Source organism: Tyto alba, unplaced genomic scaffold, assembly GCF_018691265.1.
Source record: "Tyto alba isolate M040663 unplaced genomic scaffold, T.alba_DEE_v4.0 Super-Scaffold_39, whole genome shotgun sequence".
Taxonomy (NCBI): Eukaryota; Metazoa; Chordata; class Aves; order Strigiformes; family Tytonidae; genus Tyto; species Tyto alba.
In genome coordinates, this window is record NW_024881314.1 from 11,829,282 (window position 1) to 11,968,303 (window position 139,022).

General features: G+C 52.0%; 4 protein-coding genes across 9 annotated transcripts in view; all 4 read left to right on the forward strand.

Annotated features, from left to right (window-relative positions):
- Positions 1-341: 341 nt before the first annotated feature.
- On the forward strand, positions 342-63,337 carry PIK3R5 (phosphoinositide-3-kinase regulatory subunit 5). Of its 2 annotated transcripts, none has more exons than XM_032992113.2 (19): positions 342-486; positions 35,010-35,119; positions 43,301-43,401; positions 44,867-44,935; positions 45,701-45,839; positions 48,355-48,424; positions 49,850-50,024; positions 50,454-50,607; positions 51,091-51,174; positions 52,349-53,102; positions 53,203-53,356; positions 53,548-53,673; positions 53,785-53,910; positions 54,714-54,807; positions 56,085-56,161; positions 57,422-57,515; positions 59,001-59,083; positions 59,300-59,412; positions 60,472-63,337. In XM_032992113.2, exons 2-19 carry the CDS (start codon positions 35,023-35,025, stop codon positions 60,611-60,613), a joined length of 2,652 nt encoding a protein of 883 aa, XP_032848004.2. In that variant the 5' UTR covers positions 342-486; positions 35,010-35,022; the 3' UTR covers positions 60,614-63,337. The 2 variants fall into 2 exon arrangements, with proteins under 2 accessions (XP_032848004.2, XP_042658677.1); XM_042802743.1 differs by having other exon boundaries at positions 59,303-59,412.
- A 12,548-nt stretch (positions 63,338-75,885) lies between these two features.
- Positions 75,886-112,605, forward strand: PIK3R6 (phosphoinositide-3-kinase regulatory subunit 6). Of its 4 annotated transcripts, XM_032992128.2 has the most exons (21): positions 75,886-76,038; positions 76,494-76,682; positions 89,946-90,078; positions 93,274-93,357; positions 94,479-94,570; positions 96,837-96,905; positions 97,402-97,534; positions 98,877-98,946; positions 99,365-99,548; positions 100,296-100,443; positions 101,165-101,251; positions 101,677-102,133; positions 102,797-102,896; positions 103,651-103,773; positions 104,291-104,401; positions 105,936-106,026; positions 106,738-106,808; positions 107,051-107,141; positions 107,624-107,694; positions 108,780-108,892; positions 109,656-112,605. In XM_032992128.2, the coding sequence occupies exons 3-21, from the start codon at positions 90,066-90,068 to the stop codon at positions 109,810-109,812; spliced, it is 2,265 nt and encodes a 754-aa protein (XP_032848019.2). In that variant the 5' UTR covers positions 75,886-76,038; positions 76,494-76,682; positions 89,946-90,065; the 3' UTR covers positions 109,813-112,605. The 4 variants fall into 4 exon arrangements, with proteins under 4 accessions (XP_032848019.2, XP_032848018.2, XP_032848020.2 ...); XM_032992127.2 differs by lacking the exon at positions 75,886-76,038 and having other exon boundaries at positions 76,378-76,682; XM_032992129.2 differs by lacking the exons at positions 75,886-76,038; positions 76,494-76,682 and adding an exon at positions 81,677-82,112.
- Positions 112,606-116,948: 4,343 nt separating this feature from the next.
- MFSD6L (major facilitator superfamily domain containing 6 like) lies at positions 116,949-124,383 on the forward strand. Of its 2 annotated transcripts, XR_006166343.1 has the most exons (3): positions 116,949-118,619; positions 119,908-119,994; positions 123,465-124,383. XR_006166343.1 is itself a non-coding variant. In XM_009970267.3 (1 exon), the coding sequence occupies exon 1, from the start codon at positions 117,070-117,072 to the stop codon at positions 119,044-119,046; it is 1,977 nt and encodes a 658-aa protein (XP_009968569.3). In that variant the 5' UTR covers positions 116,949-117,069; the 3' UTR covers positions 119,047-119,519. The 2 variants fall into 2 exon arrangements, 1 of the variants encoding a protein (XP_009968569.3); XM_009970267.3 differs by lacking the exons at positions 119,908-119,994; positions 123,465-124,383 and having other exon boundaries at positions 116,949-119,519.
- A 1,975-nt stretch (positions 124,384-126,358) lies between these two features.
- Positions 126,359-139,022, forward strand: part of LOC104362072 (bMERB domain-containing protein 1) — a 21,291-nt gene continuing 8,627 nt past the window's right edge. Inside the window, exons 1-3 of the mRNA XM_042802770.1 lie at positions 126,359-126,478; positions 133,222-133,342; positions 138,865-138,938. Of these exons, the coding sequence (XP_042658704.1) occupies positions 126,403-126,478; positions 133,222-133,342; positions 138,865-138,938 (271 nt within the window). The 5' untranslated portion in view covers positions 126,359-126,402. The remainder of the gene's footprint in view (positions 126,479-133,221; positions 133,343-138,864; positions 138,939-139,022) is intronic.

Genomic DNA, 139,022 nt, shown 5'->3' on the forward strand with positions numbered 1-139,022 from the left:
TGGGTGGGTGGGTGGATGGATGGATAAATGGGTGGATGGATGGGTGGGTGGGTGGATAAATGGGTGAATGGGTGTATAGATGGGTGGGTGGATAGGTGGGTGGGTGGATAGGTGGGTGGGTGGATAAATGGGTGAATGGGTGGGTGGGTGGATGGATGGATGGATGGGTGGGTGGGTAGGTGGATAAATGGGTGGATAAATGGGTGGGTGGAGGGCAGGTGGGAGGGCTGGCGAGTACGGCGGGGCGGGGGGGCCGTGGCGGGGCGGGCGGTGCCCGGGGCCGGACAGCGCACACGTGCGGGGCGGGTCCCGCCGGCAGCTCCGCCCGCCCGCCCGGTGCCGCCGGTGCCGCCCGCCGGGGAGCGGAGCGGGGAGCAGCGCGGCGTGGAGCCCGGCGTGGGAGCCCGGCGTGGGAGCCCGGCGGGCAGAGCTGAGCCGAGCGGAGCCGAGGATGGGCAGGGAGCCCCGGCCGCAGCCGCCCTCCAGGTGGGATGAGCCGCGGGGCCGGGTGGTGCTGCAGCCCGCGAGCAGGGGGTGCGGGTAGCCGGGGGGGGTCCGTGGCCCCGGTGTAATCGGGGAGCTCCGTGTTACCGGGGTGGCCGTGTAACGGGGGGGGGGGGGGGGGCTCTGCACGCCTGGTGCCCGTGGAGGGGGCGGGCGAGTTGGGGGGTTCGTTATAACCGGGGGGGGGGGGGGGGGGGGGCGGCGTGTAAGCGAGGAGCCCGTGCACCCAGTGGGAGAGCGCTGAGCACAAGTGTGCCCGGAGGGGGGCCGTGTGATTTTGGGGGGCTACTTAGAAACGAATGCCCAATAACGGGAGGGGGAATGACCGTGCTGTGGTGAGGGGGTCCCGTGTAGCTGCGGGCTTTCACTTAAACCCACAGTGGGGGGGGGTGTCTCCAGCCCCGGCCCTGGGGGGGGGTTTCCCTTGCAAGCTTGGAGAGGGGCACCCTGCGCCACGTCTCCCCCGGGGGTCTCCTCGCAGCCCAGCGCGGTCTGTGGCCGGCCGTGCCCCCGGCCAGACGGAGCCGGTGCCACCCCGCGGGTGGGGACGGGTCCCTCTGTCATGACTCATTTCTGGACTGCGTACTTGTTTTTCTCCACGCCGCCCCACAGAGTTGCCGCTCGGGGCCCAGGTGTGGGGCCCTGCCCGGCCCCAGGGGACCACCCCGCCGTGCCTGGGTCCCCGGGAAATCCCGGGGGCTCTCCGGCACCCGCCTGGAGTTTTGGCAGGGTCGCTGGCGGGGGTGGCAGTGAGTCACTCCGGGTCACTGCGGCAGGAGGGACCCAAGGGTCACGAGTTGTCTACTGGCCCAGTCGCCCTCGGCCGGGTCCCCACAGCCCAAGGGGGCAGAGGTGTAACCCCTGGGAGGGCTCTGCTTTGGCAACAGGATGTGGTTTGGGATGTGACAAGCCTGGCAGCGTGTCATCCCTCTGGCACTGAAGTCTGGACACGTGCCAGCCCTGAGATGTCCCCGCGCTGCTTCGTGCACCAGCCTGTGCTGGTAGTTGTGCCTGCAAAGGAGCATCTGTCACCGGGCACTTCTGTGACCTTACGGTGTCACCGAGTGGCTCCCGCTCAGTGGTCAGCGCTGAGCAAGCGGTGCCCGGACCCAGCCTGGCCTCCTGCTACGCTCACTTCTGCAGCAGCCTCCTCAAAAGGATGTTTAGCTGCTTTGGACCGTGTAAACCCTAAGGGAGGAAAAGGCTAGGCTGATTCAAATCACTAATGAAAGCGGGAGAAAAGAGATTTCAGACCTTTGTTTTCATGTTTATTAAAATCTCACTGCTGTCACCCCAGCACCCGTTAACTTTGCGAATGGCTCGTTTTCAGTGCTGCTGCTGCTACTCTCAGTGCAGTGAAAACATGCTCAGGCAGCTGCAGGCTGGTGCTGCTTACCCTGCTGCTGAAGGGGCTGCTGCTGAACAGCTGCAATTTATTTTTTCCATTTAGATTAATTTTCTAAATCTTGGTTTGATGCAGAGCCTACAAACTCCACAGACATGCAAGATGTCAACGCTTTAATTTTTGTGTGTGTTGGAGGGGGTCTGTTTTTTGTTTGTTTGTTTGATTTTTTTTTTTTTTTTTTTTTTTTTTATTTCCCTCTCTTGTTCAGAGCAAAAACTAGGATGGAGTTGCAAATTGTTTCTGAAACATGACTGCAAAGTGTTTTGGAGCTGCGGGTGTTGCTCAGACTAGAGTTTAAACCTAGAAAGATGAGAAGATAAAGAGCCAGAGCCTAGTGGTGGTGGTTGCGGCGGTAACATCCCTCGGTTACAGTGACTGTGTGAGGTTGGAGGGCTCGGGCGGTGGCAGGGTGCATCCTTCGGGGCTGGGCTGGGTGAGGCACGGGAGGTTTCTAGAAGCAGGGTGGCAGCCAGGCAGCACAGAGCCTGGTCGGCTGCTCGGCGAGCCGGGGGTGTGTTTGGTGTGAGGCCGGCTCCAGCCTCACAGTGTTGTCCTGCCGGTGGGAGCAGGGGGAGCTCACTGGTCTTCTGCCTTCCCAGTGTCGTGTGGCCATCGTTGTCCTGCTCCCTGCAGCTCCACAGCCCGATCAGGGTGACAGAAAAGGGGATGAAAAGCGTTGGAGGTGCTTGTACAGAGGGGAGCAGCTGTAATGGCAGGGTGCCTTGCTGTGGGGCAGGGGGTTAGGGCTGCTCCCCGCAGCTCTAGTGCTGGAGGGTGGTGCAGCTGGCCAGTCCCTCCTCCCCCCTGGAGATCAGGGCACCCCAATTTGGAGAAAAGCAGACCAAAACTGTCAGCTTGTGCCTTTTGCTGAACGTGAAAATGAAGACGTGAATTTTGCACTGAGAAAGAAGAACTGAATCCCGACGAAAGCTTTGGCAGAGGGGTACCGCACGCCGCCCCCCCGGGGCGTGCTCCCCATGCTGCAGCAGCCCTCGGGGCTGAGAGGTGCCAAACGTGGCAGCGGCTTTGCCATCAGCTCGGTGCTCCAGCCGTGGCAGGGACCAGGCTGTGACACCCGCTCAGTGGCACAGGGACCGCTGTGGCCTTGCTGTGCTGCAGCTCACCTGCGGTAGTTTCAACTTCTCTTTTTTTTGGGTGACTGCTGAGCTGTTCCTGACATGATGGGGGGTGCCCATTTTTGTATTATTATTTTGTAAGTGGAAAGTTGTGCATGAGTTGGCTGGGGGAGAGCCCCTCAGGTGAGTGCCCTGAGGTTGGTTGTGAGCGGGAGGCTCCTGCTACATCTGAACTCTGCTCCCATCAGCTCTTTGGACTTGCGCTGGGCAGTAGGTGAGAGGATGGGAAGGGGGGGATGAAGTTCCTATGGATACTATTCCCTCTTCCCTCCCCACTCTGCTCTGGGCATCACGCTGCAGCCTGGCAGGTCTTCCCTTGCTGCAGCTCTGCGCTTCACAGCCATGCTCAGCCAGGGGGGTGTTTTGGGCTGGAAATGTCACTCCTGGTTTCAGTGGAGGGAATTGTGACCTGTTGGATGCAATCCAGGCTCCCTAGCTGCAGCACATGCTCTTTCCCTCCTCTCTACAAGACTTCCCTTCTGCTTCCCTAAGAGGCTCGGGATTGCAGGACTCCCCATCCTTGCCTTACCTGTCATGGCTAGAGGCGGAGTGGGGACATTTTTGTCACTGGTCCACTGCCAGCCTTTTCTTTGCGAGGGTCCCAACCATCCAAAGCCATTGTCGGGGGGTCTCCATGGGACTTCTCTAAACCATCCAGAATTGCATCCGCCTCGCCCTGTGTGTGTTGGGTCAGGGTTGTTCACCTTCCTGAAAGCGCAGCTGGTGACATGGGTGTATCGCGCCCGAGGACACGGTGAGCATCGCCCGGAGTGGCAGCCTGGAGGGGTGGACAGGACCTTCCACCAGCGCTCGCTGCTGGCACCGAGCCCTCTTTGGCAGCCTGCTGGGTGGGAGCCTGGGGAGCGGCTGCAGCTCCCCAGTGCCTTTCCCAGCATGGAGACCAAGAACTGATCTTCAGGTTTTTCTGATCTCGTCTTTGGCCGCCAATTAGCACGACGTGAGAACTTGTCTCCCCGATGACGTGCCTGTGTGACTCCTTGGATGCTTTAATTGCAGGGTTTTCATCAGCCAGGGGTGCGATGAAATGGTAATTGTTGTGATTGTATGCTGTGCGGTAACTAAAAGACGTGGCTCTTTGGCAAAGCTTAATTAGGAAATAGGGACACTGTTGGGAATGGCTCTGCGATGCGATTTTCCTAATGAAAGCTACTGAATAGACAGCCTTGTAATGAAGAACAGACTCACGAGGGACACTGCCAATTGCTCTTCTCTAGTGTTAATTTTGTATTTCCTCCTCATTGTTTCTAATACCCTCTTGGAAAAGCTTGAAGATAAAATGCTTTATTTTCTTACGCCTTGTATCCTGTTTGGCAAGCCACGATTATAGCATGTGCATCTGGAATACATGAGTGGCCAGGCATGCCTCCTTCAGACTTGTTAATCTCTGATTTCAAGCTCTGCCACTAAAAAAAAAAAAAAAATAAAAAAAAAAATAAATAAAAAAAGCAACTTTGGCTTGCGGTCAGACGATCCGCTCCTTCGCCGGCGTGGCGCAGCGGGAGATGCTCGGCTGAGGTCGCAGATGCGTCGCTGGGAGGGAGCTGGCTCCGTCGAGTGCGAAGGCAGCGCGACGCTACGGGAAGCGCGGTTTGTTTGGAAACGGCGTGGCGGGGTTTCGTGTTCAAGGCTTGGCTTTTTTCGTCTCAGCTGTCCCCTCCTTGCAAGCGCGATTGCTGTATTTAACCATAACCTGCCACATCTGAGAGTTCACCCAGGTTTGGGTCTCCCGGTGGTAAGAAAGGGCCCAGAGGCCGGATCCTGCCCGGGGCAGCTGCGTGGTTCAGTGCTCCCACCTGCACCGCACCAGTCCCATAATGGGGCTGGCGACCCCACCGGTGGGTGCCCGGGGAGGAGCGGGCTGGCCGGGCAGTGAAAAGATGTTTTTAGCCAAGTGAGCGTGACCCTCTTGCTGAGTTAAAAGGGGAATAGGAAGCACCGTCCTGTGGTGCTGTGACAATTAGTGACTCAGTGCTGCAGGGAGACTGTCCGTGTTTGTAAGAGAGATCAGGATGGGGCTTGGCTTTCCCTCAGATGCCTTGTTTCATTGCTCAAAACTCCCACAGTGCTTGGGGCGAGAGCAGCTCGGGTGCTCCTAAAATGCTGCTGGTCCTTATTTTGGGGTGGCTTTAGGCAGAAGCAAGGAGATCTTGGCATGAGCAGCTCATGTGATGAGAGCACCTGGGAATGGGAGGGCACGCTGGAGCATCATCCCCCCAGTCACGCTGCTCGTGGCTGCCTGATGCTGCTCCGATCAAGCAGGAAGGGCTCAGCTTCAGCTCGATCTTGAGACTGTCCTTGGCAGCTGCTGTGGTAGGGAATTTGTCATCTGTTTTTTTTATCCTATGTTGGAGGATTTTGTGCTGTAACATCAAGGTATTTTCAATATTGTGCTAATGTCTGTTGCAGTGCAGTGCTGTGTGGATGGGTGTGTGGATGGGTGTGTGGCTGGTGTGTGCATGCTTTAGGAAAGACGGTGTTGTCTTGAGCTTGCAAAAGTGTTTTTCGTCCCTTCCACAAAGGCCCATTCTTTGTCTTAAATTAGGATGAAACGCTTCCCCTTTCAGCTGCTTCCCCCATCGCTCTATGTCTATTTAAACCCTTGGTTCAGAGGCTTCTCTGCAAACAAGCTGTCATCCTTTCAGGTGGCATTTCCCTTTTCTCATTGTTTCTGGCAATCTGTACATGTGAAACTTCACAAATGTTTCTTCGTTCTCAATGTCTTTGTGTTGATAAACCTTGCAAATTGGTACACACACCGTGTGCAGCCCGTGGCTGCCTGATGGAGTTACAGTGGCTCTCTGGTGTGGTGGCTTTGTCATCTGACCGAGCAAACTCCAGCCTTGCAGATCCTGGCTGGGTGACATCCCTGCTGCTCCTCATCTGTGCGTGTGATTCCTGCTCATCTGAGAGGTCTCCTGCTTGAGGCTTGTGTCCCTGGCTCAATTAGCTGGATTGCAATCAACGCCAACTAAGCCTAAGGTCCCCAAAGGACTGGTTGTTAAATGTAAATTGTTCCCAGGTTGATCTGGTCTGAATATGGATGGTGTGAAGGAATGGCTACGTGGGTCTAAATCTACTTTTGCTGGTACAGAGCACACCTAGAGCCTGGGGACCTCCTTCGTGGTGGGCCCTGAGCTGCTGGATTGTGGTGCTGGGTTTAGAAGGGACGGCAGCTATTTCTCGGCATCCCACCAACTGCCTGTGGTCTCCAGCCAGATGCTTTAGGATGAAGGGAGTAGTCTTTGACTCTGCAGAAACTGGGCACTTGCAGTCACTGTCATGCCAGTTCCCAGGAGCTCGGCTCCTGGTGAAGAGCTGAGCCAGGGGCCCGGCCCCATCTGTCGTGATGCTCCTGCCCATCGTGGGAGGAACCAGGGGGCTGGAAGGGGCTCAGGCTGCATTTGCTGCATGAGCTCTTACACCCCTTGCTCCTGTGACGTGTGACTTTGGGGACTTGCTCTGCATGTGGGACACCAGCTGGTCGGGGCTGTTCCAACCTGGCTGGAAGCACTTCAGGGATGGGGTGCTCTCAGTGTCCCTTGCAGCTGCCATGTCACCATCAAATGTAATCCCTGTGCCACGGAGAAGGGACGGAGTGGTGGATAGGGCCTTCACATGGGGACAATACCTTTCAGCTTGTCTTCCCCATGGCTTTTTGGGCTCATAGGGATGTAGCTCTGGTGGCTGTAGTAGGCCAGGACAGAGGATGGTCCAGCTCGGGGTCCTGCCCTCAGCCAGGGGCTCGGACCTAGCTCATTGTGATGGGATGGCCCCGAGCTCTCCAGTCCCAGCATTGTCCCTTTGTGCAGCCTGCCCTTCTCCACATCTGCAGAGTTTGGCACATCTGGGATGCAGAGGTGTCCTCCAGCACAGCTGGAGCCTGCTTCTTCCCAGAGGTGAACACAGGGTTTGGAAAAGTTTCGTGCCCTAGGCTTGTCATTCCACTCTCAAATGGCAAGTGTGGATGCTGCTGTGATATTTCAGTGCTGTGAGCTGTTTAAAGATGCTTGGAGCTGAACAGCCTGGTGGGGTTGGCCACTGCCAGTCGTCCCACTGCTGGATGGATGCCCAGCTCTCCTTGGTTTGTCTCCTCGTTTGGAGACGTCCTTTCTTCTCATCAATTATGATGATGGTGCTGCGGTTGTACCAAGTTCTCTGGTCAAAGTGGGGCTCACACCCTTCTGTGAGCATGTGAATGGCAGTCCTGCTTGCCCTTGGTCTGAGGGTGATGGGGAACAGCCAAAAACGTCTTTGCCATCATCTATCTTTTGTGGTGCTGCAGCCAGTGGTGCTGGAAGTAAATTGAAGGTTTTGGGCAACCAAGCCAGGGACTGAAAAGGCTCCTGGGTTCCCAGCAGGGCCTCCACAATGGCAGGAAGCAACTTCTAAAGCTTCCTTTGGCTACAGAGGGCCTTGGGGGAAAGATTTACTTGCTTGTTTATGCTGTAAGTTAATCTATTTAGTGGGTTTGGCATTAAAACTCACAAAAAGCCCTCTGAAATGGTCACGCTGCTTGTTTGTAGTGCTTTGTCTCTCACTTACTTTGTTTCACAGCTGGAGTAGTTAAGCAGAGACAGAGCCAATTGAAATCTCACGTGTAAACTTGTTTTTCCGAATGGGCTGAAGGAATTAGCATTGGCTCTCACAAGGGAGCTGCGGGGGTGAGGCAGCGTGGGGCAGAGGTTGGGGTTCGCTCTGGGAGGGACACTTGTTTGTGTGTGCTCCGTGCCACTGCTCGGTTGCAGGATGGGGATGGTCCCTGGCCCTGTGGAGGCTAATAGATCATTTTGCAATAGGAAAACAAACCAAAACCAACCCCCCAAAACCCCATCACCCCTCCCTCCCTGTAAGCCAGTGTAGCAGAATAGGGAGCAACATAAAATGTTTTTGTGGGGGCAGGGAGTCTTAGGAAGAGCTTGGAGAGGCACAGGAAAGTGCTGGGCCAGTGGAACAGAGAATACCTGATGAGAATTTTTTATGATATCGTGGTATCACTGTTTCCCTTTGTGTTTGATGCTATCCTATATATGATAGTGCCACCCATGTGTAACCTTGCACAGTAAAACTGGATTTTCCTCAAGGGCTGTGTCCAAAGAAGCCTCGTGTACGCAGCAACTGCTGTAGAAAGCACGTGGGACCACTGGGCTTGAGGTCTGTGCCCAGAGGTAGCAGGTGCTGGGCACCCTCCCAAGCTGAAGATGTTGTTGCAGTGTCTTCAGCTTGGGAGGGAGCCCAGCATCTTCAGCCTCAGTGAAGTCTTCAGCTTGGGAGGGAACTCGGCACCTGTGTGCCTGCTACATCTGGGCATGGACTTCAAACCCAGGTGCCCGGTGTGCTTTTAGAAGGGTATCTCCTGAGCATGGAAATACCTGGAGTCTTGTCCCCTTTGCCCTGTGTGAGTGGCCGTAAGACCCTTCCAACAGGGATGTCTCCTTTTGGTCTGGCCCATCAGGTTGAACAGCCAGCCTGGGGAGTGTTGCGAAGAACCATTTGACACTGTCATGTCCTTCACTTCTTGGCAGGGGCAGCTTGGGCTGCTGCCCTTATTTTGGAAAACACCTTTTTTTTTTTTTTTTTTTTTTTTTTCCTCCTCTAAGTTATGCATTTGCTGAATTTTTTATTTTTCCCCCGGTCCTCTCCTGTGACACACTGCCACTTCTCTGCTGAACTTCCACCTTCCCTGAAGAGCAGCCCTGGAGTTTCCATTACATAGTGCTGATGGCACCTGGCACCCAGCCGGGCTGTGCCAAATGCCATCGCTATCTCCAGCCTGAATCTTCTTGGGTCTTGATTTGACACTGAACGTATAATTGACTGTGATGTTGGGTGAAACTTTAACCTTCACTGTTGTGATAAAGACTGATACAAGCTAAAATTAACTCTTGCATCATGTGGTGAGGGGTTTTCATAATTGGTGCCAGGAACAAGTACATTTCCTCTATGAAAAGTGAGTATATATAACTGGTCTTTTCTTACTCAGATCAGATATGTGTAATTTCTGCTGTTTTTTGAGGAGAAAAATAAAGGCTTTTCTTACCCTGGCGGAGTTTTGGGAAACACACACAGCCCATCAAGTGGCCGTGGATGGGGTTGGGGTTGTCGATGTCCTGGGTCATCTCTCTGCACCCGTCGCAGGCTGGCTGAGGGCGGTGTTTGGGTGCCAGGGAGGTGCAGAGGTGTTGCTGCCTGAGTGGCACTGGTGACAGAGCCACTATTGTGGATGAGAGCAAGAGGAGAGGAGATAGGCCCGGCTCTATGCTCCTGGCCAGAAAGTGCAGCACAGGCTGCTGAAACCTGCCAGCCTTGGTCTGGTGTGTCGGAAGGTGAGCAAAGCGTTGGTAGAGGGGAGATTAAAAGAAGCACAGAATAAGGTTGGAATTTTTTTTTTTTCCTTCATTTGTTTGGCTTTTTAAGGAAGTTACTGTTCAGCATCAAGATGTACTTTACAGTGATGAAATCCAAGAAATTCCCACAGACCTCTGTAGCTGCTCATCTGCCTCGAGGCAGGAGGATTGGAAAGGCTGGAAGGGCCATCAGGACTGGAAGGGCTGCCGGGACAGCCTTGGGGCAGGGACCACTCTCCCTCCCTCAGCTCATTTGAGTCTGTTGCTGCTTGTTCTGACTTCAGGGACATGGGCACAAATAAGTCTCCTCCTCTCTCCAGCACTCTTTCTGTGACTGAGTTTATCCCATTTCTCACCCCCAGGGGAGCAGGGCATATGCCCTTCAGTCTGAAGCAGAGCAGGGTGTATTTTATCTCTGTCATTCAATTTGAAGCTTGTCTTTCAGCATCTCCAGGAATGGGACTTCTGCAGTTTCCTTCAGAAATGATTGCAAAAACCAGCAGACCTTATTGTCACATCAGGGAGACACATTCCTCCCTGTGCCTTTCAGTTCCCAAAGCCTGATACTTGAACAGAGATGAAGGGTGCAGCCTGTGTTTTGAGATAGAGATGGAGATGAAGGCAGCATCTTGCCAATGGTTAGAGCATCTCTGATTGAAAGGACCCGCAGTGAGTCACTGGGGTTGCATACAGAGAAATGTCTTTTTGGAGAAAGAGAGAAGGTACCATCGCAACTGTTCTTCTCAGTGGTAGCTCGGTGGGACTAATTTAGAGATTTGTATTTCTCAGCATCAGAATATCTCATGGCTTTAAAGGGGTAGCAAGTGGAATTCCCCTGTTATCTGTTTGTCAAGAAAACACTAGATCTTGTCCTGAAAAATGGTAATTGTAAAAAATAACATTTTAAAAATAAGTCAGGAGGAAGTCTCAGTTTGCAGAATGGGTGGTAGGGAGGTTTGCAGACAGTTCTGCGCTGGACACTATCGCACTGTAGTGGTTTCAGTTTCCCCTAAGTGTTGTTGCTAGGGTCTAGTGCTGGTCATGGTCTCCACCTAGCCGCCCCCTTCACATTGCTAACCTCGTGGCAAGGGAATCGCTTGCTTACACAAAGTCCCAGAATAGTTTGCAAGTATCTTCAGATTGTATGAGACTGTGATGCATCGCAGACTACTTCTCTTTCTCAAGGAAATGCGTAGTTAGTCTAAAATTCAGGCCTGAGTATGGAAGCAACAAACCTTTAAATGACTGGTTTGAGCTCAGGTCAGTCAAGGTGCAAAGCTGATGCAAAATGTTGTAATCCCTGCTCAGTTACTATTGAATATCTGTTTTGGAGGTCCCTTGGCTTCCTAAAATCTACTACTGGTCTTCTCAGTGTCCAGTGTTAAGGAGGATGGGTGCTGTGCCTCCACCACAAATTTGGTACCCAAAGGGGTGAATTTGGCACCCACAACTGATGAGCTGCTGCTGTTCTCATTCTTTCCCAGCAGTTCCTATGAGGCCCCAGGACTGGAAAAGGGATCTCTTGTGTTTTCATCCCACACCTTCATGTGCTTCTGGCACTGCTGATGGGCATGGTTGTAGTGATGCAGCAAAACCAGCATGTACTTGTCTTTAATCCATCGCTTGTTGAACTTGACTGGATTGCAGAGTTGGATTGCTCTTATTACACCCTGCTGAGACTCCTTTTCTGTTACTTTATCCAACTGCAGCTATTACTGCTCAGGGACTGACTCTGGAAGGATCAGAGGGGATTTGTGTGAACGCTGAGTCTCACGAGTGGCACAGTGTCTTCGTGAAGCTGATCCCATGGTATCCCTTGCAAACGACAGGGTTGGTGGTTCAGACACATCGTGCCAGATGCACATCCCCTTGTTTCTGTGATCACCTCGTTCCTATCCAATAACCAGGAATTGCCGGGGGGTTGCTGACGCAGCCATCAGCCCTGGCACCTCCAAGGCTGCTGGTCCACATTCAGGTTTCGGCTGCCTGCTGTGACTTCCTTGCTAAAACCAGAACCAGTGCGTTGCTCTGGACTTGACCGGGTGTGACCAGAGTTGAGCCTGGCTGCAAACTCAACCCTAGGTGCTGTGTGTCTCCTTCCAGCTCTTGCACTGTTTTGCAGTATGCCTTATCTCCAGACAGGCTTAGGAGGAGACTGCCTTTCCTGCTTCATGAAGTGGAAATAAACTCCTGGAGCAGGTCCCTGGAGCTGGAGTTTAGGCAGTAATATTGTGATAAGAAATTCATTGCCACGATAACATGATGACGGCGGTTACACTCTGAAATCACTGAAATTTTGTTGTGGCTGCATTTTGTATACTTTAGAGGCAGCCCCACCCGCTTGTCTAACTTTTTCTTACAGAAAAATGACTCGAGAGAGGAGAGCCAGTGACAGTCCCAAACAGCAGTGTGCAGCGATGGTCCTCCCATGGGCAGTTGGGTGCTGGAGCCTTCCTCACGCCTCTGCCATCGCTTTCAGCCCTGCCTGTGTCAGTCAGCCTTAGCGGGTTGGGTAAGAGGCTGCATATTCCCTCCAGAAGTGATGGGGGGTTTTTGGTTGTAGGCACAGTACAGTTGATTTCTTCAGTAACCTCAGGCCCGTGTGAGGGTCCACAACTGGTCCTGCCACTGTTGATGGGGAATTTTGCTGCTGACTGAAGAGCTAGTGCAGTTTTGGTGTGGAAATGAGACCTCTGCTGCCTTGTCCCATACATACTGGACTCTTGGTATCTATGACTGTCTGCTGCTAGCCCTCATGTGCTCCAAATAATGAAGTAATGATGCATTTATTTTCTCTTACTTTCTGTGTTTTCTGGATTATCAGTACTCTAATGTAGTTCATCTGTGAAATAGCCCCATAAAATTCACCTTCAGCAATTTTAAAGCGCACACTTCATCTTCAAAGGTGGAAATAACTCTCTGTTTTTACAGCAGAGACTTTAAAGTGGTGTGCTTGTAAAGCTTTCTTGGACCGGTGGTTTATTGAAAGCTGCTTGTTCCAGCCTCTGGCACTCTTCCTCAGAGCTTACACCTGGCTCTCGAGAAGTGGAAGTTTAGCAAGGAGTCCTGGGGATCTTCAGGAGACGAAGCCACTTGCAAAAATGTTGGCTTCTGCTTTTGTTTGTTATGAATCAAACTTGGGGGTGCAAGAAGTGAAAGTTAAACTAAATGAGTCTATTGCAATTGCCACGTTCCCAGTATTGCGCTATCTGAGCTTTTTACAGGCTTTGAAACATTTGGTTGTGCAACTGTGGGCTAAGGAAGGAAGTGTGATTATTCCTGCTTTGCATGTGGGAAGCAGTTTAGGAGAATAAGGATGGAAGTTGTCTTGCTTAAGGATGACTGCCTGAAAATTTAGGCCACTAATTTAACTTACTCTGCAGGCTCCCCCTGAAGAAGGGTTCAAGTTGGATGGGATGAGCTGACCTCCATACGAGATGCTCATCTGTCTGTAGATGTCGATTTGTTTAGAGATTCACCTCATTTTTGCATGGGTATAGTTGGAGGCAATAAATCCTACCCCTGGGATAGACCCAGTGTCACCACGGAGCTTTACAGTGGAAAAGTAGTTGATGTAGGTTCTCCAGAGTCACCAGAAGACTATTATTTGGCTCAGTTATCTTGCTTCATGCCTTGGACTCCATAATTCCTTTTGGCTCTGGATGATAATCCTGAAGTTGCCAGCCTTAATTGCATTGTTGTAAGAAACAAGATACCAAGAGTTTTGGCTAGTGGTCTTTTCCTTGATACTTTGTTGGCCATGCAGCAGATTCACAAAAGAGGCTTTCTTCATTTCACTATGCACTTTGTGTGCTGGTAAGAGCCTTTGTAAGGATGCCAGCAGGGCTGCTCGTGGTCCAGAGCGTTCAGAGAAGGAGGTATAAACCATTCTGGCAGTAAGTCAGTCTAACTGAATACGAATAAGCCCCTTCTGGACCTAAGCACAGTGCACCTGACATAGCCATCAACCAGCTCTGGATGGCTTAATTTCATATGAACCCTTTTCATGATCAAACATTTTGTAGGCAAGTAATGGCACAGTTTTCTTCTTTAGATGATGGTAAGTATTGACGTGCTGTCAGTCTTGCATCCCACAGGGGTTCTCTCTCCCTCTCTGAGCAGCTGCGCTTTGGGGGGTTTTTTGGAGGGGAACTGAGTTATCCTGCTTAATCCACTCATCTAACCGGGTCATCTGCTCAGCAGTGGTGAAACCTCAGTGATACCTTCTCTTGGTCCATTGCTCCGAGGCTGCAGCTGGTTATTGCTCTTGATGCTGTCTGTGCATGCAGTGGGAAGTGTGGGAAGTCCTGTTGCGGCCTGACTTGCTCTGATGCTTCCTTGCCAATAACTTTTACCCAGTGGAGGAAGCTCTGGGAGAAGGGAGGCTGGTTAGGGTGGGGTCAGGTTATTAACTGCTTGAGGAACGATCTAGATGGCGCAGGAAAGTGAATCTGCTCATCTGTATGACCAGTCAACTTTCAACTTTTTCTAGTCTTAACTAGCCATTAAAAAAGACAGCTCCATCTCAGATTCCAGTTACCCCCATCATCTGAAAGGCTGAGGCTGCGTGTGTCTGTTGAGCATGAATGGTCACTGAGACCAAAATGTAGACAAATTTTCTTAGTAATTTATCCCAGAAGAGCAAATGTTGACCACCGCTTATTTCTTACCCTCCCCCCCCCCCAGCCATCAGACTGCTGGACAACAGCCTTGCAAACCCATGAATTACCTTCTAGGGACTGACTCCACATTCCTGTAGAGCCCCCACTGAGTTTTGCTATCCATGAGGATTTGGCCCATCTGAGAAAGTAAATTTTCCCTGTTTGTTCTGGGAAAATGCGAGCCCCTGTGCTCAGAGCCCTTAAAGATGGCAGATCCTGTGATGACTCTTGTACGTTCTGTTTTCTCAGTAACTCCCAACGAGGTGTAAATTATGGATGTTGTGTTTTGACCTTGTGACTACCAGTGCGTGTCTCTGCTAATTAATGCACTGTAATTCCTGTGCTAGCAGATATTACCTCTAAAAATATCTAGAGATCCCTCTCTGGTGATAAAGGCTATGGCAATAAGTTTTGAGCAGGGAATATGTTAAGACCTAATCCACTCTTCAGCCGTGCTGTAGAAAACTTCTGGTAATTGAGTTTACCAAACTCCCCTGGGGAAGAGAGGCAGGAGATTTTGCCCTCTAAATGGGGATGACATTTACATTGGTGTCAGCAGAAACACAAGCTGTTATGGCTGTAAGGAAAGCCTTCTACATACGGAGTGATGCTTAGATCTGCCGTCCAGACTGGAAGACAGATTCAGGCTGCTTGTGGGGAGTGTAAGTCCTGGCCCCCATGGCCAGCTGAGCAAATGGGGGCAAACCCTGGTGACAAAAGGTAGAAAGAGTCTTTCCTTTAGGCATTTGTCAGTTCTTGGTTGGATGCTAAGGGACAGTTAAAGTAGCTGTTCCTTAGGCATCAAAGTGAGAAGAGTCCAGCTCCATGAATGTGTGGGGAGGTGCGGATCTCTTGGCTGCCCTGGATCTGCTCTTTCCCCCTCACTAAACGGTGCTGCGTGGCCATAGGAAGGGCCAAAGGAACTGACGCCTTTCAAACAAGAAGAGAGGGGGGTCCCAGGCTTTCTTGAGCCCAACCTAGCCTGTCCGTCGTTGTTTAGGGGAGCGCAGAAGGTAATTTCTGTGACATGGACTGCTGCTTTCATGTGTCTCCTTCCCCAGCCTCCCCATCGCTAAGCCACATGCCCTGCTTTGGTATCTTGTAGTCTTGCAAGCAGCAAGGGACAGCACGGTTATTTCTGACCTGATCATTTGTGTGTGGTCTTTTATTTTTGTATTTTCTTGAACACAACTGTTGAGTTTCCTGGAACTGCTCAGCCCAAACCAGAGCCCTTTGCATGTTAACAGCCTCACAGCTTGTTTGCGCAGCATGGTGGGTGCCACGTGTGGCTCTCGGATGTGGCAGGAGAGTGAAATCATTGTCCAGAATAGGAAATGGTGGCACAACTTCCCTCCGGCTCCAGAGCACTTCTCTTTTTGGCACCACTGCGCGGGAAGGTGAAGTAAGAAGATCTCTGTTGAAAATGCAGAAGTGCAGGTTGCTCTTGGAAACCATCTCGATGGGCAATCCTGTGACGGAGCCCTTGGCTTCGGCTGGTGGGGAGGGGTATGTTTTTGTGGGGATGGATTCAGCTGCATGGCTTGTGGCTTCCTCTTCAGACGGGAAGTCTCTACTCAGTGTGTACAAGAGGCAGAGGATGGGTGGGCTGCAGACTCTTCATTTTTTGCTCCGGAGAGTTGCCATCTCCAGTTCTTCTGCACTTGGGAACCAGCAGTCCATGTTCCTGCTTGCCCACGTGTTGCTTTAGATGTCAACCCTGTTTATGGCACGTTGCTTAATCCCACAGGATTATTCTCACTTTCTGTGATGGTTTGTCTGGTGCTGCTGGAGAGGGAGAGCTGTTGTCCAAGCCCAGGCTGTGCTTGTTTGGATGCTGTTGGCTGTTTGCAGTGGCTGTTGCCAGGGAGGGACTGAGGGAGCCGGGGTTTTGGCTGGAATTTTCTTTGACCTCATTTGATTACTGAGTACTGCGTGCTCAGTGGTAGGGCAAAACCACCACAGGCAAAGTAGCTTATGCAAAAATACCTAGAGCCAATACATTTCCAGATACAGAAATGACTTTCCAAGGTCACACTGCAGATCCTGCAGTAGACCTTGAGCCTCACCTGCAAAATCCTCGCGAACAACTCAGCCGTGGCACAAGGCAGCTGATGGGGTGTGCAAGGCCATGGGAGGAAAGTAGATGTGGACACATGGGGGAAAGCAGATACGGTTAAGGGCAGGTTGTGAATGAAGATGACTGAGGATAGGTCACCTTGCCTCTGTGGGCTCCTGGCTCCCATGTACAGCCAGAGCAGATCTTTCCTCCTCCAGACTGTGCCGGGCACAAGCGTTTCTGCAGCTCCAGGGGCTCTGGTGTGTCTGATGGAAGAGCGTGCATCCCTGCCGAGGAGAGCAGCCTTTGCATCTCCTACCCCAGCTCTGCTGTCTGCTGGAGCATGATGTTCTTAGACTTTAGAGAGGGTGAGGTTGGGAGGGGCTGGAAGAAGAAAACGTTGGGAGTGTTGTCTAGAGAGGAGGTGCCATCACAAGGGAAGTGTCTGTGAGCGTTGGCAGTGAGAACTGGCAGAGCGGAGCAGTTGAGTCCAGCGCTACAGCTGGTGCAGGACCTTCGTGGTCTCTTCCCAGATCTACCAGGGGTTTACCCTGACACCTTGGGTGAGTTACTTTTTCTCATCTCGTCTATTCTTAATCCTCTCTCCTGCCAAGGGCACGTTGGAGCAGTGAGCCCACATTTGGGGCCGTAGCACAAGCTGCCACCACCGTTTCTGCCGATGAGGAATGTGAAGGGAAAGGAGACAATCCATAACTCACAGTGCTGGGCTGGAAGATGCCCTAGTGCAGATGTATTATTCCTGTAAATTGTGCTTCTCCTACTTGAGTTTTCTGCAAGAGAAGGAATAGATATAAGATTATGGAATATATACAGATAAAGAGAAGATTATGGAATACATACACACACACACACAGATGTAAGAAGTTTGTAGCCCTGGTTAGAAGTGGCTGTCTGGCCAGTCCTTTGTGCATCATTGACATTTTCCAACATGCAAAAGGTCCTGATCTCGATCAGCTGCTGCTGGAGTACTGAACTTCTACAATTAAGGCTGTTCTCTGCTCAAAGCTGAAATGGCCAGGCCCAAGATATGGGCTAAAACATGCTTGATTTGGGCAAATCATAAAGCGTTTTCAGGTTTTGCCTATCTTGGGGTTGCTAATATGTGAGAAGCTGTGGTTCATTTCCCATCACTTGCTTGGTTGGGTTGTGAATCTCAAGCCAAGCAATTGGCTGTAATTTTCTGTCTGAGAATGTGGGGGTAAACTCCAGCATGGAGACCATCTCCCTGGTGATATTTTACCTTGAACTGGAGATTTTGACTTTGAAAGTCAAAGCAAAGCCAGAAGAGCCACCTCTATCCCATCGTGACAGTGAAATCCAGGAGCGTGTTGCTGTAGGTGCGTCAGCAGGGCCGGATTCCCCAGCTCTGGGTGTAGCTGCAGCAGTGGGGGTGTCGGGATATTGAGCTGCTGTGGTGCAGGTTTGATTGCAGACAGGCAGAGCAGCTCTGCCCTGGTGCAGGCAGTTACCTGGACTGTTTAGACACTGTTTCTTAGTATCCAGATTACTGCTGAAACTGCTGAACTTCTAAGAGGACACAGGTGATGGTAGGAAGGATCTTGGTCTGTAGTGACAAACGTTGGATCACTTTGACAGTAGATTTAAACCTAAACCCCTTGTATTCCAGCGGGCAGCCTTGTCTCCAAAACAATTCTGTCCTTGCCAGGGATGCTGCAATGGTTTAGGAGGGGTCTTAAGAGTTGAGAACATCAAATAGATGAAGCAGAGGCTTTGTTTGACACCAAAATTTTCAGCAGGGAGAAGTTTCATGTATACAGGACTGAGTTTTCTTCCAAAGACCAAAGGCAGGAGGTAAATGGATGCACACTGCGTGCCTGCCTCCGAGCAGCCCCAGCGAAGGCGCTGGCCGGGGAGGTGGCAGCCTGGAGCCGGTCCTGCTCGGGTCCCCTTTGGGATGAGCTCCTTGTCTGCCAGGTGATGTGGTGTCATGGGAGTGAGAAGCTCTTCCAGCTTGGGGGGTATCTGAAAGCTGGATGTTTCAACGGTTTTTTTTTCTTCCCCAGCTCTGATTTTAACAGCTGTGCTTGGGAGAAGTACTTTGAAGCCGTAATTGCAATTATGAATCTTCCTCTGTTCCCAGGTTTCCCCTAATTGGCTTCCTGTGAGAATTTACAAAGCTGGTAAAAACAAAACTGCTGTTTTTTGTGAGGGAGTTGGTGGCGTGAGATTCCTGAGCCCAAATAAAACTCAGCTCAGCCGAGACTTCTCGTGCACTGCTGTGTGGTGCTGTAATCAGACCTGTGGCCAGAGGCTCACAAGGGTGGCATTATATAAAACGTAAGCTGATTTACATGCTTGCATTTTGAAAGTGCTAATCTATTTTGATTTTTTTTCTCCCCCCTCTCTTTTTCTTTTCAGCCCTCTCTAATCTTCTGCAGTCTCTGCCAGGTTCCCAGCTCCTTTGGCTGGAATAGGCCCCAGCTAAATCCTTTATCTGTCTATTTGGCAACCCTGGGCGAAGTAGTTAGCAAACGAATGACACTTTTCCTGGCTCATTAATTAGATTTACTGAGCTGAGTGGTTGCTGCTGCTGTAATAGTCTGGACAGGGCAGTTCTGTATTTTGTTTCTTAGGAATTTGAGTTTTAAAAAAATAGAGCTCCGAAGCAGTTCTGGTACTAGTGGTCAAATCCATGGCTGCCTTGCGTGCACTGCCGTTGAGAACACATGTTTTTTTCGTGTAGCTTTATTTCTGCAATTTGCTGCTGCCTGGGCAGTTCTGATTGCGTGTCATTGTTTTATGGCTTGAAAAGTTTGAGGATGGGTATCTGGGTACTCAGCTCTTGAGGAGCCCGTGGCAGGATATCTTGGTTAAGGCAAGTGGTTCTTGTGGGTTAGAAATAACCTCTGTGAAATATTAGTATGTTTTTATGTATTATAAATATGCTTTTTGACATGTCCTGCTCTGCCAGCCTTACCTGCCAGGGCTATAAATGGAATTTTGAAGGTTACATTAGGAAATAAAAATAACAAGATGACAGAAAATCATGCTTTCACCTTTATCAGCCCCTGCTCTGCAGCCAGTGGCTAACGGAGCATGCGGCAGTGGGAGCCCCTCTCTGCTTTAGGAGGAGGAAACTGAGGCACAGAGAGGTCACTCACCATGCCATGGCACCGGAGCTCTTGGTTTCTATTGCGGACTTTCAGTTCCCTTTGTAACCACCAGACAACACTGATGTCTTCTCGGCTTGAGGTCTGAGCAGTCTGGGCAGGAGGCAAGTGTTGGGGGTCTTGTCATCTATTGCAACGGGGGAACCTAGTGCCAGGGAGTTGGGGCACCCTGCGGAGGCTGCGGGATGCTTGTGATGTTAATGTGCTGCTGTTGCTGTCACTGTCATCCCATTTACAAATGGGCAACTCGGACGTGGAGAGACCAAAGTGGGGGTGACTCGGCCTGCGTTGGGGGTGAGGGGAGGAGAGTCTTTCCAAAGAAAGAGCGTCAGTACTAAACTGGGCAGTATTTAAGGTCCTTCTGTATAGGGTGCTTCATTTCTTGGTATACACATCTAAAATTAATGACTTGTCCATCGTTGGATGGGGTGATACAAAAGACTGATCTGTCTTGCTGGCTTGTGCTCTTCCAGTCCTGTCAGCCTACAGAGGATGGCTCTGCTTTGGTCTCCTATTCCTCGAGATTGCCAGGGCTCTCCCTGTAAAAGGGGAAATACAGGAGAAGATTCAGAGGCCCATTGCCTGTGTTCAGTTGAGCGTTTGACCCGGGTAGATCTGCAGCGGGTGGTGTGGAGGGGGTGCTGTGTGCTGTCGGTGCCACCCCAGGAAGGCGATCCTGCTCCTCTCCTGGGCACAGCCCGCAGCGATGGGGGCTCGGTGCAGACCTGGGGCTGCTCCAGACCCTACTGGTGCGGGGCCTTCCCCATCAGCTGGTGTCAACGGACATGAGAGGGTCTGGTCCTCCTTTCCTGGTCATTGCATTCCCCATCCCTGGCTGGGAGCAGTGGGATGAAGCGAAGCCTGTGCTGGTGGAGAGGAGGTCAGTGATTTTATCACAGGCTTCCTAAAGTGCCTATCCGTGTTCGCTTCTATTGTGCTGTGTCCAACGGGAGACAACTATTTAAAAGCTCTGAAGGGAGGAGGATGTTTGGCAATTTTTAAAAGCCGGGGTTGGTGCCAGCTTCAACAGACAGATGCAAACAGGCTGCCTGTGCTGTCAGGCATCGCTGCCTGGAGGAAAGGGCTGGCTTTGCCATTGCATCCCTCAGGTCCTGGAGCCACTTGGCCCCTGCAGCTCTAGGGGCTCAGGGGGTGGCTACAGGCAAAACCAACAGCGGCTGCTACATGTAGTGTCTAATCTCTTTTACCCTGCCTGGGAACTCGTTTCAAATCCGGCTCGGTTGTGCCTTGGCTGAAACAAAGAGCAAAACCCTATGGTGATTTGAGGCTAGCTGGTAAAAATGATCACAGTGTTTAGAGACTGAGAACTGCCGCAGTTACTGGAAGGAGTTTTGTAGGCAAAGAGCTGGGGGAGGAGAGCAGAAATAGCTGCAAAATGTCAGAAAGCTGTGACCTAAAGCAATTCGCACTTAACCCACTTGAGAGTTGCCCTCCCAGAAAAGTAGCAATTGTTTATCTACCGAGGACCCACCGCTGCTAGAGGCAAATTGCCTGCTAATTGGCCTTTCTGCTAAAGGCAGAGGGGTCAGGCTAGCTAATTAGCCAGGTCTTTACACCTCCCCAGTTAATTTGTAGAGTGGAGCACGTTCCCAAAGGGAGGTGGGTGTCCCAGGGAGGTGACCTGATCAGGTCTCTGGGCCTTTTGATCCCTCCCTGGGGCGAGGGGGGAGCTGGCAGATGTGCGACACAAGCTCGAGCTCTGCCTGTCAAAATAAACTCGCAGTGATTCGGAGTTAACATTTTGAAGTTAAAAGCAAAGAAACAACTTGAGGTCTCCCTGGAGGTAAGAGAGAAGAGGAATAGGTTGCTGCGAGCCCTGCAGCGCTGGGGTGGGGAGCCCACAGATCTGCTCCCAGCCTCTCAAAGCCGTGTGCTGGCAGAGCAGAGTGGCCTCACTTTGCCAAACCTATGCTGTTTTTCTGTTGTGTTTGTGGTTTTTTTTTTTTTTTTTTTTTTTTTTTTAATATGTATTTTCAAAAAAGACCATCCAGGGACTTCTCAGAAACAAGAAACAGTCCCAGAGTGACCTGCTTTAAATTCAGGTGTGAGTGTTGTGGATGAAATAGAATGGGTCAAAAAGCCGAGAAAAGCACAGAATAAATACGGTGACTGGATTTTATAGCAGCTCTGAAGGTGAAATGCTTTGGATTTAAGGTGCTGTTGGGATGCTGATGTGGCCCTTGTCCTGACACAGTCTTCCTGGTGACCTCGGCAAAGTCACTTTGCCTTTCCCCATCTGCCTCTGTTCCCTATCACTGCATGGATACTAGGGTGTTTTTCTTCCTCAGAGGAACAGTTGGAGCATAAGCGTATTAAATAATGTTTAAGTCTGGTGCTGAGAGAATGGAGACGTGAATAATTCCCAAAGATCATGGATTCTGGGGAGAGCTGGTGCTAATCTGGGCTTTGGGAATCAAGTGTTTCAGCCTTAGGGCTGTGACGTGTGTTTCCTCAAGCACAGCTTAGAAACCACAAATTTTTTAAACCCCAAAAGCTATGCAAGAATTTGGGCTGGTTTCTCTTTCTGCAGCTCTCTAATAAAGTGGGATGTGTCTGATGTCCCATCAGAGGGGCTCTGCCCAGCCCCGTGCCCCTTGCTGCTCCGGGGGGTGGCTGTGGCAAGCAGGACTGTGGGGACTGCCAGGCACAGAGGTGGAAATGGAGGAAAAAAATGATGGAAAGGGAGAAGTTTGAGGCTGATACCCATACTGTGAGGGTGCAGATGGAAGTGAGGGACCTGCAGGCTTGAAACCAAGGTCAGAGCCTTCAGAGCTGGACAGGGACTACATGGGGAGGAGTACGATTGGGCCACCATTGTTTTTTTGGGGCTCAGTCCTGGTTTGCTAAAAATACGGCTTGTCATAGCCCAGCCCCTCCTCAGCAAGTGACAGGAGATGTGTTTGTGAGCTGCAGCTGGAGTGTAACTCACTCCCATCTGTGCTTGTGGCTTGGGGCTGCGGGGGCTTGCTCTTTCAGTAGCTGGGAGCCGTTGCTGTCGCAGGGTGCTGTCAGCCCAAAACACCCCGAACCCTCCTCCGGGCACCCTGGGAGGGGGATGTGGCTGGCCCTGCTCAAGGGTGTCAGTGCTGCGATGGGAATGTGGGGGGAACAAGGGGGAGGCTGTTGCATCAGTGTTCACATGCCCTTTGGGGGGGGGCTCTGGGGGGTAAAGGGCTTTTTCTGGCCTGCTGGGACCCAAAACCAAAGATGATCAAATCCCCAAGCTGCCCACGGGCCACCTCTTTGACCAGTTTGTCTCTTTCTCTTGATGAGAGAAGGATGCTGGTGATGAGCCCCAGAGGGGCATGACCAAGAGGTCTTTGCTAGCAGCATCCTCCTCCCCGAAGCCCGTTCACATCTGTTTCGTGCTTGAGGCCTGGAGGAAACTCTGGCAAGTGGGACCATGGCAGGATTTGGGGGCCCATCAGCAGCAGACCCTGCATCACATCCAGCAACGCCCTTTTGTCACGAGGACACACTTGAATGACAGGTTGCTGATTGGCTCCCTACCCCCAAATAGATGCTGGTGACAAAAAATCCCATCATCACTTGAACTGATTTTCCAGTATGGAGAGCTGTTGGCAACCCTGCTTCATCCCAGGAAACGTACCTCTGCTGACAGCCCCAGATTTGGGAGGGTTGGACATGCATGGGGTGTGACTTCATACCAGGGGCTCTCAAGTGCCATTAATCTCTGCTGCAATTCATCTTAAAAACAAAGGCTATAGGGGTTAATCTGATCATGGTTTGCTTTGGGGCTGGGGCCTCTGTTCTTTTATTAGATAAGAAAATTCAACAGCATGAAGCGTTGGGCTGGTTTTTACTTCAAAGCAATCCCCGTGTCATTCAGACCAGGTACCGCCATTGCAACACAATTTTAGACCAAAGAAATAAAACAGAGACAAAACTAAAAACAGGAACCAGCAGATAAACAATACTCGGGTGCCGCTGGCGCTGAGCTGAGCTCCTTCCTGCTCTCAACCATCTGGCGAGTCAGCGGCAGGGCTCAGGGAAGCCCGGCTCTCCCAGTCAGCCCTTCCCAACAGGGAAACCAGCTGGGAAAAAACTGAAGAGTTTTTCCATTCATAAAAAAAAAATCTGTGAAGGTGTGAGCTGAGCACGCAGCTCTCCTCCTGCGAGCAGGCTCAGCTGGGATGCCCCAAGTTCACCGCTCTGACCCGGGCAAGACGTTTCACCTGCCCGAGCCGTGGGGTTAATGCCCAGCCCCAGCTCCGAGGAAGCCACAAGCCTTTCCGCAGGGGGGGAAGAACTGAGCAGCAGCGGCTGCTGAGCTCTCGAGGCACAGGATCACGCTCAGTGCTCGGGGTTACAGCTGCCTCAGGGATGCTGGGGCTGGGTGAGCCAGCACAGAAGTACCCTTGGTGGCCGGTACCAGCCTGGTTACTGGTCTTCCTAGCCAGCATCACTGAAAGCTGGTGTGGTGCAGCTTGGTGAGGGCTTGCTCATTGCGACGTGAAGCTAAACACTGGCGCATGGAAGAAAATGTCTCATTTGATCAGAAATGAGAAGTTTCATTTTTTTTTCTGGCTTGATTTTTACTTTTTGAATCACAGTCAGATGAGTGCAAACACTGTTTCGAAATGATGAGTCGAAAGGTTTCATTCTGAGTCCTTGAGACCCTTGCTCTCTCCACTCCTCACCTTGCGCACACTCTGAGCAGATGCCTTTTGCTGAAATCCAGTCCAATTCACTGAGGAATTGCCTCAGAACAGTTTCTCTGATTATTTTGTTCTTTTTGCTAAGCTTCTTGCGGCCCCGTTTTTGCTCCTATTGTGAGTGAATCTATTGTTTTCATTGCACGTCCTTCTGAAAGCTTGACCCTAAAGCAGCATCTCCGTTATCATGAAGGCTGGTCCTAAGGCCACCCCATGTGCTGACCTTGGATGTGGCAAAGCTGCATCCTCGAGAGCCGGTCCCCGGTGCCTGGAGCACGCACGAGCTTGCTTCTATCTGGCTGCTAGTGAGTGGTGTGAGTCCTGCTCCTGATGCTGCAATACATGTCTGAGACTTTATCAGCTCAAGGATAGCAGATCCCAGAGCAAAACACAGCTATGGTGTGCAGTGTTAGAACTCTGCTTCTGACATGTTTTTTTTTTTCTTTTTATTTCTGTGGAGCCTCTATCTGAGTCTCCAAAGCAAAAAGCAATTGCAGTTCAGAGTTGGTGTTTGTTTTTACCTCTTGGGTTTTATTTTTTTGGAGCTCACATCGTCTTCATCTCATAAGCATTAGCCTTAAGCTCTGGCTTACTAATGCAGGTAATCTTGGGGATGGAATTTGGGAAATCCCATTAAATAATTCCCATCTGCAGCAACATGAAGGGCTTGGATGGAGGTGTTTGTGTGGAGCTGACATGTCTTAGGCATTTCTCAGCTTCCTGTTGGCTTTCTCTTCCGAACCCCTGAGCTGGGGGTACTTAGTGCTGGCTGAACAGAGCGAAGCTGTACTGGAGGGAGCTGGAACAGTAAACCACTTGTGATTACCACTGAAAAGCATCAGTACTGCGGTACCTACAGCCCAAAACCCAGTTGCCCTACTTCACCATAGGTTCAAAATATTTATCCCCAGCCAGGGAAACCTCTCTCCTTCCTGCAGCTCTGCAGAGAGGTCTTGCTTGTGCGACAGAGCTGTGGCCTCTGTGCAGACCCGCACCCCAGGTAACTTGCTTCCCATGACCGCAGCAGTCCTGCTTGCTATGTGTGGAGTGTTGTGGGTTGGTTGGTTGGTTTGTTTGTGTTTGTTTTTTTTTTTTTTTTTTTTTTTTTTTTTTTGGGTGGTGTCGCTCAGGGCTACGTGATGCTGAGCACTGCTGGCTCTGACGTCATGTGTCTGTGTGTGGAGGTTCGTGGTTATTCTGTTCCCCTCTCCCTTTCTTGCCCTCCCCCAGGTCTTGCTCCTGCCTCGTGGCATGGCCTCACTGCATTTGCCCTTCCCCGAGAGCAAAACATCAGTGTGGCCTCCAGTGTTAGTCTGGGAAGGTCATGCTGAGCAATAAAAAGTCAGTCCTGCTCTGTGTTAGGGAGAATCTCTGTCTGGATTTTTAATTTCTAGCCCCACTTGGCTCCCCTGCCTGTAGCTTTGCCTGGCAGCACGGCCCTGGGGTGCAGAGTGCTCTGTGTGTCCAGGTTTTAGCTGTTTTATGACACCTTAGACACTTTCTTGGTGGATTTGCTGTAACAGGTAAAGTACTAGGCACAAAAGTGATGACCAGAGGCTGCTTATTACAGGAACATGGCAGAGCAGTTTCCTTTATTTTTGCCTCTTCTGGGTGTTTTTTTTTTCCCCTCTTCCCCAGCTTGGATGATTCTCCTTCCTTTGGTTGCAGTATGTTTTTTAGCGTTTTTCTAAGCTGGAGACCTTTCCCTTCTGACCACAGACATTTCTTTCTGCTGCATGCTGGTATGCTGCGTCCATGGTCAGCAGCCTGTCGGACGGAGCAGCAGCAGAAGCGACTGTGCAGACATGCAGTTGTTAGGTGAGACTTAACTTTCAAACTGTCTTATAGTCTCCTGCTTAGGGATGCTCTCTGTGCCCTGGCTTTGGCCACGACTGTGCCTTCCCACAGAGCCGTTTTCTTTTGTGAATGTGTGTTGGGATTTAATTTGGACTTTTTTCTGCAAAGAGCATCTCATGATCTAAGGCTCTGGCTGGGCCCATCCTGTCCAGCTCTGCAGAACCACGAGCACTGAAGCCAGTCACCTTGCATTTAGTGGAGAGGGACAGGCGTGTCCCAGCAGGACACAAGTGACCACCTGAGATACCCCTCGGCACAAGCTAAGCAGCGCCAGGTAAGTAGTTCATAGGTGTCTGAATTTAGCCGTCGGCAGTTTGGTGAGATGAATCACATCTCACGTTTCGATATTTGGGGTTGGGCTGAGCCCCCCTTCCTGCTCTGCTGCCGAGAACCCGCCGGCCCTGCCAGGGTTGCTGTGCCCGCTCCGGGCCTGCCCGGCCGGCATCTAGAGGGGAGCAGGCAGCCAAACCTGGACATAAAACCTGGGTGCTGCTTTGCCCCTTTTGTGTTGCCTTCTGTAGGTGCTCTTTGATATTAAAAGGACTCCGAAACTGCTTTTGCACGTTAGGTGCTTTCCCTGCTCTGTGGTGGGAGTCTCTCATTCAGTCTGGTTCTCAGACACAGTGAGAACAAGGAGCGATCTCTGTGTCTTAGTAAGCTTTCCAGTTCTCACGTTTTCTGGTGTAAATGAGGCTTTGCAGTTCAACAAGACAACAACATTGCCCTGCTGCTGGAGGAGGACTCAAGTCCAGTAGTGCTGCTGTGCACTGAAGACCTTTATCTCAAGGGAGCTGCCAGGCTGGTCCCTCCTCTTCTTCCTGAGACAGCATTGACCCCCAATAATTCAGATCTTAATTTCCTACTGTTAGCACGTAGGGATGACTTGCGCCGTTCCTGTAGTGAAGTAATGCCCCTTAGCACGGTTACCCTGTAGGCACAGATGCTGTTATTCCAGAAGCAGGTTTTCTTCTTGTGCCATGAGTCTTATCTTCTGCTTAAGATGAAATCACTGCCTAAACCTCTCTTTCCCATTTCACTTCCAAATACTGCAGTTTGCTCAGAATTCTGCATTATGCACAAATCCCACAGCAATTTTAAGGTTGCTGGTTCATATAATAACTTGTTGCTCATCTATTACATTAAGACTTTCTATGTGTGCTGCTCCAGCTGTCCCAGAGTAGGGGACTAACTGCTGCGAAAATTTTCCTTCCAAAGCAATTCAAGAAATAGCCTGCATCAGTTGCTGGTGGGATCTCCCAGCGGACAGTCCCATCCTTCCATGCAGAGATGTATCGCTGTAGCTGGACACCTCGAATGTGGATTTTGCCAGTGATGAGCAGGACAGCTCATTCCTGGATGTAGTTTTTCATACTGATGTGATTGCTGAACACCCCCCAGACACCCTGTGTGTGCAGGAGGCCAAATGGTTTCCTGTATTGCTTCTTCAAACCAATGCCCTATTGACCTTTTGGTGGTCCTGGTCGTCTGAAAAACCACCTTGGTCTCCATGTCTTTATCACAAGCGTGCCACTCAGTGCCTTTCTGTGTAGATGACTTTTCCTTGGCATGTGTTGCTTCCTGCACACTTGCATTGTGAATCCTCAACACCAAACCCCTCAGTCTGTACTGCTCCTTGAAGCTATTTCTGCTCTGGTTCGTTTATTGGTACCCTGATGGAAGCAAATATTCACAGCATTGGGCCCAGTTGCATTTGTTCACCCCTTCGCCTGCCTTTCCAGCCCTGTGCTGGGTGATGCTGTCCTGCTGCCCAACAGCCTGTGGGATTTGTTTATCCCCTAAATCCTGCTCTGGGTGTGCCTTGCTCAGAGACCCATCGCTGAGGTCTTCATGTCCCACCTTGGAGTAGAGCATGAATGAGATGTCCACATGCCCTTCCTCATACCTCTCCTATGCCCGCTGTCAAACTAGATGGTACAAGGTGATTGAGCTGGGCTTGCAGAGACAGCATTAAATTACAGCTTTTTGTTTCAGATTATCCTTTATGTCCTGGAAGAAGATGCTTAGTTTCTGGTGTCCTCTTTCTTTCCTTCCTCCACATCCCAAAAAAAAGTGGAAGATAGCAGAGGGGGACAACATATTTTTTCCTGCTTTTTTTTTTACCTGTTGGTTGTATTTTGCTATGTGTAAGTACAGCAGATGGCATCACAGGGACCTTGCTGTGGTCCACATTTGTCATTTGTCCCGTTCCAAGTAATTTGTCTCCTCGCTTTATAGCTGAGAAAAGGGGGCAGTCTGGGAGGGTGCCTAGGTGCTGCTACAACTAACTTCTGATTCCCTGAGACCTAATGACAAATTTTGCAGTTCTTTCCCTTCTCAAGCTTGTACCTCTACCTGGCAGTGGTAGTGGTGATGATCTCAGCAAGCCAACGCTGCTTGGGTGGGTGAGTAGGCGAATGGGTGGATTTACAGAGATGTGGGTGCTCACACCTAAGCAGATTTCTCTTGTGTTTGCCCTCCGTGGCCTCACTGGCGGTTGGTTTTGGTCAGTTCTTCCATGGCCATGATTCAGTAAGGGCTTGGTCTGGGTTTTGCCAGCTGGGTTTTGGAAAACATTCTTCATGTTGCTTCTCTGCTGCCTGTTTCTCTGTTGGTTCGGAGTGGAGACTCCCTGGAGGTGAGATTTTGCAGTCCAAGGAGCGAAGGTCACTCATGGTCCCTGCTATGGCTTGGCGTGCTCTTCCTCCTTGGGGTAAGAGTAACTATCATCCTCGCTCAGCGGGACAGGAACCCGAGGCCCTATAAGGAAGTCGCGTGGTGCCACGGTGTTTGGATGGTACGTGCTTCTTTGCGAGCACCCTGAAAGGATGTTTGTCAAACCAGTTGCCTCCTGGATCTTTTGATACGCTGCCTTTGTGTGGTTTGAACGAACATCTTATCGCCTTCATCTCCCTGCTCTTTGCAGAGCACTTACTTGAGTAGTAAACACATGAAGGCTGAAATTTGAATCTTAAAAATTGCAGGTTCCTCCCCTCATTGCCCCAATTTCTACAAAGGCTTCCTCCAGCTTCTCCCTCTCTTGTCTCTGAGTTTTTATCTTTGGCTCCTGTATGGGGTGTAGAGGAGGCAGTAAAATCTTGCAAGCTATGGATAGTTAAAACCCAAGATTTCTTCTATAACCTAAGAAAAATACACACTTTAATTGGAGAAGCAGTTACCATGCATGTGCTTGCTCCACTTCGTGGCACAGCTGCGTATCCAGCTCCTGTGCTGCAATGGGGATGCGTCTCCCAAAGCTCCCATGCTGTCTGTTGCCCACCTCCCATTTTGAGGATGAAATGGAGGAGGCAGAAAGCTGAGGTGTAGCTCAAGGGAGATGATGACCTTGCTCGGGTGCTTGTATGAGGATCTTGCCCTGAAAAAAAATCTCTGGTTAGAATCTATTTGCTTTCATTCCCAATTAAGTGGTTTTCCTTCAGTTGCCGCATCAGCCCAATCTCCTTTTTAGTTTAGCCTCATCAGGCTTCTTGCCATTTTCTCCCCAGTTGCCCTAAGCCTTAGCGCAGCAGTGAGCCAAGTGCTGAGCCACCTCCTTGCACTAACTTGTGAATTGGCATCTCTGTCAGTCAGTCCGTGTCCCTGCACCCGTTGTGATTGCCAGCAAACCTGGGCAACATGTTTACGAGCTGATCCCATGGGCGAGGGGGACTTGTTTTTCCTCTCTGGTTTCCTGCCCAGGATGCTCAGCCAGCAGCCTTGGAACAGTCAGGCAGGAAAGGGCGTTATCCTGCTGTGCGGGTACCCGGGGGCTTTCTCCGGTGTTGGTGGAGCAGTGCTTTACCTTCCTCCGGGAAGGTAGAGGACTTTCAGCCAGGTCTTTTCCTGCCCATGGGTGTCTCGAGGAGATACTGCTGGGGTTTGCTATCATGGAAGGGGAAATCTCAGCTTATTACATGGCTGCTTGGGCTTCCTCTCTTGGGAGGAGTGGATGAGAGCCAGGCAGGATGCTGGCTGTGGTAGGGTAGTGCCTCTCCGGGGCATCGTGATGGACCTGTCCGGGGTGGGTGGGCAGGGATCTGCCTTGCTGGTTGGATCGGAGATGGATGGTGTCCCGGCACGGGGTGGTCTAATTCCCTTCACTACTTTGTTTAGGAACACCAACTTTGGACTTGATCTTTGAGCTCTTTCCTTCTCTTCCCACCTAGAGGTGGTTGTCCTGGGCTCCAACACTACAGGAGGAGATCAGAGATGTCCCTTGGATGTTGAAGATGGGACTCGTGGACCCTAATACAAGAAAAGTGCTTTTCCTTGCAGAAAAGCCTGTGCCACCCCCAGTTTGGCTTCTCATGTTCCCTGTCCCAACCATGTGGGAGCTGCTAATGGCCTCAGTCATCTCCTCAGCTTGGCTGCTGTGTGCAGGGGGGCCTTCTGCTCCCGGGGCAGTGTCATCCGGGGCATGAAGGAGTGGAGGGGTTCTCCTTTGCTCTGACACTGAGCAGGAGAAAAGCCGTGAAAGGGAAAGGTCCCAGGGTGGTGAAGGCAAGTGAGGGGAACCACAGTCTGTCCCAGCTGAGTGGAAATTCCCTGTCATGGAGCTGTGACATCCTGAGGGCTCTCCGTAGCCTCAGGTTTCACAGCTCAGCAGGAAAATCTGTTTGGTGGTGGTTTGTTTGTTTTTTTTTTTTTTTTTTTTTTTTTCCCCATATTCTTTGAAAATTTGGGGATTTTTGCAAACCTTATGCCTCAAAGCAGGCCAACAAGTGAAAATCTAAAACCAGTGATCAGCAGGTTCCTGCTTTTCACTGAGGGACAAATGTTTACCTGTTTGATGTTAGGTATCAGGAACATTGTAATTTATCTGTCTACCTTTTTAACTGTGACAGAGATGAATTAAGACTTCTAACTAAGCAATCTCAGATGGAAATTCTCCAAAGATCTTTCATCCATACAAGGTGCTGGGACAATTTCAGAAATACTCTTAAGATACTTTCCAAACTGAGCTTTGGTGAGCTGTGCCTTTTCTCACTCTCTCTAATCATTAATTTTTTGTCTTGTTAAAAAATTATCAGGTGCCTTTCAGGCAATCAGGCTTTCGGGGGGGGGGGTAGGTTCAACTTTGCTCCATGCCCTTGACATTGCTAATTATTGAAAACAGGGCAAAACCCTGAGGCAAATTGGTTTCCCTCAGGACATGGGTTTCTTAAAACCAGAGAGCTTAAATGTCATCACCCATGTGGCCGAGACTGCCGTAACATTCCTGGCACGATGTAACATTAAGGAGAGCAAGCCCTGCCTTCTGCTTGCCTCATCCTGGAGCTGTTTGCGAGCCGGCCGCCCCTGCACCCCGATCGGTGGGGTTGTGGTTCCCAGGTTCCCGGTTCCTCTCTGTCTCTGTCAGTTCCTCTTGCCACCTCCGTCGGGGTGGTCTGCAGATGCACCCCGCTGATGGTGGGCTGCTGTCCTGCGTGGGAGAGAGGGAGAGGAAGGTGTTTCTTGGGACGTGAGATGGTAGATGTTTATCTCGGTTGGTCAACTACATGTATGGACCGAGGTGGTGGGGACTCTATCTAGGTGAGATCTAGCTTATGTTCTCGCAAGAAATCCAATCTTTTCTGACTGTGCTGATGCTGCAGATGGCCAGAGGATGGTATGAAGGGTAAGGAACATGCCTAGAGAGCTGAAAACTTTGCCTTCTGCTCCCAGCTGTGTTGTAAGTCCCTGTGGATCAGCAGAAAAATTGCTTAACTTTTCCAAAGATTGGCTTCTCTGCCTCTTAAATGGTGACGGTATGATTTGCATGGTGTTTGGAGGCTGCTGTTAAGCTGCAAACTCACTGGAGAAGGGAAACCAATCTCACCTTAGAGAACATCCAGGGCTTGAAGTCCCATAGCCTGATTTTGTAGGGCTGCAGTCTGAGGCATGAGTGAGGTATGGTGGGATAAAGCCCTTCTGCTGGCTTTGCTCAGCTCTTGCTCAGACTCTGAAGAGCAGGAGTGGCAGTTGATCTGGCCACGCTTTTTCGTACACAGTATTCTTTCTGAAGGGAGTTGGTCAGTGCCTTGTCTAAGGGTGATGCTCAGCTGTTGCCTGAGGACGTTCCCCACAGCTGCTGTGGTGTCCCCTCTGTTCTTGTCTCCTAGGAGCAGTATCTCTAGGTGCTTCACATAGGGGCTGCACAGATTCGTGGGCACCACGTTGGGTTGCGTGGAGCTGCTGTCAGGAGAGTTGTGACAATCCGATGTCAGAAGGTCTCTTTTCATCCTCCCTGCTGGTTTGTCTCAGTTGGTCTACCCTCCTCTCTTCCCTGGGTAGTGGTTTTGCTCTCTCTTAAAAGTGTTACTGACGCCTGGGGAGAAGGCAGGGAAACCCACATCTTTTGCAACATGTTGCTCTGCTTGGAAATGCGCAGAGCAGCAGCCAGCCTGGGTGACGAGGGTGTCCCCGAAGGGTGCAGGAGCCTGACCGCCGGCAGCATTCACCCTGGGCGTGTTGTGAAACGTGACCTCGGGCAGTTCAGTGCACAGCGACTGTCCCTTCTACCTGCTCCGAATGCCTTGGGCCTTGCAGTTTTGCTAAAGCAGCTCTTGGTAGGCAGCTCTGCTACTGGGAGTCCAGCTGGAGGGAGATGATGAAGGGACAGATTTTTTCTTTTTTTTTTTTTTTTCTTTTTTTTTTTTTCCAGAATCGCTCAACACTTTCCTAAACCATTGCAAAAGATTGATTAAAAACTTTGACCTCAACACTTGTTTTTTGTCATGTTCTTAAGATGCTTAACAGAGCTCCTTGGAAAGTCTCATTACGTCCTCCGGAACTGTCCCCTGCCTTGTCATTTTGCTAGTGTGGGTGGGAAGGAAGGGAGAGTTTGGGGAATAAACAGTAGAAGAGGTTGAAAGGTTTCTGCTTGGCTGTGGTGGACAAACTGAGTCCTCTCCCATGAAAAATGCTTCCATAAGCACTGCCTTGGGAGAAGAGGTTTAGATTCATGTGTGGTCTGTAGAACACAGGGAAAAAAAAAAAAGGCAACACACACCAAAAAAAAACAAACAAAAAAAAACCCAAAAAACAAAAAAACCACCACCACCACCAACAACAAAAAAACTAACTGTACTTTGTGGTCTGAAAGTTATGGTAATATCTTTGTCATACTTTGCCTTAAATTCCCTGCCTCTTCAGTGCTGGGATACAACATTGGGAAGGGATGGCTGGGCTGGTGCAGGGCTCACCCCGAGCGGGCGGGGAGGAGTGTGTTCCCCTCTGAGGACGGAGCTGTGCTCTAAAACAAGCTGATGTGCGGGGAGGTGTATTTTTGTGAGCTGGGTGTTGTAAAGGGTGTTTATGAGTCATGCTGTGCTCTTAGTCACTCCTTTCCTCTTGCCACAAGTCATGACTAAGGTGCTGATGTGCAGATTCCCCGCTCATTCAGTCCTCGGCACCCAGAGTGTTTCTTGGGCGTTCCTTGCACATGGCACTGTGGATGGATAAAACTTTTGGTGAAGACCATAATAACAGGCTGTGGCAGCGGCACACAAGAGGCCAGAGCCCATGAGCCTCTTTGGGATAAAGGAGAGAGCTTGCGTTTGGCAGGTCAGTGGGTTCTTGTTGTGCGTTTGCTTTCACCTGTCTTGGAGCCATTGGTGGCTTCTCCCCAGCGTAGGAAGGACCGAGTGGCAGGGCTGGATCTGGCCTCGCTGTTCGTTGGCTCTCGGGGAGCCACAGCAGGCAGGCACGGCTTTACTGAGCCTCTTTGGGGGAGTAGCTGGTAATCAAGTGTGAGTGGAGGTGGCCAGGCTGAGTGCACCAAGCAGGGGCGACCCGGTGGAGCCTCTGCCGAGATCACAGCGGCTTTTGCTCCTGTCAGGGTGGAGGTGGGGAGCTGTGATGGGCGCAGCCACCACTGGATGCTGAGTGCCAAATGTTGACCAGATAAGCAGAGAATCGGGTGTTTTGGGGTAGCTTTTTGGGAACTACACGAGCATGTGGTATAGGTACAGGAACGTGCTGTCTGGGGTGAAAGCAAAGGCCTCCTTGGCAGGTGGCTTTTGTAGTACCGGCAGGCTTTATTTCTTCTTCATGGATTATTTTTTGTGTGTTTGTGTTGCCTCTAACCAAAGAGTCTGTGGGATGGACCCGTCCGTGCTTTGGGAGAGGAGAGACGCCTGCCCAGGGTCCCTCTGGACGCCAGGGCTGGCACTGCAGGGGGGGCAGGAATCTCTGCCCAGGCACCTCTTCAGTTGCTCATGGTCAGGGTTGATCTGAGAAGTAAACCTTCTGGGCAAGTTGCTTTTATTTTCATGGTGTCCCAGACAGGTGCATATGAATTGGGTGGGATAAAAATCTTCTTCCCCCCAGCACAGTCTCTGCCAGCCCAAGGTCTAGGTTTGTACCCTGAGCTGTGGAGGAGAGGTGAGATGCACAGAGCCGTGTTGTGAAAAGGTTGCAGCCAGGCATGCAATCCACAATTTCACAATGTCCTCGGATGTTGGGGCTGAGGTTCCCTCTGTATTTTCCTGAATTGCCACAGGGGCACGTGGACCTTTTCTTCATGTTGCCTGTGTGGCAGCAAGGTGACAGTGCCGACGGCTTTCCTGGGTGGTACAAGGTTGGCACTTGGGGGAGTGGGTTTGTGACTATCAGTGGACACCAGAGCTGTCAAGGACAATCTATGCCTAACACAAGGAATAGGAGCTTGGGCTGTGCTGTCACTTCTCCCAGGTTGGACCAGATGATTTTCTGAGATCCCTTTCAGCCTCGGCTGTTCTGTGATTCCCATCCAAGCCCCTTGCAAGGTGCTGAAACTGTAATCTCTTGCAGTGTTATCTTTGATGGAGGCTAACCCAAGATTACCTCCTTGCCACAAACACGTGAGCAAGACTCGATCCGTCCCGCAGACGGAAGTTGTGAGAAGGCAGATATGTCTGCAGCAGGTCAGGGGAAGAGTGCCTTGGCCCCACAGCTTCTCGTGATTGGGTTGTGGATGTGTGCACATCCATTTCTTTGCCAAGGCTAGGAGAGATTGGGGGTGCAGAAGGGAAGATGACAGCTAGCAAAGCAGGCTGCATCATTAGCTTTGGGGTTCGGCGGGGGTGACAGGAGGCCGTAATGGGGTGATGTTTCACCAGGAGCATCTTGTCTGCACTACAGTAGAAGTGTTGCAGTGCTCTCTTCCTTGCACTTAACTAAGGGCCCAGTATACTAACTTCCTTCCTTCCTTCTTTTAGGAGATGAATTAAAATGCAGCACACCACGTGCACAGAGGACAGGATCTACCACGCACTGGAAAGATGTCTACACGGGCTTAGCAGAGATGCTGTTTCCAGCAGATGGGCTGGTAGGTGACCTGTTAACCATGAGCTTATTCTGTCTCTGCATGATCTGCTGACCTACCCAGTAAGTGGGAGCCGCTGGTCCTACTGGAGGCCTTTTCTCCCTTCCAACTTTCAAAGTTAGAAGTGAGATCCAACCTAGTCAGTCCTCCTGAGCCTCTTGTTGCAGTAGGAAGTTGTACCAAGACACTGAACAGGTTCTGTTAGGTCTTACATATGTAAAGACTCAATAGAGAAGTTGTACATCTTGCCAATTGTCCATGCAAAAGCAGGAGAGAGGAGGAGTCTTTGTTCAGGAGGAAAGGCTCCTTTGTGTAATCAGCCAACCTTGTCTTGCTTTGATGCACATTGTCCTGAAAACCTCTGGGTGTAATCTCTGCCACATTGTCAGAAGCAAGACTGGAGATATAGTTATTGACTTTATTTAAATCTAGATCAGATACCATGGTGGCCATAAAGATGTGAGCCATGTTCAGAGGGCTGCAAAGGGATTTGGGATGGCGGTGGTGACAGCAGAGCAGAAGTCATTTTTTTGAAGTCATTTTGACCTATCTGTCTCATACTCGCACTTGTAGGCTGCAGTTAAATCACTTCCAAATTGTCATGTGGATGGGAGAAATTAAATTAATTTGGAGGGCTGTCAAATTCATATTTTCTTTTATCTGTGCAGTTCTTTCCAATCCCCTCTGCTTTCTGTTTATTTGTAAGTCATCAAAGAGATGCAAACGGTATCCTACCTGCTGCCAACTACTGGAGTAAACCCTTTCCCCATGTTGTTTCCTCACACCCACTGGCGTGATGCCATCTCCCCGTGCCGTAGCATCACGCTGGGTCTCGGTTCATGCAGTTATGAGCAGGACTCCTGGGTGCTTTCGGTCTCCCCACGTTCTGGGAAACAAACAGGCCCTGAAGTGTGACCTACATTCCTGGTTCCTGGAAGCACGACCTTGTGTTTGGCACCGTTACAGTGCATGTCCAAAGGAGTCCATCTCGCCAAGCAATTCATTGTGCGCTGCATAACTCACCTCTTCCTGTAATTATAATTAATCAATTCCTGTGTCACTCACGAACTCTGCCCGTCTCTAATCCCAGCCCCTCAGCGCTGGTGTTTGTGTAAGGGTAGCCTTTAAAAAACGACTTCATAATTTTTCCAGCTCATTAGCAAAGACCAGACTGTACGGGCAGGGGTCAGGTGGCGGTGGGCTCTGTTGGAAGCAGCTGTGCTGCCCAGTGATTCCTCATTTCTAATGATTTTCCCCCATCTCTCTGCCTGCTGGCTCTCAGTCCGCTTCATGTGGGTTTTGTGGGGTTTGGCAGAATGACCTGGCATTCCTGGGAGAATCTCCGGTGTTTTACACATCAGAAAGTTCCCTTTCATCAAAAGCATTTGTGATGTTGCCAGAAATCTTCAGTGTGACCACGAACTGTTTCCGCAGTCCTTGGTGGATGTGATGGTAATGGCTTTGCTGCGCCCCGGCCCCAGGGTACCGTGTCTGGGCAGCGCTTCTTGGCCAACGCCTTTAGTGCTCTTCCAAGCAGGCTGCCCAGCCCTGCTGGCTTTTAACATGTTTGCTTTGAAGAGCTGCTCTTTCACATCCTACCCCCTCGCAGCTGGAATAGGAAGCATTTTGTTATCGCAGTAACATACACAATTTAGGGGAAACAGAGCAAAATGCACAGTGTATCCTATTTCTTTTCAAAAACAGAGCAGAAATGTTTTCACGTTCTTCTGCTTTCCCCGTGTTACAAGCAACAGTTTAATTATTACTGTCCTGTATCAGATCCAGGCGGTTATTTATGGCAGGTCTCTCTTCCTCATATAGTCAATGAATCCCTCCATCTTGTTCTTAACTGTGCTGTAGCCTTCTCCTTTCTCATTTTTAACTTCTTATATCCCTTCTATTTCCAAATTTATTTGCCTTCCCCTTCTTTTTACCACTTCCCTACACCAGAAGAACACACACCGTATCGCAGCTTTTTGGGCTGAGACCTTGCTAGAGTTTTATTCAGTTTTAAATTATTTAATGCTTTATTTTTACATGATAATTTTACAGGAGGTTGCTCCAGAATGGGTGAGTAATCGCTTCCGATGCGTTGTTTCCCCTGCCCCACGTAAGTGACTGAATAGCTGAGGTCTGTGAAGTCAGCAAAGACGAGAAGTGTGAGTGCTTTCGCCATCACAGATTTATACCCTGGATGAGCTCATGGTTGACTCTGGAGCCTAAACAGAAGAAAATCTTTCCTGAGCTGCAGCATTGATTGGAGGAACCAAATTAAAATTAATTGTCTCTGACTCACAAAAACCCCTGTTAGAAAAGTGCTAGGAAAGAGTCTCCTTTTCCTTGTGGAGACCCTCATCAGAGAGTTTACCTCCTCCACGTTTCTGGAGAGAGATGATTGTCAAATCAGGGTGTGCTAAATGAAGAAAAACACATCATTTCTTGCTGGTGATCAGTGAAATGGGGAGCCTTTGGTGAAGGAGAGGTCTGGGCTTGGGTCTGGCTGCTGGCGGTGCCGGGGATGTCGTGCTGCCTCAGGCAGAGGTGTGAGAGGGGCTGGGGGATTGCGGTGTGTGGGGAGCTGCTGGAGAGGCCGGAGGGCAGCCCTGGGCACGAAAGGTCCCAGGGGTGGGAGGGAGCCGTTGTGTGTCTGCCAGGGGGCTGCACGTGAGTCAGAGAGGATGGAGGAGGCTGGTGAGGAGAGGAGAGGATGGATGAAGGTCACTGGTGAGCTGGAGGAGGAGAGGAGTGTTCAGTGATGTGTCTCGCGTGTCTCAATGAGCAGGGAGTTCGGTCTGCTCAGCTCTAATGAAGAGAAGCTTAAGGTCCTGCTCAGCTGCAGCCGTCTAAATGCCCTCATGTGGAATGAACAGAAGTCTGGTGTGGGGATCTTCCAGTTTAGCCACCAAGTAGTGAAATGCAGTGCCTGAAATACTTCCAGCTCCAAGTGCAGAATTAGAGAATTAGTGCTGGTTACTAAACTTTGCAAGTTTTAATCTCTGAACAGATTTCTCCAGGCCTTGTGGTGGGTTTTCTTGCTGAAATCACTGCCCAGGCTGGGTGGAAGCGCTGGGAGTGGCTCCAGCCCTGGGAGGTGCTGCTGTGCCCTGCTCAGGGGGCTGCAAGCGCCACTTGGACATGGGAGCTGCAGGCTGGAGTGCTGTGCAGCACAGGATACATCCCACCCCTCTACTTAGAAACTACTGTGAGTTGGCCCTTCCTCTGGGCAAAACCAGCTTGGAGAAAACCAGCTTATTCTGGTTGAGAATGTGGTGGAAATGGTGGGAGTGGGTCTGGGGGAGGGAGGAAATAGAGACGTCTGCTTTTTACCCCTCCAGCTGTCTCCAGGAGCCGATGCCCAGCTTGAGCGCCGTGGGCGAAGGCAGCTTGGGCACGCGGTGTTTCTGCTTTATAGCTTTTTTTTTTTTTTTTTTTCCGACTTGACAGTTGCCCCCCTATGAAGAGCGGTGGAGGGGAAATGTCAACCACCGAGGTCAGGAAGGAGCTGCTCTGGGAGGGGAGGGCATCTTGGTGCACTTCTCAGAAAAGAAATTGCAAAGCCTCATCCTTCCGAGGCCGCCCACGGCGCTGCTGCTGCCCGGCTCCCGGCGCGCTGCAGGCACCTTCGCCGATGCCGATAGCGATCACAGCGAGAGCGTGCGCTGCGCCCCAGCTCCCTCCCGGCGCCGGGGTCTCCGTGCAGCCTTTGCTGTGGGGTTTGCTTTCCCAAAGGAAGATTTTTCTTTGGGTCTGTGTCACGTTGGGCTCAGTCTAAGCGTGCTGTGTAAGGTGTTGGCATAAGCACAGCTTGGTCCTGCTTCTGCTGCGGCTCCGTGTGTTGCAGCCCCAGCATCCCACAGCCGGGGCCGCCGTATGTTCTGGGCAGCCTGTATTGTTGGCAGATAAATCTGACTCATTTTCCATGTATAAAGGAAAAATAAATAGCACTGCCTCACTGTTTCAGTAGAGCAAAACCAGATGGATGAGTGTGAGGGCAGGAGGGTGGATGTAAGCGGTTTTTTATCTGTGGGGCTTCCCACTGCCCTGCTGGGAGGTCTCCAGTACCTCTTCTGACAAACTCATACGGTTTGAGGGCTGGAAGGTGAAGTCCTGGTTTGTGCCACCTACACAAGGTGCATCTTTGAAAGCTGATCTCGACACCTCCAGAGCCGGGGCTCACCCCACAGCTTCTTCATGGACCGCTCTCCTTTAAGGCGTTGAGTGGTTTTTGTGTGTGATTTTTATTTACTGCTTCGCTCATCCGAGAGGCACCTGCCAGAGCTCAGCAAACCCTCCCTTACTATGGGCTTAGGGCAGTGATGTGTTTTCCCACGAACACAGGACTTTCCAGCACTTGATAACTCGACAGAGAGAGGTAGTGGGGAGCACAGCTCCTGCTTGCAGTGATGGCAGGGGAAGCATCCCTCCGCTTGCCTGGGAGCACATCCAAGGGCACCCCCAAACTGCATGCTCCCTGCAGATCTGAGGCCTCCCTTGTGTCTCAAAGTGAGAAATGTTTTCTTTGGCATTAAAGAGCAAGTGTAAAGTCCAGGAGAAAACATGGTACAAGCTTCCACTTTGCCCTTGTCTGCCCCGGGACAGGGAGGGTACCCGGCATGGTCTGGTGCTGTTGGCTCTGAGCATTCCTGGCACAGTGGAACAAATCCAGGTTGGACTTCATGCCTTGTGCTGCTCTAACCTGGTGTAAAACGCTGCTCCTGAGTCGGCCCTGTGATTTGTGGCCTGACCTGGTGTAGTGGTGTGATTGATCATCACATCAAACCAGCAACGGACCATCTGCTGGGGTGCACTGAGATGGAGGAGTGGCTGCAAATAAAACTTTCTGGAGTTGGTTTCTCATCTGGCTGCAGCCTATCCCTGGCCTGGGAATAAACCAGGTGGTGCTCTGCAGTTTGTAAAAGGCCCTGGGTGCTACCAAGGCACCCGGGTGCTGGGACTCAGGACATCTGCAGAGGGATGGAGAGGGATGCTTGCAGGTGGGTGGCTCCTTTCTGCTTTTAATGTCACCTAGAGCTTTCGTTCCTGGCTTGTGCACATTAAAAGCATCACCCTCAGTGCCCAAATAACCTTTTCAGTCTGGATGCAGGGAATATGGCTTCAGGGACTAACTCTGCTCCCAGTGCTTGGAAAGGTGATACTGGTCACCTGGACTGTGCGTATAGGGAAGGGAATTCCCACCCAGGTCTGGATTCCCTGACCTGACTGATGCCGGTGGTACTGGACACTTTGCCTTCCCACGTGGTCTTTGTTTATTACATCCAGGGTTTCCAAGCTGTATTTTGTGTGTGAGTATTTTTAGCAAGGATGCAGCTGTTTTGGTGTGTCTTTGCTTAATGCTGCTTTGCCAAATTTAGGAGCTCACACCCTGGCAGCCTGCTTCTTCCCAGCACCATTTGGCTTAATCCCAGTGCCCTGCCATGACCGTGAGTTAAACAGAAATTCTACTTACAGCAATGTTACTCAAATATACCTGGCTGTGTCCTTGTGCTTCAGCTCATAGTTCCTGTAGAAGACCCCAAAATGGCTTGATCTGAATTATATTTGTAAGACTCTTCCCTCGAGCCCTTGTCCCTGCTACCTGCTCGTCCCCCCAGCCCGTTCACAGCGGGTTTGCCCCAGCTCCTCCCCGGGGAAGCAGCCCAGCGCCTCTTCCTCTGCCCCATTCAGCGCAGAATAACACAGCGAGCTGCTGCCGCCGCGATTTCCTCCTCCCTCGCTAGAAGTGAGAGGAAGGAAAGAGCCTGCGTCTTGCCGGGCTATTTGTATTTGTGGTTACGCTCGCGCAGGAAGCGGCATTCTCCTCCTTGTCTGGCGATGCAACCCGACGGAGCTCAGCTCCGCCGCTCTCGCGGATTCTGCTCTGCACGGCCAGGCTTCGCCCGGGCTCTCGGGTGAAATAATCCCCCTGACCGAAGCAGGACGGGTTGTTTCAAGGCGCCGTGTGAGCCCAGCCGCTTCTCACCACGGTCAGCAAAGCTCCCGGCAGCTCTGACCGCTTCTGCTGGGCTCGTTGCTTCCTTGACTGTCTCACAGGCACCGGGGTGTTCCCTGGAGGGTGCTGTGCCCTGGGCCGATATTGATTAATTTGAGCAAACAGCTGGAGTCATCCTAAGCAGAGTCACGGCTTGTGAAAGTGGCTCAAAGGAAAACTGGAGCATCGCTGAATTGCCGGGCTGCTGTGGTTGTGCCCTCGCTGACAAGTTATCACGATCCGAGGTTGCGCTCTGGGTGTCAGCAAAGCCGGCGAGGTGCTGGGAGTGCCAGAGGCAAATGGAAAACCGCAACTTTAATTAACAGCGAGTGCATCTGAGCTTCTTGGAAACTTTCCAGCAGGATGGTTCTCTGCTGGAAAATGTTGATTCATTGAAAGTAAAAAGTTGTATCGCAGTGGGGGGGGGCTTTTCCATGGGGGAAGGCTCCTGCCCTGTTAATTCAGCTACAAGCTAGGCATAAAGCCACAGAAATAGTGTGTGTCCTGGTGAGCAATTGCCTGTCTGTGGGGGGGAACAAGTGAGGGGTGTTTTTGCAACCTTAGCACTGGTTTTGTGTCTCTTGGCATCGTCCTTCTCCCAGCTGGGCTAGAGCAGACCTCTCCCCTGGTTTAAATTCATCTTGTTTAACACCTAGAAGGTGTGTAAAGGAGTTTTAATGGAATTTACATGTCTGTATGCTTGATGAATTTATAGCCTCTGCAGCTGGGAATAATGTTGGAGGGCCGGACAGTGTAACCTGTAGATTTGTGATGAATGCTGTTGTCCCTTTGCCAGCTCACAGCATTGTTTCTTCCCTGTTAGCTCCAATGTGACAGACAACATGCATGGGTTGGTGTTTGTTATGTTTCTGTGCCAATTAATAGACTGTATGAGTGAAGAGCAGCTGGATTTATATTTATTTTTCCTCTCTGATCATTAGCCCCAGTACCCTGCAGCGAGATGCTCTGTTTCTTTTGGTTTTGCTTTTGGACTGAGCCCCAGTGCTGCCAGCACCCCCTGAACCGTGCCATGGGCTGTGACCGAGCTGTGCGTGATGTCTCTACTGTGTCCATTCCCGGTGAAAAAAATTCATGGCAATGTGGGATGAGGGAGATGCAAACACGGACCCTTCTCAGATGTTTGTTAGGCTGTTTGTTTGATATTTCCCCATAACTTTTCTCCATGGGGTTGTGTGCAGTGCCCGGGTCCCTGGGAGGGAGGAGGAGGAGGTGCTATTTGCTCCCTTCTTGGTGTGCCGATCCAGGGCCGGAGAGCACCGCCTCCTCCCTTGGGATGTGGAGCCGGGATGAATGGAGGCACCCGGCAGCCTTCACGCAGATCATTTCCTCTAAGACCAGCTGGGAGCTGGCCCTGGCCTCCAAGAAAAGCGGCAGCCTCGGGAAGCACCTTGGGCTATTGTCACCGGTTGGGTCCCAGCAGCAAGAGGCAGATGCCTGGGGATGGAGAGGCCAGCGGGGTTTCAATCCACCGGGGTGAAGGATCCTCCATCCCTTTGCATGGCAGTTCTCCTCTGTCAATATCTGGGTAATCTCCTGGCAGGGTTTTAATACACTTAGGAAAAATCTGAGGCTGCTAAGGGATGGAATAAATGCTGGGCAGGCTTAACAATGATGCAGATACGAGCTCTGACTGTGGCGATGCTGATGTGACGGTGCATCTCCAGGGCCTGGGGAAGCTGGCTGGGGAGATGCTGCATCTCCCCTTGATGCAGCTGGAGGGGAGCTGAATTTTGCAGGGCTTGAGGGCGTTTATGTTTGGCACAGCGCATCTGGGGCAGTGGGCTAGGGGAGGTCACACTCGTGGGTCTTCTGTGCTCGGGCAGAATGAAGGTGGGCATCCACCCATGCCACGTGCATCCCTCTGGCCTCTGCAGCATCCACGTGGCAGCGCAGACGTGTTGGCTACCCGGCCTCCCTGGGGCAGAGGCACCCGAGAGGCACCCACCCCAGCTCCGTGTGTCAGGCTGCGTGAGCAAGAACACGAAGGTGCTCGGCTATGAAGCGATGCTGCCAAGATAAGCACCACTTGGCAAGATTAGATCTGTCCAGAATGAGGGTGCGAGGTTTTTTCCTCTGCCGTGACACCTTCGCCCTGACCCCTTCCCATTGTTTGTTCCCCCTGTGACCTTCTTGAACGGGGCTGGGAGTGATGGCAGCTCTGTCTCCCCCCACAGCTGGGCTGTGCCTGAACTGCTGGAGCCTGCAGGAGCTGGTGAGCAGAGACGCCGGCAACTACCTCATCCTCGTGGAGAAGATCCTCGGCAAGGCCAAAGAGGTGCCTCAGGGGGCTGCAGGGGGGGCTGTGGGCTCTGAGGTGGTGTCAGCTCCAGGACTTGCCCGAAGCAGAGTTTTGCAGAGCTTGGTGGGTGATTTTGGGTTGTGGTAAGGTATTGCTGGAGCACCAGAGCTTGGGATCGGGTGATGCTGGGCCAGCAGCTCTGAAACACCGGTGGGAGCAGACCTGGGTGTCCCCCTGGCTTTCAGCACATGGGAACTGCAAGGGAAAAACCCAGCTCTGATACCTGTTCTTTGGGTAGCCCCGCAGATCCACGGGGGAAGGGCTTTGGTATCCCAAAGCACTGCTCGGTGCCGTGCAGGGGGCAGCCCGGGTTGTAGGGCTCCACGGGTGGAGCCAGCCTTCCCCAGACCTGCCCCTGGTGTCAGCTGGGAGCTGCTAGTCCAAGTCCCAGCAAATTGAAAGTTTCCTGTTGTTTTTGATGGAAACTTTGCGGCTCCGCCAGGCTTCCTGGAGAGCCAGGAGCAGATCTGGGATGCTGGGGACTGTGGGCAGGGCTCGCACCACATAGCAGCCTGGCAGGCAACAGTTGGGTCAAGCACAGTGAAACGGCAGCGGGGCCGATCGTATCAGTCCCATCATGTGCCCCAGAAGCTTGAGGCATAGTCGACTGAGCGGGGTTACCCCAGGCTGCAGCCGGGAAGACCTCGGAGGAATCCCTTGATGTGGCAGGAAACGGTGATGGGTTTCCTAAATCCTCAGCGCCGGGATTCATGTGATGGGGTAAATGCTGCCTTTCATTTTTTGGGACAGAAAGGGTGTCTAGCTGCCGGGCTGTGGAGCTGATACCAGTTAAGATTAGCACAATTCAGTTTAATCCATTTGTTTTTATTTATTTATTAACGGCTGGAATTGATCTAGTTGCAGATAGTGTTTCATTACATTAGGGTTTACATAAGGGTTTATCGCACTTCATGCTGTGCTCGTGAACAAGGGGAGACAGTGTCTGCAAGTGTATCCTTGAGCCATCACTATGTCCTTCAGCGAAATAATTCTGCTGGCTATTCACTGGCAAAGGCTGGGGCAAAAATACATGGTTTGCACCATGCTGCCAAGCTTTGTAAGCCACTTGCAGGGGCTGGGCTGCCTGCTTGCCTCTCCAAACTGCCTGCTTTGAGCCACTTTCGTAGAATTTCATGCAACTCTGCAAGGATCAGAAGCATTGGAGGGTTGGGAGCTTGGCCAAATCCAGCTTCTCGAGGGTAAAGGCAGAGGGGCAGTCTGTGCTGATCTGCCTGTCCCACCGGCGTGGCTACTGGGGCTTTAGGGGTTATTTTCCCGTAGAGACAAGGGAATCTGCTGGGGGTGGTGATGTGATGGTGTGGGTTGGGTGCTCAGCTGCACTCTCAGGGAGTCTCCCGGCCTGTCCAAGGATGCTTTTGGTGGGTAACACTCATGGTGAGCAACCCAGCTCATCCTTCTGCCCTTGTGCTCTTCCCTACAGGTGCAGGAGAAGTGCGACTACGATCTCGTAACGCCCCTGGCGCTGCTGTTCTACTATGCGGTCCTGTATGTAAGTCCTGAGGCTGCTGCACGTAGCTTGATCCTAGCCCCCAGGGAGGCACGGGCTCCGGGGCCCCGCAGAGCCACGCAGAACAGTCACCGAAATCAGGGTGGCCTTTGAAACATCATGGTCTGCTTTCATCAATTCATCTCAAAAAAAAAAAAAAAAAAAGATCCTGTATGAATCTACAGGGATCAAGACCAGGCAGCCATTGCACAAGCTGAGAGACAAAAAAAAAAATGAGCTTTGGTGCTTTTAAGCTTTTATTTAAAGATGGGCTAATCAGAAAGGGAGATGGACAAAATCTCTGTACAGAGAAGGGACATTTTTTCATTATCCTTTATACTTGTGCAAAATATATAGGCAACTCTAATGAACAGAAGGAGCAGAACCTTCACAGGAAATACTTTTTTTATTATTATTATTATTAGCACAATGCATCATTATCCTAAGGAAATCATTGCTGCCAGATCTTGCAAAAGCACAGGCTGTAATGCGATTCATCAGTATGGATCTGTGGTTGTTAAAAAGAAATTTATATATAGGCTTTGGCATGTGAGCCACAGCCAGGAGGTTGGGAAGGTGCAGAGCGGATGAAGCTTTCTTGTAGCTGTGCCCAGCGGGGATCATTTGACCCTTTCTTGGTAGAAGATGAGGTGTCACAGGGTTAACCTTCTCCTCCTCCCACTTCAGCCCGAACCCTCCAGTTTTTACGCAGTGCTCAAGGTCTGTGTCCTTACTCCCTTTCCAACCATCTCTCCCCGTTCCCCCCAGGCTCCTCACTTCCCACCAGACTCTGACCTGCTCCTGAAAGCCGCCAGCGTGTACCACAGCTTCCTGACCTGGCCCGTGCCCTACTGCGACATCTCCCGCGAGCTGCTCACCTTCATCAGCAACGAGCTGAAGGCCCCCGGTAAGCGCTCCCACCCTGCCACAGGGTTTGCACCCGCTGCTGGCGCTGCTTCCCAACCACCACCGCCCCGTGCTTGTTCCCGAGATTCTCCTGTTTTTGTCTCATACCCCGCTTGCTTCATGAATCCCTTGGGTGTGGTGTCCCCATTTACCTTGGGCATCCCAAAGCACAGCTTTTCTTAGGAGGTTAAGGACTTCTGCCCTTCATCCTCTGGATGATTTTCCATGGTGGTCCAACACAGGGGGGAAACCAGATTCCTCCAGAGGAGCAGGGCAGATCTGTGTTTCGGTAGCTGCTTTGCCTGCAAGGTGGTGGGAGCATCCCAGAAACTCTCAGCCCTGGACAAGTGTGGATTAGCAGAATGTGTAACTATTTCCTGGCTGCCTTTCAGTCTGGTGGGTCTTTTCCACGGCAAAGCACGTGCTGGCCGCTCCAGTCCAGCCCTGGTCTTTGTTTGAGATGCTCAGTGGTGTAACTGGGGTGATAACAGAGGGTCCATTCATTGGCATCAAGGTGGCTGGAGCCTTCAAGCTTGCCCTTGCGTGGAGATTTCCATAGGGCTGAGGGGCTCCCTGGCTCACTCTTTACAGCTGAGACACTACCTTGTGATACGGCTTTGGGCACATCTATCGGCAGCAGCAGCGCTCCTCTTAATTAAAGACTCATAGATGTCCTGTTGTTCCCAATGGAGCAGTTCCTCCAATTATTTGTGAAAGGCCCTTTCTCCTAATCTCCCCGTCTTTTGGTGGCTTATGGAGAGCTGTCATCACACGGAGCAGATTTCAGCCCTTGTTGAATTCTGCACAAGGCCGTGGCCATAAGACGAGCTCTGAGCAGGACTTGGGAGGCCTTGGACTGGGGCTGTGGCTGGGAGTGCTTCCCCACGTCCTCAAACTGGGCAGCTGCCTCGGAGAGCCCTGATGGGGACGTGAAATGCAGGGTCTCCATCATGGCAGGAATGTCTGGTGGAGGTGGGAGCTTGTAGGTGCAGCTGGGGTGAAAGATGCTTTCAAAGGAACAAAAACATTGAAAAAACCCCCAAACCTTCTGCAGTGTTGGCACTGGACAGGCTGAGCTACCCCTAGCTCAAGGTTCCACCAGCATAAATGGCCATGGCCACCAGGCAGGGTCTGGCTGGGCTGTTGTGCTGTGTCCAGCCTCCAGCTCAGAGCTGCAGGGCCAGCGCAGATGTGGGGACGCTCGTCCCATGCTGCTGCAGCCATGGACTTCCCCCCCCGGCTCCTTGCTGGTCATTTATTGCTGTGACACCAGTCAGGGCTGTGTTTTACGGACCGCTGGGAAAGCCCCAGTGCTGGGGGGTGGTTTGCTACATCCTGCTCTCGTGCTGTCACCATCATCACCAGCACCTGAGGCTGTGTGAGCTGGGAACTCCTGTTCCAAAAGCTTTGCCCCTCCTACAAGCACAGGAGATTTCTCCACCCCTGCCAAAAGATGCTGTGTGGTAGGTGTTGGCCTGCCGTGGCTGGGTTGCCCAGTGCTGCCCCTCACTGTGGCCTCTACCCCCACTTGGAGCCAAAACCAGAGAAAATGTGTGCTCTGCTGGTAAGCTGGCCAGGGCCTTATATGCCTGTTGCACGGCCTCCATGACCTGCCACGAGGCTGAAGCAAGAGCTTTTTATTGAGATGAGGGTAAATATTATCTGAGAACAAGCTGCTGTCAATATTTGCCAAGAATGCAATAGCTTTTATCTGCAAACTGGGGCTGACGCCTCTGCAAGAGTGATGAATGCCCCCTTAATCGGGGGGGGCCTATGTGGATCAAAATGAGCTGCCTGTGGGTGCTGGGCCCCTCTTGGGAGTGCTGAGCCCCTCTTGTGGGTGCTGCTCCTGAGCAGCAGCCGGGCTTTGGAGGTGACTGCCTGCAGTAATAACGTTGCTAGACCCTGTTGATGCCATAAGATCTTTCCCAAGATGTACCCCAGTCCCGCTGTTTGGGGATGACGTGGGCTTTGCTGGTGCCGCCTAGTCCAGGTCCATACGATGTCACCTGGTTAGGGTTCCTGATGGCATCCTGGGGACAGTCCCAGGGAGGCATCCAGGTACATGGGCTCCCCATGCCAGTCTCTTCTGCTGGGGCCAGTCTGGGCTCCATCTCTGCAGGAGGGAAGGTGACAGTCACCTGCTGTCCGTAAATGAGATCCAGGGGGCTAAAGCAAGTGGCAGAAGCTCCTAAATCTCATGCATGCAATTCACATCCCACATCAGCAATGGGGCAGAAGGGACTGGGGATGGAGCAGCTCTCCTGTGCTTTGGCTGCTTTCCCATCGCTCTGGGCTTTTACCCTTTACACCTCAAGGCTCCCTCGCTCCTGGGCTTGGTCCCCTTACACACTGGCTGTGCCCTGTCCCCATAAGGACTTTTTGGTGCTGCCATGCCTGCTCGGGGCAGGGGCTCAGCCAGCTCAGCACCGCTTTAGGAAACAAAGTCAACGTGCTCCTGAGGGAGAGCGGTCTGCAGTGGTGTCATGTCTCATGCCCCTTGCTCTCTCTTCCAGGTATCTCTTTCCAGAGGCTGGTGAGGACAGAGCAGGGGCTGCCTGTGAAGAACTACCAGAGCTCCACCGTGTAAGTGTGGCTACAGGTGCTGCTGGGGCCACTCCGTAGCATCCCCACAGTCTCACACTGCATAAAGCAGCAGTGGGGCTGCAGCAAGCAGCACCTCAAAATTGTAGTGGTGGGTGCTGGGGAGAAGAGCTGGATAGCTGGGCTGAGCTATGGGAAAGGATGAGGAACATGGCTGTGGCATTTCACAGCCGTGGGTCATTGTCTGGGGGCTCCCCGTGTTGGTTATGCCGCAGCTTTACTGCAGGGCTGCAGATCTGGGTGCAAGCAGCCAGGGAAGGCAAAATCTCTTCCCCAGAGGAGCTGCTGATCTCGGCATGCATTGGAGAACAGCCAGGAGATGCTTTGGTCTGTGTGTTTGAGAGCCACCACCCCAAAAGCGGCTCAGCAGCAAGTCTGTCCCAGGGCGAGAATTAACGAAAGCCTTGCAGCTCTGAGCACAGTGAGGCTTTGCACCTTACTCGAGGGCTGAACCTTTCTTCCTGCCAGGGCACCTCATTTGTAAATAGGAAAATGAGCCCGGCGGTGAGTGCCCGTCCTGGCTGCAGTGCCAGCCCCAGCCCCAGGGACAGTCCTTCGTGCACAGCCGCCTCTGCTTCATGCAGGAGGGGGGGTCCTGCTGTTTTGGCTTGTCCACTCAGGCCGTGCAGCTCTGGATCTGTACCTGTATTCCACCCAGATGCACTGGTGCTGCTGTGTTGCTTTCCCAGTACAGCTCTGCTGCTCTACACGCTATATTTGTGCAAGTGCAACCACCGATGACTTATAGCAGGATGGTTATATTTGCATAAAAAGCCCAGAAAACCTGGCACAAAGCTGTACACAAGCTGAACCTTGGGCTTACTGAAAGCTTGTGCCTATTGCCTGAGCTTTCTAGAGCCAAGCACACCAGAGCACATACTTAATTCAGAGCCATTTTTGCACGGTGAGGGGGACTGTTCTCCTCCATGAATGGATGCACATGCTCTCTGGGCTGCAGGTTTGGAAATTCAAAGCCTGTGGATATTTGTGTTGTGGTCCAGAGCGAAAATGCAGTTAAAGGATGTGGCTCTTCTCTTCGAAGCCCAGACGTGACGCTCTGACCTGCATCTTGCAGGGGGAAGATGTTTTGGTGGCCACTCTCATTTTTTACCCCCCAGCTTCACTGCGTGTGCTGGATGTCCAGTTAGGACAACTGGCAGCTGGGCCAGAGTCCCGTGTGGGGTTGATTGAATTATTGGGCTGGTGGTATTGCAGATGTGACAGGAGAGATGGTGCCAAGGAGCAGGATGGCGGATGCTCGCCCGTTACCTGCGCAGCCCAGAGCCCCTCTGGCTGTGACCAAAGTGAGGGGACGCTGCCATCTAGTGCGAATTTGTCCAAGGGCTGTGTGTACCACCAGCCTCCGAGCCTGGCTGCCGGGACTAACCGCCGTCCCCTTGTCCCCAGGACGGTGCTGCTGCTCAACCGCTCCGAGGTACAGAGCGAGTTCCTCTCCATCGCTGAGAAGCTGAGCGGGGGCGAGCCCCCGCGGCACGCCACGCTCGTCGTGCTCCTCGAGCACCTCTACCAGGCCAACTTCGGCACCCGCTGCGACCTGGACAGCCTGCACCACCTCCTCAAGGTAGGCCGAGAGCTTCGCCTGCGGTGACTTTGGGACCAGCTTCGTGGAGTTGGCTGCTGCTGAATTTCCTGACCAAAATAATTCGATTGACAAAATTAAAAAAAAACAAAACAAAACAAAAACCTTTTAATAAGACTTCTTGTAGGAAAAATATGTCTTTCCCTTCTCTTCTCAGGTTAGACCCGAGGCCTGTGCTTCTGTTTTGTGAAGTATGCATGTGTGTGTGTGGGTCACTCACCTTTCCCTCCTTTCTCCATCCCAAAGTGGAGAGAGGAAGTGTCCCCACATTTGAAATGCAGCAAAAGGGTTCCTCTGACCAGAGAAACACTTTGCTTTGGTGTTTGGGACGGGAGGGGCAAAAAAAAAAAAAAAAAAAAAAATCTGTGGAGGGACCCCCTTGATCTCTTGCCTTGGCTCTGCTCCCCCCAGTCCAAGACGTTGGAAGAGCTCTCGGAGATCTACGCCAGCGCCGCCGACGCGCAGGAGATTGCAGCCACCAGCAGCGACCCTGTCCCGGCCCGGGAGCGGCTGCAGTCCGTGCTGCGGGACATCGCCGGGGCCGCGTCTTTTCCTGCCATCGTGGGTGAGAAGTGCCCCCACTCCCCTCTTTCCTCCAGGGTTTTCTGCTGGCTCAGCCCCTGCAGCGGCAACGAGCAGTTTTGCACTAAGTTTCATCCTAGTGCAACAGCTACTACAGCAAAAAAACAACCCCACCAACCCAGGTCCTATTTCATAACCGCGCAGTGAGCCAGAAATAGTTTGTCATCTTCCATTAAAACGGCAACAAAACAAAAATTCTCCAGCCTTTGTGGGTGAGATGAAAACGTTAAATCAGAAACTGATGGTAGCGGTGATGTCTGATGGCGCTGAGAGTTGTGAAATATCCCCTTGCCCCAGTTGCACGTGACTTCGTGGGGATAATGACAGCAGCGTTGGCGTTCTGTGTGACCTGGACTGCCCAAAACGCGTGCGTGGGGTGGGTGGCATCTCCCACCAGCCAGGAGAGCTGTCAGGAGCGCTACTGGGGGTCCCTGCAAACTGACTCTTTTCCCTCCTCTCTTTCCAGGCGAGGCTCAGCCCCGCAAGCTCCACACCATCCCCATCCCTGCCGCTCGCTGCTACACTTACAGCTGGGATCAGGATAACTTTGGTGAGCAGAGGGGATCCTCTGTGCCCTGTTGCAGGGGCGGCTGAGCAGCGTTTCAGCTTGTCTGGGGCTGTTCTGGGCAGCCGGGTGCACGACACAAACTGTGGCTGGAGCCTGAAAAAAAGAGCTAATAAATGAATTGCTGGTGGTGGAGGGAGAGATAACACAGTGGATGCCAGTGTCCCTTAGATGGGAGAGGATGTGAGTGTCAGCTCGGGCATGACGCCTGCTGTGATCCCAAAGAAAGCCCTCATCTGAGTGGTGGGCACAAGGCACTGGTGGCCCCAAAACACATGTTGCTGGAGACAAGTCATGCACGGCTCAATCTCCTGGGCAAAGTTGTGCCTTGCATTAAGCTGGAAGAGGTTCGCTGCACCCGAGTCCGTGGGGATATTGGTAGGATGAAGACCTTGTTTGGTAGAAAGCTCCTCTGCAGGAGTTAACCTTGCTGGTGCCCTGGAAATAATTGTTGCTAGAAAAACCTGACCACACTGAGATAGATGTCAGGGCTTTGTGGGGTTGAGACCCCTCAGAAGTTACAGGTCTTCCCCCACCTGCAGCAGCCATGGCCGAGGAGCGGGTGCCTTTGCTGTGCTCTTGGACCAGCCACAGCAGTTTTGCAGGGGAAGCAGTGGCTTCCCATTCTGCTGAGCTGGTCTCTCCAGTTTCCCCATTCCTGGAAGACCTTTTCTGTTTCTGTGAAGGTTTAGTGTTCATTGCCTGCTGGCCTCAGCAAGCTGGACCAGGGCTCTGGCTTGGGCTTTGCAGTCAGTCCAGCCTTGCCAGGAGGCCACCCCCAGTGGGGCAATTCAGGTTTCGATTAGCCAAATACCTTGCTTTCCTCCTGGCCTCTGGTTAAACCCAGGACGGACGCGAGCATGTTGTGAAATCTGTGTAGGAAGGAAGCAAAACCCCAACTGATGTTAGCCTTTCGAGAACCCAAACAGAATGTGACCTCAAGGAGAGAAGAAACTTGCTTTGTTTTACTTTGCATCCGAGTGCATTATGGAAATCACAAACCATTCAGTGGGAGGTTTTCAACTCTTTCTTTGAAACTGTGTAGGATCAGAGGGAACGTTGGCCATGCTGTAGTAGCGTTGCTGTCTGGGGTCATCACATTTCCAGTGGTTATGCTGGAGCCCATGCCTGATATGATCTCCCTCCGGTTGCCTTTCAGATGTCCTCAATGATGTCCTCAGCAAAGAGTGCAGCGTTGTTGAGCCCATGGCCTCGGAGAACGAGGAGGAGGATGAGGAGGAAGAGGAAGTGGAAACCGATGGCTGTTCCCCCGAGCGGGACTCGCTGCTTTCCCCCATCTGTGCCATTTCCAAAGACTCCGTGTACTCGTCGCTGTCGGAGGAGAGTTCTAAGACCTCACGAGTGTCCCTCTTCACCACCTCCAAGGACTCCATCTCGGAGCTGACAGTGGTCTCCAGAAAGTCCCTGAAGTCGTTCGTCTCCAGTCTGAAGGACTGCATGGACAGCGGGTATGCGGAGGACAGCGACGAGAGCTCCCTGGACACGGTGGGGAGGCCGGAGCTGAAGGTAGAGAAGACCCACCACAAATACAGACACACGCTGACTAACAAGATCTACAAACTGTTCAAGAGCAAAAGCCAGCTGGTCTTGAGGAGGGACCTGAGGGACTGCCCAGACATGGGGTCACTCTCGCTGCCCCTGCGCCGGGCCGAGAGCCTGTGCACCCCCCAGGCCAAGCACCGCGTCCCGGCGCGCTCCCGGCGCGCTCACTCGCTGCCGCAGCACGTCCTGAGCCAGCGGCTGCCGGCCCCGCTCGCCCCGCAGCCCCTCAGCCTCCACCGACGGCCCTTCCTCAGCTACGACGAGGACGCCAAGGTGTCCACGCTGCGCGTCGTCGTCTTCGGCTCCGACCGCATCTCGGGGAAAGTGGCCCGAGCCTACAGCAACCTCAGGTGAGCTGGGCGGTGCGGGGGATCCGGCGGCAGCTATCCAGCCCTGGTGGGACATACCGGGAGGGCTTTGCTCACCCAGCCCTCTCCCACCTTCTCCTAGGCTCAAGGAGAGCACCTGCCCCTCACTGACAAGGTACTTCAAGCTGCAGTTTTTCTACGTCCCCGTGAAGAGGAGCTGCTTGGCTCCATCAGCCCCGCTGTTGCATCCCTCCCCATCCCTGGGGGACCCACATCTCCGCGCCTCAGCACAGACGGTAGGTGTCCTGCTCGCCGCGGCGGTTGCGGTGCCACCAGTGTTCTGCTTGGCCCTGAGAGCGCTGTACGAGGCGGCCAGCAAGGGAGGCTGAGGGGAGCAGTGGTGTCTCTTCCACCAGCCCCAAGCACGGGTTGAGGAGCCGGGGGGGGGGGGGGGGGCCCGGAGTGACCCCAGTGTGTCTGGTTTCAGGATCCCACCTTGGCTGGGGTGCAGAGCAGCACCAACGACATCTCCCACTACATCGGCATGTTGGACCCATGGTACGAGCGCAACGTTCTTGGGCTGATGAACCTGCCCATGGATGTGCTGTGTCAGGTACGTGCGTGCCAGCTGGCAGGGCTCAGCATCCCCCTCCCCTGGGGTACAGGGGAGCACTGGGCCGTGGGTACCGTGTACCCCATCAGGCTTGTGACTCTCTCCCCACAGTCTGCCAAGCTGGAGGCTGAGCCCCAGGAGGACTCCCAGGAGCAGCTGCCCATCCTGGCAGACATGATCCTCTACTATTGCCGCTTCGCCACGCGCCCCGTCCTGCTGCAGCTCTACCAGACAGAGGTAGGCAAAGGGGCTCAGGCCCGTCTTGGCGAGTGGGAAAGGGAGGTCGTCTGCCTGTGCCACCAACTTGGGACCTGCCAGTGAAGCGTTGGGGTTGTGGCACAGCCACCATGTGCTGCTGAGGCAGAGCTTGGTCTCCTCTTACTCAGTGGGTGCCCACGGTGCTTTGGCTGATGCTCCTGGCTCGGGGATTGAGAGCACGCAGGTCCTGCCCAGACAATTCTTAAGTCACACAAGCAGTTTTCCATCCAAAAACCTTTCCCCATGACACAGAGTGTCTCCTGTCAGTGCTGATAGGTTATTCGCATTGCTGGAAGTCCCGCCAGTGCTGCTCTTGCCAAACCAAGCCCCTCCGTGAAGCCCATTTTTCACACCACACTGTGTGCCTGGGGCAGATGTGGTGGGGAAGGTTGAATGCACGGCTGCAGTGGCTGCTTTGGTGCTGTGGCACAGGGCCGGCTGCACCAGGGCTGTGATGAGCAGAGCTGCTCCTGTTCCTGGGATTTGTGTCGCCCAAAGCGATGCCCAGACACTGCTGTTAGGCTCATGGTGGGTTTTCTTTCCGGTGGGTTAGGGAGTTTGCTTTAAGCAAAAATTAGGTTTTTGCATTGTTTTACTTGCTGGTGATCTATTAAAACAGTGTGAAGTGCAGCTAAATGCAAGTGTAAGCCCAGGCAGTTAGTTGTTGAAAGGATTTCCCCAAACTGACCTGTTTTCTGTAGAAAGGAAGGAGAGGGGTGAATGTTGTCCGGCACAGGCTGGGTCTCCTCACCACCAAGTCTTCACTCTTCTCCCCTTGGCAGCTCACCTTCATCGGGGGAGAAAAGATGACTGAAGTCTTCATCCATTCCCTCGAGCTGGGCCACTCGGCGGCCACGCGGGCCATCAAGGCATCAGGTCTGTAGCTGCTTCTGCCCCCGCAGCCTCGGGGTGGAGGTCTGCAAACCGCGGGGCTGGGAGATAAATGGAAAGAGGGGCTGGAGGGAGGGTGGGCTGCAAGAGGTGGGCTGCGTCGTGAGCAAAGATCCAGACATCTTTCCACAGATTTGGAAGTGAAGCATCACAGCTCTTGCATTCCTCTTCGGGAGCAAAGCCGTCACAATGCCTTGGTGTTCTTACTGCTCTTAACTCTAAAATGTATTTGCAATAAAACAGCTTCAAGCCCGCTTCCTTCCTCTCATCATCACCTGACCAAATGCATCTCTTCATCTTTTCTTTTTTGCTGCTTTCTGTTGTTTGCGCTTTGTCCAGGAGTGTCCTAAAATCCTTCTTTCCATTGCCTTAGTTTACAGGGCAAAGGAAGGTTTGTGCATGTGCTTGGAGCCTTCCTGCAAGAGAGATCCATCAACTCTTTCACTAGAAATTTATAAAATTATTAGAGAGAAGAAGCAATGGCAGAAGCATCTGCCTGCAGTGTGGTCTCCAGCTCCCTCCCGGGTACCAAGGACGACAGGCTGGCTGATGTGGTGCAGCTTGCAGAGACATCTCATGGCCAGCCCATAGTACTGCATTTAAACACATTGCTGCTTTTTTTTTTTTTTTTTTTTTTTTTTTAACCAACTGCTTTTCTGTGATCTCGCCTTGTTTTTGTAAACAGGGCTCATAAAATATCCTCCATATGAAGTGTCACCACCCCACTCCCCCAAAATACAGGCTTGACCACGACCTCTTCCCAATAACTCGTGAAACCACCAATCCTTCTGACTTTGATATTATTTTTTTCCTTGGGTTGTCTGGCAGCACACCACTTCACATCTGCAAAAAATTATCCAGAAAAAAAAAAAAAGTAAGTGTCGGGTACAGTATTTCAAGGCTAATTTAATGTGGGCAGAAATATGCCCGGAAAAACAGGAGCCGGGTTAGCAATGCGGCCTTTTATTGCTTTGTGTTTTCCCTGGAGCACTGACCCCTCTGCACTGGCTTAGCCAGCAATGCTTTCAGTTTTGCAGAGCTGCTTGTTCTGCTTTGTGTTGAAAGTTCTGCACTGGATTAATTGCTTTCTGGCAGCTTTTAAGCCACCTTTTCTTTTTGCCTTTTTGCTCCACAGTTGTGTTCAGCAAAGCATTTTTTTCCCCCCTCTTTCTATAGGTACAGAGTGTGCTGCTGTATCAGTAGCCAGCTGAAGAATGGGGATAAAAGGCCACCGTGTGACATTTGCTCCTTGTTTCATGCAGGTCCAGGCAGCAAAAGGCTGGGCATAGATGGAGACAGAGAAGCAATCCCACTAACACTACAGATCGCCTACAGCAAGGTGAGTGCATGGGACTTGCACAAAGACAAATGAGGCAGGAAACTGCTTCAATATTGGACAAATATGTCTCACAGCTGGGGGCTGAGAAAGGCAAATGCTGACAGTCTGCTGGAGGAGCCCAAATCCAAGCCCAGATGAGCCAAACTCAAGCTAATTGTCTACATCCTGGCTAACTGGGGGTGGCTTTCCACTCCTATTCAGCCCAGTAAAATAGGAATGTGCAGCCAGTTTCCACAGACTGCGTGTGTACTCGGTGGACTTTGCTTCCAGGGAGTGATCTTCTGCTCGTCACAGCACTCCTCCTATTCCGTTGGTTCGTCTGCAGTTATTTAGTGTTAAGCCTGGGCAATTTTTTTGCAAATCCAAGGCTCAGTGAATTTTAATGCCTACCCAATCTTTGTGCAGCTCCAGGTAAATCCAGATCTGAGCTAGCCCAGGCAGATGATTAGGGGTGGGAGGCAGGGTAACATCAGCCTGGAGTGTGGTGTCTGCACTTGGGTCACAACAGCCCCGTGCAACCCTACAGGCTTGGGGCAGAGCGGCTGGAAAGCTGCCCAGTGGGAAAGGACCTGGGGGTGTTGGTTGACAGCTGGCTGAGTATGAGCCAGCAGTGTGCCCAGGTGGCCCAGGTGGCCAACAGCACCCTGGCTTGTATCAGAAATAGCGTGGCCAGCAGGACAAGGGCAGGGATCATCCCCCTGTGCTCGTCACTGGGGAGGCTGCACCTCGAATACTGGGTCCAGTTTTGGGCCCTTCACTACAGGAAAGACACTGAGGTGCTGGAGCGTGTCCAGGGAAGGGCAACGGAGCTGGTGAAGGGTCTGGAGCACAAATCCTGGGAGGAGCAGCTGAGGGAACTGGGGGTGGTTGGTCTGGAGAAAAGGAGGCTGAGGGGAGACCTTATTGCTCTACAACTCCCTGAAAGGAGGCTGGAGCGAGGGGGGGGTCGGTCTCTTCTCCCAAGTAGCAAGTGACAGGACAAAAGGAGATGACTTCAAGTTGTGCCAGGGGAGGTTTAGATTGGATATTAGGAAAACTTTCTTCACCAAAAGGGTTATCAAACATTGGAACAGGCTGCCCAGGGAAGCGAGTGAGTCACCATCCCTGGAGATATTTAAAAGACCTGTAAATGTGGTGCTTAGGGACATGGTTTAGTGGTGGACTTGGCACTGTTAACAGTTGGACTTGATCTTATAATGGTCTTGTCCAGCCTAAATGATTCTGTGATTCTCTCTCATGCGTTTCGGTTGATCCCTGCAGACAGCAATCAGTGGAAGGAGTCACTGGAACGATGTCGAGAAGGTCTGCACATCCGTCAACCTTAGCAAAGCTTGCAAGAAGTATGAAGAACTAGGTGGGTAGAAGTGGTCTTTGTGGCTTTGCACAGGGAACAATGGGAGGGACTGGTGGACTGAGAGGACAGTGTGGATCTTCTAACTGGAGCAAATGAGGAATGTGTGAATGCAGGAGATAATGGGACATGCCTGGTGTTCCCTGGAGCATACTGCAGTCCTTGGCTGTCCTTAGCACCACATCAGGGACGAAAGGCATTCGATGTCCCTCTGTCCTGAAGCTTCCAGCCAGGGAAGTGGGATGCCCATTAGGGAGGGGGCTGGGATGGTTTGCACAGCAGGATGATCACTGGAGCGGGGTGCTTTCCAGAACAACACTTGTTTAGTTAGAAGGAGGAGAGACAGGTAAAATTGTTGTTAAATGAAGTGGGACCAAGGGAGAGAGTGCTTGTCCGCAGCAGCCGTGCCTCACAGCCAGCTTTCTGCAGGCTCTCATAAAGCTGGAGCTTCAGCCTGATTTCATTCCTGCAGCTCAGGGATAGCTGGCTGCCACATGGTTTTGCTTCGTAGTATTTTTTTTTTTTTTTTTTGTAATCAGGTTTCTGATGGGGTATTAATAAGGCTTTGAGCCTTTTAAAAGCAGCGAGACTTTTAGTCTATGTATTTAGAAACAGTACCTGTTCATTCTTGCTTAAGAACTGCTGTCTTGGCAATCAGACACCCAGTTCTGAATAAATGGAAGGGGTTTTTAGTTCTTTTTTCCTCGTGTGCTTTGTGTTTGGCAGGTGTGTGGTTTGTGAGTGGACTAGTTGGGGCAAGCAGGTGATCTACCAAATAGGAGGCATCTCCTGCATGCCCCATGGAGCTCAACCTAAACCCCTATCCCTCCCGACCCTTATGTTGCTGCCCCAACCATGATGCCATGCAGGCAACCCTGGAGAACACTCAGCAGGAATTAATTTCTCACCACCTTTATGCTTGGAGTTGGCTGTTTCTGGCACTAGTTCAGGAGCTTCACTTGTGCTGCCAGCGCTGTGGGTTTGCTTCAGGGGGGTGTCCTCAGCAATGTGCTGGGGAGAAACTTCTCTTTCGTGAATCTCCTTCCTTCCAAGAGGAAAAACCCAATCCCCTTGATTGTCTCCATTGGTTTTCACGTTCAGCAGTTTGACCACAGGATGTCACTGTAATTCCAGACACAAAAAAGCATTTCCAGGAAAGGCCACGCTGGGAGAGCTAGAATTTCCTCATGATGATGGAGCAAAGTTTTTTCTCCTGTTTAGGTCCTAAGATACTTAAATGTCCTTTCCTGCCATGTTTAGAAAGCAGTTGGAAACTACAGAGGACGTTTACCTCTGTGACTTTGATTGCTTTCTTTCTGTGTGGGTTAGCATGAGGGAAGGAAAGCTAGAACTGTACTGCATTTCCCCCACCAGTGGGGTCCTGGTGAGAGCCACTGGCTCTGGGATGCTTTGAGGAGTGGAGGGACCACATGGGTTCCCATCAGTGGCTCAGAATCCCTGAGTGATAACAGTTTTCCTTTGTTACAGCCTCAAAGACAGAGTGTCTCAACTTAACCATGAAGGAGGTGGTCAAAAGGCAAAACTCCAAATCCAAAAAAAGTTTCAATCAGGTAAGTCAAATCACAGTGCTTTTATATTTGGTAAGAGGAGGTCAGTCTGACTTAGCTGGTGGGGAAGCAGGGCAGGAGAGAGCACCATCTTGGGGGATGTTTGTTGCTGGCCACCAGGCCTGCCTTAGGGGTGCCCAGGTCCCCTGCTCCCCTTCCCTGCACGGGGAAATGCACTGAGCCTGGCAGCCCTCTCACTCAGACTCGCTCTTCTACCAGCAGATCAGCGTGTCCCAGATGAAAGTAGACAAGGTCCAGATTATCGGTGTGCAGTCCTCCTTCGCCGTGTGCCTGGACCAGGATGAGCAGAAGATCCTGCAGAGTGTAACCAGGTAGGAACTGCAATGTGGCCAGCTGCCCGCCGCAGTCAGCCCGCCTGGGGTGGCGCATCCTCTGTGTGAGGGCTTCTCCGTGCAGTGGGGGGTGGCCACCGTGGGGACGAGGTCCTGAGCACCGTGGTGGTTCTATTCCAGATGCCCAAGCTGGGTGACATAGCTCCAGGATCTGTAGTGCAACTGAGCTCAGGTGGGGCTGGATGGTCCTGCTCAGATCTCAGCAGTAGTTTACCTTCACAACTGTGACAGTTTAAAGGTAGTCTCCAGTGAACTGTTCAACTCTGTGAAGACAGGTCTTTCAGCAAGACCAGAGGAAAGCTATGCAACATAAATGCGGTGACTGAAGAGCACTGGGCACGTGAGCAGAGCCTTCAATTTCTAAATCTCGTTTGAGTTCTTCACCACCTTTGGCATACCTATTGCAGAAGGAACCCATGATCTTCATGGGAGAGACTGGGGTAGAGCAATTGTTCATTTGACTGTTCACCCATCAGTTGTGTCCCCAGGGCACCAAACTGGCTTCCCTGGTGATGGAATGCGAAAACTCACTGTAGACAGCATAATTCCATGAGCACAAAGAGATCAAACCAGTTGATCCACAGGTTTTAGAAATGTCCAGGAGTTTTAATTTCTCCCTCAGAGAGAGCAGAACTCTACAAGGTTATGCTACCTCCAATGGAAAAATATTTCAGATCTTATTTCTTAAATAATCCCAAGGCGAAGTATTTTACTTAACCTGTTTGTTGCATAACTCGGGGGAGGGAGAGTTCAGCGCATGAAATGGAAAACAGGCTACTTCCCTCTCCCCGAAATCTGGGGGATGCAAAAGTTCTCCTTTTCCCTAATGAGTTTCGGAAATCACTCTTTATGGATGCTTCTGCACTACATCCCAATCTGAGCCAGCTTAAGGACCTGAACTCTCAGCACTTGAGCTCCAGTCCCATTAAAGACTGCACTGGTTCCTCTTTGTTCGCAGATATTTCTGCTGCACCTGAGGACTGTGATTCTGGGCCACACACCTTATTTATACCTTGGTTTCTTTTTGTTCCCTTATAGGTGTGAGATCTCTGTGTGCTACAAACCCAGGGACAGCGATCTCTTTGCACTGAGAAGGTCCTCTGTGCCTCCCCAGGACCCCTCTGAGTTTCATTCTCTCCTGTGTTTACCCATTGCCACCTTCAGCGGAGCACTGCCGTAGAAGAACCCTGCGTCCTCTCAGACCAGACTCCCATCCACCCCCGATATAGGCTCAGGAAAAGGAAGTTGACTGTCCTCCTTTGGGCTGGAGTTCTTGTCCAAGACATTCTGGAGCCAGAGTGTTAGCGTGGTGGCTGAGCTGCTCCCGGCCTGGGCTTAGCCCATCCTTGGGAAAGGGGAACACTGGTGGTGGGCTCCGGTATCACTCAAGGTTTCTCAGCAATGGGAGGAAAGTGGTTTCCTTGAGATCTCCACCTGGTTCAGCAGACTGACAAGACCTGAATTAAGAGGGCAAGGCAAGGACAGTGATATTTTCCTGCCAGCAAATGGTGCTGTGGCTGTATTTGACAGGGACTGTGAGGCCAGTGTGATCTGGGGGGAGCTCTTGGGGGACGTTTTGAAAAATGTCCTTGGCTGAGTAAGGGTAAGCAGCTTTCAGTGCACGTGCAGTTGCAGATCACCCAACCGCTGTCTTGATGGCATTTCACCCGTAACAGGTTGAGGATGCTCAGGACAGTTCTTTGGGGGTGGGGACAGGCTTTCTCAGTATTTCCTTTAAATTACAAAGGTTGGGTGTCTTACAGAGAAACAGTGCAGAGCAGAGCCAACCCATCCGAGGCCCAGAAAGACCCCAGCATGGATTGTAGACTGCTGCTTGTGTTCCAGTGAAGTGAGTGCAATAGGCCATATGATGGCATTGACGGCTTGTCATGTATATGTGTATTTACTGTAAACCCAGGACTTGCAGGAGATGAACTTCCAATTTCTGCAGAATTTCAAAGTGCAACCATGAGATGTACTCCCTGTTCAGCCCATGTTCCTGAGTCCTGCTCCCCAGCACTGTATGCTAGAGACATCTCAGAGGCTGAATCCTCATTAATTGCTTGAAATATGGCAGGAACCATGCTCACACTCCTAGGAGGGAGGGAAATACTAGGAAAACCACTAGGATTGCCTTAAGCTCACCTGAAGAAGCAGCTTTGCTAGAGAAGGACCCAGCACCAAAAACACTAGTGACACTAGGATTTGAGATCACCTCTCCCCTGTAAAGAGGGTTTCTGTCCTCTTCCTTCTCTCTGCAAGGCTGTGGGTACAGAAAGGTGCAATATTTGGGAGCATTTAGAGGTATTCTGACCCCATGAGCAAAAAAATGAGACTGGAAGAGCCTTGCCTGGTTTCATAGCCCTCAAGTTCTTTCTCAGTAGTTTTTGGTGATTGCACTAATGGTAACAGGCAGAAGAGTGTGCTGCCGGCTGCAGGCTAGAAGGATCTTAGTGCTGAGGAATGTGCTGTCTGGAAACATCTGGAAGGGACCCTGGGTACTGCTGGGGGGCTGCAGGGCTCAGCCACAGTGTGATCAGTTCAGTGTGGGTCCCTGGAGCCTCCAGAAAACAGGACCTGGTCAGCTCTTGGCACTAGTTAGAATAAGGTTGGGCTCTCTCCCCAAGGGCTGATGGCATAGCTGCAGTGTTATTTGGAGTTGAACCTGTCAGGAAAAGGGCCCAGAGCTCTCAGGGGCTTCAGTTGTCTCAGAGGAGCGTGGGTCAGGTTTGTCTGCTGGATTCTTCCACATCCCTCCTGGAAGTGTTTAGGGGATCCCTCCTGTGCTGTCAACTCTGATCCGGGCCCCGCTGGCTGCTGGACCTGCTTTCTGTTCCCACTACCTGTCTCGTTCGGGGACAGCTTGGTCTGGGCCCAGAGGTGAACATCTTGGGTTAAAGAAGGTGCTAGATGGCTCTTTGGTGTTCTCAGCAGCTCTGGATGCAGCTTCTGCCAATGGCCAGAGGTGAGCAAGAACAAGACGTGAATATGCTCCCGAGGCCTCTGCTCTTCATCCTTCTACTTGAATAAACCATCCCTAGGATGGTGTTGCCTTGTGGACTCCAAGAACGGACCCTTGTGTGGGGCGAAGCATCACTTGAACATAAGCAGGTGCTCTGGCTCCATTGGGACGCAAAGCCGGCTTGGACTCCCGGCAAGGACCCACCTTCCCCGGCCATGCACCGACTCCAGGAGCACCCATCTTTCCCTACGTGCATGGAGCAGTGTCTGTCCCCTGCTTGCAGCACGGACTTGGCAGGGACACCAAGACACTGCCAGCTCGTGGGGGCTGTCTCCTCTCTCACCGGGTGCCTGCGGGGCGATGTGGGAGCGTGCGCTGAGGGCGCTGCTCTGCACGTCTGCACATCAGTATTTTAAGTCCAATAGGCTCAAGGGATCAGAAACAGATTTTAATAGCACTTTCCATGCACTTGGAAAAAGTTTTCCCACTGACTTTTCGATTCCCAAGCCGGTTTCTGCGCATCTTCTCAAATGAGGCTGAAATTTGACAGCTGTATTTTTTTGTTCAATAACTTAAAATAGCACCTTATCCTGTCAAAACATTGCTATTTGTGATCTTGATATCCTTGGCTAAATATATCCCTGACACTGTTAATGATATAAGCCTCTTTAGTTTCAGCTGACCCTACAGAAATACTAGAGAAGAGAATTTCGATCTCAGAGAAAAACAAACACAAACTCTAGGGACTCATAATCCTGGCTAAGGTTTTGACCTCTGATGCTTTCTGGAAATGAAAGAAGTCTGAGGATCTTTCAGGTCATCTTTGTACATATGTGCAGCCTCACCAAATCTGTGTAATGTCTGTGCTGATCTGTAAGATACTGTTCAAAGAACTTCTAAAGTAATTGTAAAATATTAAATGTTGATTTATTTCGAATACAAGTACAGCATTTGAGTCAAGTATTTCCTGAGCAGGTGGGAAGCACAGAAGGAGGCTCCGTGTCTCCACGAGGAGAGCAGGGAGCACCCGGGTCCTTTGCAGAGTAGCTGACCTGAGAGCAGGAAAAGGCTCATAAAATCATTATGTTCCTGAGCTTGGTCCCAGAGGGCACGACACACAGACCCGCAGAGGTTAATTGAGCTGCTCTGTTCTGTGCGTAAAACACGGGTTTTGATGTTGTAAATCCAAAATTGGTTTCATGCTGGATTAAGAAGAGAAACTAGCAGAGCTGATATGTGGAAGGTGAGATCTGTGCATGCCCTTCCCTTCCAGGAGGCTCCTGGACCTTTGCTGTGGTGCTTTGAGAGCTGGGTCCTGGCAGCTCCTGGGGTGCACAGCACAGCCCTGGGATGAAGGGTCACTTCTTGGGGTTCAGCAGGTTTTTGCCCAGCAGCAGGGTATTGGGGTATTTCTGACTTAAAAATCTCTTCTGCGTCCTTGGGGATGCAGGTTTTGCAGATGGAGCTGTTGCTACTGAAAGTACTCCGAAATACGAAATGACACTTGCAAATGTTTCACTGTCTCAAGTGTCAACTTCTCTTCCTGTGGATATTCAAGGAAATAGGCTTAGTTGGTTGGTGTGTGGGCCAGTGTGTTGTAGGCAAATAAACAACGTGGGAAAAGTAATTTCAGCTTAGATGAACCAAAAACTGGATAAGAATAACTTTTGTTAATCAGCACTTTGTTATGTATTAGTTATCATTTTTTTTCACTCTGATTAGAGAATAACAAAAGATTTTTTTTAAACAGAAAGAGTCTTTTGAAAAGACAAATAAGGAAAATACTTTATCGTCCAACCTGGAACAATAATCTGCTTTTGTTTGTTCTCAACAACAAAAAAAACCCCAAACCAAAAATCCTCCTTCCCAGTTATTTTCTTTTTAAAAAGAAAAGTGGAAAGAGGAACATGCGTGCTTAGATCTGAAGCAGAAAGTACTTTGTTCTAAAAACATGCATGACGAAAAGTTTAGGATTGGGGCTCAAGTCTGATCCTTGAAGTGCTTAATAGCTGAGGGTTTTGTTCTTGTAAGTACAAAAGATTTAGCAAACAGCTGCTGATAAAATAAGTAAGGCTGGGTTAAGGGTAGGCTATTTAAGAAAAAGAATTTTGCCTCTTTTAGATATGGTCAGATCAACTCGACGGAGCTTTTTGCAACTCTCACAGCATCAAAGCTGAGCTGGTCTGTGGCCCGTCTGTGTCTGTGAGGGCTGGGAAGACGGTGGGTAGGGCGTGTGTCAGGCTGAGAACACCAACTTCCATGGACCTCCTGAAAAAAAAAAAAAAAGTATGTTGGGGTCTTGGTATGTGTTAATTTACCAAGGTCCAGTGGCAGTTTCAGGTGGTCCCCTGCTCTGTCAGGGGTTGTCATCCCGCAGCCAAAGCTGCTGGACTCAGCACAGCTGGAGTGGGACGTGCTCCACTGCTGTTGAGGCAGGATGTGGAGATGTGGCGTGGGAACGTACCGCGGGCTGACTTCTCACCACCCATCGTCGCTGGTGAACCCTCCATCCTCTGCTCTTCTCCAGTGGCGCTTTGTGCATAGGTGCTCCTCATCTTTACTGGTTTGCTCCCCACAGCTTCTCCCTGCCAGCTCCATGAGGAGCCGTCTTGGGGTGGACGCTTGTGTCAGGTCCCAGCGTGCCACAAGAGTTGGTTGAGAGCCAAGTCTGCCACCCCAGAGCCACCACGGCTCAGTGCTGGCAGAAAGCAAAGAACTTAATGCATGCAGACAACATCAGTCAGGTTGCTCAGGGCCCAGACAACATCTGAATAGCTTCATGGATGGAGATGTTCTTGTGCATGAGGTGAAGAACAACGTGAGCCAATGCGCATCCAGAGGAGGGGTCCTTGAGTTGCCGTTCCTGATCCTGGTGGCTAATTAGAAATTCAGAATGAATTAGCATCAATAGGCAGGAATGAGATTGCCTGTCCTGGATCCACTTGCAGGGGTTATACTCCCTGAAAGTTAGAAAACACAGGTGCCCTCCTCTTCTGGCAGGTGGGGCAATCGAACCCACCTTCCATGTCTATGTAGGTCATCTCAGGTTGTTTGAGTGGAGGCACTGTGGTGGGACATGACAAATGCTCCCAGACAATGACAGTTGTATCTTGAAGCAGGGTGGGTAAAGCTAAAAACACATTAACTCCTACCTGTGGTATTGGTTTAGAGTGATTTTTCTTTAGCTTTACTGCCATGTTGTGGAGAAAGGTTGTCTGCCAGGCTCAGGATCAGGATGGCTGCCTGGAGAAAGCTGGAACCTGCACCCGGGCTTGGTGTGCTGGGACAAAAATAGCCCAAGCGTTTGGTTGGTGATGGGGCACTTCACCTGGGCGTAGGGACCTGCTCACAGGCTTGTGCAGCTCAGTATTTCTGTTCCCTTCCTCATGCTCAGCTAGTTGTTTGCTGGAATTTCCAGGGCAAGCCTTCCTCTTGTACTTTTGTTTCCCGATAGACAAATAAGTAGTTTCGTGGGTGGCATCTCTAGGTGCCCCGCAGCAAGAGACCAGCAGATGGGGGACGATGTGGGGGTGTGGAAGCCCACAAGGACCTGGGGATTTCGGTTATGGGACCTGAATTGGGCTGTTTCCAGGAGGTCTCTTACAAGGAGATATTTCAAAGGCGCTCATCTCTATGAGCTCTAGCAAAAAATAGCAGGGAGCAGAGTCAGGCCTCCCGGCAGCTCTTAGTCCCTGCGTACCATTACAGGATTAGGATGAACGTGCCCAGGATGTCTCCTCAGTTAGAGGTCACAGCCCTATAAGCACCATCCCCTCGTTTCTATCTGCTTGCTGCCTGTCTGCTCCCATTGCTGCATCTCAAATTACCTTCAGCCGAAGCAGAGGTACCTGGGGATGGCTCAGAGGCCCCGGGGCTGGCAGCGAGCCCTGAGCTTGGCTCCCTGCCTGCGGGTTGGTGACCGGCTAACCAAGCCACGGCACGATGGCCAAATTCACTGCTCTGCCAGGGACAGGATCGGCCTGACCCAGAGGGGTTTATCAACTCACCCGCCAATAATGCAGCACTTTCAGGAAAAAAAAGGGAGAAGTGGAAGAAAATCCAGGGAATACCTTTTCCTGCTGAATTCCCTGCCCTAGTTCCCTCTTGCAGTCGCAGGTTTCTGGGCTGGTAGATCAGGCTGTTTCCCATGTGCATGATTTAGCTGCTCTTACAGGCAGCTGTAAAGTAGAAAAGATGGGAAATTTCTGTGAATTTTGCTAATTCTTTTAAGGATTTTGACCAGCACCCATAACAAATAAAGGGTATCCGACTCCCTGTTTGTCTCAGGTCTGACCTTTGCTCAGGGCTAATGAGATCGAAGCTGGACAAGTGAAACATTTCTGGGCTGCCGGCCGGCTGTTTATCTCTCCTGGCAATGCTTGCGGCTCCACTGTCCTTATCTCACTTGTGCTAATCAATGATCAATTAAAAGTTAACAAGGCTCCCTGTGCCTGCATGAGGAACAGTTTTCCTAGCAGGGAAAATTCACTCGAGAACAGTAGCGGTGTGCTAACGATGTAAAGTTGCATAATTACCAGTGTGTTCAGATGCTGCACACGTCCTGTAGCCCATACGTCTGTGCCACTTGGTGATGACAGCTGACTGCATGAGGACCAGGCTGGGATTTTCTGTGCCAATCCTGAACTAGCCTTCTCCCAATATTCACCTCTGTGCTCTTGTAGTCCCCTCTCCCCTCCACAGGCACCTCTGCTGTATCACACCCAGAAAGAAATGCAAAGGCTAAGGGCTTGCAGCCAGAGCAAATACATCCAAGAGCTGAAATCCAAATCAAAGCAAGCATGAAAAATATTTGGCGGTGTTTATCCATCCCTAGGATAACCTAGACTTGGGTTTGACCGCATAAAACTTTCTGGAAAGCAATAAGCCAGTGCATTTAGCTGGTGTTTCCATCCATGGAGAGGACCTCGTGCAAGGTGGCTCAGCCCATCAAACACTCTCTGTCCTCACAAGGACTAGTCCTGCTTCTGGCCGTGTCCCCTCTTGCATCAGATCTCCTGTCTGATCGCTCTATGGCCAAAGTGATTCAATTCTTGTTGATTCAGTCTCCCACTGGCTTAGGAAGCTGAATGGCTCGTGAAAAGCTCCAGACTTGGTGTGTCTGGGACCACAGAGAGTATGCAGACATTATTTTCAGTGGTGATGAGATGTAGGTTGGCTCAGTCCACCTTGCTCATGCACTGGTGACTGCAGTGACTTTCTGGGAGACACCTATGAACTGCAGGCTGAGAAGTTGCCCCTGGAAGAAGCAATCTGGGGGAGGATCTGTCAGGATACCCAGGACCTGGGTCCTCCACACTCCGGTCCATTGGGAGATCTCTGCCGAGGGCAGGTTCTGTCTAATGTCCCAGGAGTGGGTCACGCAGTGCTGCCCCTCTGCGCTGTCTGTGGGCACCAGCTGGGTGCTGACTTGAAGGGAAAGATGGGACCCTGAACCTTCAGTACTGTCCCTGTGCAACAGTGCATGTTTTTTCTAACGGTCTGTGTGTTCAGGTACCATCAACTGTGGTCCAGGCCAAACCACTTGAGGACAGGATGCTCTTGTGAGAGGTCCCTAGAAGAAAGTTCAGCCCATTGAGACTTTTCCTGCTCATCTACTCATCTAAGCAGTAATCCTAAAGCTGTTGATTAAATTTTTGCTGTTGTTTTATGGCTAGTTTTAATGGTGCACTGGGCACAGGATGTAATGGGGAGGCTCCAGTTGCGCTGGCAAATGAAGCTCTCTGCAGCCAGTCCCTGGAAATTGGGCAAGGGATGAAAGAAGGGACTGAGTGCAGGCAATGTCTCATATCTTTGTGTGCTCCAGACCATCATCTGAGCCCCTTCCTGCTGCAGATTAGGTGACTGAGAGATGTGTGGTTCCTCCGAGATGTGACATGCTGAGACTGGCACGAACAATTGGGGTAGGGGGGTAGGGGCTGCTTAACTTCACAGCCATCCCGTAAGGAAGCATATGCTCATCTTTAGTTAGAAGCCAATCTCTTGCCCAAGGAAAGACACTTTGGTGAGGAGAATTGGTGCCTGTAGCCTGGGCTGGGTGCAAGCAAGAATGGAGACATCTGGCTTCTAATTTGTCTCTACTTTTCTGTTTCCTGGAAGCCATCAGTAAAGAGTGACTTGCCTCACGCACCTGTGACAGTTTTTGTAGGACCAACCTGAGGAGCTCCAGCAGCCTTCCCATGCTGTCCTCTGCCCCTGGGATGCTCAGGACAAATCACCTCAGCTGCAGTGAGCGGTGAGCCTGGCGGGCTGTGTGCTGAGGACCGGAGCCCATCACTGTGGCTGGGCTACATGTCCCCTTGTCTCTTCCCCCCCCCAGCCTGGCCACAGTGTCTGGGTGAGCCGTGGGGTTCCTTCCCATTACGTGGAGCATGCCCGATGCAGGACTGAGGATCAGACTGATCCTACGTCGCCCCTCCATCCATCTCTCCCCAGGTATGGCTCTCAGCATCCATGTGAATATTTAGCTGGAGCCTGGAGGTCCTTGGTGGAGAGGGCACCTGCAGGGTGGATGCAGCTCCTCACTGACAGGCAGAGTGGGTGTAGATAAGGGCTGTTGATCAGTGATTGCAAAACATGACCAAAGAAGGTTGTGATATCTTTGTGTTTCTCACTTTCTATTAGAATGTGTTTACAAATAGTTTAAGGTAGTGAGAGATGTTTTCTGAACTCGTTCCGATATGACTAGCATGTCTAAATACACAAGCTGGGAGACACAGGTTTGCATGAACTGAGTCGTCTATTACTCATTTTAAAGCCTTTGAATACCCCTTCTTGTATACAACCTGACAGGAAATACACATAATTGTATTTATCCATCTACCTGCTTATGTCTATGTATCTATTGATGAATCATTTGTCTAATATGCATATTCAGCTTGTGTGTATGTATATGCATATATGTGCTGTAATATAAATGACACACTGCACATTTATTTTTAGCGTATAAAATAGTTCCACATAATTTCTATGGTAAAAAATTATAGCTACATGTGTGGGTCTGTGTGCAGCATGAATCTTTGTTCCCTAAACAGTTCCACTGCTGACAGGTATATTATTAAGTATAGTATGTAATGTGATATAGATAGATGTGGTTTGGTTATTAACTTATGGTGGCCAGATAGAGCAGGTAGGCACACGTGCATATGCATGCTCTTTGTGTAAAATTTCAATAGACACATGAAAACAAAAAAAAGAAATCTAAGCAGCCCCTTGCTCTGTGAGCAGCTGCGGCCTGGAGCCAGGCAGTGAAAGGTCTCTAACCGTGAAGGTTTTGCTCCAGCACACACCCAGCCCTCCCCCCAGGTGGGACGTGGGTGCTGGGGGAGAGACGCCTGTCCCCACTGCACCACGGCACAGCCGGCCCCACGCACCTCGGGGCCCCACGCACCTCGGGGCCCCACGCACCTCGGGGCTGGCGCTTCCTGACCCACAGATACACCCCGGAGCTGCCTCATCTCCCCTCGCCAGGACTGCTGGGGTGTTCCCACAGTCAAGGAGAAGAGGAATTTTGGCTGCCAGCAGATGGAGTGGAGTGAAAAAACTGGGAAAACCAGAGTAAAAGCACAACCACTATATTGCAGGGTGCTAGAAAGATATGTTTTAGCTCTTCTTCACAAACTCTGTTTTTTCTCTGGGGAATTTTTAATCTTCATTTGTCATGATTTTTTACTTTTCCTTTGTGGTTTTCTCCTGTCTTGTTTTCCCAGCTCTCCATTCCTGGCTTTAAAAAGCTCCAAGAAATAAAATCCTTGAGGTGGTGAACTTTTGGAAAAAGATTCCCAGGAGCAAGGAATTCAGAAGAGAAAAAGGGAATAGTAAATCAATAAAACAGTTTGTCATGTTGTTGATGTGTTTATAACAAACCTGTTTTACCTAGTTGTGATGTCTATGTTTAAGAAATGTGGAGCTGGTCTGTGAAGCAGAGACAGACCCGGTAGGGATGGGTCAACACCAACAAAGGGACTCCAGTGGGGAAATTCTGCATGAATATGAATGTAAGAGAGAGTGGCATCAGCACTTTTCTTTCTTCAGGAAGCAACTTTCTGCATCTTTGATACCATCAGCAATCCCTTGCTTTCACTGGGTGACATCAGTAGATCTCCCCATTGTTCCCCCAAGAGGACAGTGTAATTTTCCTCATTCTACACATGCACATCATCCCACTGTGGAGGAAAGAGAAGGACGTACAGTGCCAGACCTGCCTGACTAAGCTGCAAGTTCCTCATTGACCTGCCATGAGCCAGGACATGGCTGAGGTGCTGGGATGAAAGGAGGTGACAAACAGCAAGCACAGGAGCATCTCTGCGTTAGGAAAGGAAAAGGAGACACTGGGCTCCAGGAGCATGACAGCAACATACCCTCTGAGCATGTTAGCAGTGAGAGATAGACAAAGAAAAGCTCATTAAGTCCTTGCTGGAGAGGGAAAGCTGTCCATGGACAGTGTTGAAAGCGTTAAAAGCGTGTTTGCATGAACAGGGAAGAGCCCAGCTGGGTGCTGGCGGCTTCAATATAACTGTCAGCCGCAGGAATGTTAAATGCTTTAGATCACCTGACATGAAGAAATTCCCACCAAGGTGCTTCAGGACTCAGCTAAGGGCTCCCTCTTGCTCCCTCTGGCAGTGGCTTTTGGGAATGGGTGGAGAAAAAGTGAGGTTGAGAGGCTGGAGAAGGACAAGTGAAGGAGCAGCCTTTGGAAAGGGGAGCTGGAGCTCTCTTTGCTGAATTCAACTGCTAGGAAAATGCCAGTCCAAACAAACCAACCTTTTGCAAGTACCTGGAAACAACAAGGAAGTTGAGGATTTATCAAAAGCAAACTGGGAATTGATCAGAACCAAACAGTTGAAACCAATGCGGTTTTGCTCCGACGGCAGCACAATGAACCCTGAGGATGCTGAGGAGCTGTCTGAGCACGGTGGAGTTTCTGCCACCGCCTCTCCAGTGCTGCCTGTAAGGGAACTGGGGAACTGCAGAACTGGTGCAACGTCCACGGTCTGAGCACAGGTTCATGCCAAGCTGGGAGGCTGGAGGAAGGTGGCTGTGCAGGGCCTGTCCTGCTGGGGGAGGGTTTCCAATCTCTTCCTTAATGAGATGAGAGATGGAGCAAAGACCATCTGAATTACCTTCACAAGTGAGGCTGTGCAGGACGATGACTGCACCAGAGAACTGGAATTTAAAGTGAAGTGAGTTGAGTCCAGGTTTTTTATGTCTCCATAGGTTGCTGTTCAGCAGAGACAAGTGCCAAGTTTCCCCTTGGAGCAGGAGTCGCACCTATGTGGTGGGGGCTGGGGAGTGGCTGGGGGGCAGCAGTTCTGCTGGAAAAGCTGTGGGGATGCTGGGGGGTCACGGAGCTGCTGTATCCCACCCAGGTGTCACAGGTCAGGCGTTACCAGCGTAAAGAGGAGCACCACTTGCATGAAACAGCCAGGTCCACCCTCTTTCCTCTCTGAACTGCAAACGATGGAAAACATGGTGTCTGAGAGGAGATGTAATGTTTAGACTCAACTGGAGAAGGCTGATGATAGGGGAGGTTGCAAGACTCAGGTTAGGCAGGGTTACAGGGCAGGGATGGCCACGCAGGGGGAGCAGTGGTGGTCGTTGTGCCTCGGGCATGCACTGGGGGCTGGTTTCTGGGTCCAGCCCTGTCCTGGGATTCTCCAAAAAAGCAAGCCTTAGGACTAAGCAACAGCCTGCCCCTTTCTCTGCCTTACGCAGCAGGTTGGAAGCTGAAGCAGTATTGCAAAAGCCCTGCACGTCCATCCTGAAAAACAACTGTAGAAACAGCTTCTCCACTCAGCTTATCAGCTCAATGAGTGGAACAGAATGACTGTGATTAAAAAGAGCTATTTCCTGTTGCACGTTATCGCTGGCAGAGGTGATAAACTCAAGGATTTGATCTCATTCCAAAACTGTCACCTTGGTACCCAAGGGAGAGATGTAAATTCTGGGGAAAAAAATCCTGGGGGGTGTGAGCAGTGGGCTACAGAAACCTACAGCCCTTGGTGTCTGTGCATGCAGCACTTGAGATTTGGACAAAAATTGATCTCTCGTCATTTCAAGCAGCTGACCTCTGCCTCAGCACAGGCAAGTCACCGACAACCCGCGTGAGCTCCGGCGTGCCCGGCTCAGCGGCAGGAGCCGGCTGCAGCACCCAGCCACGGCATCCGACCCCTTTCCTACAGGAGCCTCAAAGCTTCCTGCTCCAAGTGGGTAACCTCGACTCGCAGCGGGTTTTCCCGTCGCTTGCACTGCTGGGTTGTTGTGTGGATACCAGACATGTAATTGCAGCCCTGAGGGTGGTGGGAGCCAGTCTCTAGATGGGGTAAAAAGACAAAGCCTGCTGGTTTCTACTCTGCTGTTTGCTCACGCTTATTGCAATCAACTTACTTGGATTTTTCAAACCTGTAATTAACCTGCAGGTGAGCAGGCGTGTCTCCTGGTGCTAGTACCTGTACAGTCCTTATCAAATAAGAAGACATTTTCCACCCTTGCAGGACATACTGAGATGCTTCTCAGACTTGAAAAGTCCATGATTTAGTGTTGTTATTATTATATTCTGCTTGCTTCTATCTCCTTATAATGGATTTTTTCAAGACACACAAAAAAAATCGCTGGAGATAGTTCAGTTTGGAGAAATGAAAAAGGCAATTCAAAGACCACCAAACTGTTTGCTTGGCTTTCCCTCTGCCCTAAATCCCCCCATCTTCTATATTTGCTAAAGCCAGAGTAAAATTAGAATTTGGTTGAATTTCACGGAGGAAAATAGAGTTGTCACATCACAATATTGCTTGGTTAGTGACCTTATAAACTGGAAGAAAAATCATCCATTGACCAAAGCGTTGGGGATTGGGTCATCTGCCAGGAGGAGTTTTCCCTGCAGGCTGGGTGATTTAAAAGGAGCTGTGCTCAAACAGCATCGTCTTCTTTGCGCAAATACCTTTGCTTCCCTCAGAAACTTGGCTGACTTGCTAGGTAGCAATTAAAAAAGCCACATAATGATGGAAAATTAAAGCAGGGAAAACTAAAGCATCCATGAATAGAAACCAAGGCAGGAGGAGAGGTGTCCAGAGCTCCTCTTTGATGGGAACATTTGAACATTTGTGGGTTGTGGAGCAGCGGCCAAAATAGGAACTGAATAACAGTGCTGCACTGAGGGGGGAGAAACAGTCCTGTCTCCGCCAGCCCCCCTTGCTGCCACCCCCAGCGTCACCACCAGTGCTCCTTCAGCTCTCGAATTAGTGCTTCAGGTGAGCTCTTCCTATTGATTTTGGGAGACAGACCTCCTCCGCGTGAGAGATTCAGACCAGTTCAAAACTGCTGCGTATCCCGTGCACGCACAGAAGCGAACAGGCATGGCCCTTTACGGTGCTCCTGTAATGCCTGCAAATCACAGAGGACAATGTTTGCAGGGACAAAGAGCTGTTTTGTACCTGGTCCACACCGCTCTCCACACAAGAGGTTCTCACTCTACTTTATTTTGGTTCTTTCCTATTTTTTTTTTTTGGTCTTCTGACTGAACTCTTTGTTTGAGCGGAGTCCTACCCGGCTCCTCCTCTCGCCGTTGCCAGCACAGGTTGGCAGAGGTGTGATGTTATCAGGGGTGATTTCACAGTTCTTGTTCTCGGCGCGGCAGTCGGACATGTTTCAGTGTCTAATGACAGCAGCTGCTAACTAGTAGCTCATTACAGAAAACATGGAGAAGCAACCCCTTCCCTCCCATTACATGTGTTACCACAAGAGAGTGTGACCCTACACTCAGAGGAGTGATGATGCTGAAATCCAGCTGCCACTATGACAAGAGAGGGAGTGTACAGAAAAGGCAGGAGGGGAAGGTCTCTGGAATGACCTTTTAGCTAAATGAATTTTGGGTTGGGATCCCAAAGATGATGGTGATGAGGGGGTGCTGGGTGTGTGCTACAGGAACTGGCTGGAAAACTCCCTGGCCTCCTTTTGTAACTGTGCAGCAGGAGAGAGTCCAATTCCAGTGAAAATAAGGGGGAGGGTGAAGGTTTGGGACCCGCAGTTGCCAGCTGAGAAGTGAGGAGTGGAAATATCCAGCCACAAGTGGGAGATCCTGGTCCTGAAAGGTGTTTGTGAAGCATCACCAAAGCAAGAGCACGTCTGACAAAGGGGTGCCATGCAGCCGGTGTCCCCCTTCGCCCCTCCTACACAACCACGTGCGGGTCATACCCTCACTCATGTCAGTGCATTGGCTTCACAGCTCACTTCCCTTTGGCATTTGCATGGGAAACAGTATCTGTGTGGGGGGGTTCCCACCTCTGGCAGGAGCTCCTGCACGGTGGCTAGCTCCTGCTGAGGAAGGACAGATGCAACGTGGCATCAGGTCTGACGGACAGGCAGAGGACAATAAGCCATGGAACAGCACTGCCCAAAACCTTAGCCAGGGCATGTTGAAGCAGCTAATTCTGATGCCAGAGGGGACCTTTTGCAAACAGGATCCCATGGGGGGATATGCCACAACCACGCTGCCCACAGGGCTGGGGGGCCACCAGCGCCTCTGTGCTCTGCAGTGACTCTGTACCGGGGGCCGGGACACGTGCGTGTGTCCTTCATGAATGGGAGCGAGTGTGAATGAAAACAAGACAGAGGAAACGAGGATGTTATCGTCCGCTGCTGTGTGCTGCTGCTGTTTCCCCGGGGCCTTCCTGCCCGCAGGACGGCTGCGCAGCGGCACGGGGCGAGCCTGCCGGGGGAAGGGGCTGCTGCTCAGCCACTTGGCACCAGTGCAACGAGCGGGAATTGAATGCGAGGAACGCTGACATCCAGTTAAACTGCCTCCTCCTGCCTTTCTCTCCCAGTCAGGAAGGAAGTAGGTTATTTTTAAATCTGGGGCCCAGGTATGTAACTCTACCTAATGCTTTTTCTCATGAAAAAGAACATGGGAAGTGATACGGCATCAACTGCTGTTCTCACAGTCCCTCTCTGAGTACTTTCTCCCTCCAGTCCAAAAAAGGCTCAGAGCCTCAAGAGCTGCTCTAGGTAACACTTGGGGTGCTAAGCTGATCTAGCAGGGCCCTGGCCATAGTGGGGGACGGCACTGGTTGTGGCAGTCCCCAGCTGGAGGGGTCAGCTGCTGCTCTTGAGCTTTCCTGAGCGCTCTGCACAGCGAAGCACGGGGCACGCACACAGGCTGGGCTGACAGAGCTGGTGGGCTCACCCCAGCCCTGCCCCCACACCCCGTAGGGATGAACCTTTATCTCCTGGTTTGGGCTGGGTCTGCTGGGTGCGCACATCCCTCCCATGTGCCAGCCTAGGCTTATGCCAAGGTGCAAACGGGTCTTGGCCCCAACTGTCAGGGCACTGATGGTCCTCAGCAGCCCTGAGCAGCCTCACCTGGGGCCCCATTCGGGCTCATCCCGTGAGCTGCACTCCTGACACTGAGTCACGAGCGATGACGTGATGCCCTGCTAAGCACAGGCAGAGCTGCTCCGACCAACACGCAGCCAACACCTCCAGCAACACAGTGGCAAATTTCTCCATGAGCACGTTCCAGAAGGGGCAGGGCATCCCCTGCCCGGGCTGCATCCCCATGCTGGCAGCGAGCGGGCAGGGGCAGCGCTGGCACTGAGCAAAAGCAGATGTGCACGAGATGCTCCGGGCGGGAGGTGCTGGCAGAGGCACAAAATACCGTGCTTGGAACGGGGAGCTGGGAAAGCGTTTTCTTGGACAGACTCCTCCTTGTCTCTCGTAGCAACACTGTGTATTTCGAGGTGCTGGGTGTGCAGCCTCAGGCACTCTCGCCGCCTCGGCTGGGGGGCGGCAGCAGCGGAGGAGTTGTCCCCGCGCAGGGTGACCGGTGGCACGGCGGAGGCTGTGCCAGCGCCGGGCCTCACCGCCTCTGCCCCGCGACGGGCTCGTCCCAGCACAGCCTGGCTGACGTGGCTGGTTTGGGGGGATTAGAGGCAGGGCAGAGCTGAGCTCTCTTTCACCCGCTCCTGCGTGTCCGGAGAGCGTCAGGCGAGCGCGACCCGCACGGGAACAGCTTTCTCTTTGAGGGCCTTCTCCGTGAAAGAGGAAGTTGTCTTGAAATAACTCCGGCGCTTCCCTTTTCTCTTTGCAGGCTTTGAAGTGTGCTGCAGAGCTCGGCGGCTGTCCCGCCGCTCTCCCGGCACCCTGCGACCCCCTCGCCGGGCAGAGGGGACCCTGCGATGGCTCCCGCGGGACCCCGCTCAGCCCCCCCCAAGCCGGACAGGACCTCGGGTGCACGTGTGAGTCGCTGGGCTCCCCGGTGCCTGCCCTGAAGAAGCAGGTAGAGTCCTGGAGGGCGCGTTACTCCTGGGTCCGTGCTTGGGGGGAACGCAGTGCTCATCCTCTGTCTTCTCTTCTCTCTGCTCCTTTGAGGGGGGACCTGCTGCTCTGCTGGTCCCCAGTGCTGTGCTTTTACTGGGGAGTGCTTTATGTCTTAGAGGTTGGCAGCGTGTACGCGAGTGTCTGCACCTCTGCAGACGAAAGACCCGGGAGAGCCCTCGAACCGGGTCAGTTTGGTTTCCTTTCTCAGGTTGAATTGAGGGAGGGGGGCACTGATGGTGCTGGAGAAGAGGAATGGGCTGCTTCCCCGCAGAAAGGGAATATTTGTGCACGCTTTCCCTGCTGCACCCCGCCAGCGAGTGGGATTGTGGTGGGAAGCACTAGGTTTGCCCCGAAGCCTGTCCCAGGGAGGAGCGCGGGGACTTTGCTGCCTGCGCCCCTGGAGAAGACATGGGTGGTTTTGCTGTTGTTACTGCTCTGGCACCGTTCAATGCCCCCAGCTGCTCACTGCACACACATCCCCCCTGCACACCCCCCAGCCAGACAGCAACTGCCTGCTGCTCAGCCCGGGACGGGGGGGGGGGAGGGAATTACATCACTAACTTGGGACTGTTTCAGCACTAGCTCATGCTTATTTATTTTGCCCTGTGTGAAAGAACTCCCAGTTGCAAGGAACAGTCACCTGCCCAGAGCCTCTCCCGGCCATCTCCCTCTCTTGCCCCTGCGTTGCTGGGGTCCCCCCCTTCCAGCTCAGGCAGCGCTGGTGCATCCAGCCCCGGGGAGGCTGTGCTCCAGATTTTGCTGCAGGCTGGGGTGGCCGGGGTGGTGCACGCTCCCGCGCTGGCTGTTTGTGCAGTCGTGTGGCTGCCCAGCTTCCCCTCCCCTTGGCCAGGGGCCTCGTCTGTCCCTTGGGTGCTCCGAGAGCTGCAGCAGTGACATGGCAATAAACAGCGGTGGAAGTGGTGATAAGGAGGAGAGCGCAGCAGCCCTGTCCAGAAAGGAAACGAAAACTGGAGTGCTTGAGGGCTGAGCTTCAAAAAAATGTAGATGAGCCAACTCTGTGCAACAGACAGGTTTTAGTGCTCCACCCCACTATGCCCTGCTGAATATTTTCCTCTGAATCCTCTGGCAGCGTCCTCTGGCTACATCAAAGGCACTGAGCCTGAGCTATCACACCACGACTGCTCGCCCGCCTGGGATGCTGTCGTGCTCCCATGGGAGCTCTCTGAGTGTCTACACAATTTAGCAGCAGTTTTTCTTTCTGTCTCTTGACTAAGCCTGGACACATAAACAAATTCCTCTGGGCCTCAAGGACTGATTTATCACCTCTGTGGATTACACAAACTTTTAGGTGTGTACTTGTTTGGTACTTTGGTCATGGAGTGAGCACATGGCTCCCAAGGCTTTCACAACCAATTTTCTGAGTGCTTCTGTGGATGGCCCAAATTCATGAGACTCTAATTCAGCCTTTACAGCTTAGGGTTCCACTGAACATCCAAAGGTACACCCTACCTCTGCAGTGGAACAAAACATGGGTCAGTCTGGTGAAATATATGGCCAGCCTCTGCTCTGCCACATGAATCTGTTCAAACTGCACAGCTTTCCCTCAAACATTAATTTGACTTGAGGAAATAGCTTAAGTCCTCAAAGCCTCAAGCTGTTGTGGCAAGACCTGGGCTTGCTGCTCGCAGCAGGCACTGGCCCCCGCACGGCTCTGCCCTGCGGCCTCTCCCTGCCAGCATGAGATGCTCAAGGATTGGAGGGCTGCTTTGAAGATCAGCTGTGATGGTGTTTCTACCTCAAAATAGCTTGCCATATATTTTGATACCTTTAGTCCTGTTTCCTAAAGAGAAAGAGCTATGAGACTTCCCTGCCTGTTGCCTGTCCATCGTTCTGGGATAGCCCGTGTTCCTGGCTGGCTGGCCCCAAATCAGACAGAGGAGAATTCTTGGCACTGGGTGAGATGGCACAGGGCATGTAGCAATGGTTTTGATGGAGCTTCCTGGACCTTATGGCACAACATGTTCAGGTGGCTGTGTGACAGAAACATTGCTTTCTTCTTTGCTACAAAAATAAAATAATCTCTACTTCTTGGAAAGGCTGTGGGGGAGGTGACTGGCCACTGTTCCTCATTGCCAGGCACCAACTTGTAGATCCTTACTGGAGCAGTTTCCATTTTCTCTTTTGTGTTCAGCTGGTTTCCCTCTGGGAGTCCCGTGAATGCGATCTCAGAGCAGTCCTGCTTGTGTTGGACATGGTCTCGCTCCACCGGTGACAAGGACCTTGATGTGAATCCTGCCTGTGGCCCCTTTGGCAGGTGTTGCCCTGTGTGCCCTCTCACTGGGATATACTGAATTTCCACCTCCCCACCACCTTCTGACACGTGGGGTGGCAGCACGGCTGTTCTTGTGGCAGGGCCATAATGAGCTTTTATCAGTCACCTTTGTAAGGGTTTGCAGCCAGCCGTTGGGATGTGGGCAGCAGCAACACCCCTCCCCAGCATCCCCCATGTGCCCAGCCTCCGTGGGGATTTGACAGAGGGGAGCTCTGATTTTCACAAGAAATGAGAGCTCTTCTGCTCCAAGAGTTTGGGAAAGAGCTGACCCAAGAGGACTCTTGGCTTGCTTGTGTCCAGCCTTCCAAATGCTGACCACATCTCCTGCCCAGACGTGGGGGCTCTCAAGAGCTGCTTTCCCAGTTGCTTTATTGCTTTTGTGAGCTTTGCTGCTGTTCTGAAGGCAAATGCTGTGTTGGCTGAGTCACATCTTTCTATTTTGAGGTGTGACATGCCTTGAAGACAGCACCGTCCATCAAACATGGTTTGGGCAGGAGCTCTCCAAGGGAGCTGCTGTTGTCACCGATCAGTGCTGGGACAGGTTTTTCTTGTGAGCCTCTCATGTGATTCTTCAGTCCAGACTGGTGTTACTGGGGGCTGTTCATGGTCCTTCCGCAAGCAGCGGTTTCCGTTGTTGCCCATATCATGGAATTAAATCTCGTTATTGACCTTGCCCTCCTGGTGCAACATTATATACTCTCCCCCTTCCTTGCTCATCTGCTTCTCCTTGCGCCCTGTCAGCAGTTGTCACGTTGTTTGTCCCCGCTGCCGGAGCAATGCCAAAGCACACCTCCCGCCTGCCCACCTGCTGCCAGCGCGGGAAGGTGCCACCCACAACACGCTGGGGTCACTCTGGCTCCGGTCACCTTCCTCCTGTGACCCCCTGCTCCAGGCCTAGGGGGGCCACTGCTCTGTGCCCCCCCCCAGCCCCGGTGAGCTGCCCTCCGCTCTCGGGCAGCTTCCAGCAGCGGCTGGGTGAGAGCTCCTCCGCGATGGAGGGGAACGGCACCGTGTCCCTGCGCAGTGCCAAGGCACCCTTGCATTGCTGGGGGAGAAAAGCCCTACGTTATAAACAGCGCTGGGTTCACCACTGAGGCTTCCAGATACAGGTACACCCGTGGGGGTCCCTTATGGTCTGCTCTGCAGGTTGTGCCTGTGGGCAGGCGAAGCTGGTGGCTACCGGTGTGCTACCACCGGCCGCACGGCCGGGGCGCTGCAAGGAACAGCAATACACGGCACCAGGGCAGCAGCTCGGCTGCTCATGAACTCCTGCCTGAGCACATCTCACTGCAGCTCCACTGCTGTTTAAACCCTGAATTTCTGTGGGGGGGGGTAAAGGATTTGCTGCCAAGGCAAACCTGCTTTCTCCCAGCGGGTGACACGCAGCTTGTCTGTAGAGTGAAGGGGCTGTGCCACTAGTGACTGTGCTGGTGAAGGTGCGGTGCAAGGGAGGTATTGCTCAGGGAAGGGGACTGGGTGGAGGCAGGGAGCAACTGCGGCATCCCACAGCCCATTCCACCTCACGAAAACAGGGCTGGCCAGCTCTCCCAGGCTGGCCACATTTGGGAGCCTGAGCTCTGCCCGCTTTTATTTCCCCCTCAGGTGGACAGCACTTGCCTGGGCTGTTTGCACGAGCAAACCTGGCCAGCCGTTTTTGAAACACACTTATTTTTTCCCTCTGATTGTTTTTTCCAAAGCCAAGTATGGGAATGGAAAAAGATGCTAAATCTAAAAAGCTGATGCGTCCGGAAAACTTATTTCTTTCCTTAGAAAGAATGAAATGTGACGTTGGCGAGGAAGTCTCCAAAGAGTCGTTAGTGTCCAGGAAGCTACTCAACTTCCACGCCAGCTTTAGCAAAGGGCTTCGAGGCTCATTCAATCCTGATGGGCAGATGAAAGTGCGCTGCAGTGTGAGCTGCAAAGGTGTTTCATTAGTGAAATGACTGTAAGAGCCATTCTCGCCTTCTCCCTCCATCGGCATGAGTCCCCTGGCAGGGATGTGCCTTGCCAGAGCAGCCAGCAGGCAAGCGGTGCAGGAAAGTGTTGCTGGAAAGCAGAGTCTGAGCTTGAGATGCGTTTCCTTGGCAGTGAGAGCCTGAGGGAGAGCATCTGGTTTCATATCAGAGCTGTCTGAAACCACAAGCCCTGCCAGGTTTTGAGCTGAAACTGAAAATCAGTCCAGAAGGGAGGCTCCAGCCTGGTCCACAGCACGCGTGGTCCCCCCGCCTCTTCTGCAGGTCTCCTCCGCCCCAGCAACCTGTCCAATCTTTATGTGGTTTTTGAGTTTCAGAATGAAAGTTTTGCTTAGTTTTCATCTTAACTTGCTCTGTGGCGGCTGATGTAAGGTGAGATGAAGCTCAGTGTTTATCTTTGGCCGTGGTTCAGGTCCTCCGGGGAGCCCAGAGCTGCTGTTGCCTGGACAGTAAGGAGGGCTGGAGGCTGGATAGCTGCATTTGTCCCCCTTTCCTACCTGAGCTGTGCAGCTGGGCTGGAGATCAGGATCTGAGCCAAAAAACAGCAGCTGCTCCACTGGCAGATGGACGTGGTTTCAGAGGAGGGTACAAACAGGATGTCAAACCTGTTTCTGATGGACTCTGGATGATTTTGCTGTGGCATCAGTTTGTCCTGGTGTAAGCGATGATGCTGGGTCCGGAGGAGCAGTTGCACAGCGTTTCGGTAGCTGTCGGCTGCAGTTTTGAGCTGCCCAGAGGAGACAATGTCCGATCCTCAGGTTGGCTTGGGGGGAAACAGTGAAGAAATCCCCCTTTGGCTCACATCTGATACTTGTGCTCCAGCCGCTCTCACCAGAGCTAAAAGGAAACGCAGGCTGGGCAGCCGCCTCGGAGCGTTGTAACGTTAGACGAAGCCTCTGATGTGCTACTTTCATAACCGATCTCGCTCGAAGGCAACTGCAGGGAGAAGGGGGAGGGCAGCGCGAGGGGGTGGCAGATTCTGCTCTGCTCCACAGGACGTCTGTCATCTCATGACGAAACGCTGCGAGTACATGTGCTCGTGTGTCTCCCCTACGGCTGAGCACTTGCCACGTCTCCCTTCAGGACGCTCCGGCGCTGAACAGCTCGCTCGCCGCTGCCGATGGTATTTGTATGATCCTTCCTTGCACCGGGAGCAAGCCGGGGCGTCCGCTGCAGGAGTGGGAAGAGTTGGGATCGGGGAGGTAACTGGTGCTGGGATGGGGGGAGAGAGGAGAGGAGGGGCACAGCTGGGGGAACAGCTTTCTATGCTTCTTTCTTCTGCAATATGTGGGTTTTTCTTTGCGAGAGTCTGTAGTTGAGCTGATAAACAACCACAGGAAACCTCAGACGTACCCGTGTAGTGAATTTGTAACTAAATACAGGGCTGCAGAAGGCGTGGAGAAGCTGGCTTTGGAGCGGGACTAAATATAACTTGGAGAAAGCAAACGTGTGGTGCGCACCATGGGCTGCGCGTGCCCTGCTGTGTCACCGCTGTCCTTGGGCAAAGCGGGGAGGTGGGAGAGGGGACATCCCCCAGGGCTGGCCACGGCCAGCGCAGCGATGGCGTTTGGGACCCCAGCCAGGGCGTGCAGGGCAGGGAGCCGGGGAGGGTGGCATGGACAAGCCTCCCGAGGGAGCCTGCCCGTTTGCCGCTAGCCCAGCTCCCGCCACCAAAGGGTTTGACCTTAGGTTTTCTTTCACAGCTTCAGATATTTCCGCATCGTTCGGTCTGCGTCTCCCGCGTTTCACCTAGTCTAGGGGTTCTGGGTTTTAGTGATTTCTGACAGCTTTTGATCATCTGTGAGACAGAGCAGCAGGTCTTTTGGGGAGGTTGTGCATCCCCATGTTGGACATCTCCCGGGGACAGCCTGAGTGACCTCATGATGGGGTTGAGATGACTCATATAGATGGACACCTCTCCATCCTTCTGCCATGGGATTCCAGTCCTACCCCAGCATGCTCACATACTGAGGGCTTAAAAAGGACTGAGCTTCAATTCCTGACATGTATCAGAGCTAAGAGATAAATAACCTTTTCTTGGGGCAGGGGTGTGCTTCGGGTGCACCAGGCTGTGGAGGCACAATTGCTGTGCCCTGTGCTCGCTGGGAAGTTTGCAGGGCTGGGCTTTGCCGTCATGGGCAGCAGAATGGAACCAGCTGGGGGACCTGGGCTGCTATGGGGTGGGATATGGCCCAGGTGGCCTCCTGGGACCCAGCTCTGGTCCTGATTAGACTGGATTCCCCTGCAGCTTGTAGAGGCTCTTGGGTGTTTGCTGGCAGTGTGTTTGCAGCACTTCTGAAAATCCCCTGGCTCTCTTGGTGGTGAGGCTGTGGCTGTGCGAGGCCTTGCTCTGACTGTCTCTGCTCAGGCTGCAGCAGCTCAGGGACCGCCCAGGGCTGAGCCTGAACCAGCAAGGGCTGGGTGAGCATGGGTCTTCCTTCGTGGAGGACAAGAGCAGCCGATGCAGCCCGGCCTGGTCCTGCAGGCAGCAGGGACTGACGACCCTACAGGGACCAATGACCTTCCGTCTGTACAAGCTGGTGGTGCCCACACAGCCATAGCTGGGACCCTCCAGACACACCCCAAAAAGCAAACAGGGTAACATGCGATCTGAAACTCATCTCGTCCCGGTGTCTTTGGTGCCTGTCCTGCTAATGACCAGCCCTCAGAGAAAAGAGGGGGCATCAGTGTGGTCTCCCCACCATGCCTCCCTGGCTGTAACTACTGGGAAGGGGACAACCCTGGAGGAAGGTGACTATTTCCTTGTGCGGGTCTGGGCCAGAGTATGGTGTGAATGGGGGGACTCCTGCTCAGGAGGAAGATGGTTCAACGGGGTGAGTATTGGGAGGGTGGAGAGGTGAGGAGGGAGGCAGACTGGAAGATCCCAGCCCCAGTGGCCTCACCTCTATATGGGACTGCACTTTATCTTGTATTAGCTTGGCCAAAATAGAGCAGCCGTTGCAAACCGTTCCCCGCCTCTGGGTCCCCATTAGCTGCTGCCCCACTGAGGTTGGGCACTGAGGTTGGGTTTATGGGGTGCTCAGCACCTGATGCTCAGCCAGGTCTTACTCATTGTCTCTCCAGCATCCTGGCAGTTTGGGAAGGAGGATGTGACTGCAAAGCCCTTTAAACCATGGTCTTATCTGCCAGTTCTCAGGGTGAACTCTGCTTTCACTGTAAAGTTCTTGGTTTTTAAGAATATAGCCAGATGGTTCCCATAAATACCCCAAAGTTTTAGGGGAGGTGGCTTTCGAGTCACTAAGGTTTTTTCACAAAAAACCTCATATAGAAAAATGAAAGGAGGAATGTGACTTCCCTTCTTGCCCTTCCTTTTAATTTTTTCCTGAAAATGAAATAAAATACAGCTGATGCCATGGGTATTTTAAGAATTGCAGGGAGGAAGCGGGGATTTGCAGCTCTGCAAAGAAGTGGGATGAATGCAGAGAAGACTCTGGTCTTGCTGAGCTGGCAGACAGCAAAATAACCAGTTACGGGATGAAATGTGTCTCGTGTCTGCTGCAGAGAAGGGAAGAGATCCAAGGGGGGAGGAGGGGGACAGAAAGCAGAGAAGCCCTCATGGGTGTGGATCAGGGAACTGAGCAGCTTCTGCCTCTTGCTGGCACTTTTGCAGGGCTGGCTTTTACACCCCGCACCGTCATCTTTTCCCTCAACTCATCTATCGTCTTCTCCCCATGGTCATGTGTGTTGGCTGGGGCCTGTGGGCCCTTCCTGTTTCTGGGTAGAAAACTTGTGGTCACCGGTGAGCTCAGACACATGCACGCAGAGCAGAGGCCAGCCCCGCTCTGCACTTGGCGACGCTGAGCGTGGGCTCCGGTGCGGGTGCCGTGGGGATCGCTGTCGCGCTGCCTAGCTCCTGCCTGCCTCATCTCGGCCGAGCCCTTCGGCTGCGCCTGATCCGCCTCCTCCTCCTCCTCCTCCTCCTCCTCCTCCTCCTCCTCCTCCTCCTCCTCCTCCTCCTCCTTCTCCTCGCAATGTGCCTGCTGGGACGGTCCTGTGCCCTGAAGGGAGCTGTGATCCTGGAAGCTGGAAGGACGCGAGGGAAGGTGAGTCCAGCCTGGAGCGGAGCAGGTTTGGGACAGGGTCCTTGCTTGCATGGTCCCTCTGCTCCTGCTCGCAGCAGAGATGGTGCAGGGACAGATTGAGATAGGGGATATGATATATGATATGATATGATATATTATTGATATGATATGATATGATATGATGTGATATGATATGATATGATATGATATGATATGATATGATATGATATGATATGATATGATATGATATGATATATCCCCAGCCTTCAGGGGAGCAGAGGAGGGGCTCCCAGGTGAAAGCCCGTGACCCTCTCTCTTGCAGGGGTGAGCTAGTCCATCAGTCACCAGGATCAGTGCAAAGTCTGTCCCCTGAAATGGGGACAATATTCCCCTACTCTCACCAGGGATCGGTCATTTCAGGAGAGATGAGGCAGGCAGAGAGGGCTGTCTGTAGTGGGGGGCTCTGATGTCTTGTGCTCTCCTTCCTCCGGGGACTGCGCTGGCACTTGCTGTCAGCAGCCCCTGTCTGCTGCTCTGGGATGTGGGGATGCGGCACAGTTAATGATGACGGTCTGGTCCTAGAGACTGGGCTGAGTGTCCCTGCATGAGTGCAAACCTGGGAGAGGGGACCTGGCTCGCTTGGATCCCTGGATGGGCAGAGGGGGCTGCAGCACAGCTCAGACACATCCCTATGCCTGCCATCCCCATGCAGCACCCGAGCTGGCTCACAGCATGTGGTGGGTCAGGGCTCGATGGGCACAAAGTGCAGACGTGGCTGTAACCAGGGTCTTTAGCCCCATGGTCTGTGCCCAGAAGGGGTGGCAATGGCAAAAGAGCCAGCAGGAAGGGACTTGTCCCTCCACGTAGAGGAGGCAGGGACATCCCTCTCCATCTTCTCCAGGGAAGGAGTGGTCCCAGCATCACAGCATCACACCCCAGCGTGTCGCAGCTGGTCTCCTGATGCGTCATGGCTGCTGCGTCCTGGGAACAGCCTGGCAGGCAGAGGTGTGCAGGGTGGGCGTTGGGGACTGATCCTGCTGAGAGCAGGCCGAGAAACAGCCTGGTGCAGTGATAGGGATCCCGCTACACCCCAGCTTTCTGGGTGCCAGTGGGTGACATCTCCCACTGCTCTGATGGGGGTCTCCATGGTGTGTGCCTGAAGCCCCACACACCCTCTGCTAAAGTGCTCTTGCACCCAAATCAGCAGCTCTAAGAGTGTCATTCAGATGGTTGTTGTGTCCCTGCAGTGACACATGGCTTCTAGGTGGTGTTCAATGGATCCTTCCTGCCGAGGGGTGGGCTTCATCCCTTATGATCAGCCTCTGCCCAGGGCAGCATCACTGCCAGGGCAGGGGTTGGCAGTCTCCTTCCCAGGGGTTCATAGGTTGGGTCTTTGCTCCCTGCCACTCTCCGCTCAGCCAAAGAGGTGCCAAGGTTGGATCATCTGGCATAAATCAGCCTGGCTTCATTAATGTCACTCAAAAGCTACCCGTGCACCTTGGCTGGGGAGCAGCCTCCATCTCCATGGGCAAGGAACTGGCTATAAATGCTCTGCGCAAAGGCTGAATTTAGTCCTTGGCTACAGCAGAGCCTCTTGCATCTTCAAAGCGTTCTTCACAACGTTGCTGGCTTTGGATTTGTGTCGGGGTGACTGCAGGGCCAACTGCTGTTGGGAAAGTCCTGATGAAGCCCAGGAGCAAAGCGCAGGCAGCATCCCCGTGTGTCGTGGCCAGGGAAGCCAAATATGAGCCTGCTGTCTGAACTGCTCTCAATGGGAGCTGATGCCGTCCAGCCCTTCCCATCCTCAGCCCTGCATCCCTTCCTCCTCTTTTGGTAGCCCTGGTACCCTCACCCGTGAGTGGCAAAGCAGACCAAAAAAGTTCCCAGTCAAAATGGGTGTTTCCCTGGCCAGGCCAAGTGAGAACCAGTAGCTGGTGCCTGGCAGGAACTAGATTGACCCCAGTCTTCCTCACCAGCCTGTTTCTACGTATGTCCTTTCTTGCCTCTTCTCATAGACATTTACCTGTCCTCCTGCAGACTGGACTCTGAATATGCTGGGGACCGGTTTTTGGCATTTTTTTTTGGCACTGAATTTTCTTGGGAGACCCAGGGACTGGGAGCAGGCAGGTGGACTCTGGATTCAATCTCAGCTCCTCTTTGCCAACAGCGAGGGAAGCCAGCACTTTTTAAGCAGACAGGTGAACCAAGAACCGGTTTCTCAGACAGGAGGAGCTCACGCCGCTCTGGCCCTCTTGAGTCCTTTTCTAAATCTGGTAACCGAGCGCTGACGAGCAGGTTCCATGGTTGGTCACCAGCTCCCCTCCCACGCATGAGCAGGTAGGACGCGGATGTGGAAAACCACCGACGCAAATAGCAGCGGGCTGTGTTTCGTTTTGGCAGCCCCGAGGCAGGCGCTGGCGGAGCCCGGCGTGCAGCCCCAGCTCTGCCGCTCGGCGCAGGAACCATGGGTCTTCCACGGTATCGGGGGCCCAAGTGCTTTTCCCAGCAGGAAATATTTTAGGAATTGTGGTGCTAAACAGCTCACCAGCGGTGTAGCACTGCTCTGTGGTATTTGCTGCTCTTGTGCGTGCAAGGGATTAGGAGAGTCATTCGTTTCCCTTCTGTAGCCAGCCACTCAATGGGGTGATCTGTAATTTTTGAAACTAAGAGGATTAATTGATGTTCTCCTCCTCTGGCCCAGACCCTGGCATACCAGGAGGCACATCCCCTTTCAGCCTGCAGAAGCAAAGCCCCGTTTGTCCGCAGACATATGGCTGATGCTTGCTGCAGGCTGTCAGCACTGCGGTCAGCTGTGGCTGGCGTGTGAAAGCATCCTTCCCTCCCTCACTGCTCTGCACCCCCGGGGTGCTGAGCATCTCCGGGAAATCGTCCCGCACCTGGCCAGGGGTGGCAGCGTGGGTGCAAAGGGGAAGGCAGGTGGCTGTGACGCAGCCAGGAACAACCTGTGGGCAGCGCCGCGACTCATCCGCAGGCAGCACCGCTGCCATCAGCGTGGGGTGTGGAGGGGGAAGCGGTCTGCTGACCTTAGCAGAAGCCCCCCCTGCCCTGCGACACACCCCTGGGGCACCCCAGGGCAATCGCCTTGGAGGACAGGGCACGTCCACCCTCGCAGCAGTATCCACGGGCCGCCAAGATGCGATTCCGAGGTTGGTATCGGGCATCAAGCTGAGCGGGAGGAGGTTTGACATCTCCTCCCTGCTCCCCACCCTGGGCCAAGCTGCCTGCCAGCGGTGCAAGCAGAGGCTGGGGGGTGCTGTAGTGAGCCCCTGCCCTGCAGCAGGACCCCTGTCCTCGCCTCCCTTGTCCCCTCTGCTTTCGGCCATGGCCGGGAGCTGCCCCCGTGGTGCTGCTGCTCGGCGGGCGGTGGAAATGCGCTGCAGTGGCTCCTTGCCAGGCCTTGTTATCCAGCCCCAGAGCCAGAAATAGAGGCCACACGGGTCTGGGATGGGTTTTGAAAACTTCACGTGCTGCAGGAAACCTTTAATGAGCTTCTGAAAGCTGCCGAGAGCAGGATGCTCTCGGGGATTGAGTGGTGCATGGCAGGGGCATCCCTGCACGTGTCTGTCCATCTCCCCCTGCAGCCACAGAGCTGTTGCGTTTTGCGATGGATATTTACAGATTTAGGACCTATCTGGGTAGAGTTAGGCCCCAAATCTACACATTAAATAGAGAGAATCCTAAATAGAGCAAAGACATGAGCACAAATTTGGGCTGATGGCCTGACTGTGCTTGGAGGGACGTGGAGGACTGACAGGACTGTGTTGTTATTGCTGCCTGTGCCGGTTTGGGGACCGCTGGAGGTGGGCTCCCTGTCATCAGCCATAAATGTGGATGTTTTAGGGAAATCATAGAATGCAGAGCTATGGGCTGTTTTTTTTTCCATCCCTAAAGGCAAGAAGAGAGAACAAAACCTGCAAGGTGGAAAAGCCTCAATCTAGAAATGCTGTTGCATTTCTCAATCTAGATTGCTGTTGCAATCTAGAATCTGTTGGAGCTCGCTCAGGCTGTAAATACAGGCAGCACAGTCCTGAGGTTGCTGCTGTGCCCATGGATGGGGAGACAGGAGAGGGCAATGCTCTGGGGGAGATGCTGCCTCGCACTGGGGGAGCAGGAGCATGAGGTGCCAGAGCTGTGGGCTGGGAGGGACCGGGCTGTGGGGTAGATCACTACAGCTGGGCATCTCAGTGACAATATTTTGCATAGAAGATGCCAGCATCTCCTCTGCTCCCCCGTGGCTGCCTCATGCCGGCTTCCCAGCCTCCCTGTAGTCGTGTCACAGGCAAATGTCCCTTCCTTCCTCCTCAGCTCTTAGGATTTTTTTTTTTTCCTCTTTCTTTGGAGAGAACAATGCTTGAGGGCAAGGGAAGCCATCAGGCTCCAGGATGGCTTCCCTCTGCAGTGTAGTCGGCTCCCAAACTTTCCTTGGGGTTTGTTTCTCTGGAATGCTGCATCAGGATGGCAGCGGAGCAGCACACCAAGCATAGAAACCTCATGGAAATTTGGGGTCTTTTTTCTTTTTCTGGTTACACTTTACATTGCAAACTCAGCTTGACTTAACCTGAACATTTCTTAAATCCTGGGCAGGATGAGGTTCCTGATCCTGCCCTGCTTGGCCATGCTGATTCTCATTCCCGGGGGCTTCCTTGCTGCGGGGGGCTTTGGGGACCAAGTTTTCAGACAGGTTCGGCTTCAAGCTGAAGCTTTCCCTGGCAAAACACAGCCCCTGAGGCGTGCTGCGCTCACCCTGAGGGCTCTGCCTCCCCTCCAGACACCCTCCCCGCTGGGGTCCCCTGCCCACGGAGTCCCGGTGCCTTTGTGCTCCTCGCCGGGGTCCAGGCTGCTCCTGATCTCCACCGCCAGCCCGAGCCAAGCGTGTTCGCATTTTCTCGCAGGGGAGACGCAGGACCCAAGGCCATGCCCGTGCGCAGTGAGGAGCAGCTGCCCACTCACCCCGTCACTGCAGACGCCCCGCGGCCGCCGTGCCTGCCCCGTGCTGCAGCCTCAGCTCGGCCATGGAGAGCGCAGGTGGGTGATACTGAGCCTCCCGGGGTGCTGGGGCGGCGGGATCCCAACCGGGGGAACCCTCCGCAGCACCCGCCTTCGGCCTCGACTCTCCTCCGATAAAATACCTGGATGTCTAAGGAGGATTCACTGCCGCTGGGCAGACCTTGCTCTTTGCAAGGTGTTGGCAGACCGCGCTGGATTGGTGGGAGATGAGGCACGAAGCAACTGAGAAGCAGCCAAAAGATTTGCTGCAGAGGGGCCCTTCAAGAGCGCCAGGTCTGGCAGCCATTCACATTTGAATTTTAAAGCGGTTTGTTTTATTGTATTTTTTTTTTTTTTTGGTGTCCATTTTTTTTTTCCCGATGTGTGTTTTATTTTCACGCTGTTTCACAAGGTGATATTGGTCTCCTGGCACCCTGAGGTCAGGATATCAATGCTGAAATGTTTTGTTTAATTTCTAAGCCACTACTGTTTGTCGCTGGTAGGTTCAGACCGCTTTTAGATCAAAGTGCCTCTTGTTTGTGTTGGAATGAATGCTTTGACGCTCTGCTCCCCATGAAGAAACCTCAGCATATCATGATTGTAGTCACTTTGATTTAGAAAAAGAGGACATTATTTATATCAGTGCTCAGGAAAAACTTCCCCTACTAATTAAAAACACACAGAAATGAAAAGAATAGAAAATTTCAAATAGTTCATTATTGCATAATTCCCTAGTGCAAAACCAGCAAACATAATAGTAAAATTGAGGAGCTTTACAAAATCACTGGAGAGAAAACAAAAATGAGAGAAAATACAGATTTCCAAGACATTTCCCCAAATGACACTTTCAAAATGAGAAAAATCCCATTTCAAAGGACATTTTTGCACTGTAGTTTCTCCCTGTGTGGGTATGATGGCATGAACTGTGCTGGCAGAGATGAGACTTCCCATCTACACACACACAACTTCACCAGCCCATGTGAATAATTGTGACCCCACATGTGTGATTGTTTTCTAACACAGCTTCGACTGAAGCCACAGCAGTAAGTACTTCTCTGCAGAAGAAGCCTGAATTGAATGAATCCTCCATACAAGGGTCAGTAAATAGGAGAACTATTTTGGCTATTGGAGTGTACTCAGGAGTAGGCCATCCCCAATATTTTAAATTTTGCATTTCCCAGTTGTCTTTTATTCAGGACTCGTGTCTGCTGCCCCTATGCCCTGGTCACCATCTCACTGGACCCGTGGCACTGCAGTCTTGGGCTTGGAGAGGGCAAGACTGGCTTGTCGTGCCTGGCCACGCTGCCTGCCCTGCGAGCAGGCGAGGAGGAGGCAGCAAGAGGGCAAAGTGCCCCTGCGCTCTGATGGGCTTCACCAGTGGGAACAGTGGCAACTGTGGGAGCCACATCCACCTCCCTGCTTAATGACCCTGGGCCACCACTAAAAGACACAGTAGAATAGCAAAATATCATCTCTGTTTTTTTTTTTTTTTTTACTTCAAACCTATCCTCAGATGGTGCGTGAGGGGCCAGATACTCAAAGCTATCCCATCTCCTGCATGGTCATGTCTTGCTGGTCCTCTGCCCACAGGAACACTCACTAGAGATGCTCCTGTTGGTCTGACCCTCCAGCTGAGCTGTAAAATCCCCCCAGTACTTTCCTGTTTCCTTTCCCATAGCTCTCAACCAGCCAGCTCCCAACCCACCTCCCCCGGTCACTGTTCCTTGTGAAGTCCAAAAGACCACCTTCTCCACCAACTGGACCCAGCCCAGTTGGGTTTATCTCCTTCCAGAGCCAAGGTGGGAGGTTTGGAGACTGGTCCTTGAGCCCATATCTTAAATAATGTCACCCTGGCTGCTTCCTCTATTTCTTGTAGGTGAAGATGTGTGCCCTCTGCTGCCCTCCTGCCATCTTTGAAGTTAGGGAAGAAGGACCGGTGGCAGAAAAGGGTGTGGAGGGAATGACAAAATTCAGGAGCAAAACTGGGCAGGAAATGTGGTAGTAATGACACCAATCCCAAAAGGCAATCCCATGTGGATGAGACAGCTCCGATCAGGCAGTATGGGTCTTAGAACCCAGATAAATTCCTCCTTTCTTGCATCCTTGACATGCAGGTGAGACCTGCTCAGCCACAGCTGGCAGTGAACATGGAGGAACCTGTCCTGACAATATCACCTAATAATACTCAACTTTATACGATGAGTTGTTTTGTTTTTTTTTTTTTTTATTACAAAGGTGCAAGAATCTTTTCGCCGATAGACAAGTAGCCCAGTGTAAGGAGGAACACAAAGACAGGCCGTGGTGGAGCAAAGGGACTGTGCAGCTTTCCCTGCTGACACCCCATGTGCTTTCAGGGCTGACTTTTATTTTTTTACATTTGCAATGTGCCAGTGTGCATGGCCAGACAGCTGTCATGCAAGCTCACTCGTGATCACCAGCCCTCGCCCCACATACGAGTCATACCCCAGACTGGGTCTGAAGTTGTCGGACTTATTTTTGGCTGAGAACAGGACGCAGTTTGGTTTTGAGGTGTGCGAGGTGTGTGTGGTGGTTACCAGGCAGAAGCACCAACCTTGGGTCCCTGCCTGGGGGAGCAGAAGGTGCTCGGGGCCCGTGGGTGGGTGGTGGCACACGGGGGAGAGGCTGTGGGGGGTCACGGGTGGAAGGCAGGAGGTGACACGCCAGCCTGGGGGCTCTGCCGGCGTGTCCCGTGAGGGGTGAGCTGCCGGTGTGAGCAGCAGACCTTGTTTGCGACGGGTGTGGGGTTGAGGCCAAATCCATGCAATGCCAAGATGCAGAGGTGTTTTTTGCTCTTTCGTGGTGCCAAGTTGTGGTTTAATTTTGTTAGTTTCTATATTTAATGTGTGATATTTTTTTTTGTTGAACAAGGGGAGAGAGGGGCTCTGCACAGCTCATGCATGAGCAGCCCTCTGCGGATCTTCTCTACCACCACGACCCTCCAGGAGCACTTTGCTCTCCAGTACAGCTCCAGGGGCCACCAGTCCATGGGGTGGCATTCGCCCACAGCTCCAGTGGCCCCAGGGAGAGCTCTTCCCTCTTTCCATTAAAGCTCATCCAGGCTTGAAACCTGCTAAGACAGCCATCCTGAGGGATGCGGTGAGGGTGCAGTCCCTGTACTCACCCAAGCCAGTGCCTCCTCCCCTGGGGTTGTCCCTGGGTGCCAGTGTCCCAGGGGTGCTGGCCTGGCTACTCACACCCTCTTTGTCCCCGCAGAGGTGGAGTCGGACATCCTGCGCCGTGTCCGCACGCTGCTGCGAGAGCTGGACGGGCACCACCCCTCCTGCCAGTGCGACCGAGGTAACACGGCCTCCTGGCACAGCTCCTGGGGGTCAGCACTCGCCGTCCCCCGCGCTGCCTTGCCGGGACATTGCTTGGCCCCAAACCCCCCACCGCTCCCCTCTCCCCGTCGGTGCCAGGATCAGGGGACACAGGGTGGCTTCACTTCCCTGGCACTGCTCTGCCCTAACCTGCCCTCAGAGGTGCTAAATCTTTGGCAAGCTCCTGGTGTCTGTCATGCACCACCCTCAGCAGCTTTCACCCCTCCTCTACGTGGCTGTTATGTCCTTTACACCCTTCACTCGCCCGGGGGAACAGCAAATGCCAGTTTGTGATGCTGTTCCCAGCTCTGACACTGACTCGCTGCACAGCCCTGTCCAACTCACTTAATGCTCCTGAGTTGGAGTCTCCCTGTCTCTCCCTGCGGGGATGTTGCTGTGCCACGCACTGCTCAGCTCTTCACTGAAGAGTCAATTGAAATCCCTGTGTTATGATTTTGGAGAATAAGACTAGCTGACCCAGCAACCGGACTGCTACAGCCTTAGGTAACTTAATTAATTTCGAAAAATTGATTTTACATGGAGTGCATGGGATATTTTGCAGTTAATTAAATTTGATTTTATCTGGAATGAGCCTTGACGTCTGCAGGACTGAGATCCTTTGTGGTCCTTGCTTTGAGTGTGAGCTATCGGCAGCCAGCATTCAGCTGCTGTGTGCTGGGACCAGCAGGATCTCAAATTCCTCGGGGCAGGGGGTGAAAGCAGGCACTCATAAACAGAGCAACAGAGGGAACAGCAAACAAACTTCATGTCCATTGCCCTGCTTTGCTCTTCTCCAGCCCGCCATTCCTAGGATCTCTAGGACCTTTTCCCAAAGGTTTCCCAGTATTAGAGGTATGATACATGAATGCTGCATCCAGAACCAGGGCAGCAGTGTGACTTGTCCCTTGCAGAGGGTCAATGGTTGGAGCAGATGGCAGAGAAGCCTGGTTTAGCTCTGGTAGTGATGTCAGTGCAGCATCCCGGTGGGTGAGTTTTGCAGAAACAGTGCTCAGGTCTCCCGATTCCTCTGTGAATTCTCGCCCCTGATCCATCGCTGCTCTGCTTGGCAACCCAACCTCTTTCTTGGCTTTCACTTCTCAGGGATGCTGCGATGGACCCTGCACAAAAAAATCGACCAGAATCCCAGTAACAGCTCCGTCCTGGTCAGGATCCTGGTGAAGGAGCTGGAAAGGGTGAGTGCTGCCTCAGAGGTGTTCCCTGAGTGCCAGGCTTGGCCCCTCCGTGACACGTGCCCTGCTGCGGGGCCTGGGGGAGCAGGGGGACGGGGACTCAACTCCACGTCCAGTAGATGTTTTTAGAGGCCCTGAGCCTGTCTGGGGACTGTGGCTCAGAGCATAGAGTGAAAAACTCTGTGGGACATCAGGGCAGAGCTGTGGCTCGTCCCCATTTGGTGGCTGCAGGGAGCAGGGGTTGTCCCAGAAGTGACGGTGAGCCATGAGCAGAGCCGGGACCCTCCCCGGGCTCCTGGATGCTGCAGCAGCCAAAGGCCCTTGCAGTTTGGAAATAGCACAGTGCGAAACACTTCCGACCGCCCCCAAATCTCCCTCATCCCACCCCAGCCAGCTGTAGTCACAGGCAGAGTGGAAATTTCTCCTCCATGTCACTCTTTTCTGCCCCAGAAGGTGTCAGAGCAGAAATATCTAAACCCCGAGAGCATCTGACGGAAACTTTGTGGTGGATTTTTTTGTTTCATTGATTTGTCTTGTCATTCTCTGGTCTCGTGTAAACCCTTAGCACCCGCAGCATCCTGGCATGACCTGCTTTGTGGTTTGGTGAGATGTCATGTATAGAAGTAGCACCTTCTTTTTCCTTCTGAGCCTGTCTCATTTTACCCAGTGCCCTCTCATTCCGGTGCAGGGATGAACAGCCCATGTTTCCCCCTTCACCACCTCCTTCCCACCCTGGTGATGAGCCCCTGCTAGTTGTCCTTTGTGCAGAAACATCCCCGTACCATTTTCTCTACATCTTTGCTATTTCTCCTTTCAAGCTGGAAGGATGGAGCCGCCTTGCTCGGCATTGCTCAACTCCCCAGTCTCCAGCCAGCTGCTGCTCAGCCCTGGGGGGGCAGGGGAGGCAATCACCCCCTGCAGATCTTTGTTTCCTGCCCTTTAAGCAGCTGGAGGCTACTTGCAGGCTGTCTCTCTCAAGCTATGGCAGTTCAGCTTCCATCAGTGCCTTAAGGAGGATCTTATCAAGTGGCTTTTGCAAATCCAGATAGATGAGAACACCCGCATCGCCCTTGGCTATGGATGCAGAGATTCCCCCAGAGGGCTTGAGGTCTGCTTTCCTCTGCAAAAGTCATGTCAGTCCCTCCCCATTATACCTATTATCACTCTGCTACTCTAATCTTTCCTTGCACAGGAAGGGTATAAGGCCTCCTGGACTGTAATTCCCTTCATCTCCCTGTGGAGATCTCCACACACATCACAGGAAATCAGTGTCACTTTTTTTTTTTTTTTTTTTTTTTTAAACATGCCTCGGTACTGCAGCAGCTCTGAGCATTCAGTACCAACTCCAGATGATAATTTAGCAATTTCATGCTTGAGTTCCTCCAGGGCCCTGGGCAAATATCAGCTGGTCTCAGCAATTCAGTATTATTCATTTTATTGATCACTTCTAAAGCTTTGCTGCCATCAGTTCTATTTAACTTAGATCCATCAGCACAGCAGCCCTGAAGAAAGGTGCTGGAAATATCTCCAGCCCTGAAGAAAGGTGCTGGAAATATCTCTGAGGTGGAAATATCTTTCCCAGGTTTATCCTGTTGCTGGAGCTGTTAGAGCCAGGCCAGGCTGCAGGGAGGGGCTGGAGCTGTGTCAGCTCAAGCATCCATCTGGCTTCCCAGGGGCCAGGATGGGGATGCAACAGCATCTCCCCTCCCTGTTCACTCTGGTCCCACACCCACCAAAGACAAGCTTTTCCCAGAGGTTTTGTATTTCCACATGAGTTTTTGCAACAGAAAGGAGCTCCTTAATGAGCTCAGTTAGAAACTTCTGCTCTTTCCCACCACGGCTGCTCCGTATGTGCTGCACAGCTCTCAGCGTGCAAACCATGTTCTTGCAGCAGCTGCTGGAGCTTTCACATCCTTACAGCAACCTCCAGCTCCCGCCAGTGGCCTTGACAGGGTGGTCCATCCCCCCCCACCCCTTCCCAGGGTTTGGCTTCACATGGGATGTCCACATGCAGGACCTGTCTGCCCCAGGGCCATCCCGCCCACCCTGATGGCCCGTGGAGGGATCCCAAACCCCACCTTGACCCGGAGAGCATCACCCCTAAGCCAGGGTGAATGCTCGTGCTCCCCTTGTGTGTCAGAGCTGCTGAGCAGAGGGAACCCAGCCCCTCCTGGGGCTCCCCTGGCTCTGGTCTCTGCTGCTGCCAGCGCTGCCCATCCCAGCATCTTCCCAGCCCTGCCTGCGCTGACTGTGCTTTTTGCTTCCTCAGGCGGAGCGAGGTGACTTCAGACATTACATCATCCCCTTGCTGCACACGCTGATGTACACCTTGATAAAGGTAACCTACCGTGGGCTTCGCTGGGATAAGATCCAGAGAAATCAGAAGCCACAGGAGGGGCCACCTGAAGTCACTCAGCACCTATTCCTGTGCTGAAATATCCCAGTACCTGCCCAGCAAAATCCTGGGACTACCGCGGGTGGACTCAACTGTGCGTTTCCCAGTGTGCTGTTTGATGGCTGAGACACTGTCACCTGTGACGTGCATGGGAGTGACGGGTCCTTCCAGCTGTGACCCCCTTTCCTGGAGGTGTTTAGGTGCCTGATGGTGCAGGAAGCCACAACCTGGCAGAAATGTGTGCCCACAGCCCTTCAGTGGGTATAGCTGGAGGCTTCCAAACCATTGTAGGGCCTGAGTCCGCTTCATATATTGCATTTAAATCCGTGTTGAATTAGGTGTAGCTCTGCGCCCTCCCACCCTGGGGTCACTTGTGGGGACAGCACCACTGGGGATCACTCCCTGTGGCATCTCCTTATCTGCCCTTTTCTCCCTCCAGGCTCCCTGCATCTCTGACGAGCTCTGTGGCAGGGTATATGATTTCTGTAAGAAGCTGCTCACCCTGCCCAAGCCTTTCTGCACCATCGGTTTGGACTATGCCGTCAAGCTGAAGATGGAAAGGACAGCACCGGGTATGAGGGCTTCTCTGCTCTGCCCATGCATGGCATGGCAAATGGCTTGGGTTCTCGAGGCAAAGCTAGTGGGAGTTTTGGGGGATTCCCATACCTGAGCTGGCCTCTGCCTAATGCAGCAAGCCATGGCAGGCATTTCTGCAGCGGACTGGCCAAATGCTTGAGGGTCTTGGGGATGCATTTGGATGGGAGGGTTCCCCTCGCCTGATTTCAGGCTTCTGAGCCTTAGTTAGGAGCAGGAAACCTTGGAGTCCTCCTGCTGTCAGTGTAGGCACCACCAGAGTCAAGTGCAGCCCATCTAAAGCCAGGGATATATATACCCTGTGTCTATACAGGAAACAGGGTGCTTGTGCTCCCAGCCTGGGCATCTCAGTAAATCTTGTGGAGGTCTCCTTTTTGCAAAGTGAAGTCTCCATCTGAGATTGAGTTGCAGGCTGTCCAGCATGGGCTCTCCCTCCACTACCTGTGCATCAGGTTTTAGACACTAAAATGTCATTAGTTTCTGCAGAGAACCGTCCTTTTCAGAAAGCAAGCCAGAGGATGACTCTTTTTTCCTTTTTCTCTATGTTGCTCGTGTTAAAGTTTTATTTAATAAGAATCTTTAAAAGCAATCCTTTAAAACAGTGCAAGGTGTAGACAACTTGTGAGGTGGAGGTAAAATATGAGAAACCTGGTGGGGAATTAGAGAGAAAGTGCCATTCTTGGTAGTCTCAGCCCATCATGACTACCCTCACCACTCTTCCCCACCACCGCTTGCTCTGGAGCTCCAAGGTTTATCTCACCTGACTTCTGGTCAAAGAATGATTCAGTGCGGAGAGACGGGGATCTCCAGTGGGCCTTCTCTCGGAGCACCACAAGGTTCACAGGCTGATTGCACCTGGGCAACGCGGGGTGGATGTATCCTTCCCACCCCAGAGCTGGCCGAGGGTAAACTACATCTCTCCTGATTCAGAATCGCGCTGTGCTCTCCCTAGCCACCCAAACGCCGTCCCCTGATCTGTCCCTGGGGACGGAGGCCGGGAGTAGGGCTCTTCCTCCTGCTTCCGACTCCGCTCCCAAGCTCATAATCCACTAAACAAAGGAAGGGAAATACAGGAAATCGTCCCTGAATAGAAGGGGTTTTCTTTTTATGTAGCGTGGCCTATCTTTGTCCTTGACTATTTTTAGCTCTGGGCCTGATTCTTGGCTCTTTTACATCATCTCTCCAGCAGTGGGTGTTCGCCGACTTGGCAGCCCCACCATCCGCCCCTACAACCGGGAGCAGCACTGAGCTGCTCGGGTGAGTTGTGTTGTTATTTCTCATGCTCTGACTCCTGCATGTTTATCTCCTTGCATTTGCTAGGTATGTTGTACCAAAGAATGGTCATTTCCGAACAAAGTCTCAAAAGCGACCCATACCCTTATCAGGAAAAGTGAGTAGCACCTCTTTGAATGTGTTGTTATTTGTCTTTATTTTATAATCTCACAGTGAAATTTGTCCTTTTCCTGTGCTCTGAATTAATGTCAGATGGAACAGACAATTTGGACATAATCCATGTAGCAGTACGTGGTCTTAGGGGACACAATTTGGTAGCATCCAGTGCCTTGCTAAAATGAGCTTTGCACTGGAAGGACCACATTCCTCCCATATGCCTCAATTTATTTCTGTGGTCCTGGGAGGCAGGGAGCTTCCCTTGGCGGGGAGACAGGGCAGCGAAGGGGGACATTAGCAGCAACCCTTTTTCTCTGCACGGGATAACGGAGATGTGAACTGCTCGTGCCTGATGTCAGCAACAGGGAGTCCTCATCTCGTCTCCTCTCCCTCTTTTCCCATCCTCCTGCCCCACTCAGGATTTTCATCTTTGCTGATCCAGAGCTGCTCTCCGAAGCCATCTGCAATGCGCTGGTCACCGACACGGAGGCAGCTCAGGTCTCCCAGAGCCCCCGGGCGTGCATGTGCTACGTGATCATCCACGCCATGCAGGCGGCCCTGGGCGAGGGCTGCGACATCGGCGGCTTGAAGGCGAGCCTCCAGGTAACTGGCAGCACTTCTGCAGCACCATGTATGGTTTGCCAGTGGTCCTGCTCTTGCTGGGCTCCTCGGAGCAGGGGAAAGTTTTTGGCAAATGGAGAGAAACCCCCCTTGGCTGGTGTCCATCCCCAGTTGCCTCAGCTATGAGAAGAGCTGGTGTTAAAATAAAAAATACTTCAAATATACGAGTTGCTGCAGCAGGAGCCAGAAGTTTGGAATGTTCAATCTGAGTCTTCAGTTTTGTACAGCAAAGCTGGGCTCTGGGGCTGAAATATAGGCTCCTCTGTGAGCCACTGGTCTGGCAAAAACATCTCAGCAGAAATGTTTCAACCAGTTTTCTCCAAAACCTCCTTCAAGGAGCTGTGAGGCCACAGTAAGACAAATGTCTGGTTCAGAAAGACAACTTTATAGGGGCTGTCAGCCGTTTCCACTCCAGAGGCTTTGTGTGTCTGCTGTGCCCATCTCCCAAGGGTCACTTGAGTTGCCAGCTCCACTGCTGACTCCCCGAGCTTGCAGCAGCCAGCAGCACAGCACACATCAGCTGCAAACCTGCCAGTAAAAGGATATTACAGGCGGCACCTCTCCTCCTCTAGCCTTCCCCAGAGACAGGAGGACATCTGTGTCCTCTGCTGTGAAACAGCAACTTTTGCAGGACTCATTCTCCCTCTTTCTGCCCTCTTCCACGGCCCTGCTTGTGGAGCATCTCCTCTTTTCACACCTCGGGGTGTTAATAGCTGCTCCTCGCGACAGGATATGCCCACGAGTGACGTTGAGCACTGGTTCCAGCAAGTGGTGGCGGCAGTCGAGTGTGCAGGAAACGAGGCGAGCGCAGACCGCGGCCGGCACGCAGCGAGGCTGGAGGAGATTTCCCGTGCTGTCCTCAGCTCCGTGCGAGCAGGTGAGCTCCCGGCCAGCCGTGCACGGCGGGGGGCGAGGCAGCCGTGGGAGCTGGCAGGCCCCCGCCTCGCCGCCGCGTCCTCACCATTGCCCTTCGGCAGCTGTCCATCCCCACCTCCCGCCCACCGCCGCGCCAGCAGCATCCGTCACCGGGCGCAGGGCCTTGCAGCCTGGCTCCTTCCAGAGACCTGCTGTCCAGGATGGCAAGCAGCGCCAGCCACGGTGATGACAGCCGGTGGTGCAGGGAGAGGAATGACACCGTCTCCTTTTGCTGGCAACGAGCTATTAAATTGTCTCACTGCTTTTCACAGACCCATAATGGGTTAAAATAGCCAGTGGCGGTAGGGGCAGAGGGCTGCCTTGTGTCTCAGCTGAGATCGAGGTAGGAGGTCCTGCCACATGCATTGCAAGCCCGGTGCTAGAAGAATCTTTTGTTCATTCTGCAATCCCTCTGCTGTCTACAGCAAAGCAAGGTCCTTCACTTGCCCGTGCCTCAGTTTCCCAATCTTCATTTCTCCCTTCCACCGACAGTGTAGGGACCTCCTTATGGCTCAGTTTGTGAGAGCAGAGGTCTGTGATTGCAGCCTCACGTCTGGCCAGAAGCCAGCCAGGGTGGGATTGCCCCCGGGGCTCAGCAGGGGTGATCTCAGCACCAGTGGGGGTTCATGCATCTGTGTGGGAAAACTGCTCCCGTGTCTTACAAGCATCCTTGTTTCCCCCAGGCGATGCTCCCCAGGAAGGTCTGCAGGGTGCCCCCCTGCCCAACCCCAACATCAGCTTTCACCTCTGGACAGAAGATGACCAGCTCTGTGAGTGCCCGGGGCGGGGCTGTGGCAAGTTTGGATGGTGCCTGAGGCTGGGAAGTCTCTGCAAAACATGTCATTTAGCCCTCATTCTTGAGCAGTGAGCTTCATAACCGTTGCCCAAGGGCCAAGATCATGGAGGCTCATGCTGACTGCAACAGCCTTCCTTCTCGTGGGGTGTCGGGGTCAGATCAAGAGATTAGAGGGGAGAGACACAAAGGAGATGAGGAGAGGACTCCTGTGGGACAGGCTGCAGTAGGATGTGTCCAAAGAGCCTGATCTGAGTGATACTGAGCTCTCTTCATGGTGCAATGTGAAATGGGACTGAAAGACTCCTCTAGAACCCACTGGTGGAGGCAGTGGCCCTACGGTTTGTGTGAGAAGAGGGGAGCCAGGGCAGGACTAGGACTCATCCCGGCTTCTGCCTGCAGGGAAGGAATTGGTGCTGTTCATCCGCCCGCTGTCTCAGAGCTGCTATCCTGACTGCCTAAGCCAGGACCTGGACAACTTCGAGATCCAAGACATCATTTCAGACTGCGAGTGCTGCGAGCAGACCCGCTTCTCCGTGCTCTCCACCGACAGTGGCATCGAACGAGACCTGCCCGTGGCAGCTGAGGAGCCCCTTGCCCCTTGCAGTGCCGAAACAGAGCAATCCAGGCTCCACAGGAAGGGTGGCATTAAAAAAAAGCCATCACCACTGGAGAGCATGGCCTTCCTGCAGTCTGGCTGTAACAGTCCCGGGGCGAAGCCCCCGGCGAAGCTGCAGAGGAGACTGGGCACCCCCCCGGCGCCCGCAGCCCCGCTCCAGAGGCTGCACACTGCCCGCGTCCTGCTGCTGGGGGACGACCGCATCCTGGGGCGCCTGGCCCAAGCCTACCACTCTTTGAGGTAGCTGGTGGCCACCAGCCTCTTTGGCTTGGGGGAAGGGAGGACAGAGTGGAGGCTTTGCTCTTCTGCTCGTTGGAGCAGCCAGGACGGCTGGGCACGGGGTTGGGCTCCAGCACAGGGTGGGACCCAGGTGTTTTGCACCCAAACGCATCTGACTTCACTGGCTGCGTGGCATTGGTTGGCTCTGTTGGCCCAAATGGTGCACAGAGCGAGGTTTTTCCTTCTGTCCATGGAATGGGTTAAACGGACAATGAACGAGGCAAGACATTTTCCTATGCGAAAGGGAAAAATCCTAAAGAAAAGCTATTTTTCCAGCTGGCCCTTCCCAGCTGGTTCACCTAGCCAGGAGAGCAGCGTGGGGTGGGTCTGAGTCACGGAGCAGGCAGCAGCCCGGGGAGCAGAGCTGGGTGCAGAGGGGACCACCAGTCCCAGCCTAGAGCTGTCTGCAGGATGCCCCTTATCCCCATCACCTCCCCTTGCTCAATTTGGGAACCTGGGGGGCTCTAGAGCCATCCTGCCACACTGGGCAAAGGAGGCGTGTGAGGAGGGCACGTGCTCCCGTTGCAGAGCAGTTGCGGTCTCCTGGCACTGCCCAGCCTTGGCCAACAGCCATGTTCTTCCACCTTCCCCCTGTGATATGGCTATTTATTTTTCCGTTTCAAGGAAACGAGAAACACGGAGAGTTTTCCTGACTCCCAGGCTGAACCTGCAGTTCTACTACATCCCGGTTGTGACGGGGCAGCCAGACACCTTGGCTGTTACGGTGAGTCTGGGCTCCACAGCTCCGGGCGCTGCTGCTGGCTGATAGCAATGACAGTGTTTTTGGAGGAAGAGCACGGTGTTTACAGGAATTCACATCCCGTAATGACTTCTTCCTAGAACAAGGAGGATGGGAGCCAAGACAGGGTGGCTGGGCTCAGTTTGCAGACTGGCTTCAGGAATCCATCAGCCCCAGAGACATTCAGGTTGCTCCAACAACTCTTATGAATGATAACTCACAGCCTAGAAACGATATTCAGTTTTGCTTCTATAGGTGTTTTAGCAAAGGGCTGTTGCTTTTCTCACCTCCCAGACACTTAGGGAAAGCGGTCGTCCCTTACTGAGGGCTTTTCCTGCTTGGCTGTGGCCCCAGTTTTAGTTCTGCAAGTTGTTACCTTGCAGTTTATCTCAGGCACATCTCTTCCCCTCTGACAGCCTCTAGACAACGATAAGTAAACAGTTGCACTTCTCACAATACTTTAAGCTGGCCTAGAGCTGGCTGTGAGTCCTGAAAAAAGTGCCATTATAAAAATTAATATTTCTTATTTTAATTCTTCACTTCATTTTTGTTCTTGAGCACCTGCTAAATGAGTGCTGGAATAAATGTTTTGCCATCTTCTCTGGACTAAAGCAGGGAGGGGGGAGTGATGGGGCAGCCGCTCATGGGGCATGCATGCCTCAGCTCCCTCTGCCTCCTCTGTGGCTCCAGGGGTGCTTTGAGCCATGATCATACTCTGAGCTGTGCGTTTCTCCCGCAGGACCACGCTGCCACCGTCCAAGAGGAGCTCTGCGAGGTGGCTGGGTACCTGGGCAGAGCCGACCCGTGGTACAATAGCAACATCAACACGCTGTGCCACATGATTCCCAAGCTGGCCACCATGGTACGGGGGAAACCTTCCCACCTCCCCAGCCTGGCCCATTTCCCAAACACATCTGCTGTACCTGAGGACGAGCTCGTGCCCTGCAGGGCTCCTCCGTGCCCCAGACAGAGGCTTTCTGCCTGCAAACCCACCCCAGGGCCCGGCAGCCGGGAAGGCGCATGAGGCTGACGCTACCCCAGCCCACAAGACCCATTTGCTTGGATGGGGTTTTTTTTTGGCCAAGGGACAGGAAATGGCAGATTGCAAGAAAGAAAATGTAAATGCGGCATTTGCTGAAATACCCCCAGCTCTCATTTCCTGGCAGTTTGAGCCACCATCGATAGCCTACGAAAAAGGCCAGTAGGTGGGCACAAGCCTTTGCTTCTCCCATCTACTTTGACTAGTTATGGCAAAGCAGCTCTGCGCTGCCCTGGGTGACAGCTCATTTCTCATTATTTATCAGGGAAGGTGTGCGGGTTTGTGTCAGTGTTTTTGAGAAGTGACTCTGGCTGATCCATGATGTGATTTTCCCCTCCAGCCTTCCTCTCCGAGCAAACATCTTGTGACTGACCTGTTCATCACTGATGTGATTGCTTACTACGTTCGCATGGGCATCCAGCCCGTCTGCTTCCAGGTCTACGCGGTGAAGGTGGGTGCCACATCTCCTGCCTTCATGTGTCCCTGCAAGGGCTTGCAGAGCCCCACTGCTGGCAGAGCTGTGCAAAGTCAGTGGGGTCTGCGGGCTTTTAACAGATCTGAGCCTGGATCTCCATGCTCCCTAGCCAGTCCCCTCCTTGCCAGGCTCCCAGATCTAGTGACTCCATATAGAACAGCTCAGCCAGAGTCAATGATTCCAGGAAGGCTATTTCAGGATCACACAGGTCAGCAAAGCAAGCCTTGAAAATATCCCGTAAGGACACAGATTTCCTTCTCTGCTGGATTCGAGTTTGCTCAGGAGCTCTGGCACCTCCTGCTGCTTTAAGATGCTGTGAGCAAACAGGAGTTTTCTGAGTGGCTTTGCCAAAACCTTCCTGTACCTTGCAGGGGTTTTGCAGGGCTTCCTGAAACACTGTTTTATTTATTTCCTGCCAGCTTTTCTCTGAAATGGTATCAGAGTGAGACTTGGCATTTGATATGAGAGCAAGTAACTACTGTATTCAGTCATGTAACATCAACCCCCCCATCTGATCCGCTGGCACTTTTCCCCCTTCAAAGCTTAGGGTGGCACTGATGCACATATCTCCTGTTAATCTACCCGTAGCCAGTGTGGTAACCTACTGCAGCAGAGGAGCAGGCATTACACAAGAAAACGGGTGTGAGCATCTCCAGGACTTGAACTAATAACATGTAGCTTGTAAACACTTGGAACACCTGGTCCTCAGCTTGTGTGGCTGGGGATTCAGCTTTTTTGGTAAATTTTTATTCCACTCATTTCTCATCCAAGACAAAAATCAAAAGCAAGCAAAAGAGTGGGTGACTCAAGCAGGGGAAGAGGAACTGACTCCAGATGTGGTTTTCAGATAGAGACACCTAGCCTACACTGTTGTCATACAGGGTGTGATACTGCTTCATCTGGAAACACTAAGCCTGTTTTGCCTTTTTGGTTAAGACCACACTGTTCCTCTTTGGCTGCAGAGAGTTTTCCTGGAAGTGAGGGTCAAGTCCCAAGGTAGTTGGACACAGGGCTATGAGTAGCCAGGAGAGGTTCTCCAGGACCTTGTCTTCACGTTTTGCTCAAAACAAGCCAGCGAAAAGAAAATAATTAATAGGTCTGAAGTGACCGGTTGATTTAGGTGTATCAGATAGAAATAACGCGCCTCGAGGCTACGCCAGCACCTGCAGGGAGGCTTGGGAAGTCGCTCCCGTGTCCTGTGGGTGGGTGGCTGGGAACGGGCTCGTCTGTGAGTGCGCAGTGACACCCAGTGGCAGGGGACACTGCCCGTGCTCTGCTGGCCAGCTCCTCCAGCTGCCCGGCAAGGCCTGCCGTGCTCCTGCCCTTCAGAAAGCAGAGCAAAAGCCTCTCCATCCCATAGACCCCCTGGCTGCCGTGATGATGTCATCAAACCTCTTTGATGATGTCACACCCAGGTGCTCCGGGAGAACCTTTTGATGTCACAAGCCCAGCAGGATGTCACAGGGTGATTGCGGAGGAGCTGCTCTTAAGAGATTTTGCTCTCTTTCAGATTTTCTTCAATGACCCGGCGCAGGAGCCAGCCGAGGACGTGTTCCTCACGGAGCTGCGCACCCAGCTGCAGGAGAGCATCCCCCACAGAGGTGCGTGCGTGCCCGCAGGCCGAGCCCTGCAGCAGGGGCTGCCACCCCGGGCAGGGCTCCTGCCAGCCCCAGTTCCCACTCGCCCCGTCCCCCAACCTGCAGCACTCAAGGCCATGCCATGGGGCAAGATCCCTTGTCGCCTGACGAGCAGGAGGCTTCCCTAAACATCCCCATCCGCCTCCCAGGAGCACGACACCAGGCTAAATGAGAGACCTTGTGGTCATCGGCTCCTGGTCTCAACAAGGTTTTGTAGACTGTGCTTTGGTTGGCTCCAGGACTCTCTGAAGTTGGATCAGGACCATATTTTTGTTGAGGAAACAAGCTAGGCTTTAGAGCCATCCCCTTTGCCAGATCTTTTCCCTACTAGAAATTCAGCGCTCTTGAGTTGCCAGTGATGGGACAAGGGTGCTTGAAGGCTGGACTGTCACAGAGGTCACATCCATCCCTTCCATCAGTGCACCCCGGTGGCTGATCCGGTGGATGTTTGCCATTGCGGTTGGGCACAGAGCCTCGAGTGAGTCCATCTCACTGGAGCTGTTGAGTGTGGAGAGCCTCAGCTCCCACAGACAAGGAGAGAAGGGCCAGTGTGCCAGACCACAGCTTCTGTGTGACAGCGGGGGTGGCTCGTCCCACGGGAGGACCCCTCTCTGCTGACCACAGACAGGTAGGATGAATAAAAAACCTCAATCCTACCCGGTTGCCTCCTTGCAGAGTTAAGCATGACGAAGAAGAAAACGACCCTGGATGGCCCTGGCATAGATCTCTCAGTAACATACAGAAAGGTAAGTGGGGCTCTTGGCAGCCCAAAATGTCTCTGCTCACAGGGATCCTCAGCATGACACAGATCTAAAAGGAGTGCTCTGGCCGTCCTTCTTTCCTCTGGGATTGCACTCTAGGAGAGGACAGAGAGGTCGTGGTGAACTTTAAGACCTATTAGCTAACCTTGCATTTGTGAAAAACTGCCCCCAGGCCTCTCCATGTCTAACCTCTCTGCCAGGGTGAATTAACAGAGCCTTTTCCGCAGGTTGTGGTGAGTGACCGGGCGAAGGAGCTGGCTATGTCTTTGCGCTCCACAGGCCTGGTGATGAAAGCCATCCCTTCTGATGAGGCTGAAGGTGAGTTCTTCTGGCTTTGAAACATGTGAAGAGGGTTTGATGAATTTTCTGGTGCTCAACAGAGTAAATCTGATGATGGTACTTAGTGCCAATTGTGCCTGAGATGCGGGAGGTTGAGTCAGTGATGTGCATGTATCAGTGTCACCACAGTCTGTGGTTGTGTGTTCTCTCGTGAATGATGTGCCTGGGACTCCCTGTAATGTGGGGTTCAGCGTAACCATAATCTAGGCTTGCCAGCGTCTTCCTCTTGCTGCAGCCTTCCTTTTGCACCTTGTCCTTAGCATAGCCTCTGAGGTTTCCACCCTGAGCATGATCCCAAGTGAACCCTTAGCTCAGGGAGCTAGACTCCTCCTTTTCTGCTGTCCTATGTATCCCACAGACATCTGGCAGTGCACCCAAATGTGGGATCTGGCACCAGCTGCTCTCAAAGCTGAGCTCAGATCGTGCTATGGACTAAGACTAACATGTTGCTTCTGTTGCAGACCTGGTGTGTCTGAATGTGAACATCACTGAAATCATTAGGATCAACAACTTGTCAGGACGATCATTCTCAGTAAGTAGCTGTGGATGCTCAATGGCCCTGGAGAGGTCAGCCAATGTGTGGAAATCCCTTATGACAACAGTGGAAGGGGAAACACTCTGTGGGGAGCAAAATGCTTCGGGGCCACCCTGCTCAGAGAGTGTTTTGAAATTATTTTCCATGGAAAAGTCTAGATTTTTGAGCCAAAGCCCCAAATGCCATCCCTGCTGGTCAATGCCACATTGAATCTTGTCTCAGGAGACCCTGAAGGACTGAGCTGCTTCTGGGGTTGTTCTGTGACCCCAGGGACAAAGTGGAGAAAAAAAGTTTAGCCCCATTGTGGCTCCACTTGGATACAGGAGAGGGTCTGTAGTTTTGCAATCAAGTCCATTAACTCCACACATCCAGCTGCAGTGCCCTCCCCAGACCCCACGTGTTAATTCCCACAGAGCTCATGAGAATAGAGGCCATTGAAGAAATATTTTAACAAAGCATAAACAAGAAGCAGGAACTTCAATGAATCTAATTACCAACTCAGAAAGTTGGATATGCAAGAGATGGGACTGAAAACTTGGGCTCCTGTTCTTTTTATTTTGGATGAGAGTTCAGACGCCAGAGGACATGATGCCCATGGGAACATATCACTGCAGTTTGGGTGGCATTAAGTGTTATTGTGCCTTGGTCATTTGAGCCCTGGAGCCTCCAGTCTCTCAGCTGGTATTTTTAGCTAGGTAGGACACTTTTGCTTATTTCCAGCTGGCTGTTGGAGACACCAAAGTACTGCAGCCCATGCTGCCCGCCAAGATACACCATGGCCCTGGAGATGCCCTTGCTCCACACACATCCCAAGCTTTGCAACCTGTGCAAGAATTGCAAATTTGGAAAGTTTGCCCGTGCAAAATTTGACCAGGTTATGATTACAGAAACAGGACAAGAGATACGCTTCCCTCCTTAAAGAAGTCCCCTTATGCCATATCTGAAATTTAAAAAAAAAAAAAAAAAAGAGAGAAATTACATTTGTCCCTTTCATATCCAGTGTGCACACACCACCCATCACCGTGCAACAATGGGAAGGAAAGTGAGATACTCACAGGGCTCTTCCTCCTCTCTCAATCCAGGCTGTGGCAAACAGGCTGAAAACACGCAATATCAAAATCAGGAGCACAGAGCAGAGGCCCTTCATGGTGTGTCTGGACAAGGACAGAAGAAGAGCCTACAGGAATGTGATCAGGTGAGAAGGCCATGCGTGCCAGGCTCTGCACATCTTGCCAGTGATCTTCCATTCCTCCCTGGAAGGGCTCACAGGGTGGCAGAGCTGTTTCCCAGGGAATCCTAGTTCTGATCATCATACACGAGGAAAGACCCACGGGCAAATATATCGCTTCTCCAGGGAAAGCAGGGCAGAGTGTTGCTCTCCTACCTTTGTGGGTTTGGGTGATGGTGTGAGAAACAAAATGGTTCTTCCATTTTAAGTAAGGTGCTGTCATTAAGACAGTAGAAGGACAGGTCCTTCCAGTACCTTGTCCCTACAAGTCGATATCTTGGATCTCCTTAATTATATTGTGGAGCTGATGCTTTCCACACTGACTGCATCCCTCAAGAGGGTATCTCAAGTGTATGAAGGTAGGGGGGAGAGAATTCAGCCATGTGAACATAGCAGGGATCAATGTGCCTATAGCATTTGTAGTGACATATGATGTGTTGGAAGCAGAGAGGTGGTTCAATGTCCATGGGCCATGTAGAACATACATAAAATGAGAATTTCTGAGAATTGAACTGAACCAGGCTAAGGACGCTGGTTTTGTGGTCAAATGCTAGTACACATCAGTTCATCTTTCCAGCCAAAGCCAGTTGGAAAGGCATAAAAGCAGCTGCACAAATGACAGCCCTCCCTCAGCAGTCAGTGGAGAGACCCGATGTTTAGTCTGAGATCAGATTCTGGCCCTCAAGGGCAGATTTGCACATGCAGTAAATATGTTCTTGTGCTCTTGCAGCGTGGAAGTGTCTCCTTGCCTAGAGCCCAGGTACTGCTTGCAAAAGACAAGGACAATGAAATTCAACCTGCATGAAACAGAAGATGTAGGGCTTGTGAAATATATGCCCAAGTCTCTGCTGTTGCCTATCAACACATTTGCAGGTGTCATCCAATGAAGAAAAGGAGAAAAAGCTGATGTGAGAGATGTGACATTGGGTCATCACAGAGGAGATGGAAAAAGAAAACACACTAAAAGCCACCAACAATGATTTTACAACAGTAATGGTGTAAAAAGCTGCAACAGCAGAGGTGGATAGGGCTCAGGGAGGACAGCCATGCCCTGCTGAATGACGGTGATGACCACAGCTAACACCCCTCTGCCAAGGGGCAGAGCGTTGCTGAAGAACTGAGTTTTAACCTTTGCACAAGTCAGGGAAAGCCTTTGAGCTTCTTCATTTCAGGAAGCCTGGGGAAAATACAGCTGAGGCAGTGGTTCTTGCTGTGCTTGTGGATCCGAGAGCAATTGCTATCAGTAATATTTATTACGGTGATGTCTCACAGCCTGGCAGGGGATCAGGGCCTGTTGTGCAGGGTTCTGCACAGCAAACTCTTCATTCTGGCACAGGGCAATGTATTCGGGAAACCAGAAATTATCCCCCTGACTGATTTAGGAAACCTCATTGTAAGCCTGACCACAACTAGGAGAGCACGTGTGTTTAACGCAGCTTCTGTGGAAAACCGGTGGAAACCTGCTGTTGTTTCAAAGGGGCCACACAAAGTAACGATGAATGGTGTGAAACAGGGACATGGGAAATGTAGTGCAATATTTAGCAGCGATGAACAAGGCAAGAACAGCTCAAGCTGACCAGGAAGTGCTGTGGGATTCGCTCAGCTGTGAATGGTGTAGATCTGCTTGAAGAAGAAACCTTAATTGAGCAGGCAACGGAGGCTGCACAACAGCTCTTTGACGTCTGAGCTGTACCTTTGAGTCCGCCTGGGATTTTGCTGTGGCTTCACCACACAACCTCTCTGCATCTGGTCTGGAGCCTCACAAGCATTGGTTGCGTTCCTCTAGTTGTACATCCCAGCAACAACCAACTGCAACCCCAGCAGCAGTGGATCTCTTCCGTGAGGTCAGCCAGCCATACCTCTGCATCCCAGTCTGCCTCGCAGTCCTGGTTTGGTCTGTGCCCGCTGTGTGGGTAAGAGATCTAGAAGAACAGAGTAGTGCTCCTGGGATTGATGGGTGGACAGGAGGCCTGCAAGACTCCACCATTCCTTTCCTCTGCTGCTACCATGATTTAGAAACTCTCCCCTGGTTTGCTGATGGGCCGGGCTGAGCAGCGACAGCACTGCTCCTGCTTCCACCCAGGCTCAGACTAACCTGGCGTTAAGGATGATTGTGTAGGAGGACCCTGTCTTCATTCCGGTTTGTGGCTGACTGAAATAATGGAAGAAACACAGTGTGTATTTATTGACTTTCTGAATGTGATCTGTTGTTTCTGGAGTGTCTTCGGGGAGTCTTCCCCAAATTCACGTTGGAGGGGATTTGGGAGCATTCCTTCTATGACACTATAGATTTTTTACTCTCTTGGCTCCCAGATACTTGTTACCTGGGTTGCCTTCACTCAGGGGTGCTTGCTTGGATCAGCAGCCCAAAGAAAGTGTCCTTTAGCTTTGTATATGTGCATAGCAGCTATTCCCAGTCATCTCTGGCTGTCACTGATGGGGAATCCCTGAAACCAGCTCTGAGGTACAGGGTGGTGCTGACACAGCTGCAGTGGCACTGGCAAACCCCTATGTTAGCCCCGATGGCTGGGGAAAAATCCACCCCTCTGTCCTGTCTGTGCTGGGTCTGCCCAGCTCTGGCCAGCTGCACCTCTGGAAACTCCCTTCTGTTTAACCACCCACACCTGGGACAAGGAGCCCACCTCCAGCCTGGGGCACTGAAGAGGAGTTTCCCTTTCACAGAACTGATCTGAGCTTGTGGGTTGTCCTGGCTGGTTAGGCCCCATGGAAATCTTCCTTGCATTTCTTGCCAGGTGCACACGGCTTTAGGGGTTCAACCCTCAGACTTCCCTGGTCCCTCTCTTTGCCAGCAAGCATGGGGCTGCCGTATTCCTGCTTCTGTCCTGCACTGTCACCTGGCAGAGCAGGCATTGTTACTTCCTGTTCCTAAGCTAAAGGTTTATTCACTCTCACTCTGAATGTACCATGCAGTCTGAAACAGCCGCTGAAATACACTACTGGGGGCACAGCAGTTCTAGAGCTGTTGGCAGGTGATGGGTTATTTAGCACTGTAAAACAGCCTCCAGGTCCCAAGAAATATTTGATCCCAAGCCAGCCCCAACATTTGAAAGATCATGTTGGGAAACAGCATCACAACCATTTCCTAAGGAAATGCTGACAGATGTAGCCCCTCGCTCCCGGCTGAGCCAAGCGCGGTTCCCAAGCCGTACAGGAGCAACAAGGCTGCAAGGTCTCAGCAACAGCATTTGGTTCTTCTGCACTGCTTTCCACCTCACAAGTCAAAAATTGTTGATGCCCTCCAATGCCAGACTTAGGCAACAAATATTTTGACCCTGAAGGAAGCTGAAGTTAGACAGGAGGTTCAGAAACAAGTCAGGAAAGGCCTGCTTGCACCACGTGTTTTCCTCTGTGAGCTGCTGCACAGGGTAACACTGGGTTTAAGGGGTGTCCAGCGGCTCTTCACACCTCTGCCTCCTTGGGGCTTCATTGGGTTCATGCACCCAGGCACGCAAGGCAAATGCTTACAAAGCCAAGAGACCATGCACTGGGTTGGAACATGGTCTGTGGTATCTGGAGTTTACTATGTACAGTTGTAAATGATGTAGATGGATTATAAATTATTTGTATAGGTGTCAGAGATGATCTGTATCAGAAGGTGCAATGCTTTTAATGCCAATTTAAAAAAAAAAAAGAGAGAGAAAAAAAACAGCAGAAACTGACAGTTTGGTTGGTTTTTTTATGTTTGCATGTGGCTGAGGTGGGTGGGTAGGAATAGAAAGATAACAGTGTCATTTGGCCCTCTATGGCTGATGTCTTCTCCTCCCCATCTGTGTTACACAGAGACTTCATGGCCAAAGAGCTCTTTTGTGAAGGGATGAGAAGAAATGGCTGAATTGCAGAAATGTGGAAGCAGTAGGCTATAACTCCCATGCTGGCTGCCCTTCGATTCCACTCTGTGCTGGTACACTCTGTTCCCACAGCCTGTTCCCCTCAAATTCTGTCACTTCAAAGCACCCCATTCCCTTAGCGGGCCAGTGCCTGGCCCAGCACATGTAGACTTGGGCTGGGAAAGGGGTGAAACACTGACTTTCTCCAAGCATCCTCTAAAGCCTGCTGATCCTGCCAACCCCAGGAGCTGCTCATTGATAGAGCAGAAACAGTTCATAAACTCATGTAATGAATTAGCACAGCTGTGAGAAAAATCATTTCACAAGTTGTTTCATTTACCCCTGGAAATCACGGGCAGCTGATGCAGATCAGAGAACACCCATAGTACAGGGATAGTGTTCAGGCATACCCTGTAACCAGGAACTGCTGTCTTCAGAGCAGCAGCCCTCAGAGCAGAGCATCTTCTGCATAAAGGCTGGGTGAAATGCCTGAAGGAACATGGTAGGTGGCCCTCAAGGGGACAAGGATGGACACAATTGTCTGGAGACTGGGACAGCACAGAAACCTGAGTGCAGGGTGCATTCATAAAGAACAGAGCCTGGAGGTAGGGCTTGCAGGCACAAACCCTCCTGGCACAGTGGATTAGGGTTTTACTAGGCAGGATTCCCCACCTTTCTCCAGCTCATTGGAGAGACTCCCAGCCTTTCAAAGGCTTTCCTGAATACATTTATTTAAGCCATTATATCACACTTGTCTTTGTTACATCGAAATGCCCCCAGGTCTCTCTATGTGCCCAGCTTGATGCCGAGCAGATATGCAAACAGCTCTCCAGCGGACGGTGGCTGATGCCGAGCTGGCTTGGACAGAGTCCATGTGCATCCCTGCGTGGTGGCTTGCTGTGTCACCCACGGTCCTGGCTGCGTCATGCCAGGTCTGGTTCCCAGCATGAGTCACTGCTGCCTCCTCCTCCTCCTGCACAAACCTGGACCAGCCTGGGTGGCAAGCAGCACTTTGGCACTTGCCGGTAGTTAAGGTGATCCCCAGCCAGCTGCCAGTGAGTTCTGCATTCTGAACAGTCTCCTCCCTCCATCACCTCTCCCGAAACACCGCCTAGGACAAGCTGAAAACACCCACTGGTTGTAAATAACTAAACGCTTTGTGAAAAAATAATACAAATCACCTCTTTTTCAGGGAGCATTCTGCACCAGAATTAAAACCTTCAGAGGCAGAACAAACCCAGCAATAAGAAATCCTGGTATAGATCATTTTTACATATGGAAATAAAATTCATCTCCCACCAGCTCCATGTGAAAACCTACAGACTGATTGAGGGGGAGGACAACACTGCTTGGCCACCGTTAATGGTGGATCAGTCTTCGTCATACGACCTCCCCAGCAGCACCACTGCAAGGTGCCAGGAATAATTCAGCTCTAATAGCGTGTTCACAGCCCCATCCATATTTCATATCCCACCAAGCTGGACTCGCTGAGCCTCCATGGGCACCCAGTGTCCAGGCAGTTCTGCCTGTCTTTGTCCTGCAGCACTCAGAGGACAGACCAGAAAGCTGGACTACAGCAGCCGGCAAACACTGCTGGGATAAATGCAGAACAGGGGAAAAAACCCTCTTAAAGGTGTTTCAAAGCAGGGAAAATGCGAACTCCCCATGTCTTGCTTTGGGTTCATTAAAATCAAGGCTCTGCTGGTTTCTGCGCTGTGCTACGCCCTTGGCATGTGTTTTCTGGGTGACCCCAGAAGCTGGGGATATCGGTGTCATGATGGCTTCTGTGAACAGTTTGCATGAACACATGGCACGACACGCAGAACAGCCTGCTAAAAAGCACTGTAGTAAAGTAAGACTATGAACACATCGCTCAAAGCATGGGAAAAAAACCTAAGAGTCTGTGCTGAAAGAAGGGTATTCCCCACCGTGAATGATGATTTAAGAGATCTGACTGCACTGAGCTTCTGAATTCAGTGATTCATGAGCCTATTTTTACACATTTCCTTGCATCTTGCCCACTCTGCTACAGCAGAGGCATCGCCATGTCTGCTGGGATTGCTGGAGACCACCAGCACCTGAATATCTGTTCCCATACGGAGATGCAGAGTATGAGTGCTCAGGGATGGAGGGAGCTCCGGCGCCTGAGCAAAGTGTCTTGAGCAAAGGACGGTGCCAGGCCAGTGCCTTATTCCACCACAGCGACCCGCTTCACTGCCCAGGCCGGGTCAGCGTGTCCCCGCGGCGCGGGGCTGAAGGCAGGAGGGTTATTTTGCAGGGAAGTGGGCTGAGGAGTACCCAATGCCAGGGTGTTGCCTTGCTTGGAAACACCTTGTGTGGAACTGATGAGATTTCCTGTGGAAAAGGATGTTTCCTCTCTGCTTTGTGACCAGCATGGAAGGCTTTTGTTCTCAAAATCCATCCTGATTCTGAATTGAAAACTTTAGCAGTTTTTTTCCATGTATGGGGAAACAATGCAGCAAACAATGTCTACTTTTGCAACCTGAACAAAGTTGGAACACTCCTGCCACCACTTCAGGGAACAAAAAACACCCCTTATGTCCCTTATTTTGTGTGCGAGAGGCAGCAGAGCTGATCAGCTCCTTTTCACAGTGGCTGGGACACTCCTGTACAAACTGCCAGACAGGGGAAGGCATGAGGGGCTGAGGTGACAGGGGCTGAGGTGACAGGGGCTGAGGTGGCCGGGGCTGAGGTGACAGGGGCTGAGGTGACAGGGGCTGAGGTGACCGGGCTGAGGTGACAGGGGCTGAGGTGACAGGGGCTGAGGTGACAGGGGCTGAGGTGACCGGGCTGAGGTGACCGGGGCTGAGGTGACAGGGGCTGAGGTGGCCGGGCTGAGGTGACAGGGGCTGAGGTGACCGGGCTGAGGTGGCCGGGCTGAGGTGGCCGGGGCTGAGGTGACAGGGGCTGAGGTGGCCGGGCTGAGGTGACAGGGGCTGAGGTGACAGGGGCTGAGGTGACAGGGGCTGAGGTGACAGGGGCTGAGGTGACCGGGCTGAGGTGACAGGGGCTGAGGTGACAGGGGCTGAGGTGACCGGGCTGAGGTGGCCGGGCTGAGGTGACAGGGGCTGAGGTGACAGGGGCTGAGGTGACCGGGGCTGAGGTGTCCGGGCTGAGGTGACAGGGGCTGAGGTGACAGGGGCTGAGGTGACCGGGGCTGAGGTGACCGGGCTGAGGTGACAGGGGCTGAGATGGCCGGGCTGAGGTGACAGGGGCTGAGGTGACAGGGGCTGAGGTGACAGGGGCTGAGGTGACCGGGCTGAGGTGACAGGGGCTGAGGTGACAGGGGCTGAGGTGACCGGGGCTGAGGTGACCGGGCTGAGGTGACAGGGGCTGAGGTGACAGGGGCTGAGGTGACCGGGGCTGAGGTGACCGGGCTGAGGTGACAGGGGCTGAGGTGACAGGGGCTGAGGTGACCGGGCTGAGGTGACAGGGGCTGAGGTGACAGGGGCTGAGATGGCCGAGCTGAGGTGACCGGGGCTGAGGTGACAGGGGCTGAGGTGACAGGAGCTGAGGTGACAGGGGCTGAGGTGACAGGGGCTGAGGTGACAGGGGCTGAGGTGACCGGGGCTGAGGTGGCCGGGCTGAGGTGACAGGGGCTGAGGTGACAGGGGCTGAGGTGGCCGGGGCTGAGGTGACAGGGGCTGAGGTGACAGGGGCTGAGGTGACAGGGGCTGGGGTGACCGGGCTGAGGTGACAGGGGCTGAGGTGACAGGGGCTGAGGTGACAGGGGCTGAGGTGGCCGGGCTGAGGTGACAGGGGCTGAGGTGACAGGGGCTGAGGTGACCGGGCTGAGGTGTCCGGGCTGAGGTGACAGGGGCTGAGGTGACAGGGGCTGAGGTGACCGGGCTGAGGTGACAGGGGCTGAGGTGGCCGGGCTGAGGTGACAGGGGCTGAGGTGACAGGGGCTGAGGTGGCCGGGGCTGAGGTGACAGGGGCTGGGGTGACAGGGGCTGAGGTGGCCGGGCTGAGGTGACAGGGGCTGAGGTGACGCGGGTCCGGGCAGGCCGCGGCCGTTCCCCTCCCGGACGATAGGCGGCGCTGTTCTTCCCACCGCCCACCGTCTCCTGGCAACGGGGCGGGCCCGGGGCGCGGCCCCGCGGGCGGCGGCAGGTGCGGGGCGGGCAGGGCCGGGGCGGGGCGGGTGGGTGGAGGCGGCCGCGAAGGTCCCGTCGCCGTTCAGGTACGGTCACCGCGGTCCGGAGGCCTGGGCGGGGGGTTCGGAGGTGCGTGGCCGCCTCGCCGGTGCCCGCGGGAGGAGCATGCGGCGGCGCCATGAGCGAGCAGTGGGACGTCGGCCGGGCCCTGGCCCTCTCCGGCCTCTTCCGTCTCCTGCAGGGCGCGGGCAGGGCCTGCGCGGCCCCGTTCCTCACGCTGTACCTCCGGCACCTGGGGCTGCCGGCCGCGCTGGTGGGCGGCGTGGCCGGAGCCAAGCACCTGGCCGCAGCTCTCTGGGCTCCCTTCTGCTCCCGCTGCCCCAAGGGCCGCAGGAAGCGGCGCCTTCTGATTGCCAGCTCCTTGCTGGGCTCGGCGGGGGCCAGCCTGCTGCTCACCCTCATCCCACCCGCCGACGGGCGTGCGGGGTACAAGTACTGTAACGCCAGCCAGCAGTCGGGGGACCGGGCAGCCACCACCGTGGTGCCCGCTCTGGGCACAAGCAACTACAGTGTTCTAAGCATGAGTGCTATTACAAGCGCAAAAGCTGTGTCAAAAGAAACGATGAAGACAACTGCTGATGTTTTGATAGCGAGCGGAAAGCCAACACTAACCAGTTCAGCCTTCCAGGGATTATTTGGCCTGACAGATACGCTTGAGAAAAAAGGCAGGGGGGTTGGGGAAGCTGATATAAAGACAGATGGCTACTTGGATGGTCCCTCTGGCTGGACAACTTCTGTGAAAGCAGTTAACTGGGAATCAGGAGAACCAGAAATGCTGGCTTCCTACAGACCTCCCTTACATGGACGTGGACTAGAGAAGGAAATGAGCAGTCTGGGTTCCGCTCCAATAGGTCTTGCTGATAATGCTGAAGAAAGCCTTTACGGTACTGAAAGTAACGAGCTCTCTTTGTCTAAAACAACTCTTCCTACTGTTGGAGGTGCTTACGTGTCTGGAAGCCTTTCAGACCACCAGAAGGATGCTCAAGATGATGGCCTTGAGGCAGTGCAAAACATCTTTCAGGACAGAGAGCTTCAGATTTTTCTTATGGTACTGGGTGCTGTCGTGCTTTGGGAGCTGTTGGCTACTTCTCTCGAATGGACAGTGGATGAGAGTCTCTATGAATATCTTGACTTCATTGACGCGACTGATAGGTATGGCAAGCTGTGGATTTGGAGTTACCTGGGTGCATCTGCAGGCGCCTGCAGCATTGCCATATTCGTGGATCAACTGAATTGCTTCCTCAGCAGTACAATCACCCGCCTCGCTGTCCATTTCTATGGTTATGCTCTCCTGATAATGCTCTCGTTGCTTGTCAGTGTCTTTTTTCCCATCCACGTTCCCAAGAAAACTGACCGTGTTAACAAAACCGCCAAAGCCCTGGCCCTGCTGTGGAGCGACGGCCGAGCGATCCTGTACGCCTTCACCGTGTTCCTCACCGGCGTGGCTGGGTCTGCGGTGCACAACTTTCTCTTCTGGCAGATGCAGGACCGAGGCAGCAGTGAGCTGTACATGGGGCTCTCTGTGGCTGTTGGGCTACTTGCTGAAATTTTGCTTTATTTCTTCAAAGGGAAGTTGCTGCGGACTTTCTCAAGCGGCACAATCGTTGCAGTTAGCCTGAGCCTCCTGGCAGTGCAGCTTCTGTGCTACTCCTTCTTGTGGACTGTGTGGTCAGTTCTCCTTATCCAGATTTTATCTGCCTTCAGTAGCGGTGCTTTGTGGTGGGTGGTTAACATGATGGTGGATGACATAGCCACGCCAGGCACGGAGAGGTCCCTGCATGCTCTTCTCCAGGGCCTCTGCTATGGTGGAGGGGCAAGCTTGGGCAGTTTTGCAGGAGGATTTGTTGTGAAGCACTTTGGCCTGGCAGTTCTTTACAGGGCATGCTGCGTGTGCCTAGTGCTGTGGCTCTTCTTGTTCTTAATTGTCCAATCTAAATTGCCACGACAGAAAAAAATTAATTATTCTCGTCTCCTGGCTGCTGATTCCAGTGATATGAGTGACTCTGATGAGGAGAATGAGAGGGACTGGCTGGTAAAAGCTATGAAGGATGAAAGCTTTAATAGGAGTTGGTCACAACAGCATGGGATCAGCTAAGCTGTACTTGAATGTAGGGAGTGGAGTGGTAATGTGGTATGATGATGATGCCAAGAAATGACCATTAATTCCTAAAGTGCTAAATCTATACAGTATATATCTGACAGGACAGATTTTTATTTAAAAAAAAAATAAATTCTTTTATTTTCTTAATTTATAGCATTCTTGTAGTAATTTTTCCTTTTTAACTTGATGATTTTGCTTCCAAAATCATAACAAGGTATTTCAAGTATACCTTTGCTGAAATGAATGTAACTAAGTTTTCAGTTAAAAAGCAAACTTGAATTCTTGCTCCACAGAGATGATGCTGTGGAAAGTGTGAGCAAAGCAGTGACCTGTACGTTGACGCAATTGAATGAAAAATACTGTAATGCTAACAGCACACTGAACTTTTTAAAGGTGCTATGTATGCGAACTCCTTTTACTGAATAAGGGCTGTGAATAAAATGGTTCATTTGCTTTGATTTGTGAAATCCAGTTTTGCTACAGACTGTCTGTTTTCTCATGTTTTGGGATTTAATATGCTCTGGCATCAGCATCTGTTGGAAAAAACCTGCCATGGCTGCTCCCAGTCAGCGCCTGCTGGCTGTTCAAATGGAGCAGAGCAGCCCGTGGACTTCCTTGTGTTTATTTACTGAAGGTGGCACCCAGCATTCAGAGTGACCAGGAAGCAGTCAACCCTCCTAATCTGAGTAATTTCTGTGGGCTGGGAATTAAGGTAGGGCAGAATTCATTCAGAAGGAATTTGGCACTGGCTGAATGGATCTGGCGGAAACTGGTGATCCCCCCCTGGCTCAGACTGGCCTGAGGGCAGCCTCCTCTCATGTTTCCTATTTCGAACTAAATCTGTGTCTTGAACAGGGCCTGCTAAATCCAGAAGGATCCTCAGACTGTTTTATCTGCCTTGGCTTAACCTCAAAACCACAGATTTCAACACCTCTTCGATAGGTAAGATTTGCTTACAGATGAAAACCCGGTGGTCTGATCTCATTAAAAGATCTGAGTCAGACCTTAAATGGGGCTGGCAGAGATGCTTTCAACCTTACAGTCCTTTCAGCTACCATCAAAAGCTGTTGTCAGTTTATTAGATACTTCCTTGGCCAAGTGACTACATCATTCTTTTTCAGAGGGATAGATTTTAATAACAGCTTCCTAATGTTTTACAAGCCATGAGACAGGCAGCTGCAAAAGGCAGAATATTTATTTAAATGCATATTTAATATGTAATATATAATCTCTAAGTGGCATTGCAGTCTGTCACCCTGCTGCGTTCTGAACTTGTTAGAAAGTGTCTGGAGACAAGGAAAAGCAATGCCATTGAAGATAATCTCTGTCTCTGTATGCATCGATTCCAGATTATCTGTACATCAAATGCTTTCAGAGTAATTAGCTCTCTGTTTTTCTGGCACAAATCACTATTAGAATGACTCTATAGATAGAATTGTCCGCGTGCCAAGAATAGCTGGAACATTTTATTAAGATGTTACCTTCTTCCAGGAATTCAGACTCCAGTTGAGAACAATTTTAGTATGAAGAATTTATCCCAGCCTTATTATCATAAAATACCTCAGCTCTAATGACTTGTTAATACAGTATCTGACTTCAGGCTTGAGTAATGTACCTGCAAGCAGCGCATCACAGAGCCACGTGTGCTTTTGTGAGATAAGCGCTGCAGAAAGAGCTGGAATGGTTCAAAATGCGGTTCCTTCTTTAGCTGGAAGTGACTGCCTTCATTTGAAGCCAGTTAAATGGGTTATATGTGCTCTTTTTATCTGCTTCGGCACAAAATCAGCTGCTGTAACTCCAGTTTTGCAAAGAGAAACCTTGAAATGAGAAGTGTTTGTGCAATCCATCCTGTGACGGTGGCGGAGGGGCGGTGTGACTCTCCCCGGGCTCTTACCCGCCCGGTCGCTTTGGCCGTGGATGTTTAGGTGTGTTCAGCCACTGCTGCTGTGAACAGGGAGGATTTAAGGTATGGCCCAAAGCTTAACTCCAGTGTAAAAATCTTGCATTGTAAGATTTTATTTTTTAGAGGTTATTTAACAATAAACACATTTGGTGCTGATTCAGTGGAGAATCATATTTATACAGTTTGAAATATGTTCTGAATTACAAACTGCTATGAAAGGGGACGTGGCAGAGGGCTTATTGGCTGAAGAAATCACCAATTTGGTTAAATCATTTTCCACTGGGGTTTAAACAGTTTCTGTGTGTGAGCTCTTCGACACTGGTGACAATTTCTTCCTCTCTGATGGTCACAGACCCTGCAAGCCAAAAGGGTAAGGAAGGAGGTGGACTTAAATTGTTCTTTGTGAGACTTCTTCACTCTGAGCATGGCTTTATTGTTCTTGCAGAAGAACATGCCAAGGCATTTAATGCTGGTGGAAATATGATGTAACTGAGAAGAACCAAACTGCCTTTGGGGAAAATAGATTCTCATGATGTATTTCCAACCACATAGCCGTTATTTTTGCATTACTTTGTAACTATTTGCCAAAAAATTGATGTTGAAACTTATGTTTCTTTTAGTTTTTATTCTTAAATAGCAATTGTAAGTTTAAAAGTGATTATAAAATCATGTAAGATTTTACTGTTTGCCTGCTTCATGGTGAACTTTAAGCAAATTTCAGAGGCTTATATGTAGAAATAATTTTTTTTTTGCCCCTTGGTGTCAGTCCAGGGTCTAAGTTGAGCTGTGTCCTCCTTCTCTGAATACATTTCGATTTAATTGAGCTCTGGAGGCAAACCATAGTTAGTGTTGAGGAACAAGTTCCGCACAATGACGGTCTTTGTAGCTCTTTGATTTTGAATTTCACATAGCTCAATATATGTGTACTTTGTGAGAGGTTTCAAAGGATCTAAGTAAATCACTTATATTGGATGAGACATCATTTGCCAAAAAATGACAAAGGCCTCTTTGCTTATTGTGAAACAACTTACAGGCCTTGCAGGTAGTTTCAGTATACAGCTAATGCAGCCGAACTGGAATCTGAGTAACTCATTGCATCAGACACTTTATCTTGCTTTTTAAAAATTTGTTCCCAAGTTTTAAGGAAACTAGTGTATTTTATCTTTCTGGCAGTTATTTTTTGATGGGATATTGCAAATGTTTCCTTCAGCTCCTCTCTGTGCATCTCACATCTGCGATTGACTATTTAAGTGGGGCACTTTCAGAATATGAAATGAGGTAAAACTCAGGGGCACTGATCTCTAAAAGTTCATTTTTCTTGTCAATCTGATCAGCATAGTAAGTTCCTTTGCAGTGTTCTCCAAGGGTTTCTATAACTCAGCAAACCACCACAGCATGTTTCTTTGTGGCCTGTAGTGGAATCTGCCCAGATGAACTCACAGGGAGGTTTTTGTATTTTTGTAAGGAGTAGTTTCCCAAAATCATAGATATGGGCCATTTAGGGTAAGTCCATTTAGCTGTAGTTTCACAAGAATGGGAGGGTGATATTTTTGAGAGCCGTGGAGTGTTTCTGCATGTTCTGGAGAGCTCTTGATGGGTTATAATGCCTCTAAGACATGATCCGTGCTGTCTTCAGTGCTGCTAGTAAAAGTGTTTCTCATCTTGTTCATTTTTAAAGTACAGACAAGACAATCCCACTCGGATTTGAACTCCTAGGTGAATTTTGATTACAGCATGATACCAAAATTCTGTGCCTTTTTAATATGGGTCGCATATAGACTTCTTAAAAGTGTTCAGCAGCTCCTGACCATTACTGGCATGAGCGCTGAGTAGTATTAGTGCAGGGAAAGACAAAGAGTCTACCTTGAAATATCTTGATGCTCTCAGCTTGGCATCTGTATTGCTGTATTTATCAAGAGGGAGCCAATGTGAAGGAATCTCTGCTAATTTAAACTGTACATTTCTCAGGGGACAGATACATCTTTTTCTGCATGGTTTCTCTCTGGGGCCTGGTTTTGCAGTAATATAAATTACTTTTCTGGCCAAGGGCAATTTTTAAACTTTAAATTGGATATGTGGAGACCATAAAACTGTGAACCCAAATGTAGAGGTGAGTATGAGGCAAACTTTGCTTCACCTTTAATATTTAGAAATCTTGCCTGAAGAAGTCAAGGAACAAAAAACATAATTATCACAACCTCACCAGTACAGCAGACAGGGAAGTTGTTGGTAACCTGGGTTCATTTTTGAAACTTTGAGAACATTTCTACTTTTAATCAGGTTGAAAGGTCAGAATTATGAAAGTAGTCACAACACTGAAAATAGTAGTCTTGTGTTAACACAGTTTTTGTTGTTAGCAAAAGGAATTTTTTACAAAAATGCTGAAATAACTTTAATATTCAAAGCATGAATTGAGAAACATGAAGCTGATTTTTTGACAAATCATAGGGAAAATACACTCACTCAATAACTCCAAACCAGTTATTCTGACATGTGCATCCCTCCACAGGAACAGGCTCTGAGGTCCTCGGGACCACACTCCTTTCTCAACAAGTGGCAAATTAAAATACTCAGCTTCCTTCTGTCATCAAGATGCGCTTAAGTGAGTTGGCAGCAAAGGGCCCTGTGAGCATCACCTTGGGAGCGTTTTTGAAGACTCAGGATTTGTTGAATGTGCCTCAGCGGTGTCTGTTTGCTGTTGCCTGCTCAGGTTGTTTCTTTGAAGAGCTTCAAATGATCATGTCCTTCCTAATGTTCTCCAAGCTGCATTTTAATTCTTATTGTATTTGTCAGCAACTTTCAAGTACCTGGGAGATTGTGTTACTGTTGCTTGGTATTAGATAATGTTCTGGTTATAAGCTATAATGTATGTGTATTTTCTATTGTGTAGGCGCTTGATTCCTACAGAAGTGACTGTATACAGGGAAATAGGAGCGATTTTAAGAAATATTCTGCTAGTGCCCTGAAAGTGTTGCTGCTAGTGACTCTCCTCTCAGGCAGACCAATGTGCAAGTCACCTCAAGACCCACTGAAACTTCTCAGCCCTGGATTCGAGGACACAGAGCGTGCCTGGGTGAAGGAGGAACCACAGGGTTTGCCTGTCAGGCAGTTTGCGTGGGGCACACCAACTGTTTCTGTACCCTGGGGTGCACTTGATTTGCATTTATCTCTGCAACATGGATTTGAACATAATGATTATGTTCAATACGGCAGACCAAACAGCGTGCGTTAATTGGATCATAACTCAGTGACTGGACTGCTTGATTTAATCTCATGTTTTTATAAAGTCTAAAGCGGGCATATAGAATGTGTTGAATTCAAGTTGCAGCCCGCAGCAGATCTGGATACTCATGGTGAGAGTAATCCTGTAGGGTATTCGACTGAAGAACTGATTAAAATATTTACATGTTGATTTTCTCTGCATTGTGGAGCAATAAAAACAAGGTGAGTCACTTCAGACCTGGGTTCATAATTATAGCGCCGGCAGATGCTCATCATTTAATGAGCTGATGAACAGTCTGCTGGCGGCCGTTCTTACCTTTCACATTAAAACAACCAAACCACAAAATCCTGAAGTGGCTGTTGTCCCTCAGCTGGGCTTTGCCTAACCGGGAGCCTGGCAGTTCAAATTACAGTGCAGCTGCCTTAATAAAGCTCAGGGCATCCCTGAACGATTCATTCAAATAGCAAATCTTTATACAAGAAACACCGTTTCAGCTCTGGGGTGAGTTACACACACTTTGGCCTTGCCGCTTTGTGTTGCTCCTGTCAGAGGAGCTGCTGCTTTTCCAGAGGATTGCCGGAGCGAGGAGCTGCTGCGGCTGCTCACGGTTCACCGGCGCTCAGGCGCTGCTGCTGCATTTCCAACCCAGAGCACCAGCTCCCATGCTTGTTCTTTTTTATTCCACACACCCCCCCCCCCCTCTTTTTTTATCCATAGACTCCTAATTTGTATCTCCTGTGTTTATATGCCACTGTTATCCTCGGTGAATGAAGCACTGTCTCCTTTGCACATGTTCTGGTTTAAAATACTGGGATGGATCAAAAGTCAGCAGCTTCCCTCTGGTTTTTGGAGATGGAAATTTCAAGATTTTGCTCAGATTGATGTCGGTTCCAGCAGGGACGTTTCACAGGGATTAGCTCAGCAGGCTGTTTCACTGGGGAGGGGAGCAGCTAGAGACGAGGATGCCGCAAGGTACTGCCAGCAGATACCAGAGTGTGGTGTTTCTCTGCAGGGGTGATCCTCCAGAGCGTGCCGTGCCTCTCTGCTCACCGATAGCTTATTTTATTGCCAGGACTCTCGACTTAGGGCAGTGTCACGGCCGGCTGGGGGGCAGCCCAGCTGGGTGGCAGGGTGAGCCTGGCCCTCCCCGCTCCGCTGCCCTCACCCCTGCTGCTCTCCGGCCCAGTGACTGCTTGGAGCTTCCCAAAAGGGTGTCCCCGAGCCCCCTCGCGAAGGTGGGGTGTCCCCGAGCCCAGCCTCGCCCTCGCCTTGGACCTGTGCTCTTGCACAAAGCCGGCATGGGGGGACATCGGTGCCGCTCACAGGCATGTCCCAGCAGAGAACTGTGTCCCCTCCGTGCGTTCTGGGGAGGGTGGTGCTGAGGCGCGTGCCTCCACGGGGGACAGCAGGTCACGAATCCTCAGTGGACCGAGTGCTTCCAAGATCGGCGAGTGAGACGTGTAAACCCCTGCGAGCGGGAGGATTTACAGTCCCCAGCCCACCCTCGCATTCCCCCTACCAGTTTGCTGGGACAAAGCTTTCAGGACGGTGGGACTGGTGGTTGCGGTGTCCCCCAGGAGAGGGGCAGCGCTCAGCAGCAGGATCCCCGTTGCTGTGGGTGCTGCCAAGGTGCTACCCACCAACGTTTGAATTTCAGACCCGCACAGCCCTTTGAACAGTTTTGAAACCCTTGCTGTTGCGTTTTCCCATGGGGAAAAGTTCCTGCTACCGGCAAGTGCAGCTGCCCCTCGCTTACCTCCTCGCAGCATCTTGGGGGGGGCTGTTTAAGGCCGTGCCCCATGTCCCACACGGGCTCTGCAAAGCCTGGCCTCGGGTTTAGTGACAGAGCAACGCGTGTCCCCTCCCGGGCACCCCCCGCGCAGCGCTTTCTGCCCCTCACCTGCTCTGCCGGGGCGGGGCGGGGGGGGGGGGGGGGCTCCTCTTATTTTTTTATTGCTTTTCTGGCTGCGGTTTTTGAGAGACTTGTTGGGGCGTGGGGTGTGGAGTGTGGGTGTGTGGATTCGAAGCAGCCGGTGCCCGAGCCCCGGGGAAATAACCCGGGGGGGAGTGGGGGTGGGGGGCCGCGGGGGTCCGGGGGCGGCGGCCGGCAGAGGGCGCGGAGCGGCGCGGAGCGAGCCCCCCCCTCCCGCCCCCCCCCCCCCCCCCCCCCCCCCCCGGGCCGGCGGAACGGCGCTGGAAGGACCGGAGCGGGCAGGGCTGCGGCATGGAGGGCAGCCGGCCCCCCTCCCGGTACGGATCGCTGGAGCCCACCCGGTGGCCGCCCGCCGGCGCGGGGGCAGGTGAGCACGGCGGGGCCGGGACGCGCAGGGGCGCGGGCGGGTCCAAACTTTCCCCCCCCCCACACACACACACCTCCTCCACACCCCCCGACCCCGGGGGCTCCCGGATTCCCCGGTTATCCGAGCCCCGGGAGCTGGCGGGGAACCGGTGCCTTCATCCACCAAACGGAACCCCGCGGGTGCTCCCGGTACCGGCACCGCCGGAGCCTCCGGGCAGCGGGAGTGGGGCGGGAGGGATGGGGGGTAGCGGGGAGTAGAAGGACGGAGGGAAGGGGTGGATGGAGGGGAGGGATGGGCGGAAGGCGGGATGGAGGGAGGGAAAGGCTGGATAGGGGAGAGGGGTGAATGGAAGGAGGGGAAGGGTGGCTGGAGGACAGAAAGGACGGAGAGAAGGGACTGGATGGGAAGAGGGATGGCTGGAGGGATGGAGGGATGGCTGGAGAGAGGCTGGAGGGAAGGAGGGATGGCTGGAGGGAAGGAGGGGTGGCTGGAGGGATGGCTGGAGGGAAGGAGGGGTGGCTGGAGAGAGGCTGGAGGGAAGGAGGGGTGGCTGGAGGGAAGGAGGGGTGGCTGGAGGGAACGAACCGCTGGACGGAGGGACCCAGCCCGCCGCTCTGCCGATGCTGCCCGGGGGGACACGGAGCCGCTGTGCTGTCGTGCCCGGCTGTGGGCACGGCTGTGACCGGCACACCGGGGTGCCCAACCTGCCCGTCGCTGCCTTTTCCCCTCTCTGTCCATTCCTCCAGTATGAAACGGGGTGGGCAGAGGGGGGAACACCGACCTGGGGGCTTGTCCTGGGCAGAGTCCCCGACCTTGGGGTGGGAGGAAGGGGCTCAATGCTGGGCTGTGGGCAACATCCCTGGGAGGGGAGGCTGCTGCAGTCCCTCTGCCATGACATCCCTCCGACCACCCCCCTTCCCCATCCCTTTCTGTTCCTCCTTAGCCCCTTGCACCCAGCCAGTTAGGGACAGGCAGCTGGAAAGGCAAGGAAAGAGGGATGGAACAAACTCCTGCTGGGTACTGTTGTGTGGGGGTGCTGCCCATGAAGCTGCTCAGCTCCTTGGTGAGCTGCCTGAAGTTTTAGTTCTTCTCCTTTGTGCCTTTCATCATGGCAATGTGTATCCTCGCCCCCACACCTCCCCTGCCTGGGAAGTGTCTATGTGGAAACCCTGCCCTCGCAGGGTCTGAGAACTTCCATCACCTGGATCCTGTGCTCCCAGCAGCCGGGTGACATCAGGGTGGGCCAGGGAAGGGTCAAACACTTGCTGGGCTCAGGGTGCTGGGCATGGCCTGGGCATCCCCCCTTGGGGGCCTGCAGGCAGGCTGTGGGGGCTGTGATGTTTGCTGGTTCAGTGCAGGTCCGTAAACTCCCAGCTCCCGGGTGATCCTTGTGATGGGCAACGTTGGTGTCTTTTTTGAATGCTGCTCTGCTGTTTGCTACCATCCCAGGAAATCTGAGGCCAACCCCGCGCAGCACTGAGCACACACAGCCTCTTGCCCTGCTTGTGCTCAGGAGGTGACCCAGGGGAGCCTGCACACAGCAGCAGGGTCGCGGAGGGGCTGGGGGGGGTCAGTGATACCACATGGGCAGACAACACCCACCCACGAGTCATCCAGGGCTACCTCACCTCTGAACTCTAGTCTTTTTTTATGACTGTTTAACATAGTCCCAGTGGTGCTGGCTGTGCCAGGGGCTGCACAAGCACAGCCAGAGAAATCCCCACCCCCCCGGCTGCAATGGGCCAAGGCTTCACGTTTCTCCCTTGGTTTAATACAGGGGGCACTGGCAGGGGAACAGTGCCGTGGTTCGCAGGCTGCCAGTAGCTGTGACCTCTCCCATCTGAGCATGATCCTGTGCTCTGTGACCATGCGTTGGCAGTCCTGGAGGCTCATGTCCCTCCTGCCAGGCAGTGTGGGTGGTGGGGATAGCACCCCGTCCACCAAGGCTGCCCAGAGCCGGGCAGCGCGTTACCATCGCACTAAAGCACACGGCAGAGTTAAAGGGATCTTGGGATGGAGCCCAAGTGAAGAGCTCTGACCCCCTCCGCAGAGGACTGTCAATCAATCACCCAACTTTAATCACAAAGTAAATTGCTTGAAACTCAACCCAGCACTGGTTTCTGCTGTGACTCAGCTCAGGCTTGCTGCTGGCTGTCTAAATGTTTTCACCAAAGCCATCTGGAGTGGAAGTCTCTGGCTATTATACTCCTCATTAACAATACTTGCTTCCCCTGGGCCATGTGTGATGATTAGAGCACCTCTAAATTTAAATAGAAGCTTTCTCCCCTTCCTTGGTTTGCCAGGTTGACATGGTGCCAGATGGGGGGTCCTTTGGCCCGGGCAGCGTGGGGCTAATCTCTGTGTCTGGCCGTGCTGTTATGTGTGCAGCTGTGGGAGCAAAGGGACCCCCTGGACAGCATGCCTTCACATGGGTGTCATCCCTCTCCATCCCCAAAGGGAGACTCAGGACTCTGAGCTTGATCACAGCTTTAATAAACATCCCTGCCTTAGGCCCTCGCCCATGCCAGGCACTTAGGGAGGGTGTAAGAAACCTATTCTCAGCTTTGGCAAAACCATCTCCAGGGAAATCTTTTGCCCAGCTGTCCGCTTGCAGGTCGTGCCGGATTTTAATCCCTTGTGAGCTCCGAGTCTCTTCACTTGCCATTTGCGACTGCTGTATGGTGTTGCTGCCATCGCACAGGTTCCGGGGTGCACAGTGCCCTCTGATTTCACCACCATCTCAGGAAAGCTGTGATCTGGCCCATGCCTCTAGCTGCTGGGGTTTGGGAACTCGGCATCCCCCCGTGTCTGCCTGGAGAACGCAGCTCCTGAGCTAGCAGGGAAGGTCCATGCACATCCAAATTGGTTGTCACAGACTGATCTCATTGCATGGAATTGTAGAGGAATTTGGATCAGGAGGGACCTCTGAAGTTATCAAGTCCAACCCCCAACTCAAAGCAGGCTTAGTAGTTAAATCAGGTCTCTCATAGCCTTGTCCAGGAGGTATCTTGGACCAAAGATGAAGATCCCCCAACCTCTCTGATCCCTGTTCCAGTGTCTGAACAACCCTTTGATCTGCTTCTCTCTGCCCCTCCTTGTCCATCCCGTGCTCCAGCCCCTGCCCACACTCAGACGTTCCGGTCTTGGTGGCATAAGGACCTGTGGTCCTGGGCAGATGCTGGCAGATGGAAGGAGTCTCCATCAGTAAGTTCATCTTGCTGTCCTGTCATCACCTGCATATTAATCACCTTTATGGATTCACTGGTTTCTTATGAGGCTTAGTGGGTGGTTTTTGCGCAGAGGTATAGCTCTGTGTTCCCTTGTCCAAGTGCTCCCTCCCAGGGTTCATGGGCTTCATTGTGCAGAAGCACTCACCTGGGATTGCCCTTCCACTGCTTCTGCCCTGAATTAAGCAGCTCCAAGCACAACTGCCCTCTTACAGCTTCTTGTCCAGGACTTACTGCTTTGGTGAGCAGTTCCCTGACATACCTGAGGTCGCATCTTCCCTAAGGGACACAGAGTGCCATGGCCCTGACCACAACACCTGAAGGCACAGCCAAGGGCTGAGGACCTTCCAGCTTGAGTCCTTCAACCATGGCTCTGCTGCATGGGGTAGACCTGTCTGCTCTCCCCATTTCACAGGATGCTCCTGGAAAATTTCCTACAGAAGGGTGAGCAGGGAGGAGGTGGGTGTGAGAGCAGCTCCTTCTGAGCAGGGTGGTCCCAGCCATGTTGTATTCCCCATCTCTGATGGGAACCCACCAGAGCTGAGCCAGGAGCTTTCTCACTCTTGTGGGCAGCTGCCTAAGGGCTGAAATTACCTCCCAGCCTCCTGATGCAGAGGAGAGCAACCAGAATTGCCACCTCCTCCCTTCGTGTACGCAGGCGAGGACTCACCTCTCCCATCTGGGATTGCTTCTGTTAATGAAAAGGGAGAAGAAGCGATGCTGACACCTGTTTCAAACCCTTCCACTCACCCACTGGGAAACAGCTGGCTGATAATCTCAGCCAAATACTTCTGCCACCAATGATCAAAGACATTCTGGGTTATTCACCCACCCACCCCAGCCAGGAGTGACAGCCCCCCTCCCCCAGACTCACCCCTGTTCTCCTAGGAGTGATTAGATTTGTCCTTGGCTAACGAAGGCTGCAGTAACCTCGTATCTTTGTTTACCGGAGCATCTGTAAAATAAGCACCGTTGTCATTTTAACCTGGTCACAGAAGCCACACTTAGAGCAATGCAGCTTTTTCCTGACAGGTCTAGAGCTGCACAGAAGCACAGCCCAACCCCAGGGAGCGGCTGCCTACAAGCACACACCGGCTGTACCTCCACGTGTGGTGTTACCTGCTGTCATCTGCGGGGAGATCCTGCCTGTCCCCGGCGCGCGGCCCCCGCTGCTCAGCAGCTCTGGGTGCTGGTGCAGCAAAATACCCCGGGCAAGGGGAGCTCTGGGGTGGCAGAGCAGCAGGATGCTTGGGACAGGGACCTCAGCATGCTGGTCCCCTAGCAACCACACTCTGGTCCCCTAGCAACCACATCCTGGTCCTGTAGCAACCATAGTCCGGTCCCCTAGCAACGCCCTTCAGGCCCATAGAAACAAGGCTAAAGGGGGGGTTCTGTGCAAATTTGTAGTAGAGCCACTGAGCAAGAGCTGCTGGAGGGCAGCGCATCCAACCCTGCGCTTTGTCCAACCCATGTATTCATCAGTCTGTCCTGAGCAAGTGCTGGCTCCTGAGAGCATCCTGATGACAGAATGGGGAGTGAGCGAGGATTCAGCACACTGGCACCAGCTGACCGTGGCCTTTGTGCCTGGGGGAAGAGGGGGGATAATCTCCAAGTAGTCCTCATGAGTTTCTAAGCCAGAAACAGCAGAAAACCATTCTCCAAACCAGTCACACTAACCCAAACTACTTGTATTTCCACTAATAAAGCTGCTTTGCCATCAACCTTGGAAACATGCCTCACTCTGGGAATGATTTCTCAAGCAGTTTTAGATGATGGGTAGAGGACCAGTGAGTACAGAGTGTTTTGCCTTGTGCCTTAATCCTGGTTTCTTCCTGCCCTGTAATCCTCAGCACTGGCCTGGGTCCTGTTTGGGATCCCCAAGCCACACACTCCAGCTCTGACATCTCCAGTTCCCAGACCTTGGCTGCCCAGAAAATCCTGTTCCTGGAGTTGTTGCTCTCTGGCTCTGCTTTCCCTTCTGTCTGCATGGGGAAAATCCCAGGGCTACAGGAAGGCAAAGTCTCAGAGGGGAGACGTGCCCTGTGAAGATTCAAAGGAAGCAGAATTTGCCCCCCGATGTTTGTGATTTCTAATGTTTTCTCACAGCCTGGCTTTGCTGTAGCTGTTGAGCCCCCTCTCCCCAGCCTGTGCTGTGCGTACATCATAGGAGAGCCAGAGTAGCCCGTGTGTGATAAATGTGCTGCTGCATGTCACTGATAACAAGCTCAGTGATGTGTCTCTGAGAGCCGGTTCAGGCTGGGAGGTGGGAGCTGGCCTGTGAGCAAAACCTCAGCTATCCTCATCAAATGGGCTGGGCGCTGCTGTGGGACGCGCAAGCTCACAGGCACTGTGTGAATCAGCACGGCATCCTCGTGTAAATCAGTGTGACAGTCTTGTGCAAACCAGTGGCACATCAGAGGGACATCTGCGTGTAAATCAGTGGAGGGTGCAGAAGCACAACTGGGATCTCATCCTGTCGGTCCCTGGGCTTGCCACTGTGCTCTTCTAAAATATAAATTACCAGCCTGTCTTCCTTCATTTTGCTGTGAACCCCTTTCCTCTTGCCCTGAGTAGGTGAGATCCCTTTTCCCTGCCTCAGTATCGCCAAATGGTTTATAGAGGTGATGCTCAGTACTCTAGAGGATGAGGAAGCCAAACTGACCTGCTGGGTACCATGGGTTTTTTTCCCCGTGAGTTGGGAAGGATGAGGGGGTCTTCACCCAGCCTGTGATGGAAGGGGAGCAGCTGTAGGAACTTCACCTTCATGACTCCTTAGCCCTGTGCTATACGGGTCCAGCATTTGTTCCTGGTGTGTCCTGGAGGAGGGTGAACAAACAGTCTCTGTGCTGGAGATGCCTGAGGCTTACATGGTTCTGGAAAAAGAAAGAGGTGTTCCTGTCCTTCCCTCCAGCAGTTTTTATGTCCCTTGGCTTTCTGCTTTTCATCAGAGGGGGAAACCCCTGGAAACGTGGGGCTTTCTCAGCAGCACAGAGCCTGGCCCAGCATTGGTGTGAGCAGGGTGTGCTGCAAATCCAGCACAAGCAGGTGAAATGGTGCTTGTTTCTAAGGCTCAGAGAGCTGCAAGCTCAGGCGAGGTGGCCCGCTGGCCTCCGTGGTCCTCCTTCATCCAAACACTTCATGCATATTGCATGCGTGTTTGGAGCTGCGCTCAGCAAGCTGAGCCAGCTTTGATGCTAACGCAGCAATGAGCAGACCTGTTCCAGTGCCCAGCCTCACATAAAGCATAAATAAAGACAAAAAACCACAATTGCTGGCAGCTCGATGCCCTTCCATACGTTGGTGACTTCCCATGGGTTCTCTGGGCTGTCTCCTCTTGCAGCACCCAGCAGAGTAGCAAGAAGTCTGGAAACAAGTTTAAAACTGTGCATGTGCCTCGTGGTTATGCTGGTCCCGTGTTTGCAGGGAGGGGGGTCCCTGTGACAGCCCCGTGGTCCCTGTTGTCCTCAGCACCCATTTGACATCTGCTGGCTAACGTGGTTCCCATTTCATTTGCAGAGGATGAGATTGTTTCCATGGCTGACTCGACCACCACCATCGATGACATTGAAGGGGAGCTCTTCAAAATCGAGAGGATCAGGGAGATCCTGGTGAGGAGGGAGTCAGAGCTGCGGTACATGTGAGTACCTGCCCTCCTCCTGCCCTGTCCCCGCTTCCCAGAGTCACCCCGGCATTTTCTGACTGCCGGATCAAACACGGATCATCCCCAGGGATGGGCAGAGCTGAGGCTGCTTTCCACCTCGTTTTCCACCTGGAAGCGCAGCCTCTCCCGCTGCTCTGGCCTTGCTCTCGGAAGGGGCTTGAACAGGTCCCTGTTTCAGAGCTGCCACTGATGCTGTGATGATTTGAGCCAGCCTATTTCTATGCAAACAGAGTTTATGACACAGGTTTATCTACACTAAATGTTTCCATACCCAACCACAAGCACCCCACCTCCCCCGCGGGTCCATACTCTTCCTCAGTGCGTGGCTCTTGGGCTGGGCTTGGGAAGGGACCTGAGGTGCGGTGGCTCACTGCTGCTCTCTGGAGATATCGCTCTGCCCCAGCACACAGATCTGCCGCTGTTGAACAGCCACATCACCACAGTTTACTCTCCCCATACCGAAATATTACACATCCTCCCAGCTCCTCCTTTCCTCCTCCATCCCCTGGCTGCTGGGAACATCAGGACACATCGGTGCCCCATGCCTGTCTCCACACCGCATCCTGACCTCCCTCCTGGCCCAGCCTCTGCAGACAGATGAGGAGGGAAGTTTTTTTTCTCCACGTCAATCACCAAAGCAGTTTTTGAGTCAAAATCTGTAGGCCTTTCACATTTAAGGCAATCAAATAGCTGCTGTGTTGCAGTGGTACTAACCAGCAGTTAGTACCAGGGTGATAAAGAACATTTTCCCTGGGTATATCGGGAAGTTTTATGGTTTGGGAGGAAAAGGACCGACCAGCATTCATCATCTGGGTTGATTAAGATTTTAATACCACTGAATTGCTATAGTCAGGCCAGTCCTGAGATCCCATGCTGTCAAGTCAACCCAAAGCCTGGGATTTTTACTGGTAATGGAAAAGATTGTATTTACTGGGCTACAGGACTTGATATGCTGATCTTTTAATGTGTCTGGGTCCCCTTTTTACCTGTGCTACAGGGATCAGCAAAGCCTGGAAATGCCTGTGTAAATCTGCTCTCTGGGGAAGCTGTGAGCTGGACTGTGGTTTAGAGACTCAGATTTGAAGTGATGACCTTTTTGAGGCACAGTTCCCCCCAAATATATTGTTGAAAAGGATTTTTGTAAATCATAAAATGTGTAGTTCTTAAATGCTTTCCATGGCAACCAGTACCTACATCGTACAGGTATTGTCAAAATTCACATCTCTTGCTTTTTGTTATCCCTTTATTTGTTTTCTTTTTCGGCTTGCACTTGGAAAACAAAAAGAAATCACTCACAGAAACCTCATGCCAGGGTGAGCATGGCTGAAAAAATGATCACTTGGAAGTCTGGAAGTGCCAGGATTCCACGTCTGGGTGGTTTGGCGGTGCTGTGGGCAGTTGGAGCATCGGCTTTGCGCCGCGCGGCAGCGGGAGGAGCGTGGCTCTGCGGGGCAGGGAAAGCCGAGACCCTCCCTGAGCATCGCTGTGGAGCAGAGGGGTCCCGGACCTGGGTTCTGCAGGACAGGGTTAAAAAGGATGGCAACCTGGGGCTGCAAGGGATTTTTTTTTTTTTTTTTTTTTTTTTTTTTCCCAGTGGGAAAAAAATGTGATATTCAAGATGTTTGGACTGTGGGGCTCAGGGAGATGGACATCTCCATTGATGTGCTGCCAGATGGAGGAGTGACCTGTCTGATCAGTCGATAGCAATCAGTGTTTTCTTCTTGGAAATGTCAAACTGAAACATTCCAACATTTCTGAGATGTCTGTGCTCTGGAAAACAGTGGAGTTCCCAATATTTCTCCTTTTATAGGGAAAAAAAAAGGGTCTAAAATTCTTGTGGGAGACTCAACTCCACACCTCACCCACTCAGCGCTCTGATCTGCTCCCTAGGGCCAGACAGGGGTTGCGTGGTGATGGCTGATATTGCAATAAGTTTTATCACCAGTGGTAGAAGTAATCTTAGCTCCAGCAGCAGCCTTCTGGGTGCTTGTCTCTGCAATCTCACCCAAGCTTTATTGAAATGAGAATTTTTATTATTGTCCATTTATTATTCTTATTATCAGTTTGTACAGAATTAAATTCCAGTTTAATTTTAATAATATTTGAGTTATCATTTGACTGTTTATTTTAATTTTAATATGTATCACTAGCAATCAGCCTGTTGCCCACGTGGCCTGTGCAGACCTCTCTGATGGTGCTCTTTGAACAAGCTCAGGGCTTAGTCACCACAGGACTATGAGCAGGCAGTAAAAGGACAAACAGACCTCCTTGTTCTCCATGTGCAGCTCCCAGACATTGGGATCAGTGGACCTGCTCAGGGTGGTACGTAAACAAATGAAAACACTGTCAGATGGAGCAAAAATCTGACAGAGCCAAGAGGAAGCCTTCTCCTCTGCCTGAGATGATCTTCTCCTACAGTAATATCACACCGGGTCCCTCATCGTCAGTCTGTTTTCTCTTCCCTTATTAATATTTCTGGTGTCCTTGGCTCAGCTGACAAAGCTGCATCTTCAAGTAACTCCAGCAAATATGACTCATCCCAGAAGGAGTGGATGGCATGACTCAGTGGAAGGACCAGCAGGATGACTGAAGGTGCGGACAGGGCTTTTTGTAACACATACTTCAAAAGTATCAAGGCACATCTGTTCAAGGTGGCACCAGCACATAAGTCGGTCACGTATTAGCTGTAAACACAGACTGTGTTTTAGAGTTTCTCATAGCTCGCAGCCAAGGAGCTTGATAGAAATCACAGAATCATAAAATCATAGACTGGTTTGGGTTGGAAGGAACCTTAAAGATCACCTAGTTCCAATCCCCCTACCATGGGCAGGGACACCTTCTGCTAGATCACGCTGCTCAAAGCCCCGTCCAACCTGGTCTTGAGCACTTCCAGGGAGGGGGCACCCACAACCTCTCTGGGCACCCTGTGCTCTTCCAGGTTGGGTGAAATCTCAGCTGTGCTCTTTCAGGTTGGATGATTTCCCATGCACCTTGCAAAGCGTCTGAGGAGTCCTTCTGCACTGAAGACTTGGACAATCTTGGGAAGCTCCTGTTAAGATGCTGCGGGGCTTGGTAGGGCTTAGGAGCATGTATGGTGTCTCTGTCTAGGTGAAAATGGGTTGGCTGATTCTTCACAGTCAGCATTTGGATATGTTGCTTCTCTTGGAGGCTCAGTCCAGACAGGTTGACCACTGTGTCCTACGGTGTTGGTGCTTACCAGCATCTTCATGAAACTGGTCAGTGAACATGATGTTTAATGGGAGCACATGCTTCCCATTCCACCCCATGTAGGCAAGGCACCGTGCACAGGGCAGAACAGGGCCAAATCCTGTAGAGACACGTCTGGTCTCCAGCTGAGAGATTTGTGCTAACAGACATTTTCCCAGCACAGACTGCTCATGGTTCAGCACCCACATCTGTTGTCTAAAACATTCAGGGCTGCCGTCATAATTCTATAAACTCTAGGGATTTAAGTCAGTGGATAAGTTTCACTGTCATAACAAAATGGTCCTGGTCAGAGTGTCCACATCTACCTCAGTGTGATGATGGGAACCCTCTTTTCTGCTAGTGGAGCTACTCAGCACCATTTGAATGTGCTGCCTGACCCCAGTTCCTCTGCCGTGGGGCTTCTGGTGCCACTGCTGGCTCCAAGCTCCTGGAAGATGCGCATTGAGAGTGTGAGGACTGATGTGTCAATGACAGAGTTGCTTCATGGCTGCACCAACTGAGTAATTTCTGGTCCTGGGGGTGTGGGACCCTGTTACACCTGGAAAACCTGGGGCTGGATTTTGGATGGAGATACTTTCTTTTTGCTTCAGGCCAGGTAACAGAGGCAGGTAGATGCCAGACAGTCTGGCCACTGTGGCTCACTAGTGCCAAGGTAGGCCTGAAGAAAGAAGAGAAGCATCTTAAATCCCAGATCAACAGTCCAACCTTGATCAGGAGATTCAGTGCCTTGCCACAGAGTGGCACCTCATAGAGTGCTGCCAATATATATCATTTGCAAGAGCTTGTAAAAGCTCTTCTCAAATGAGCCAACAGTCAAAATCCCTGACCAGGGACTTCAGTTCCCAGATACCTTAATGCCAAAGAAATGGTGCTTCAGCAGCTGCTGGCTGGCTGGACTGTGCCAAGGCTTGGGATGCCACATCAGAGCAGCAGGCTTTTCCTTATCTTCCCAGTGAGGGATAATGTGTAAGGAGCCCAAGGAGGGCTCAGAGTAGAAGGAAAAGTGTCAGTTGGGTTGGTCTCATCATGCTTTGGTTGGAGATGTGGCTGGCCAAGTTTGGCCCTTGGAGACTGCTGGAAGGGCAGACGGGGCTGGGCAACCCTTGGGTCACTGCTTGCTGTAGGTATGAGTTGCTGGCAAAAAACAGGAGGACTTTGAGGAAAGGCCCCTAAAGGGCAAGGCAAGGAGGTCTCTGAAGCCAAAAGCTGCTGCCATGCGAGAGGTCAGGAGGTGGGGAGCACAGTCCACAGACCAGGGGCGGCACTGGGGGTTACTGGGGTTGTGACTTGTCTCCCACCCAGGGGAGATCCTCAAGGATGGCTTTGTTCATGGTGGAGAGAGGTCTCAGCCACGAGCACTGTCTGCTTTTGGGGTTTCCCTCACCACGGGTGAGGGCATAAAGCTCTTCAAACTGAAGCACTGATGCTCATCATGGCCAGGCACCATCATTCCTCAATCTCATCCAAGCATGGCTTCAATGAGGGAATAGGCATACAGTTTTTAAAAATAAATCAATAAATAAATTGGGTTAAGTCTTCTCTGCCAGCTCTAGTGAGGAGCGAGCAGTACTTGAGCTGGCACACCCATGGAGAGGGCTGGGTGTCTGTGGTGCTTCTGAGACATCACCAAACTGCCGCCAGCACGGACAGGGCCACGCATCCCCCGTCTGCTCCATCGGCAGCTGCTGCTGACATTTGAGTTGAGCCCATTCTGATAGTTGTCTTGCTGCTGTCGTGTGGTTTGACCCAGAGATTATTTCATTGCCTGCAGCTTCAGCAGGCTCCTTTTGTCCTGTTGAAGTGACCTTGTTTCTCAGCAGACACCTGCGAAGTTCACACGTTTCCCCCCTCTGTTGTGATTCATTTTCTACATTTTTTTAATTCTGCAGAAGGGCGGTATAAAATTGTCAGATCTTTTTATGTGGCAGCAGCTTCCATTTGGTTTTGGATTTTGCTGTTTGGGGATTATTTTTTGCAAGGAGAAACACCAATGCTATTGCATGGTGGATGTGCCAGGTTTTAATAAGGCTTGTCATTAGCACGATCAAACTTTTTCTTTGCCAACAACCCATGACACTGCCCATGTAGCTCCAACAAAATCTCTGAGATGAAGTGGGCTGCCATTTCCCATGGGAAGGCAGGTAAACATGTGCTCCTGGTCTCGGGCACCGAGTGCATTGCTTTCCAATGTTGGCTGGGTATTTCTCTCAAGGTTTTGAAGCTTTCCTCTCCTAGTCTTTACCTCAGTGGTTTCATCTGTGTCTCTGCAGGATGGATGACATTCAGCTTTGTAAAGAAATCAGCCGGCTGAAAAAGGAGCTTCAAAAACTCATAGCTCTTCCAGGTAAGGCTTTGTAAAGCTTCAGAGGCCTGCACCCTGCCACTGCAATCAGCAGAAAGGTTTCCTCTTCCTACAAGCTCTTGAATG

Coding starts and splice junctions, on each gene's coding strand:
- PIK3R5 (XM_032992113.2), top strand. CDS start 35,023: ATGCAGCACACCACGTGCACAGAGGACAGGATCTACCACGCACTGGAA. Junction 35,120..43,300: donor TGTTTCCAGCAGATGGGCTG/GTAGGTGACCTG, acceptor CTCCCCCCACAG/CTGGGCTGTGCCTGAACTGC. Junction 48,425..49,849: donor AACTACCAGAGCTCCACCGT/GTAAGTGTGGCT, acceptor CCTTGTCCCCAG/GACGGTGCTGCTGCTCAACC.
- PIK3R6 (XM_032992128.2), top strand. Junction 107,142..107,623: donor CCCTTCTGATGAGGCTGAAG/GTGAGTTCTTCT, acceptor CTTCTGTTGCAG/ACCTGGTGTGTCTGAATGTG. Junction 108,893..109,655: donor GCCTACAGGAATGTGATCAG/GTGAGAAGGCCA, acceptor GTGCTCTTGCAG/CGTGGAAGTGTCTCCTTGCC.
- MFSD6L (XM_009970267.3), top strand. CDS start 117,070: ATGAGCGAGCAGTGGGACGTCGGCCGGGCCCTGGCCCTCTCCGGCCTC.